The sequence below is a fragment of the Panulirus ornatus genome, chromosome 34 (assembly GCF_036320965.1).
Source record: "Panulirus ornatus isolate Po-2019 chromosome 34, ASM3632096v1, whole genome shotgun sequence".
Lineage (NCBI taxonomy): Eukaryota > Metazoa > Arthropoda > Malacostraca > Decapoda > Palinuridae > Panulirus > Panulirus ornatus.
In genome coordinates, this window is record NC_092257.1 from 2,725,953 (window position 1) to 2,870,131 (window position 144,179).

Below are 144,179 nucleotides of genomic sequence, written 5' to 3' on the forward strand. Positions count from 1 at the left end.
TATTCATGCTGTACATACTTATTTAATATTATGTACATTCATAATTATAATTCTAAAATTTCTTTTTCTTCACATCTCATCCTCAGATTAAACGACCCTGTGCTTCAGAAAACATCAAGTGTTCCTATGAAGTGTACAAAGATTTGGACTCTATTTCCTCAACTCTGTCATGAGGACATGGTCGTATGGCTAGCTTCATCAACATTTTATATAATATATATAGATATATATATGTGTGTGTGTGGTGTGAGGTGGTTTGATTGAGTAAGTAATATAAGGGTAAGAGAGCTTTGTGGTAATAAAAAGAGTGGTTGAGAGAGCAGAAGAGGGTGTGTTGAAATGGTTCGGACACATGGAAAGAATGAGTGAGGAAAGATTAACAAAAAGGATATATGTGTCAGAGGTGGAGGGAACAAGGAGAAGCAGGAGACCAAATTGGAGGTGGAAGGATGGAGTGAAAAAGATTTTGAGGGATCCGGGCCTGAACATACAGGAGGGTGAAAGGAGTGCAAGGAACAGAGTGAATTGGAACAACATTATATTATTATTATTATTGTTGTTATTATTATCATTATTATTTTATTATCATTATTATCATTAATATACATGATTGCCGCTTCCCACGTCAGCGAGGTAGTGCCAGGAAAAACAAAGAATGGCCCATCCACACACATGCACATAAACACCCTTACATGGACATTATTTTTTTTTTATTATTTTGCTTTGTCGCTGTCTTCCGCGTTTGCGATGTAGCGCAAGGAAACAGATGAAAGAAATGGCCCAACCCACCCCCATACACATGTATATACATAATAATATACATACATGTGTATGGGGGTGGACATATACATACATGTCCCCACACGCAAATATACATACCCATACATCTCATTGTACACATGTATATACACACACAGACATATACATATATACACCTGCACACAATTCACACTGTCTGTCTTTATTCATTCCCATTGCCACCTCACCACACATGGAATAACATTCCCCTCCCCCCTCATGTGTGCGAGGTAGCGCTAGGAAAAGACAACAAAGGCCCCATTCGTTCACACTCAGTCTCTAGCTGTCATGCAATAATGCCCGAAACCACAGCTCCCTTTCCACATCCAGGCCCCACAGAACTTTATTAGGTACAGTAGGGTTGAGGGTCAAGTCAGTTGGGAGGTAAGTTTGAATGGAGAAAAACTGGAGGAAGTAAAGTGTTTTAGATATCTGGGGGTGGATCTGGCAGCGGATGGAACCATGGAAGCGGAAGTGAATCATAGGGTGGGGGAGTGGGCGAAAATCCTGGGAGCCTTGAAGAATGTGTGGAAGTCGAGAACATTATCTCCAAAAGCAAAAATGGCTATCTTTGAAGGAATAGTGGTTCCAACAATGTTGTATGGTTGCGAGGCGTGGGCTATGGATAGAGTTGTGTGCAGGAGGGTGGATGTGCTGGAAATGAGATGTTTGAGGACAATATGTGGTGTGAGGTGGTTTGATCGAGTAAGTAATGTAAGGGTAAGAGAGATGTGTGGAAATAAGAAGAGCGTGGTTGAGAGAGCAGAAGAGGGTGTTTTGAAATGGTTTGTGCACATGGAGAGAATGAGTGAGGAAAGATTGACCAAGAGGATATATGTGTCGGAGGTGGAGGGAACGAGGAGAAGTTGGAGACCAAATTGGAGGTGGAAAGATGGAGTGAAAAAGATTTTGAGTGATCGGGGCCTGAACATGCAGGAGGGTGAAAGGCGGGCAAGGAATAGAGTGAATTGGATCGATGTGGTATACTGGGGTCAACGTGCTGTCAATGGATTGGATCAGGGCATGTGAAGTGTCAGGGGTACATGGACATATACATACATATACATACAACTTATATATATAAGTTGATGAAAGTTGATGGAGAGAGATGGGTGATTATTGGTGCATATGCACCTGGGCATGAGAAGAAAGATCATGAGAGGCAAGTGTTTTGCGAGCAGCTGAATGAGTGTGTTAGTGGTTTTAATGCACGAGACCGGGCTATATTGATGGGTGATTTGAATGCAAAGGTGAGTAATGTGGCAGTTGAGGGAACAATTGGTATATATGGGGTGTTCAGTGTTGTAAATGGAAATGGTGAAGAGCTTGTAGATTAATGTATTGAAAAAGGACTGGTGTTTGGGAATACCTGGTTTAAAAAGAGAGATATACATAAGTATATGTATGCAAGTAGGAGAGATGGCTAGAGAGTGTTATTAGATTACGTGTTAATTGATAGGCGTGCAAAAGAGAGACTTTTGGATATTAATGCGCAGAGAGGTGCAACTGGAGGGATGTCTGATCATTATCTTGTAGAGGCGAAGGTGAAGATTTGTAGAGGTTTTCAGAAAAGAAGAGAGAATGTTGGGGTGAAGAGAGTGGTGAGAGTAAGTGAGCTTGGGAAGGAGACTTGTGTGAGGAAGTTCCAAGAGAACTTCCTCACAAAGGAGGTAAGGGGAGTGGGGGAGGAATGGGATGTATTTAGGGAAGCAGTGATGGATTGCGCAAAAGATGCTTGTGGCATGAGAAGCGTGGGAGGTGGGCAGATTAGAAAGGGTAGTGAGTGGTGGGTTGAAGAAGTAAGATTATTAGTGAAAGAGAAGAGAGAGGCATTTGCACGATTTTTGCAGGGAAATAATGCAAATGAGTGGGAGATGTATAAAAGAAAGAGGCAGGAGGTCAAGAGAAAGGTGCAAGAGGTGAAAAAGAGGGCAAATGAGAGTTGGGGTGAGAGAGTATCATTAAATTTTAGGAAGAATAAAAAGATGTTTTCGACGGAGGGAGATAAAATGTGTAAGACAAGGGAACAAATGGGAACTTCAGTGAAGGGGGCAAATGATAACAAGTAGTGGTGATGTGAGAAGGAGATGGAGTGAGTATTGTGAAGGTTTGTTGGATGTGTTTGATGATAGAGGGTGTTTTGGTCGAGGTGGTGTGCAAAGTGAGAGGGTTAGGGAGGATGATTTGGTAAACAGAGAAGAGGTAGTAAAAGCTTTGTGGAAGATGAAAGCCATCAAGGCAGCGGGTTTGGATGGCACTGCAGTGGAATTTATTAAAAAAGGGGGTGACTGTATTGTTGACTGGTTGGTAAGGTTATTTAATGTATGTATGATTCATGGTCAGGTGCCTGAGGATTGACAGAATGCTTGCATAGTGCCATTGTACAAAGGCAAAGGGGACAAAGGTGAGTGCCCAAATTACAGAGGTATAAATTTGTTGAGTATTCCTGGGAAACTGTATGGGAGGGTATTGATTGAGAGGGTGAAGGCATGTACAGAGCATCAGATTGGGGAAGAGCAGTGTGGTTTCAGAAGTGGTAGAGGATATGTGGATCAGGAGTTTGCTTTGAAGAATGTATGTGAGAAATACTTAGAAAAGCAAATGGATTTGTATGTAGCATTTATGGATCTAGAGAAGGCATATGATATAGTTGATAGAGATGCTCTGTGGAAGGTATTAAGAATATATGGTGTGGAAGGCAAGTTGTTAGAAGCAGTGAAAAGTTTTTATCGAGGATGTAAGGCATGTGTACGTGTAGTAAGAGAGGAAAGTGATTGGTTCTCAGTGAATGTAGGTTTGCGGCGGGGGTGGAGTGATGTCTCCATGGTTGTTTAATTTGTATATGGATGGGGTTGTTAGGGAGGTGAATGCAAGGGTTTTGGAGAGAGGGGCAAGTATGCAGTCTGTTGTGGATGAGAGAGCTTGGGAAGTGAGTCAGTTGTTGTTCGCTGATGATACAGTGCTGGTGGCTGATAATGTGAGAAACTGCAGAAGCTGGTGACTGAGTTTGGTAAAGTGTGTGAAAGAAGAAAGTTGAGAGTAAATGTGAATAAGAGCAAGGTTATTAGGTACAGTATGTTTGAGAGACAAGTCAGCTGGGAGGTAAGTTTGAATGGAGAAAAACTAGAGGAAGTGAAGTGTTTTAGATATCTGGGAGTGGATTTGGCAGCGGATGGAACCATGGAAGCGGAAGTGAATCATAGGGTAGGGGAGGGGCGAAAATTCTGGGAGCCTTTAAGAACCTGTGGAAGTCGAGAACATTATCTTGGAAAGCAAAAATGGGTATGTTTGAAGGAATAGTGGTTCCAACAATGTTGTATGGTTGCGAGGCGTGGGCTATGGATAGAGTTATGCGGAGGAGGGTGGATGTGCTGGAAATGAGATGTTTGAGGACAATGTGTGGTGTGAGGTGGTTTGATCGAGTAAGTAATAATAGGGTAAGAGAGATGTGTGGTAATAAAAAGAGTGTTGTTAAGAGAGCAGAAGACGGTGTTTTGAAATGGTTTGGTCACATGGAAAGAATGAGTGAGGAAAGATTGACAAAGAGGATATATGTGTCAGAGGTGAAGGGAACGAGGAGAAGTGGGAGACCAAATTTGAGGTGGAAAGATGGAGTGAAAAAGATTTTGAGTGGTTGGGGCCTGAACATGCAGGAGGGTGAAAGGCGTGCAAGGAATAGTGTGAATTGGAATGATGTGGTATACCGGGGTCGATGTGCTGTCAATGGATTGAACCAGGGCATGTGAAGCGTCTGGGGTAAACCATGGAAAGTTCTGTGGGGCCTGGATGTAGAAAGGGAGCTGTGGTTTCGGTGCATTATTACATGACAGCTAGAGACTGAGTGTGAACGAATGGGGCCTTTGTTGTCTTTTCCTAGCGCTACCTCGCGCACATTTGGGGAGAGGGGGTTGTTATTTCATGTGTGGTAGGGTGGTGATGGGAATGAATAAAGGCAGACAGTATGAACTATGTACATGTGTATATATGTATATGTCTGTGTGTATATATATGTATACGTTGAGATGTATAGGTCTGTATATTTGCGTGTGTGGACGTGTATGTATATACATGTGTATGTGGGTGGGTTGGGCCATTCTTTCATCTGTTTCCTTACGCTACCTCGCGAACATGGGAGACAGCGACAAAGCAAAATTATATATATATATATATATATATATATATATATATATATATATATATATATATATATATATATATATATATATATATTATAGAAAAAAGAATAATATGTATATATACACACATAGAAAGACATATACATATAAATACAAGTACATATTCATACTTACCTGCCCTCATCTATTCCTGGTGCTACCCTGCCCCACAGACTTATATCTGTGAAAGAGTACTGGTGTTACCTAGGACCTTTCTAAAGGTTTCTGTGGCCCAAGACTGCACTATTTCCAGTAGCAGGGAAATGTAAAAGTTCTATAGTGTGATAGAACCCCAATGATACAGCCTCATCAAAGATAACTTTTCATTCATGGTGTAACCTTGTGCAGGTGGTTCTGGCACTTTAATATTGTTGACTTTGTAAGTAAGGAACTGAAAGAAATCTGATTTTTATTATCCTTCCAATGAAACTTGACAATACCACAGAGAAATATAAAATATTTATCATATTTGTATGCAGAGATGTATGATATATATTTTTTAATGTTAAATCATTTCAATAAAAAAGTGGGTTTCTTCTCTTCATGCTCAACCATTCTAGAAGAAAATGTATATTTCATATAGTATGGCAACCAGAATAGCTGCTTAGTCATATTGTAACCAAACAGATGACCTTAGTGTCAGGTCTATGTGAATGCTGCCAAAGATTTCAGTTTATAAAATGTAATATGTGAAAAACCTCTTGAGCCATTATTTCACCTGACATACAAGATGTTTTGATGTATTAAGATAGATTTTATGATTATAGTTGATATATTTTAAACTTAGGATACTTTCCAATGAAAAATCGCAGCCAATGATTCTAGTTTTCCATATGAAATCAGTCCATACACCATCTATGCCTCTCTTCTCTCATTCACTAGCAACTTTACCTCCTTTTCCCACTGATCACTACCCTTCTTACACACCAATAGCATACCTTTCATATACGACACACCAACACTCATAAACATTGCTTACCTAACTGCCTTCCACTCTTCAACCATTCCCCTTCTTTCATGTGCTCTCACCTGGTGCTGCTCTTCACTCAAGCTTGGAAGCTCTGCACACAAACCATTTTTCCAAGCTTACTCACTATCACTGCCTTCCTGCCCTTGTCATTCCCCCTCTACCTAAAACCACAACAAACTTTCATCCACCCTCCACCAATACATGACCAAGCATTCCTTAAGCTGCTACTCTCTGTATTTTCATATTCATCAGCTGCTTTTCCTTTCCATGCAGTAGTGCACAATCCAGTAATACCCGTTGACCCATGACCTACTCATATATGCATACTTACATATGCACATCTTTTCATTCCTGGTAATCCCAATCACAGATCCTGCTTCAGAACATAACTTACGAAGTGGTTCAACATTTTCATTTACACCAGATACCCCATGTCCTCCCCTTCCACCCCAAGTTATGATGTCACCTACTCTTGTGTCTGAATTTTCACCATAGACGATCCCTTGCATCAAGATTACTAAAGCACTCAAGACTTGCCTTTCTTCTCTCCTTTCACTATTAGCCATGTAAATACTAATAATCACCCACCTCTTATAATCTACTTTCATTCTCATTCACATCATGCATCTCATTACATTCTTTAACAAATTCCCTCACCCTTTCCTTTATTAGAAGTCCAACCCCTCCTTTGCCCTTGCTTTATGCTAACCCTTTGGATGTTCCCAAACCATTCTATGCCCTTCCTCTTGAACACATACTCACTCAGAACCAGAGCATCATGGCTCACCTCAAACATATTGCATATCACTTTCTTCTCTTCCTGATCACATTCATGCACATTCAGGTGCCCCAGCCTAAGCCTTTGAAGAGCACACCATACTTGGCTCCTTCCTTTGTTCCCTTTGTTTAGAAATTGATGACCAAGGAGGGGAAGGCTTCCAGCCCCTCCTCTTGCCATGACTGGATGTTTACCAGCACAATGCAGACTGGAGATAAATGGGTATTATTCTTACCTATCCTTAGGGATAAAGGAATGTAATCTAAGATAAAGAATCAAACCAGTTACTCGTTTTTAAGTGTCAAACTAAAGATAAAGAGGTTTGCGTTTGTCAACTCACTTTCAGGAACCCACACGTGTATGAGGCAGAGAAAGACAGGCAGTGAGCCGGGTAAGGGTACAGAAAAATGACAGCAACTGTGGTGCTGGTTCACTATGTTACTGTCACTACTACTCTTGACTAAGTGGGTGGTAGTACCTCCTTTGTGTGTGCCTACTAACCACAATTTTCTTACCAAGAAATCGGATGACAGAGTTGGAGATTGGTTAGTCAGGATTTTCAATGTATATATGGATCAAGGTGGAGTGTATAAGGACTGACAGAATGCCTGTATTGTGCCATCATATAAAAACAAGGACTATAAGGGATTGTTTAAATCATAGATGTACATCTGTTGAATAAACTTGGTAAGGTGTTTTGAGAGTGGAGATTGAGAGGGTTGTGCCAATGACAGAGCATCAGAATGGCAAGAAGCAATGTGGTTTAGGACTGAGAGAAGATTGTGGATCAGGTGTTTGTCTTGTCAGAATCTGTGCGAGAAATACTCTAAGAAAGAGAAGGATTCGAATTTGGCATTTATGGAACTGGAGAAAGCATATGATTGGATCCACAGGACTCTAAGGGGGGCTTTGTGGAAGGTGCTAAGAATAAATAGTGTGGGAGGAAAGCTTCTACATGCAGCAAGACATTACTGGGAGAGTAAGGTTGTAGGAGTAGGAAGAGAGTAGGGAAGAAGGTTCCCAGTCAAGGTGGGTCTGCATCAAGGGTATGTAATGGCAACATGGCCTTTTTATCTGGTTATGAATGGGATAATAAGGAAACTAAATGCAAGTGCAAAGGTCTTGGATATAGGGGTGGTTCTACAGCATGCTGGGGATTGGTGGGTCTGGGAGGTGAATCAGTCGTTATTTGTGGTTGACACGCATCTGGTGGCATAGTCAGAAGACAAACTACAGAAGCTGGTGACAGTTTGAGAGTGTGTGAAAGAAGGGAGTTAAGAGTTAGTTTTTAGTAAAGATAAGGTAATGAGACAAGACAGGTTGATTTGAGTGTGACTTTGATTGGAGATAATCTGGAGGTTGAGTGATTTAGATATCCAAGAGTGGACATGGGAGATGACAGAACTATGGGAGATGAAGTGAATCACAGGGTAGGAGAGCAGGAAAAGGTCCAGGGTGCACTGAAGAGTGTGTGGAAGGAGAGGTCACCATCTGTGAGGGGAAAGATGAGTAGGATTTATGGTACAGCAGTCACTATGGTGTTATATGGATGCAAGTCTTGGGTCTTGAATGCAAAAGAACAGAAGATGGCAGGTATATTGGAGATGAAATAAACTAGGATAAACTATGGTGTTACGAGGGTTGATCATTTAAGGTACTAATGTGTAAAAGAGAAGTGAAGTAGCAAGGGGAGTATGGGTGAGAGAGCTAACCAGGGTGTGCTGATATGGTTTGGAAACATGGGGAAAATGGGCAGAGACAGACCGAGAGGATATGTGTTAGTAATGGACGAAGGAAGTGGGAGAGGGAGAAGGATGAAGTGGAAGATGCTTTGAGTAACCGGGTACAGTACACTTAGGAGAGAAAGAGGTGTGTATGGAACAAAGTGAAATGGAGCAATGTATTGTCAATTGACTGACCCAAGAAATGTGAAAAAGGTCAGGAAAGAATCATGGAACGATATGTGAGACTTGGGCCAAGTATTGGAGCTTTCTTTTCCCTTAATCATGTGACAACTGTAGAGTGGATGAGAGTGATCGAGTTGTTCTTTGTGTGTTCCCTGCACAACTTTGGTTGCTCGAGAAACTGGGAACAAGCATGAAAAATGAAATAGCATAGATATATCCCTTTCATCTCCACAGTCAAGTGATCGGGATAGGTGAAGTACTGTATTTGTGTGCATGAAGTATGTTGCATGTAATATACATATGTAGTCATTAATTATGGGGGCAAGGGGTCATAACTGTCATTTTAAGAAATGTGCCATCCTTCACTGTTGTCAATAAAGTTTTTTATCCTCTCTATAGCATATTTTCTCTACCTTGTTATTGATACTAATGATTTGTAGAAAGAAACATCCTAGGTCCTACAGGATTAATACTGGGAGAAACATGGTGTCATTTCCAGAGAGGTCTTATAAGGTTTGTATTGGGAGAACCAGTGTCATATCCCAGAAGGCCCATATGGTTTGTGCTGAGAGAAACATGGTGTTATATCCTGGAAGGTCCAATAGGTTTGTATTCAAAGACACATGGTGTCATCCTGGAAAGTATAATTCATGTAACAGAACCTAACAACAAGAACTAGTCACTTGGTGTAAGTGCAGGAAATGTGACAAGGTTGAGGACTTGGTATAGAAAATATGATGAGGGATAATTATTCCAATCATCAGTTTTATACAGAGAACTACAGTAGAGCCAAAGACTTACAAAATCCTTAATTGCAGAAACTAATAGAATATGTAAGCTAATGGAAGTCAACGAGGACATGATCTGTAAGGGTTAAAACTATCATCAAAAAGGTAATTCGGCTTTATGTCTGTGAACATTCCTTTAAACACAGGATCTTTTTCAAAAAAATGAAATATTCTGGAAGTGAAAACAAAGTGAAAGCTCAGGTGGCTATAAGACTTAATTAGATTATAAAGATATTTTCCTCATCGCAATACATGAATATGAAATGATATTTTTGTTGTCTTAATTGAGAGTGGTAACCCAAGTTATCAGTAAAGAATTGTGCCCAGTGAAGTATTTCCTATTAGAAGAATGTTTCTTAGGTTTAAAAAAGTTTCATGATGATAACGAAATGAACAGAAACTTTAGATTTAAGATTGGTATATAGAGTAGGATCAGTGATATGTATTCTGAAGACTTTGGATAGGAATAATATCAGTCATTGCTCTTAAATCTCTCTCTCCAAGATCACAAAAATATAAAAAAAAGATATTTATGACATTATAACCAGATTTCAAGAGTAGAGTGTAGTTAAATACACCACTGATATTCAAATGTTTGTGAAGCATAGACATTAATAGTACGAGAATTTGTTTTTTACAAGAGATGGCAATAATGGAAGGAAACAACAATTTAAAAGAAACAGTTTTTCATAAATAAATGAAGCATTTCTTATGGAGATATCACCTCCATCTGATATGGTATCCATACAGTTGTCTCTAGCATCTGCTCTAATAACATTTTCATTTATTAGTAAAGGTGAAAGCTGCAATGATAAAGGGAGAAGCACAAGGAGATTCGAGAAAAGGGACTTTAAAAGACGCTTCAATTTATACTAGTTAATTGATATAGGATTTTGTACATGTAAATCCATTGTTGAGATGAAAAAGACAAAGCCTTGAGTTACTACCTAAGCTGTAACCTTGATATTAATTATTGTATGAATAAAGTAGACCTATCCACTGCTTTTAAGACAGATGGTATTATCAAACTTTTGGCCTATATTCTCTGGTTTAACTGTCTTTTGTTGTTGATATTTGTTGGGTTTAATGAGTGACAGGTTGGTAACCTCATTTTTGGGATACAGCATTCTCTAGGTAAGCCAGACTTCTTGCATCTATAAATAATTTTGTATTTGTTTACTAATTCTCTCAAACCTTTTATTAATAAAATGAAATGCTTGAAACTACTTATTTTATGTGATCTCTCACACACACACACACACACACACACACACACACACTTCCCACGCATTCCCCACATTTTGTAGGAGGCGACTAAAGAGGACGGGAGTGCGAGGCTAGAAACCCTCCCCTCATTGTATTTTAACTTTCTAAAAGGGGAAACAGAAGAAGGAGTCATGCGGGGAGTGCTCATCCTCCTCAAAGGCTCAGATTGGGGTGCCTGAATGTGTCTGGATGTAACCAAGATGAGAAAAAAGGAGAGATAGGTAGTATGTTTGAGGAAAGGAACCTGGGTGTTTTGGCTCTGAGTGAAACGAAGCTCAAGGGTAAAGGGGAAGAGTGGTTTGGGAATATCTTGGGAGTAAAGTCAGGGGTTGGTGAGAGGACAAGGGCAAAGGAAGGAGTAGCACTACTGAAGAGGGAGTTGTGGGAGTATGTGATAGAGTGTAAGAAAGTAAACTCTAAATTGATATGGGTAAAACTGAAAGTGGATAGAGAGAGATGGGTGATTATTGGTGCCTTTGCACCTGGTCATGAGAAGAAAGATCATGAGAGGCAAGTGTTTTGGGAGCAGCTGAGTGAGTGTATTAGCAGCTTTGATGCATGAGACTAGGTTATAATGATGGGTGATTTGAATGCAAATGTGAGTAATGTGGCAGTTGGGGATATAATTAGTGTACATGGGGTGTTCAGTGGTGTAAATGGAAATGGTAAAGAGGTTGCAGATCTGGGCTGAAAAAGGGCTGGTGATTGGGAATATCTGGTTTAAAAAGAGAGGTATACATAAGTATACGTATGTAAGTAGGAGAGATGGCTAGAGAGAGTTATTGGATTACGTGTTATTTGATAGTCATGTGAAAGAGAAACTTTTGGATGTTAATGTGCTGAGAGGAGCAACTGGAGGGATGTCTCATCATTATCTTGTGGAGGCAAAGGTGAAGATTTGTAGAGGTTTTCAGAAAAGAAGTGAGAATGTTGGGGTGAAGAGAGTGCTGAGAGTAAGTGAGCTTGGAAAGGAGACGTGTGAGGAAGAAACATGAGAGATTGAGTGCAGAATGGAGAAAGGTGAGAGCAAATGACTAAGGGGAGTGAGGGAGGAATGGGATGTATTTAGGGAAGCAGTCTGTGGCATGAGAAAGGTGGGAGGAGGGAAGATTAGAAAGGGTAGTGAGTGGTGGAATGAAGAAGTAGGATTGTTAGTTAAAGGCAAGAGAGGCATTTGGATGATTTTTGCAGGGAAGTAGTGCTAATAACTACGAGATGTATAAAAGAAAGAGGCAGGATGTCATGAGAAAGGTGCAAGAGGTGAAAAAGAGGGCAAATGAGAGTTGGGGTTAGAGAGTATCATTAGATTTTAGGGAGAATAAAAGGATGTTTTGGAAGGAGGTAAATAAAATGCGTAAGACAAGAGAACAAATGGGAACATTGGTGAAGGGGGCTAATGGGAGGTAATAACAAGTAATGCTGAAGTGAGAATGAGATGGAGTGAGTATTTTGAAGGTTTGTTGAATGTGTTTGATGATGGAGTGGCAGATATAGGGTGTTTTGGTTGAGGTGGTATGTGAAGTGAGAAGGTCAGGGAGAATGATTTGGTAAACAGAGAAGAGGTAGGGAAAGCTTTGCAGAAGATGAAAGCCAGCAAGGCAGCGGGTTTGGATGGTATTGCTGTGGAATTTGCCAAAAAAAAGTGGGTGACTGTGTTGTTGACTGGCTGGTAAGGATAGTCAATGTATATATGGTTTCATGGTGAAGTGCCTGAGGATTGGCAGAATACATGCATAATGCCATTGTACAAAGGCAAAGGGGATAAAGGTGACTGCTCCAATTACAGAGGTATAAGTTTGTTGAGTATTCTTGGGAAATTGTATGGGAGGGTATTGATTGAGAGGGTAAAGGCAATGTACAGAGCATCAGATTGGGGAAGAGCAGTGTGGCTTCAGAAGCGGTAGAGAATGTGTGGATCAGGGATTTGCTTTGAAGGATGTATGTGAGAAATACTTGTAAAAACAAATGGACTTCTATGTAACATTTATGGATCCAGAGAAGGGATATGAGGGAGTTGATAAAGATGCTCTGTGGAAGGTATTAACAGTATATGGTGTGGGATGTAAGCTGCTAGAAGCAGTGAAAATTTTTTTTACCAAGGATGTAAGGTACGTGTACGAGTAGGAAGAGAGGAAGGTGATTGGTTCCCAGTGAATGTCAGTTTGTGGCATGGGTGCATGATGTCTCCTTGGTTGTTTAATTTGTTTATGGATGGGGTTGTTAGGGAGGTGAATGCAAGAGTTTTGGAAAGAGGGGCAATTATGCACTTTGTTGTGGATGAGAGAGCTTGGGAAAAGAGTCAGTTGTTGTTTGCTGATATAGCGCTGGTAGCTGATTGGAGTGAGAAACTGCAGAAGTTGGTAATTGAGTTTGGTAAAGTGTGTGAAAGAAGAAAGCTGACAGTAAATGTGAATAAGAGCAAGGTTATTAGGTTAAGTAGAGTTGAGGGACAAGTAAATTCGGAGTTAAGTTTGAATGGAGAAAAACTGGAGGGAGTGAAGTGTTTTAGATATCTGGAAGTGGATTTAGCAGCAGATGGAACCATGGAAGCAGATGTGAATCACAGAGTGGGGTAGGGAGCAAAGGTTCTAGGAGCATTGAAGAATGTGTGGAAGGCGAGATCATTATCTCGGAGATTAAAAATGGGTATGTTTGAAGGAATAGTGGTTTCAACAATGTTATACGATTAAGAGGCATGGGCTATAAATAGGGTTGTGTGGAGGAGGGTGGATGTGTTGGAAATGAAATGTCTGAGATTTGATGGGAGGTGGTTTGATCGAGTAAGCAATAATAGGGCAAGAGAGATGTGTGGTAATAAAAAGAGTGTGGTTGAGAGAGCAAAAGAGGGTGTATTGAAATGGTTTGGTCACATGGAGAGAACGAGTGAGGAAAGATTGACAAAGAGGATATATGAGTCAGAGGTGGAGGGAACGAGAAGTGGGAGACCAAATTGTAGATGGAAGGATGGAGTGAAAAAGGTTTTGAGTGATTGGGGCCTGAACATACAGGAGGGTGAAAGGCATGCAAGGAATAGAGTGAATTGGAACAATGTGGTATACCAGGGCCGATGTGCTGTCAATGGATTGAAGCAGGGCATGTGAAGCATCTGGGGTATACCAGAGAAGGGGGCCAGGTGAGGATATTCCCTCAAAGGCCCAGTCCTCTGTTCTTAACGCTACCTTGCTATCGCGGGAAATGGCGAATAGTACGAAAGAAAGAAAGGTTATTTAATGTATGTATGACTCATGGTGAGGTGCCTGAGGATTGGTGGAATGCGTGCATAGTGCCATTGTACAAAGGCAAAGGGGATAAGAGTGAGTGCTCAAATTACAGAGGTATAAGTTTGTTGAGTATTCCTGGTAAATTATATGGGAGGGTATTGATTGAGAGGGTGAAGGCATGTACAGAGCATCAGATTGGGGAAGAGCACTGTGGTTTCAGAAGTGGTAGAGGATGTGTGGATCAGGTGTTTGCTTTGAAGAATGTATGTGAGAAATACTTAGAAAAGCAAATGGATTTGTATGTAGCATTTATGGATCTGGAGAAGGCATATGATAGAGTTGATAGAGATGCTCTGTGGAAGGTATTAAGAATATATGGTGTGGGAGGAAAGTTGTTAGAAGCAGTGAAAAGTTTTTATCGAGGATGTAAGGCATGTGTACGTGTAGGAAGAGAGGAAAGTGATTGGTTCTCAGTGAATGTAGGTTTGCGGCAGGGGTGTGTGATGTCTCCATGGTTGTTTAATTTGTTTATGGATGGGGTTGTTAGGGAGGTAAATGCAAGAGTTTTGGAAAGAGGAGCAAGTATGAAGTCTGTTGGGGATGAGAGAGCTTGGGAAGTGAGTCAGTTGTTGTTCGCTGATGATACAGCGCTGGTGGCGGATTCATGTGAGAAACTGCAGAAGCTGGTGACTGAGTTTGGTAAAGTGTGTGGAAGAAGAAAGTTAAGAGTAAATGTGAATAAGAGCAAGGTTATTAGGTACAGTAGGGTTGAGGGTCAAGTCAATTGGGAGGTGAGTTTGAATGGAGAAAAACTGGAGGAAGTGAAGTGTTTTAGATATCTGGGAGTGGATCTGGCAGCGGATGGAACCATGGAAACGGAAGTGGATCATAGGGTGGGGGAGGGGGCGAAAATTCTGGGGGCCTTGAAGAATGTGTGGAAGTCGAGAACATTATCTCGGAAAGCAAAAATGGGTATGTTTGAAGGAATAGTGGTTCCAACAATGTTGTATGGTTGCGAGGCGTGGGCTATGGATAGAGTTGTGCGCAGGAGGATGGATGTGCTGGAAATGAGATGTTTGAGGACAATGTGTGGTGTGAGGTGGTTTGATCGAGTGAGTAACGTAAGGGTAAGAGAGATGTGTGGAAATAAAAAGAGCGTGGTTGAGAGAGCAGAAGAGGGTGTTTTGAAGTGGTTTGGGCACATGGAGAGAATGAGTGAGGAAAGATTGACCAAGAGGATATATGTGTCGGAGGTGGAGGGAACGAGGAGAAGAGGGAGACCAAATTGGAGGTGGAAAGATGGAGTGAAAAAGATTTTGTGTGATCGGGGCCTGAACATGCAGGAGGGTGAAAGGAGAGCAAGGAATAGAGTGAATTGGATCGATGTGGTATACCGGGGTTGACGTGCTGTCAGTGGATTGAATCAAGGCATGTGAAGCGTCTGGGGTAAACCGTGGAAAGCTGTGTAGGTATGTATATTTGCGTGTGTGGACGTATGTATATACATGTGTAGGGGGGGGGTTGGACCATTTCTTTCGTCTGTTTCCTTGCGCTACCTCGCAAACGCGGGAGACAGCGACAAAGTATAATAAAAAAAAAAAAATATAATATATATATATATATTTTTTATTTATTTATTTCATACTATTCGCCATTTCCCGCGATAGCGAGGTAGCGTTAAGAACAGAGGACTGGGCCTTTGAGGGAATATCCTCAGCTGGCCCCCTTCTCTGTTCCTTCTTTTGGAAAAAAAAAAAAAAAACCGAGAGGGGAGGCTTTCCAGCCCTCGCTCCCTTCCCTTTTAGTCGCCTTCTACGACATGCAGGGAATACGTGGGAAGTATTCTTACTCCCCTATCATATATATATATATATATATATATATATATATATATATATATATATATAAATATATATATATATATATATATATATATATATATATATATATATATATATTTTTTTTTTTTTTTTTGCTTTGTCGCTGTCTCCCGCGTTTGCGAGGTAGCGCAAGGAAACAGACGAAAGAAATGGCCCAACCCACCCCCATACACATGTATATATATACGTCCACACACACAAATATACATACCTACACAGCTTTCCATGGTTTACCCCAGATGCTTCACATGCCCTGATTCAATCCACTGACAGCACGTCAACCCCGGTATACCACATCGATCCAATTCACTCTATTCCTTGCCCTCCTTTCACCCTCCTGCATGTTCAGGCTCCGATCACATTAAATCTTTTTCACTCCATCTTTCCACCTCCAATTTGGTCTCCCATTTCTCCTCGTTGCTTCCACCTCCGACACATATATCCTCTTGGTCAATCTTTCCTCACTCATTCTCTCCATGTGCCCAAACCATTTCAAAACACCCTCTTCTGCTCTCTCAACCACGCTCTTTTTATTTCCACACATCTCTCTTACCCTTACGTTACTTACTCAATCAAACCACCTCACACCACACATTGTCCTCAAACATCTCATTTCCAGCACATCCATCCTCCTGCGCACAACTCTATCCATAGCCCACGCCTCGCAACCATACAACATTGTTGGAACCACTATTCCTTCAAACATACCCATTTTTGCTTTCCGAGATAATGTTCTCGACTTCCACACATTCTTCATGGCTCCCAGAATTTTCGCCCCCTCCCCCACCCTATGATCCACTTCCGCTTCCATGGTTCCATCCGCTGCCAGATCCACTCCCAGATATCTAAAACACTTTACTTCCTCCAGTTTTTCTCCATTCAAACTTACCTCCCAATTGACTTGACCCTCAACCCCACTGTACGTAATAACCTTGCTCTTATTCACATTTACTCCCAACTTTCCTCCTTCACACACTTTACCAAACTCAGTCACCAGCTTCTGCAGTTTCTCACATGAATCAGCCACCAGCGCTGCATCATCAGCGAACAACAACTGACTCACTTCCCAAGCTCTCTCATCCCCAACAGACTTCATACCCGCCCCTCCCTCCAAAACTCTTGCATTCATCTCCCTAATAACCCCATCCATAAACATCCATAAATAATTTATATATTTTACAATTATTTATACTTTGTCAGTGTCTCCCGTGTTAGCGAGGTAACATACACATGTATATACATACACGTCCACACACGGAAATTTACATACCTATATATCTAAACGTATACATATATATACACACACAGACATATACATATATACACATGTACATAATTCATACTGTCTGCCCTTATTCATTCCCGTCGCCACCCAGTCACACATGAAATGACAACCCCCTCCCTCCGCATGTGTGCGAGGTAGCGCTAGGTAAAGACAACAAAGGCCACATTCGTTCACACTCAATATCTAGCTGTCATGTATAATGCACCGAAACCACAGCTCCCTTTCCACATCCAAGCCCCACAAAACTTTCCATGGTTTACCCCTGACGCTTCACATGCTTTGGTTCAATCCATTGACAGCACGTCGATCCCGGTATACCACATCGTTCCAATACATTCTATTCCTTGCACGCCTTTCACCCTCCTGCATGTTCAGGCCCCGATCACTAAGAATCTTTTTCACTCCATCTTTCCACCTCCAATTTGGTCTCCCACTTCTCGTTCCCTTCACCTCTGACACATATATCCTCTTTGCCAATCTTTCCTCACTCATTCTTTCCACGTGACCAAACCGTTTCAAAACACCCTCTTCTGCTCTCAGCCACACTCTTTTTATTACCACACATCTCTCTTACCCTTTAATTTTTACTCGATCGAACCACCTAACACCACATATTGTCCTCAAAAATCTCATTTCCAGCACATCCACCCTCCTCCGTACAACTCTATCTATAGCCCACGTCTTGCAAATATATAACATTGTTGGTACCACTATTCCTTCAAACATACCCATTTTTGCTTTCCGAGATAACGTTCTTGACTTCCACACATTTTCCAACGCTCCCAGAACTTTCGCATCCTCCCCCACCCTATGATTCACTTCGCTTACATGGTTTCATCCGCTGCCAAATCCACTCCCAGATATCTAAAACACTTTAATTCCTCCAGTTTTTCTCCATTTAAACTTACCTCCCAATTGACTTGTCCCTCAACCCTACTGTACCTAATAACCTTGCTCTTATTCAAATTAACTTTGAGCTTTCTTCTTTCACACACTTTACCAAACTCAGTCACCAGCTTCTGCAGTTTCTCACCCGAATCAGCCACCAGCGCTTTATCAGTGAACAACAACTGACTCACTTCCCAAGCTCTCTCATCCACAACATCCACAACTTGTCCCTCTTTCCAAAACTCTTGCATTCACCTCCCTAACATTCTTACCCGATCCATAAACAAATTAAACAACCATAGAGACATCAAGCACCCCTGCCGCAAACCAGCTTTCACTGAGAACCAATCACTTTCCTCTCTTCCCACTCGTACACATGCCTTACATCCTCGATAAAAAGTTTTCACTGCTTCTAACAACTTCCCTCCCACACCATATATTCTTAATACCTTCCACAGAGCATCTCTATCAACTATATCATATGCCTTCTCCAGATCCATAAATGCTACATTCACATCAATTTGCTTTTCTAAGTATTTCTCACATACATTCTTCAAAGCAAACACCTAATCCACACATCCTCTACCACTTCTAAAACCACACTGCTCTTCCCCAGTCTGATTCTCTGTACATGCCTTCACCCTCTCACTCAATACCCTCCCATATAATTTCCCAGGAATACTCAACAAACTTATACCTCTGTAATTTGAGAACTCACCTTTATCCCCTTTGCCTTTATACAATGGCACTATACAAGCATTCTGCCAATCTTTATGCACCTCACCATGAGTCATATATACATTAAATAACCTTACCAACCAGGCAACAATACAGTCACCCCCTTTTTTAATAAATTCCACTGCAATACCATCCAAACCCGCTGCCTTGCCAGCTTTCATCTTCCGCAAAGCTTTTACTACCTTTTCTCTGTTTACCAAATCATTCTCCCTAACCCTCCCTAACACCTCGACTAAAACACCCTATATCTGCCACTCTATCATCAAATACATTCAACAAAACTTCAAAATACTCACTCCATCTCCTTCTCACATCACCACTACTTGCTATCACCTCCCCATTAGCCCCCTTCACTCATGTTCCCATTTGTTTCCTTGTCTTGTGCACTTTATTTACCTCCTTCCAAAACATCTTTTTATTCTCCCTAAAATTTAATGATACTCTCTCACCCCAACTCTCATCTGCCCTCTTTTTCACCCTTCTCTTGACCTGCCTCTTTCTTTTATACATTTCCCAGTCATTTACATTATTTCCCTGCAAAAATCGTCCAAATGCCTCTCTCTCTTCTTTTTCACTAATAATCTTACTTCTTCATCCCACCACTCACTATCCTTTCTAATCTGCCCACCTCCCACGCTTCTCATGCCACAAGCACCTTTTGCGCAATCCATCACTGATTCCCTAAATACATCCCATTCCTCCCCCACTCCCATTACGTCCTTTGTTCTCACCTTTTTACATTCTGTACTCAGTATCTCCTGGTACTTCACACAAGTCTCCTTCCCAAGCTCACTTACTCTCACCACTCTCTTCACCCCAACATTCTCTCTTCTTTTCTGAAAACCTCTACAAATCTTTACCTTCGCCTTCACAAGATAATGATCAGATATCCCTCCAGTTGCACCTCTCAGCACTTTAACATCCAAAAGTCTCTCTTTCGTGCGCCTATCAATTAACACGTAATCCAATAATGCTCTCTCCTACTTACATACGTATACTTATGTTATCTCTCTTTTTAAACCAGGTATTCCCAATCACCAGTCCTTTTTCAGCACATAATTCTACAAGCTCCTCACCATTTCCATTTACAACACTTGAACACCCCATGTACACCAATTATTCCCTCAACTGCCACATTACTCACCTTTGCATTCAAATCACCAATCACTATAACCGGTATCGTGCATCAAAACCACTAACACACTCACTCAGCTGCTCCCAAAACACTTGCCTCTCATGATCTTTCTTCTCATGCCGAGGTGCATATGCACCAATAATCACCCATCTCTCTCCATCCACTTTCAGTTTTACCCATATCAATCTAGAGTTTACTTTCTTACACTCTATCACATACTCCCACCACTCCTGTTTCATAACATCCACAAACATTTAGACATCCCAATCTGAGCCTTCGAGGAGGATGACCACTCCCCGTGTGACTCCTTCTGTTTCCCCTTTCAGAAAGTTAAAATACAAGGAGGGGAGGGTTTCTAGCCCCCCGCTCCCGTCCCCTTTAGTTGCCTCCTACGACACGTGAGGAATGCGTGAGAAGTATTTTTTATCCCCTATCCCCTTTCTCCCCTAAATATATATATATATATATATATATATATATATATATATATATATATATATATATATATATATATATATATATATATATATATATGTATAACGTGGGAGGTGAGTTGATTAGAAAAAATAGTGAGTGGTGGGATGAAGAAGTAAGATTATTAGTGAAAGAGAAGAGAGAGGCATTTGGACGATTTTTGCAGGGAAAAAATGCTAATGAGTGGGAGATGTATAAAAGAAAGAGGCAGGAGGTCAAGAGAAAGGTTCAAGAGGTGAAAAAGAGGGCAAATGAGAGTTGGGGTGAGAGAGTATCATTAAATTTTAGGGAGAATAAAAAGATGCTCTGGAAGGAGGTAAATAAAGTGCGTAAGACAAGGGAGCAAAGGGGAACTTCAGTGAAGGGGGCTAACGGGGAGGTGATAACAAGTAGTGGTGATGTGAGAAGGAGATGGAGTGAGTATTTTGAAGGTTTGTTGAATGTGTTTGATGATAGAGTGGCAGATATAGGGTGTTTTGGTCGACTTGGTGTGCAAAGTGAGAGGGTTAGGGAAAATGATTTGGTAAACAGAGAAGAGGTAGTAAAAGCTTTGCGGAAGATGAAAGCCGGCAAGGCAGCGGGTTTGGATGGTATTGCAGTGGAATTTATTAAAAAAGGGGGTGACTGTATTGTTGACTGGTTGGTAAGGTTATCTATGTATGATTCATGGTGAGGTGCCTGAGGATTGGCGGAATGCTTGCATAGTGCCATTGTACAAAGGCAAAGGGGATAAGAGCGAGTGCTCAAATTACAGAGGTATAAGTTTGTTGAGTATTCCTGGGAAATTATATGGGAGGGTATTGATTGAGAGGGTGAAGGCATGTACAGAGCATCAGATTGGGGAAGAGCAGTGTGGTTTCAGAAGTGGTAGAGGATGTGTGGATTAGGTGTTTGCTTTGAAGAACGTATGTGAGAAATACTTAGAAAAGCAAATGGATTTGTATGTAGCATTTATGGATCTGGAGAAGGTATATGATAGAGTTGATAGAGATGCTCTGTGGAAGGTACTAAGAATATATGGTGTGGGAGGCAAGTTGTTAGAAGCAGTGAAAAGTTTTTATCGAGGATGTAAGGCACTTGTACATGTAGGAAGAGAGGAAAGTGATTGGTTCTCAGTGAATGTAGGTTTGCGGCAGGGGTGTGTGATGTCTCCATGGTTGTTTAATTTGTTTATGGATGGGGTTGTTAGGGAGGTGAATGCAAGAGTTTTGGAAAGAGGGGCAAGTATGCAGTCTGTTGTGGATGAGAGAGCTTGGGAAGTGAGTCAGTTGTTGTACGCTGATGATATAGCGCTGGTGGCTGATTCATGTGAGAAACTGCAGAAGCTGGTGACTGAGTTTGGTAAAGTGTGTGAAAGAAGAAAGTTAAAAGTAAATGTGAATAAGAGCAAGGTTATTAGGTACAGAAGGGTTGAGGGTCAAGTCAATTGGGAGGTAAGTTTGAATGGAGAAAAACTGGAGGAAGTAAAGTGTTTTAGATATCTGGGAGTGGATCTGGCAGTGGATGGAACCATGGAAGCGGAAGTGAATCATAGGGTGGGGGAGGGGGCGAAAATCCTGAGGGCCTTGAAGAATGTTTGGAAGTCGAGAACATTATCTCCGAAAGCAAAAATGGGTATGTTTGAAGGAATAGTGGTTCCAACAATGTTGTATGGTTGCGAGGCGTGGGCTATGGATAGAGTTGTGCGCAGGAGGGTGGATGTGCCGGAAATGAGATGTTTGAGGACAACATGTGGTGTGAGGTGGTTTGATCGAGTAAGTAATGTAAGGGTAAGAGAGATGTGTGGAAATAAAAAGAGCGTGGTTGAGAGAGCAGAAGAGGGTGTTTTAAAATGGTTTGGGCACATGGAGAGAATGAGTGAGGAAAGATTGACCAAGAGGATATATGTGTCGGAGGTGGAGGGAACGAGGAGAAGTGGGAGACCAAATTGGAGGTGGAAAGATGGAGTGAAAAAGATTTTGAGTGATCGGGGCTTGAACATGCAGGAGGGTGAAAGGCGGGCAAGGAATAGAGTGAATTGGATCGGTGTGGTATACCGGGGTCGACGTGCTGTCAATGGATTGAATCAGGGCATGTGAAGCGTCTGGGGTAAACCATGGAATGTTCTGTGGAGCCTGGATGTGGAAAGGGAACTGTGGTTTCGGGCATTATTACATGACAGGTAGAGAGTGAGTGTGAACGAATGGGGCCTTCGTTGTCTTTTCCTAGCGCTACCTCGCAAACATGAGGGGGGAGGGGGATGTTATTCTATGTGTGGCGAGGTGGCGATGGGAATAATTATAGGCAGACAGTATGAATTATGTACGTGTATATATGTATATGTCTGTGTGTGTATATATATGTGTACATTGAGATGTATAGGTATGTATATTTGCGTGTGTGGACGTGTATGTATATACATGTGTATGGGGGTGGGTTGGGCCATTTCTTTCGTCTGTTTCCTTGCGCTACCTCGGAAACGCGGTAAACAGCGACAAAGCAAAATAAATAAAATAATATATATATATATATATATATATATATATATATATATATATATATATATATATATACATTAGTTGCTGTTTCCCGCGTTGGCGAGGTAGCGTAAGGAAACAGACGAAAGAATGGCCCTACCCAACCACATACACATGTATGTACATAAACGTCCGCACACGCACATAAACATACCTATACATTTCAACGTATACTTACATATACATACACAGACATATACATATATACACACGTGCATTTTCATACTTGCTGACTTCATCCACTCTCGTCCCCACCCCGCCACACATGAAATGGCACCTCCCCCCCACACCCTTGAGCGCGCGCGAGGTATCGCTAGGAAGACAACAAAGGCCACATTCTTTCACACCCAGTCTCTAGCTGTCATGTGTAATGCACCGAAACCACAGCTCCCTTTCCACATCCAGGCCCCACAAAACTTTCCATGGTTTACCCCAGACGCTTCACATGCCCTGGTTCAATCCATTGACAGCACGTCGATCCCGGTATACCACATCGTTCTAATTCACTCTATTCTTTGCACGCCGTTCACCCTCCTGTATGTTCAGGCCCTGATCGCTCTAAATCTTTTTCACTGCATATATATATGATTTTTCATACATATTCGCCATTTCTCGCGTTAGCGAGGTAGTGTTAAGAACAGAGGACTGAGCTTTTGATTAAATATCCTCACTTGGCCCTTTCTCTGTTCTTTTTTTTCAAGTAAAAAACGGGAGAGGAGGATTTCCAGCCCAAAACCCCCCAGTCCCTCCCCTCTTAGTCGCCTCCTACGACACGCAGGGAATACATGGGAAGTATTCTTTCTCCCCTAACCCCAGGAGTATATATATATATATATATATATATATATATATATATATATATATATATATATATATATATATATATATATATATATATAATTCTATTTCTACTATACTTTGTCGCTGTCTCCCGCGGCAGCGAAGTAGCGCAAGGAACAGACGAATGGCCCAACACACCCACACACACATGTATATACATACACGTCCACACACGCACATATACATACCTATACATTTCAACGTATACATATATACACATACACAGACATATACATATATACACATGTACATAATTCATACTTGCTGCTTACATTCATTCCCGTCGCCACCCCGCCACACATGAAATGACAACCTTTCCCCCCCGCATGCGCACGAGGTAGCGCTAAGAAAAGACAACAAAGGCCACATTCGTTCACACTCTGTCTCTAGTTGTCATGCATACTGCACCGAAACCACAGCTCCCTTTTCACATCCAGGCCCTACAAAACTTTCTATGGTTTACCTGCTTCAATCCATTGACAGCACGTCGAGCCCAGTATACCACATCGTTCCTATTCACTCTATTCCTTGCACGCCTTTCACCCTGCTGCATGTTCAGAACCCGATTGCTCAAATCTTTTTCACTCCATCTTTCCATCTCCAATTTGGTCTCCCACTTCTCGTTCCCTCCACCTCTGACACATATATCCTCTATCAATTTTTCCTCACTCATTCTCTCCATGTGACCAAAGCATTTCAGAACACCCTCTTCTGCTCTCTCTCAACCACACTCTTTTTATTACCACACATCTCTCTTACCCTTTCATTAATTACTCGATCAAACCACCTCACACCAGATATTGTCCTCAAACATCTCATTTCCAGCACATCCACCCTCCTCCGCACAAATCTATAGCCCACGCATTGCAGCCATATAACATTGTTGGAAACACTATTCCTTCAAACATAACCATTTTTGCTTTCCGAGATAATGTTCTCGCCTTCCACACATTTTTCAACACTCCCAGAACTTTCGCCCTTTCCCCCACCCTGCGACTCACTTTCGCTTCCATGGTTCCATCCGCTGCCAAATCCACTCAGATATCTAATTCAAACATACCTCCCAACTGACTTGTCCCTCAACCCTACTGGACCTAATAACCTTGCTCTTATTCACAATTATTCTCAGCTTTCTTCTTTCACACACTTTACCAAACTCAGTCACCAGCTTCTGCAGTTTCTCACGTGAATCAGCCACCAGCGCTGTATCAACGAACAACTACTCACTTTCCAAGTTCTCTCATCCGCAACAGACTGTATACTTGCCCCTCTTTCCAAAACTCTTGCATTCACCTCCCTAACAACCCCATCCATAAACAAATTAAACAACCATGGAGACATCACACACCTCTGCCGCAAACCGACATTCACTGAGAACCAATCACTTTCCTCTCTTCCCACTCGCATACATGCCTTACATCCTCGATAAAAACTTTTCACTGCTTCTAACAACTTGCCACCCACACCATATATTCTTAATACCTTCCACAAAGCATCTCTATCAACTCTATCATATGCCTTCTCCAGATCCATAAATGCTACATACAAATCCATTTGCTTTTCTAAGTACTTTTCACATAAATTCTTCAAAGCAAACACCTGATCCACACATCCTCTACTACTTCTGAAACCACACTGCTCTTCCCCAATCTGATGCTCTGTACATGTCTTTACCTTCTCAATCAATACCCTCCCATATGATTTCCCAGGAATACTCAACAAACTTATACCTCTGTAATTTGAGCACTCACCTTTATCCCCTTTGACTTTGTACAATGGCGCTATGCATGCATTCCACCAATCCTCAGGCACCTCACCATGAGTCATACATACATAAAATATCCTTACCAGTCAGTCAACAACACAGTCACCCCTCCTTTTTTAATAGATTCCACTGCAATACCATCCAAACCCGCTGCCTTGCCGGCTTTCATCTTCCGCAAAGCTGTTACTACCTTTTCTCTGTTTACCAAATCATTCTCCCAAACCCTCTCACTTCGCACACCATCTCGTCCAAAGCACCCTATATCTGTCACTCTATCATCTAACACATCCAACAAACCTTCAAAATACTCACTCCGTCTCCTTCTTACACACCACTACTTTTTATCACATCCTATTAACCCCCTTCACCGATGTTCACATTTGTTCTCTTGTCTTACGCACTTTATTTACCTCCTTCCAAAACATCTTTTTATTCTCCCAAAAATTCAATGATACTCTCTCACCCCAACTCTCATTTGCCCTCTTTTTCACCTCTTGCACCTTTCTCTTGACCTCCTGCCTCTTTCTTTTATACATCTCCCAGCCATTTGCACTATTTCCTTGCAAAAATCGTCCAAAAGCCTCTCTCTTCTCTTTCACTAATAGTCTTACTTCTTCATCCCACCACTCACTACCCTTTCTAATCTGCCCACCTCCCACGCTTCTCATGCCACAAGCATCTTTTGCGCAAGCCATCACTGTCTCCCTAAATACATCCCGTTCTTCCAGCAATCCACTTACGTCCTTTGTTCTCATCTTTTTCCATTCTGCACCCAGTCTCTCCTGGTACTCCGTCACACAAGTCGCCTTCCCAAGCTCACATACTCTCACCACTCTCTTCACCCCAACATTCTCTCTTCTTTTCTGAAAACCTCTACAAATCTTCACCTTCGCCTCCACAAGATAATGAGCAGACATCCCTCCAATTGCCCCTCTCAGCACATTAACATCCAAAAGTCTCTCTTTCTCGCGCCTATCAATTAACACGTAATCCAATAACTCTCTCTGGCCATCTCTCCTACTTACATACGTATACTTATGTATATCTCTCTTTTTAAACCAGGTATTCCCAATCACCACTCCTTTTTCAGCACAGAAATCTACAAGCTCTTCACCATTTCCATTTATAACATTGAACACCCCATGTACACGAATTATTCCCTCAACTGCCACATTACTCACCTTTGCATTCAAATCACCCATTACTATAACCCGGTTTCGTGCATCAAAACTACTAACACACTCACTCATCTGCTCCCAAAACACCTGCCTCTCATATATATATATATATATATATATATATATATATATATATATATATATATATATATATATATATATATATATATATACATATATATATATATATATATATATGTGTATATATATATATATATATATATATATATATATATATATATATATATATATATATATATATATATATATTATTTATTTTGCTTTGTCGCTGTCTCCCGCGTTTGCGAGGTAGCGCAAGGAAACACGAAAGAAATGGCCCAACCCACCCCCATACACATGTATATACATACACGTCCACATACGCAAATATACATACCCATACATCTCAATGTACACATATATATACACACACAGACACATACATATATACACATGCACACAATTCACACTGCCTTTATTCATTCCCATCGCCACCTCGCCAAACATGGAATAACATCCACCTCCCCCCTCATGTGTGCGAGGTAGCGCTAGGAAAAGACAACAAAGGCCCCATTCGTTCACACTCAGTCTCTAGCTGTCATGCAATAATGCCCGAAACCACAGCTCCCTTTCCACATCCAGGCCCCACAGAAGTTTCCATGGTTTACCCCAGACGCTTCACATGCCCTGATTCAATCCATTGACAGCACGTCGACCCCGGTATACCACATCGATCCAATTCACTCTATTCCTTGCCCTCCTTTCACCCTCCTGCATGTTCAGGCCCCGATCACTCAAAATCTTTTTCACTCCATCTTTCCACTTCCAATTTGGTCTCCCACTTCTCGTTCCCTCCACCATATATTTATATATATATATATATATATATATATATATATATATATATATATATATATATATATATATATATATATATCCTCACAACGTAATAACAGCAACAAACATAAGGCACAACATTAAACATTTGGAACAATGGCTCACCCAGAGCATAATGCCAACATCTCTACAAACATCTTCTACCACTTTAAACCCCAGACAGACATGACCCCAGCTCATAACATCTAGTTCCTTTGAAAAAAAAAACTATAGCCATTCTATGCGTCACGAACGACACATAGATGGCACTTACTCCCTACACCAATAAAATCAACACAAAAGCAACACAGAATCTAAATGTCTGCGGAAGACTGTTACCAAAATTTGGGTAAGCAAAAGAATCCCACAACATTTTATACAACAGTTCAACCCCTACTTTAAACTATGGCTCATCCGCCGTATCTTCCACTCTCTTAAAAACAAATAAGACCAAGCTGCAAACCACACAAGATAAGTGTTCTCAGAACAATTACCGACTGCCTGTCAACCACAAACACTCAACACCTTCACAGTGAAGCAGAGATCTCCCACAGAACAGTCCCACCTCAACACGCTCGGAACTAAATACAACACTGACAAAACACACGCACACACACAAAAACACACCGAACTAACGCGACAAACACTACATAACCGACCTTCCTAGGCAGTCTTGAACTTCAGCTCATCAAACATACACGCATCAGAAACCACACTCTCCAGACAAACACGAGTCACATCCTCCGCTTATGCTATGGACATTATGACCCATCACTACAGCTCTACAAATACCATTTCAACGCACCAGGCCCCTTCATGTCAACGATTCAACTCCCATAAAGAAAACATTGAGCATTCAATTTTCAATTGCCATGCTCTCCAAACACATAAAGACGTATACACACATTGAAATCGTTTTGACCATGGTCATAAAGTTTATATATATATATATATATATATATATATATATATATATATATATATATATATATATACCCGCTTCCCAGTACTTGATCGCTGTTTCTCGCGTTAGCGAGGCAGCGCCAAGAACAGATGAAGAAAAGCCGCAGCCGCTACATCTATTTTTTAGCTGTCATGTGTAATGCACCGAAACCACAGCTCCCTTTCCAGATCCAGGATCCACAGACTTTCCCATGTTTACCCCAGACGTTTCACATTGATTTGAACCTTAAAGGTATCAGCACCGACATGTTTCTACTTATTCTAAATCCCTTATCAATTTGTAGCAATAATTGTACAAGTTCTCAAGTTACACAATAAGGTTTGTAACTTACAAAACATGCTATAAACTAAAACATATGAGTTACAAATGAGAGGATATATACCTGTAATTTCAATTATATCACACTATAGCATTATGTAACTTGAAACTAACAAAGTGTTAAGATTGCAAAGTAGTAAAATCATTGAGACAAGCTAATGACCTATGCTAATCTGATGGAATGGTAAAACAGTTGGGGAGAAATGTGTTTGTGACTTTGATAGTGATATGTGGCATGATGCGAACGTGAGGCAGAAATACGACCATAAAGTACTAAGATTAAGCATAAACTGACCTGGTATTCACACCATGGAGATGGAGAAGTGGTTCCTGTAAACACCTTAGACAAACGTAAACACTGGACTGACGACTGAGTGAGGGATTCAGAAAACGAGATACAGGGTTTAGGGGTAACTAACTTACCAGACTAATGATAAAATGCGTGCTAGAGGGGCATGAAAATGGAGAGTAATTTGAATTAATACCATTGCAAGGTAAGCATTCATTTAGTTTCGGTTCCTCCTTCCAAACACACAAAATTTCTTAGAATACACAAGTCAGAACCAATGTTTGCAGCGATCAGAATTTCGAAATCCTCGGATAGTGGAGAGAAGTCTTATGTCTGTGAATGTGGCCTGACCTGGAGAGTTGAAAGGTTTGTTTAACCTCAGCTTATTTCTAAAGGATCTAGCTACATGTTCACTAATGTTTGTGACTGCATGCATCTTATCATTCCTGATGTGCCTCCGCTTCCTAGGGAGTTCACTCGGCACCGTGTGTGTGAATACAATGCGACTGCTACGAAAGAGAGTTTCACACTGATGTTATCCCATCTCTCAACTTTGTGGATTACTACCATGTCTTTAAACCTATGTGCGTATCTAATTCAGGTGTGTGTGTGTGTGTGTGTGCATGAGAATGTACGTTTTATGTCAGACTTACATAACGAAATTTGATAATTTTGGAGAAGTTAAGTCGTGCAGGTGTTTTAACTCATGTTCGATAGTGTCGTGTTTTTATGACCGCAATCGGTACACATGTGGAACGCAACAATGATAGTAATCTTCACACCCTTAATGCTATGTGATCTGTATAATGTGTCATGAACAGTTAGCTTTGATTTCTGTCAGGGAAGTCCCGTCCCAACTTCTCAACAGTTGGATAATCATGTCCTTCTTCATAAACACTTTGTTTCAAGGTTCAATTTATTCTTTATTCTTTCGTACACTCAGTATCCTAACCCTATGCACTGACGTAACCTGTAAGGGTCAGATCGAAGTCCAGTGGTGTCAAGTGTACAGTGGAGTTGAGGACGTAGAAGGTATTTGACCTCGTACTTACGAGTCAGGTCAAAGGCCAGTGGTGTTCAGGGTGGAGTGAAATGACCTCTCGAATGTAAGGTGAATCAAACTTCATCAAGGGTGCAGTGAAGATGAGTTCAGCGAAGGTTCCCCTCTGTGATGAAAGTGACGATGTGTGAGAGAGCAGAGGGAGAGAACGCTGCATTCGCTCAAATGTCAAGTGTTTGTGGTCTCTGATACTAAAGTTGTTGTATGGACAATTACCTTTTGTCAAGTTGAGAGCGGCCTCGTTAAAGGACATTCCCCCCCTATGAATTATACTTCACATTAAAGGTGTACCCGAAATCTTTTTTCCCCCAGTGTATAAATTTCCCTACAGATGAGTACTGGAAATCGGATCGGGAATACTGCCTGGGTACCCTGGTAAAAAAACTGATAGCAGAACGTCCCCAAAACAAACCCCCCAAGTGTTTGTGTACACCTGATGGTCGGTTACATCACAGAGGTGAATGTACGGCAGAATGAGGGAAAGGGAGGGTACGGAATCCCATATAATGCCCATATGTCTGCTTTTGAAACCATAGTGGAGTTCACGCCTCTAGGGCGAGCAGTCCTACGTCGTGTACACCTCAGCCAGCTAGAGTCCCCACTCGCAGGTCAGATCGAACCACCAGCTCAGCAGTAGCACCAAAAATCAGGAGCAGCAACAACACCAGCATCATGAGAACACCTACGTTACTGATACTCTCCTGTCTGTCCTTCAGTCTAGCAAAAAATGAGAGAGAGGATGAATCTCAGGTAAGTCTTAGAAAGCCTTGGCGACCCCATCTTGAAAACCTTGCCATGGATGCAAGTTTCGTGCAAGGTTCGGAGGTCACTCGTCCCCTCAATACCCAGGTCAATATACCATACGACAACCGATGGTTTTAAAGTACAAATAATATGTAGGTCGAGAAGTTTGTAACTAAAGTTTCTTGGGATCATTGCTTAATAAAGTTGTCTACGATTTACCTCTAGGGGTCTAGGATTCGAGCTGGGGTTGTTCAAGTTGTGTAACCATCGCGATGGTTCAGGTGTCTGGGAGAAGGCTTTCGAATGCTATCACCTTCATCCCACTTAACCCTGACCTACCCTGTAGGGTGATATCTTTACCGCAGCACGACTCCTCCTCAACAGAGGTGATTTTATTGTTACTCAATTCGTTCGTCTACGATGCTTTCATACTTCATCCATCCCATCGCTCCGACCTGCACCCCACATTTGCTGTTCTCGTCATGTTGAGCAAGTTGTGAGCTACACCGCAGTCAGGTCAGTTCCGGAATCGCCAGAGTCTGGGTGCGTTTGTTAACGACTCTACCCAGTGCCGTGGCCACGTCTTCAGCGGCTAGGCCGATAACACAGGCCCTAACCGGCAGGATCTTTATGTACAAGATCTTCAATGTCGATAGATCAAATATTCTTTTTTCCAAGCAAATACCTGGCTGTGCCAGGTAATATATCTTTCTCTAACTGGAGGATTGTGATGACTTCAAGTTCTGCGACCAAGGCCCTCTTACAAACACACTTTACAGCAATAAATAAATGACTGTTCCAGTAGATGTTCAACGTACTGCATGTTCGCGTCGATTCTGTGAATATGAGTACGGGAACTCATCAAATCATGGCATTATCTGCAGAGATGCGGAATGGCAGCCTGCAGCCACAGGTTAGGAGGCACGCAAACCACATTGTTCAAACTGGGATCTGTACCAGTGCAATGACCACATGAATATATGCATCCAGAAATGCATACGGAGCATGGAAATTGGACTGTCTGATAATGGAGGAAATCACAGGCGAGATATTTATTGCCACGAGAGCAAGACTGGTTGACAGAGATGCTTCATGGATGCGATATGAATGTATGCAATGAAAGGATGTGGTGTGATTCAACGTAGACGTGCAAGTGTGCAGAGAAAGATTAACAAGTGGCAAAACAACTTAAAGATCAGCAAATACACAAAATGGATTCGAATTTGATTGTAGTTGGCTTCCTCTTTCCTTGGGAAAACAATGTACAGTCCCTCTCCTAGTCCACCAGTGGCTAGGGGACAACTTTAAATGTAACTCTGTGATACAGAGTTACAATAACATGCACTGCCTCGAGGAACGTAACCTGAGAGATAAGAATTCTTTTAACCTCTTTCCAGACACTCTGTCTTGCTTATGAAGTGTTTCTCAATATTCTTTATTTCTTCATGCCGTATGATGCAGCAGTACACATTTTTCTTCCTATGAAAATGTATTTGATATTTTCAACATCAACTTTCCATCCCTCGTGTGAAAGTTCTCATTATATTACTTATTATGAGGCTTGATAATTCTCACTCGTCAGTACGCTGCTTGAACTCATGCTTCTCATTTTTCAGATCTTCGAAGTTTCCTTCTCATTCCATTTCAGGCCTTCGTAGCGAGTAGCCTATGCATTGTTAATGGTTCCATGACTTCCACAGCTCTCATTTTTCTTGTAAAATTCCTAACTTTCCTTGCAGTATGCAGTCTGTTGTGGATGAGAGAACTTGGGAAGCGAGTCAGTTGTTGTTCGCTGATGATACAGCGCTGGTGGCTGATTCGGATGAGAAACTGCAGAAGTTGGTGACTGAGTTTGGTAAAGTGTGTGAAAGAAGAAAGCTGAGAGTAAATGTGAATAAGAGCAAGGTTATTAGGTACAGTAGGGTTGAGGGACAAGTCAATTGGGAATAAGTTTGAATGGAGAAAAACTGGAGGAAGTAAAGTGCTTTAGATATCTGGGAGTGGATTTGGCAGCGGATGGAACCAGAGAAGCTGAAGTGAGTCATAGGGTGGGGGAGGGGGCGAAAATCCTGGGAGCCTTGAAGAATGTGTGGAAGGCGAGAACATTATCTCCGAAAGCAAAAATGGGTATGTTTGAAGGAATAGTGGTTCCGACAATGTTGTATGGTTGCGAGGCGTGGGCTATACATAGAGTTGTGCAGAGGAGGGTGGATATGCTGGAAATTAGATGTTAGAGGACAATATGTGGTGTGAGGTGGTTTGACCGAGTAAGTAATGAAAGGATAAGAGAGATGTGTGGTAATAAAAAGAGTGTGGTTGAGAGAGCAGAAGAGGGTGTTTTGAAATGGTTTGGTCACATGGAGAGAATGAGTGAGGAAAGATTGACCAGGAGGATATATGCGTCAGAGGTGGAGGGAACGAGGAGAAGTGGGAGACCAAATTGGAGGTGGAAAGATGGAGTGAAAAAGATTTTGAGTGACTGGGGCCTGAACATGCAGGAGGGTGAAAGGCGTGCAAAGAATAGAGTGAATTGGAACGATTTGGTATACCGGGGTCGACGTGCTGTCAATGGATTGAACCAGGGCATGTGAAGCATCTGGGGCAAACCATGGAAAGTTTTGTGGGCCTGGATGTGGAAAAGGAGCTGTGGTTTCGGTGCATTATACATGACAGCTAGAGACTGAGTGTGAACGAATGTGTCCTTTGTTGTCTTTTCCTAGTGCTACCTCGCGCACATGCGTGGTAAGGGGGTTGTCATTTCATGTGTGGCAGGGTGGCGACGGAAATGAATAAGGGCAGACAGTATGGATTATGTACATGTGTATATATGTATATGTCTGTGTGTGTATATATATGTATACGTTGAGATGTATAGGTATGTATATGTGCGTGTGTGGACGTGTGTGTATATACATGTGTATGTGGTTGGGTTGTGCCATTCTTTCGTCTGTTTCCTTGCGCTACCTCGCTAACGCGGGAGACGGCGACAAAGTATAATAACAAAAATAATATATAATATTATTGTTGACTGGTTGGTAAGGTTATTTAATGTATGTATGATTCATGGTGAGGTGCCTGAGGATTGGCGGAATGCGTGCATTGTACAAAGGCAAAGGGGATAAGAGTGAGTGCTCAAATTACAGAGGTATAAGTTTGTTGAGTATTCCTGGGAAATTATATGGGAGGGTATTGATTGAGAGGGTGAAGGCATGTACAGAGCATCAGATTGGGGAAGAGCAGTGTGGTTTCAGAAGTGGTAGAGGATGTGTGGATCAGGTATTTGCTTTGAAGAATGTATGTGAGAAATACTTAGAAAAGCAAATGGATTTGTATGTAGTATTTATGGATCTGGAGAAGGCATATGATAGAGTTGATAGAGATGGTCTATGGAAGGTATTACGAATATATGGTGTGGGAGGCAAGTTGTTAGAAGCAGTGAAAAGTTTTTATCGAGGATGTAAGGCATGTGTACGTATAGGAAGAGAGGAAAGTGATTGGTTCTCAGTGAATGTAGGTTTGCGGCAGGGGTGTGTGATGTCTCCATGGTTGTTTAATTTGTTTATGGATGGGGTTGTTAGGGAGGTGAATGCAAGAGTTTTGGAGAGAAGGGCAAGTATGCAGTCTGTTGTGGATGAGAGAGCTTGGGAAGTGAGTCAGTTGTTGTTCGCTGATGATACAGCGCTGGTGGCTGATTCATGTGAGAAACTGCAGAAGCTGGTGACTGAATTTGGAAAAGTGTGTGAAAGAAGAAAGCAGCGAGTAAATGTGAAAAAGAGCAAGGTTGTTAGGTACAGTAGGGTTGAGGGTCAAGTCAATTGGGAGGTAAGTTTGAATGGAGGAAAACTGGAGGAAGTGAAGTGTTTTAGATATCTGGGAGTGGATTTGGCAGCGGATGGAACCATGGAAGCGGAAGGAAATCATAGGGTGGGGAAGGGGGCGAAAATTCTGGGAGCCTTGAAGAATGTGTGGAAGTCGAGAACATTATCTCGGAAAGCAAAAAAGGGTATGTAAGGGTATGTTTGAAGGAATTGTGGTTCCAACAATGTTGTATGGTTTCGAGGCGTGGGCTATGGATAGAGTTGTGCGAAGGAGGGTGGATGAGCGGGAAATGAGATGTCTGAGGACAATATGTGGTGTGAGGTGGTTTGATCGAGTAATAATAGGGTAAGAGAGATGTGTGGTGATACAAAGGGTGTGGTTGAGAGAGCAGAAGAGGGTGTTTTGAAATGTTTTGGTCACATGGAGAGGATGAGTGAGGAAAGATTGACCAAGAGGATATATGTGTCAGAGAAGGAGGGAACGGGGAGAAGTGGGAGACCAAATTGGAGGTGGAAAGATGGAGTGAAAAAGATTTTGAGTGATCGGGGCCTGAACATGCAGGAGGGTGAAAGGCGTGCAAGGAATAGAGTGAATTGGAACGATTTGGTATACTGGGGTCGACGTGCTGTCAATGGATTGAACCAGGGCATGTGAATCGTCTGGGGTAAACCATGAAAAGTTCTGTGGGGCCTGGATGTGAAAAGGGAGCTGTAGTTTCAGTGCATTATCACATGACAGCTAGAGACTGAGTGTGAACGAATGTGGCCTTTGTTGTCTTTTCCTGACGCTACCTCGCACACATGCGGGGGGAGGGTGTTGTTATTTCATGTGTGGCGAGGTGGCGATGGGAATGAATAAAGGCAGACAGTATGAATTATGTACATGTGTATATATGTATATGTCTGTGTGTGTATATATATGTATACGTTGAGAAGTATAGGTATGTATATGTACGTGTGTGGACGTGTATGTATATACTTGTGTATGTGGGTGGGTTGGCCATTCTTTCGTCTGTTTCCTTGCCTACCTCGCTAACACGGGAGACAGCGACAAAGCAAAATAATAGATATATATACACTGTATGTCAACTTTCTCTCATGAAAATATAAACAGTTTTCGTGTAATGCATAAGCAGAGTCTAAGAGGAAAAAACAGTGCGCATTCTATTTCATCGGAACAAAGTTTCACTAGTGTCGTGCTAATGGAGAGAGAGAGAGAGAGAGAGAGAGAGAGAGAGAGAGAGAGAGAGAGAGAGAGAGAGAGAGAGAGAGAGAGAGAGAGGCGGGGGGTACGTCGTTAAATTAATGAACTGGCACACCTGTAGGGTTGTTAACCTTCTTGACTGACATCACAAGTGTGTACTCATACTATGTGTGTGTGTGTGTGTGTGTGTGTGTGTGTGTGTGTGTGTGTCCCACTTGCGTCATCACCGTCTATACCAATGGGCGCCAAGCAAGACTCCGTTATAACTTTATGTGAAGCAATTTCGACGAAGATGCGGTAGCTGTTTGGACTCGATTATGACACTAATTTACACACTTTTGAACTTGAATGATGCTTATTGGACGATTTCTATACTTTGCAATTACGTCTGTCCTAATGTTTCTCCATTATATAGACCTCCTCTCTTCGGAAGTAACACCTTCTATGATGACTAAGGACAACCATTTGTGTGATGTAAATAACCCCCAACTTGAATCATCAGCAAAAACAAGAAGTGATTACAGATATTCTGTATCCTCCTGAATCCTCAGTGTATCTATGGCTGGCTGTAACCTGCGGACCACAGCAACACTGTATTGATCAACCTGTTGACAACGAGGTGTCGACAGGAAGACAATGTTTCTCATGAATATTACCTCTGGTTCTTCACTCATTTCCTGGTTACATTCAGAATATCACAATGTACGACGATGGCAATTAAGAAATTTACTCTTCTATAAACATTTTAGCCTTGAAGAAGGCCATTTACTTGGTTATTTCTTATAATAAAACTTATTTTCATGTTTTGCATAATCAAAACGAATTTGCTAGAAAGTCATCCATGTTATAGATATCTTAATCACATTACCTAAGGCACCTTTAACGAGACTCCTACATTTATAAGAATGCGTTACAATAAGTAGCAGGGAAATGATGGATTTCTTTGAAGAGTGTACGTCGACGAGATTGCATTGAACATCTTCCCACTTCAGTAGCTTTGTACTGTTAATGGTTACACTTCCTAATTTTCTTAGGTGCCAAAACTCTACCCTAACTGTTATCTTATTTGGAATCCATATACTTCATCAATAGTTTGCAGGAAACTCAAGCATTTTTTCTTTTTCATCTCAGACTTTTACCCTGGCTGAAATTAATGCCTTCATTTTTTATCTTTTCTCTCCAAAGAACATGACGTTGGTCGCTGAAGATGAGCAGTCTCCACGAATAGTGTGTACGAAATCTTTGGTTCAGAAGTGTGTGTCGGAAGGAGGGGTCTGCATCACTGCGTCCAAATATTGTCCCACAAAGACTAAAGTCTACGCCAGCGTTGACTGTGACCCGTGCACCTGCTGTCCAAAGGGTACGTATTGGGACAAAGGACATACAAGATAAGGTACGCCCTGGGCAATGCTCTAAAGTCGGGGGCCTATACCCTCCCATATACCCCATCACAGTGGCTCCAACTATCGGTGAGAAGACAAAAACTATTGCCTACCATATCAGAGTTTCCTCATAAATAGTCTGGGAATCATAAACACTTGGAACATATCATTACAGTACCTGGTGCAACGCCTAAACTTGACTGTCAGCGAGTATAATGTTTCAATGGCACTACACGAAACACAATAAGTTGTAATAAATAGTTCATGGGTATTTGATAAGCGACAGTAGATGTTATACAAGTATGCAAAATAGTATAGTCTTGCAGCATATAACAATAACGTTGTACGGTGACCAGTTTACTCCCGGGAATGAAAAAAATACATACATACAACAGTCAAATGCTGAACCAAAACATTGCACGTGTAAAACGTTCACCAAAATGACATGACCCAAAGGTTGTTACCCACACTTCGTGTTCAACTGCGCAGTTTTGATCTGTACAGTTCAAATGACGAAAAGCAGAGTATATAATGGCCAATGGTGTTGACCTGCAGTATCAATTGACTGTGGAGGAAGAGGGCTGTAAATGTACGGAAGCGAGACAGGGAATGAAGGAAATTATCATGCTTTTAATGATATAATGTAACACCTTATGAAGAAAATGTTTCAAGATGAACATTAATGAAACGTTAGGAAACAGAGATATGTTGCGCTTGTAATACTAACTTCAATGCAAGACAGGATGGCTGCACAGAGCGGCTGGCTGGTGCTGCTAGGCGAGGTAGGTGCCCCGTTGCAGAGCAGTGGTGTGTGGGTGGTGGGAGCTGGTTCACTAGTGTGGCCTGTGTGCTGTCTACACACCAATCACGACCTTCCTTCACTTAGGTTAAACGAGGAATAGTGGTTCCTGCACCTTGATAGATAACAGTGGTGCCTGTCCCCCTGATAAATAATATTGGTGCCCCCTGATAAATAATAATTTTCTAGGATTTACTTGTGTGAGGTTATTGTTAAGTGAGAACTGGTGGAAACAATAGGCCGGAGCGCCGTGCCTGAATGGAAAGGATCGCAACTGGGTAATGACTGTTAGACGGTCGTTGTGCGAGCAGTTTCTTCGTATGCCATTTTCTCCATTATTTCATATACGTATTATTTGCATTGACGTTTATCATGGAAATAGACGTAAGAATAGGAGTTGCTGTTACTGATCTTATTTTCTTAATGATACAAATACTGTGGGATACTTACGTACCAAATCTTGTTGCTCGTCCAACACAACTGAAATAGTCTTACAGATTTCTCTTCGTTTTCATGTACTTTAAGCTTTATGAAACAGTTGTAATTAACGTCATACGTCCTACAACAGTTGATGGTAAATCCTAAAACAAGATCTTATTTCAAACATTTATGATAACTGATCAGTTTAGTTACTGCTAACAGATTCTGGCGACTGTAATTCCTTGGTTATAATGACACATTGCTTCCTCGCCTCACCGATAGAGGGAGCAACAATCAGTAATGCTTGGGGGTTGATAGGGGTAAACGCCCGGATGTAGAGCGTGACTTTTACAAAACTCCTGGCATATTATATTACATACTGGACGAGGTACGTGCTGGACGAATGTATGACGGGAACCTATCACGGTTCACAGCGCCTTCATAGCATCAGTGCTGATGTCTTAGGCCATCTTAGGGTAGCAATATCTCTCGATATAATCTATCATTAAAAAAAAAAAAAACATAAAGGAGATAAAGAATAATAAAACTATGTTTTGTATATCAAAACGAACCTAGAACATAGATCTTGTGTACAGGAAGAATCTTAACACTGTGATATAACTTTAGGTTGCTAAATAGGCTACGAATATACTTTAAACATTAGAAATAGGGTGGGAAATATGATAACTTGTCTAAAACTTGCCCTAAGTGAGTCCTCAGTACCTGACGACGACCACTAGAGTGTATCACCACGACGTCTCTCCTTCCAGAACCCATAACAGAACCACCACTTCAATGCCACCTAACCTCTGATTGTTGGAAGAAAGGTGGCAGCTGCATCGCGAAGCACGAGAAATGCATGGGCCATCCTCTGCTCGGACTGTGTGATGGGATCGACTGCCTGTGCTGCGTTCCTGAGATGACAGAGGAACCTGAACCCGACACGACACCAGCACCTGGTTGCCAGATAACCTCTGAGTGTTGGAATAAGGGCGGCATCTGCGTCGAGAAAAAAGGGGAATGCATGGGTTCTCTTCAGACGGGACTCTGTGATGGGCCCGATTGTCTGTGCTGTGTTCCTGACGAAGGTAGGGGAATCTACGTTCGTCCCTGCATTAGCCTTCCACATCTTGCTTGAATAAACAAACTTCATATATTCATAAATGAACCTCCTAAATAGTCGTAATACTTCAGTGTCATCGAATGTTCTTTATTTTTCACCACCCACCAATTGCATGAGTCCCCCATTCTTTCAGTTATATTTCTTAAAAGAAAACAAATAAGAATGATCTGTGTCTAGCTACAACTCACGTGATCCTAGACAACTGAGGCAGAGTAACTCATCTGAGGCAGCCAGACCCTCCTCCTATTCCACTTCATCCTAAATCCTTATCTCCCTCAAGGTTCTCTGTAGGAGACCTGTGTCGCAAGACTCCCTGCGGATCATCATCAATCAGTCACTCTACAGCTGTGAGACTATCATCCGAAAGGAGTTAGATCATTTCATTAACACCAGAAATGTTTTCGTATACAGGAAGACACATTCATGACACCAGTTTGTTGTAGAATCCACATCATCATCAGGTTTCCTAAATGCAACAGCTTATGATAGCTTGACTAATACATGGCGACAGTCGCTGCTCTTGAATGAGCTGCAGATCCAAGAATTAATGTAAGAATAGAAAAGATTCTTGCAGTTCTTTATGTTCGGCTGACAGGAGGGAAAGGTGTTGGTGTTGTGCTCCTGCTGTGAGTGAATGATTTTGAGAGAATGTTGCACTGGAGGACGTTTCGTTGGCTTGGAAGAGATCTTTATTTTATGTCTCTAGGAACCATATTAAGTCTTAATACCTCCAACACTTCATGGGTTCTACATGATCACTCAAGCAGTGCTCTCCAACAGGCTGCAGTCCCAGGAATAAATGTAAGAATAGAGGAGGTTCCTGCAAGAAAACTGTGTGTTCGGCTGGAGAGAAGGAGATCGCTAATGGGTGTAAGGGCGATGGTTGCTGGTGCTGTGTTCCTGAGGAGAGTGAGTGATTCTGTGAAAGATGAAAAAAGTTCTTTTGGAAGGCGTCTTGTTGTCTTCTCAGAGACAGGTGTTGATGACATTGATTTGTATTCCATAGTTGTATCTTCAGAGGGTCCATAACCTTCCTCTTACATGCATGTGGGTTTAATGAAGATCGTGTTGCTCTCCCACAGAGTGCAGTCCCAGAAATAGGTGCAAGAAGAAAGGCGGAACCTGCCAAGAATCTCCATGTTCACCAGACGAGAAAGAGATCACAAATGGATGCACTGGTACTGGCTGCTGGTGCTGTGCTCCTGTTGAAGGTGAGTTGCTCATATCAGATTCTAAAAGCAGGCAACTCCTCACATACCTGTAAAAAGTATAAAGTTCACATCAGGTCGATGTGAGGTAACTTAAGGTTCTGTCTAGCTGTTTCATGTCTACGGGATTTTCACAGTTATTTTTGCCCATCAGTTTCAGTGTCCACCATTGCCTCTTGAAGCAACAGCGACCTATAAGGAAGGTCATTAGGCCTGCAACCCCATCTAATATGTGACTGAAAGTTTAACTTCCTCGCTTCCCAGTGATGTGCAAAATCAAGAAATCCTGCAGCAAGAAAGGCGGCTCCTGCAAGGAGACCTGTGCGGAAGGGGAGGTGCTACATGCTGGGGGGTGTGGTAGCAAAGGATGCAGCTGCTGCATACCAGAGACACGTGAGTAGTTGCCAACTTTCTTGCCAACAAAGAAGAAAGTTATGTACTCAAGGACGACCCAGAGTGCACTTGATAAGGGACCTGATGCCCTTTATCATGATAATTACAGTACTAGTTCTGTTAATCCAAATAATTCTTGGAGATAATGGCCGTCTTGATAATGTCTCAAGCTTCCACAGGCTTTTGTAAACATGACATATTCTGATCTCCTCTCCAGAATGCACTATTCGGAAGAAATGCGAGAAATATGGTGGGGTCTGCAAGATGTCTTGTTCGGAGGAAGAACACGAGGTTGTCAAGGGCTGCACTGGCAAGGATTGCCTGTGTTGTGCCCCAAGACATGTAGGTAAGAGCAAGAACCTCACTCCTCACTGACCAGGGAGTAGAGCTTGAGGGACAGTACCCTTACCCAAGACGGCAGTGTGACATGCCCTCACCACACTCCCACACGACGGTTGTATGACACAATGCACTTTACTGTTACAAGTCTTGTGGATTTATTCGGCACTGTATGGTACAGGAACACACTCACATTAAGTGCTTTATGTGAAGGTTATGTGAGTTGCCTTTTTTTTTTTTTGATTTTCTATTACGATGGTCAGAAATTTGCTCCATTTCTTGTGTTATGCAACTCCATTTTCCCCTGATGTTCAAATTAAGAGAGTCCAAGAGTACCTTTGTTACAGTATGTGGCGTATAATCCCCTTTTATAATTACTTTTCGATGGATGACGTGAAAATGTTTTAGATTTATTGCTTGTCTGTTCATCTTTAGTTTACTATTCTTAGTCTTTTTAACATATGGGCCGGAGGAAGAGATATGAGGGGAGATGCCTTCTGCTTTGCTATCCTATGTCTGCCACATTTTAGGTAAAGGTAGCTGATAACCTCGTGATTAACTATAAGATCTCCTGCTATCTGTCCTTCCCATGTACTGTGATGTTGATCAGCCTTCTTATTAGGTCGGCCGAGCTCTTCAAAGGGGCTCCACTGATCTATCTCAGTAATTCTGACTAGGTTTAGTGTTTGAAGATGATTACATTGAAATAAAACTCCAATTGGACTCATTGTTTCCATTACCAATTCTCCTAACTTCATTTATCATGATGTAAGGCATGTGTACGTGTAGGAAGAGAGGAAAGTGATTGGTTCTCAGTGAATGTAGGTTTGCGGCAGGGGTGTGTGATGTCTCCATGGTTGTTTAATTTGTTTATGGATGGGGTTGTTAGGGAGGTAAATGCAAGAGTTTTGGAAAGAGGGGCAAGTATGAAGTCTGTTGGGGATGAGAGAGCTTGGGAAGTGAGTCAGTTGTTGTTCGCTGATGATACAGCGCTGGTGGCTGATTCATGTGAGAAACTGCAGAAGCTGGTGACTGAGTTTGGAAAAGTGTGTGGAAGAAGAAAGTTAAGAGTAAATGTGAATAAGAGCAAGGTTATTAGGTACAGTAGGGTTGAGGGTCAAGTCAATTGGGAGGTGAGTTTGAATGGAGAAAAACTGGAGGAAGTGAAGTGTTTTAGATATCTGGGAGTGGATCTGGCAGCGGATGGAACCATGGAAGCGGAAGTGGATCATAGGGTGGGGGAGGGGGGGAAAATCCTGGGGGCCTTGAAGAATGTGTGGAAGTCGAGAACATTATCTCGGAAAGCAAAAATGGGTATGTTTGAAGGAGTAGTGGTTCCAACAATGTTGTATGGTTGCGAGGCGTGGGCTATGGATAGAGTTGTGCGCAGGAGGATGGATGTGCTGGAAATGAGATGTTTGAGGACAATGTGTGGTGTGAGGTGGTTTGATCGAGTGAGTAACGTAAGGGTAAGAGTGATGTGTGGAAATAAAAAGAGCGTGGTTGAGAGAGCAGAAGAGGGTGTTTTGAAGTGGTTTGGGCACATGGAGAGGATGAGTGAGGAAAGATTGACCAAGAGGATATATGTGTCGGAGGTGGAGGGAACAAGGAGAAGAGGGAGACCAAATTGGAGGTGGAAAGATGGAGTGAAAAAGATTTTGTGTGATCGGGGCCTGAACATGCAGGAGGGTGAAAGGAGGGCAAGGAATAGAGTGAATTGGAGCGATGTGGTATACCGGGGTTGACGTGCTGTCAGTGGATTGAAGCAAGGCATGTGAAGCGTCTGGGGTAAACCATGGAAAGCTGTGTAGGTATGTATATTTGCGTGTGTGGACGTATGTATATACATGTTTATGGGGGGGTTGGGCCATTTCTTTCGTCTGTTTCCTTGCGCTACCTCGCAAACGCGGGAGACAGCGACAAAGTATAATAAAAAAAAAATAAAATAATAATATATATATATATATATATATATATATATATATATATATATATATATATATATATATATATATATATATATATATATATATATAAAACTGTACCTCTGACAATAACACGTTCTAAGATGTTGCTCTATTGTAAGAATTCTTTACCAGAGGTAGACACACCGTGCGAGGCATAGGGATAATTTGCAGGGTCTTAGAGAAAGCGTTCCAATGCGGGAACATGAACAAACTCAGACAAAAATATAGGTCAAATGTGTTTGGAAACATGAGAACCCATAGAAAAAAATACACCGAATAAGATAATGAAACAACAGTAAGAATTGTCATGAAGCTTCTGTAACGCCTGCTCTTCCAGTGGAAAAATGGCAGGAACTAACCTGGAGTTCGCTTCTGGAAGGCAGACACCTTCAGTACTGTCCTGTCTTTTTCCGTTTTCAACACCAACTGTGGGAGGTAGACCCCCGTACCTCGATCACGGTCTTCAGCCCTTCAAGAAATTTGTCTGCTGCTTTGATGTTTACACTGACAGCTTCACTCGTGATGGGAACTTTATGAAATGAAGTCGGTTCATTTTTTGGAACTACTCGAACCATCCTCCGAACCATAAACCAACACGTTTTAGTTGACTCTTTGCCTATCTAGGTCTTGAAATGATCAAGGAGGCTCAGTGACGTCTGAATAATCAGCATCTTGCTGAGTGGCGTGCGGTATGCATCATGTCATCCTCCCAAGCACTTAACATTTTCTCTATTTTCTCCATGATACTGTTTCGTGTGCGTGTCAGTTCAGTAGCAGTAAGGTCACTGAACTGGTGCTTCGAATGCTTCGAAACACTCACTTTGTTTGGTTTAGAACAAACTTTAAGGTCGATTTCACAAACCCTAACAAATGCACCACTTCACTTTGCCTCCCTCTTGCCTTTATACTCCATAAGAAAAACATTCTCATATCCTAAGAGACAGACTAACTCTGCACTTTCTGCGCAGTCAAACCACGAGAAGATGGTCGTTTGGATGACGTTGTAATGAAAAAAAAACATTCACCTATCGCTACAGATATCATAATGAAGTCTACAGTAATTACCAGAATATGTAGGTCGAGTAGTGGTGGCTGGGAGATGGCACGATTGATCAGTTCGTCTCTGGCTGGTCCAGGAAGCTCTTTGTTGACTGAACGCACTTCTATAATCAAACCCCACACAGCTGCGCACGCGCTCAGCATTGAAGATTTTACTATTCTAAATGGACTGGCATTATATATATATATATATATATATATATATATATATATATATATATATATATATATATATATATATATAAGGACTTGGTAGCTTCACAACTGATAACCATTCCGAAAGTGATTGTTCTCGTTTTCCCCGACAGAGTGCACCACTAAGCCTTTATGTATGAAAAGACAAGGAGAATGCAAGCAGGAGTGTTCAGAAAACGAGGTGGAGGTGGCCCATGGTTGCTCTGGCGACGGTTGCAAGTGCTGCGCTCCTGAACCAGGTTATTCTATTATAACATATATTGTTTGCGGTACAGATTGGTGTCCTAAAGAGCCCAACGCATGCTGAGGGTGAGGTTTATTGAATACCTTAGCGATAAGATTCGATACCCATTTTTTCTTTTGCAGAGAGTTGGATCTCATGGGGAGACCTTTATTTTAGGCTAGAGGTAAGAATAGGAGGGAGAATGTCCATTCAAAGCAACCAGGATTAAGACAGTATAACAATTCTTACATTTGGATGTCCAGTTTATATAATGTATATTGTTTATTTGCCTATTTAGCTACGAATGTTTTCATAATGTATCTTTCTATTCATCAATCTATTTTTTTCTTTCAGATTTGGGAGTAATCAAAACATGTGATATTCTTTTTCTATCTCTAACCTGTTTAAGAAGATTTCCTCTTGCAGTTCACCATGAAGAGCAGAATATTTGAAGAATTCTTTCATCTACATAAGTTCAAGCAGACTACACTCCGGAAGCCATTTGTGAAGAAAAGCACTGAGTCTGCCAGTAAGAACGGTCGTTTAAGGAGATCAAGATAACCATGGGTCATCCTTAGATTGGTGGCTCTCTCTCTCTCTCTCTCTCTCTCTCTCTCTCTCTCTCTCTCTCTCTCTCTCTCTCTCTCTCTCTCTCTCTCTCTCTCTCTCTCTCATCACGTCCTTTATCCAGCAATAAAGATCAAACATCTTTCTTTGAATCCCGATGATCTATAACGTGAAGCGGTCGACGGAACCAGTTATTCCAATTTCATGTCGAGCAGTTACGCCTGGAGAAATTGATCCTTCACGAACATATTACTAAACTCTCATATCTTACGTCTTACGTCAAAAGTTCCAGCCATGGACAAAAGGCACTTGCCTCGTCAAGGACAGGCGTTGCGAAGAACGTAGAAAAGGGGAAGATTAAGCGTTCTTAAAGGAGGTGGAAAAGACTTTTTATGTGGAAAAGGTCTGATCAGGGCGTTGTTGGCTGGGAAGGGGGGGAAAAAAAGGAGGGTAAGAAACACAGATGAGGAGGATCACTTTATCACTAGCCTTTCCTTCCTCTTATACCTGTTCGCCGTTTCCTGCGTTAGTGAGGGAGCTCTAAGAACAGACGAAGAGCTTCCAGGAGAAGGAACACTCCTCGCTTGGCTCCTTTTTCTGTTCCAACTTTTTTATAAAGTGAAAAAAATAGAAAGGCGAATGCTTCCAGCCCTCCAACCCCGCCCTTTATAAATGTACATATATAACTCAATAAGTTCCCTAGTGCACTTTCGTGGTTGCGAGGGGGCGATAGGAATAAGTAAGGGCAGACAGTGTGAACTGAGTACATGTGTATATGTGTATATGTCTGTGTGTGTATATATGTGTGTACGTTGAGATGTATAGGTGTGTATATTTGCGTGTGTGGACGTGTATGTATATACATGTGTATGTGGGTGTGTTGGGCCATTCTTTCGTCTGTTTCCTTGCGCTACCTCGCTAACGCGGGAGACAGCGAAAAAGCAAAATAAATAAATAAATAATATATATATATATATATATATATATATATATATATATATATATATATATATATATATATATATATATATATACTTATTCTCAGGAAATAAAATATTTACGACAAAACTAACCCAAGCGTTTTGATTTTGTGCCTTGTATAGAACACTGTCACATATCCACTTTATATCCATAATTTTCTTAGAGTTGAATCTCACCTCAACTTATCCAGACTAGTTCTTGTCATAAGGTTAGCTTTACCCAAAGTTACCCCTCAAATATTCTCCTGTTATGAGACTAGAGGAAATACAAGAAAAACTCTCGCTATCTGTTGTCAGCAAGTCGTTGACTTCACATAAGAAAAATATCGAACAATTGTAAATTGTTTAGAATGATTGATCATAACCAAAGAAGGAAAACAAGGAGGGAAATAGACTCTGCATTAAGACAATGACATATGTACATCCAATAACTCAAAGAGTCGGTCCCTTCCACCATCGCGTATGTATCCACACTCTCCTGTGTATATTGTCCAAACTACTTCAAGACAGACTAGAATTCTACCTGACTCCAGGAAAAAAAGAAAATCATGGAAATCAGTGAGTTTTCTTAACCCACTCGGTGACAACATACTCCATTTTTTTTCCCTCTCTCTTTCACGCCACATCCGGACTGGAACTAGATCCATGAATGATTCACATCTACTGCAGACTGTAGCGATGACGGGTGCATGAAGGAGGGAGGTGGTCCTACCTACCTGCCAGGGTACCAGCGCCACTGATGTAGACACCTTCACTGGTGTGTGTCCAGGCGCCGTCTGTGTCTGTTGTGTTCCCAGATCTGGTCAGTCCTGGAAAATTTACGTGTAACAATAATCTGATATCTTCCTGCAGTGTGTGTGTGTGTGTGTGTGTGTGTGTGTCACGGGGAGAGAGTTTTGCACTCGTGTTGCCCCGTCTCTTAATCTTGAATATCATTTACCACGTCTTTACTCCTATGTCCGTACGCGCACACATACACACACTCAAGCCTATTCAAGGTACCCAGTTTATCGATTAGCCCCTAAAGGTGGATGAACAGCTGGGTGGACAGCTATGTATAGGATAATAAACATGAATACCGTATTGACTCACATCTATATGTTGCCGTGTGAACGAGAGTCCTTGATTTGTTTATATAGACACCTTTTTTTCTCTCCCTTCTAGATGAAAATGTAATCTACGCCAACAGCGGTGTGGTTGTGCACGAACTTAGGGACTACTTGCAGGGAAACATGTAATCCTGGGGAGGTAGCGAACCCTGACACTGGCTATAAGGGTGGGTGCCAGAGCTTGTGTCCCAGGTCGTGTCGTCTGCAAGTTCCGCCCGTGTGGACTCTGTCCCTTCCTCCTGTGAAGCTTATCACACACACACGCATATATATATATATATATATATATATATATATATATATATATATATATATATATATATAGAGAGAGAGAGAGAGAGAGAGAGAGAGAGAGAGACTAAGCTGTGATTCAGAACAATGGCTGTTCATTTCTATTTCGTGAATGAAGGTAACGTGTATTAACGTAAGTTCAGAGGTGTTGTAACGCAATATTGCCAACATAGTAGACGCTTCTGATGGACTCATTTTTTTTCTATTATCATTCGTGATCATATTTTTGTTCTCTTGTTTTCTTCTTCAGAAAATACCTTCGGTATTTAGTGGAGTTTCTCTGGACATCTACGCCTGTAAATATTGTTCACTGGACTAAAGGTTACGCACATCAGTTCAAAATATCAAAGTAAAGCAACATTTTTCTTGTGGTCTTTCGTTTGTCACTTGTTTAAGTCGTCTGCATTAAAGAACAGACTCAAATGTGATTTTTCATTAACTCTTATTCCACAAGTGAACAATCTCCGTGAAGAAAAAGGACTTCGCCTCATTGAAACCAAAACGCACGCACAGCCACCACTTTGTCTCCATTAATCCTGGCAATATTAGACAAATCCAGCCTTACATAACTGATCTGATCAAGATGGTCAAAGTCCTTGATAATCTTGAACACCTGTATCAGATCACTTCTTAACCTTTTTTAAGCTGGGGGAGGGGGGTGCCATTTCGTGTGTGGCGAGGTGTCGACCGGAATGGATGAAGGCAGCAAGTATGAATATGTACATGCGTATATATGTATAAATCTGTGTAAGTATATGTATGTATACGGTGAAATGTATACGTATGTATATGTGCGTGTATGGGCGTTTATGTATATACATGTGTATGTGGGTGGGTTGGGCCTTTCTTTCGTCTGTTTCCTTGCGCTACCTCGCTAACGCGGTAGACAGCGACAAAGTATGTATTGGTTGCTCTCTGTTGTACTCTCAACATTAGTCTATGTCTTTTCTTTGTAGTAGAACGATCAAATAAACACAAGATTCAAGGTAGAGGGGCACAATGAACTGTATCAAGACTTCAGATGGTGTTTCGTTTTGCCAATGATATTGTTAACATTTTCCAGCTCTCAGAAAATTAGTGAGAGATGAAGGCTATCACACGAAGGCTATATAAAACTTAACACAGTTGTTCGAATATTATGTCCTCACGATTCCCATTAGTATCATAACTATGAGGCTTCACCAGTATTGCTAAAAGCTATTGTTTTCACTCTCATTCACACAGGGAAGTTCACGTGTGCTCATGATACCCCTCTTCCAGTTCACGTAGTGGATCGCCAAGTGCACCACTGGAACATCTTTTGATGGATGTCAGTCTGTGGGACTCACAGGTTCCCGGCCTCACCCCGCTAGAGGGCAGTAAAGGCAAAGATGCACACCTCTTCTGGCCGAATATGCAATCCGGTATTTCCATATCAACTCTTGTTTGTCTAGTTTCGTCAGAGGATACTGAAAGGACATAGTTCATTCTGCTCATTTATTGACAACGACAAAATCAACAATAGTAGAATACTCAACACAAAAAACGCATTGCGTGCTGGGGCATCTCATAAAAAACGCATTGCGTGCTGGGGCATCGCATAAAAAACGCATTGCGTGCTAAGGCATCTCATAAAAAACGCATTGCGTGCTGGGGCATCGCATAAAAACAGACTCGTGAAAAGCGTATAGCCATTAAATGCTTCTGAGATGAGACAGATATTTATAATCTCCAGATAACTGCAACAAGGAATAAAGCTTTACTGTATATAAAAATCATAAACACAACTTTAGGTACAGAAAAAACAACAACAACAACATGAGATTAAAAGATATACCTAAATATCTCAAATTCCTTACAAAGTGTTCACATTAAAGTAGTGATCTTTCGACAAGATTCACCTTGTGGTTGGTTTCCTAAATTGATCATTGACGTCTACCAGCTGGCTCCAAGGATGCGCTCCTTCTGATAGCGAGGAAATGAAGGGGGTTATCGTGGAGGGAGATTATTTCATGTGAATGGGATTTCCATTTCATAGTCTCGCCAAATTTGACTTTTTTCTAGTAGTGTAACCTCGAATAAGTCAAGTCCATTAACACTTATATACACACATACAATGTGTGTATGTGTGTGTGTTACCGGACACAGCGTGCTCGAGGTGACGTCGTGAGCGAAAAGTTATCTTTGGTGAGGTTGCATCAAAGGGATATATATATATATAGTCTCGTCAAAGTCATCGCACTTCAAAGGAGTCTTTATTTCCCTGCTTGTGGAAGTAGCGCAGCCTTGGGCTGCAGGAGACTTTAGCATGAGGCCCTGGGTAAGACCAGGACTCCTTCGTAGAAAATGGTCCTCCTCCGTCTGGGATTTTAGCCAATATCTTATCGTACAGTAGTCTTCGTCATGCTTAAGGTCATTCTAAGGGTGTGGCATGAGTCTTTATTCGGTAAAAACTACCTTCATTTGACTTTTCTGTTCCATTCTCTCTCTCTCTCTCTCTCTCTCTCTCTCTCTCTCTCTCTCTCTCTCTCTCTCTCTCTCTCTCTCTCTCTCTCTAATACACAGCTTCCTCTCCAGGCAGTCGTTTCAGTCTTCGCTAATGGAGCGACTTTCACTTCTCATGGTATCAGTAGTGGCGGCTATCACGGCTCTGTTCTACCACTTACCCTCCATCTCTCCATGAGCATTCTTATTTCTTCAAACATTAGCCTTATTTACTCCTTTGCCGGTGTTTCCCAACCTCATGTTTCAACTCTCCTTTCCGCTTCTCGTTTGCTTCTGCCGCGCAAAACATATTTCCTAGTTCAGAACTGCGCAGCGTTTCTTTCTAAGCATTACTCGTTACCTATTAACTTTCAAACCTGCTGGGCTAAATCTCCAATCTATTCTCGCTACCCCGCATCATGATTGCCACAAAATATGCTTTCCCAAGGCCGGAGCTCCGACGGAGGGGCAATGATCATAGTCCTTGTGAGCAGCTATACCCTATTTACTAGGATCTTATTCCCCCTCCTTATGGAGTACTGGAGTGGTGTTCTCATAAGTGAGATGGTTTCTCCGTCACGTCATTATTACCAAGAGTGTTATTAACAGTCCATCTTCTTGTTCATTCTGCAGCTATCACCTCTTTTCTCTCGTCCCTTTCCATCCACCGTGATGTTGTTGGCCACTCCTGGTTCTGTAGATGCTTCGTCTTGCTGTGTCCCTGTCACGTGTGTCTGGCTGCTGCTTCCCATAGCTTCTGTGTGGCGATCATCACACGAGGATTGGCCGTTGCCATACCTCCCCTTTTGCCTTGAGGGCGCAGTTGCGGAATTCTTCTCTTTCTTTCGTTTGCTCTTATTTCATATAAATTTTTCTACGTTTCAGGGTCAGGTCTACAAAATCTAAGGATTTATAGTTTATCTCATTCATTTTCCTGAACTCATTTTTCTCTCACTCGGGGTGGCCATGACTAAAGCATGTTTCTATCTATGTCAGGTTGGCTGCTACATAAAAAGTATACATACTGTCTATCTTATCCTCAGCACACAAGTAAAAATTATCTCCTAAATCCACTTATTCATTTTTTCTCAAAAGAATTCTCTTGTAATACGATGTGAACGATGTTTTTAGACTATCTATCTTTCAAGCAGGATTCCTGCTAGGCACACAGCACTTGCACATTGAGCACCCAGCGTTGCCCATGTCGGTATCTGAGGCATCACACGTTGTCTTACAAATGCCTCCTTTATTTATACATCCTGTGGCAGGAGCGCATGTAGCTGAAAAGGTCATAAATGAAAGTTTTCGTTACTTTAGTACAAAAAATAATAAATAACTGAAGACAATATATTACTTTAAGATATGATATAGTCAAAGCTAAAATGTGATTATGATGATTTATCCAAAACCTAAAGTATTAGGTTGCTTCAGTTAAGATTCACCAAAACCTAAAAGCTTAAGTTAACCTAAGATACGATTTACTCACAAATGAAAGCATTAGGTTACTTTAAGATATGATTACTCACAATGGAGAAGATCAGGTTACTTTGAAATATGATTTACTCATAAAGGGGAACATTAGGTTACTTTGAAATATGATTTACTCATGAAGGGGAACATTAGGTTACTTTGAAATATGATTTACTCATAAAGGGGAACATTAGGTTACTTTGAAATATGATTTACTCATAAAGGGGAACGTTAGGTTACTTTAAGATAGTATTTACTCACAAAGAAAAGCATTGGGTTACTTTAAGATTTAATTTGCCCATAATACCTGTTGGCATGCAACATGTACATCCGGTGCAGCCGCTGCCTAATGCATTCTCGTCCGTTGAACATGACGCCCTGCATGTACCTCCACCGCCAGCACATCCCGAGTCTTTGCAGGCTGTAACACCATAGGTAATGTATGTTTGGTACATTTTCAGTTGTGGTAGTTTCTTAAGAATTACTATTGATTACTAGTTCGGGAGTACAGTGTTAGTAGTAGTAGTTGTAGTTGTTGTTGCAGTGATAGTATCATTATTAATAGTAGTAGGAGGGGGGAGGGGGAGGAGCAGCAGCAGCAATAAAAGTAGTAGAGGTAGTAGTAGTAGTAATAGTAGTAGTAATAGTAGTAAGGTAGCAAAGGTAGAAAATATGCATGGAAAATTAGATGTTACAATGCAGGAAATATTCAGGGTGTAATGTTCATGAAACTTAATATAAAAGTAACCTGAAAAATATTCTTGTTCCTTAGAGAATGCAAAATGGCTATGCCTTTTAAAGGCAGTGGAGGCCATTCGTAACCTCTTATTCCTGGAGAACTTTTTGAAAAAGAAACGTAAAAAGAAACTTTTCTAAGTCTTGTGTTTGCCTTAACAAATGAACAAAAAGGTGACTGAAAAATTGAATATTGTTCTTCATACCAAATATCATGAAATCATCAGTAGTTCATGAAGGCGATATTTCTGAATATCACTATGTGAGAACTGCCCTCACCATCATCACTATGTTAGAACTGCCCTCACCATCATCACTATGTTAGAACTGCCCTCACCATCATCACTATGTTAGAACTGCCCTCACCATCATCACTATGTGAGAACTGTCCTCACCATCATCACTATGTGAGAACTGTCTTCACCTTCATCACTATGTGAGAACTGTCCTCACCATCATCACTATGTGAGAACTGTCTTCACCTTCATCACTATGTGAGAACTGTCCTCACCATCATCACTATGTGAGAACTGTCCTCACCATCATCACTATGTGAGAACTGTCTTCACCTTCATCACTATGTGAGAACTGCCCTCACCTTCATCACTATGTGAGAGCTGTCCTAACCACCATCACTATGTGAGAACTGTCCTTCAAGAGTTCTTTTGTCATTTCTTGAAAAAGATCATGTGACATACGAAAAAATATCAGGTCAAGAAAGCTGTGTTTCCCATGATCCGACGAGATTTCTTGAAGATTGTGTATAAACGTTTACCGTTCATGAACAGATCACAAAAGCTTATATCCAACGGCGAGGGTCATTCTAACCAAGAAAACCAAGAAAAATAAGGTAATCTCGCCGTCACGTAAGTCCTTGAAATTCTTTCACCACAAACCTGGTTTTGGAACACAACAGGTACAGCCGTCGCCTGTGCAACCTGCAGCAGACGCATCCTCGTTCAAGGCACAAGCTGAACGGCAGGTACCTCCTGTTTTCACGCAGCCGTAATCCTTGCACACTGCAACAAATGTAGAAAAAAGGACTGTGATACAGTGTTAGCTTTTCCTCAAGGAGAATTACAAGGGACATGTCAACAGCAGTGCAATAACGCCCTTTTTGTGTACAAAATACATTTGAAAGCTGGTAGTAGGATAGTGGCCTTTATTGACTATTATATCACCAAATAGGAAACAAACACGAAGTGTCCCTCCTCTGTCATATGACCAGGGGGAAGAAAAAGGTTTTGATTCCTTGACAAATCTGTGTATTAGTTTATCCATGCTAATTGTCAAGAAACGTACAGACATCACATTTGTCCGTGTCTTAAAACGATATCTACAGGAAGGTTTGTATGGTAGAGGTGCCTACATTTACAATCCATTCGTTGGTAATCATCATGCTCCACTTGACAGTTTCTTTACATAAACTCTCCAATCAGTTTTAACCTGTCACTCTCCACCCGCCACTTCCCCTTCCGCTATTGCCTTCAGCTTCATTCAAGTGTCCCTCCACCTCTGCCTTCAGCTTCGTTCACGTGTCCCTTCACCTTCATTCTATACCCTTCTATACATTGCATCCCCTTTCCTCTGTCCCTCACCTTCCGTTGCTCTGCTTTTTCGTATTTCTCTAAGCTGTTCTTCAAGATTTCTCTAGCCATCACTTTTCACCTCGAGACTCGCTGGTACTAGCTCAGAGGAAAAGTACCGAGTTTCTTATCTTCGACTCCACAAGAGAACTCCAGGCAAAAGCAACTTGTTTATACTGATTGCAACAAAAGTGTTTGCTTGCAAATGGTTACTGAGAAATTCACGTGTCTTCTTAACACCAGACACGATGCTAGATTATGCACGTGGAAAGATCACCATCGAGGAAGTGAAGTGGTTTAGATATTCGTGAGTGGATTTGGCAGAGGATGGAACCATGGAAGCAGAAATGAATCATAGGGTGGGGGAGGGGGCGAAAATTCTGGGAGCGTTGAAAAATGTATGGAAGTTTGGTACAAACCTGGTTGTCTAGTGCAGCACACACAGTTATCGCCCATGCAGCCGACAGCAGAGGCATCTTCAGTAGATGTGCAAGCGTCCCTACAGGTTCCTCCTTTAGCCACACACCCGTCATCCGTACAAACTGCGAGAGATTTAGTAACGTTATTCTATGCGACTAATGCTATTTCATTAGCATTATTCCAAGCGTTGTTCCTGAGGAAAATGAGCAAGCAACTGTTGTAATCATAAAGAGGAAAAAAGTCTGATCAAACTCGATGCAAACTGACGGATCTACGATGAATATCTTAATAATACCGTATCAGAAATCAAAAGGTCAAGCTTTTCAAGAATGATTCAGTTTTTCCTGAAAAGTTTCAAAGGGAGTTCCGTGAATCTTGACTCTGTTGGACCGTCAAATACATGGAAATCTCGAACATATGTTCTGGTAAATACTAACAACTTATTGTCGTATCATTTCTTATATGCAGAGATATAAGAGAATAACACATCACATAAAAAAATCATATGATCTTTGAGTCTTGAAATATCTAGAGAAAAGCAATAAGTATCAACGTATATTATCCCTGGGGATAGGGGAGAAAGAATACTTCCCACGTATTCCCTGCGTGTCGTAGAAGGCGACTAAAAGGGGAGGAAGCGGGGGGCTGGAAATCCTCCCCTCTCGGTTTTTTTTTTTTCAATTTTCCAAAAGAAGGGACAGAGAAGGGGGCCAGGTGAGGATATTCCCTCAAAGGTCCAGTCCTCTGTTCTTAACGCAACCTCGCTAACGCGGGAGAATAGTATGAAAAGAAATCAACGTCAGTGATTTAATAACTAAGAATTTGTTTAATCTTGCCCCTATTAGGTAGGCATTACGTTAATGTACATGTTATAAAATCAATTAAATTCTTTTTCATATATCACTTGGTACAAACCTGGTATTGGAGTGCAACAGACACAGCCTTTGCCTGTACAGCCACTGGTAGATGCAACCTCATTCGATCCACATGCTTCTCTACAAGTCCCTTTCTTAGCCGCGCAACCGTCATCTTTACACACTGGAATAGATCTTGATAATTTTACTGAACATAGTAGTTGCTTTTTTTCCTTCCTTATTTTCCCCTCCCTCATGCAGGATTTATAAGTAGTCTTTACAAAAAGGACAGAAAAAAAAGAAGGTAATCATGATAGTAAAGTCATAATATGCTATAGCAAAATTAGTGGGAAAACACTTACATATCATTTTATTCATTCCTGTCGCTAATAATGACAAAAAGCGAAAAAGTAAAGAGGACAGATTTCACAGGTGAATGTGAAATGTCGTTTTTGTCTTTAATTCCATAGAAAACTTCTGTGACTTTCCTCATCTAATGTCAAATCATCAAAAGTACAGATTGTTTTCCACACCTTTCCTAATATGGGACAAGTGGAGATGATAGATTAGAGAAAATCCTGCTAAACCAAATCAATAGAAAAGGAACATATGATCCCTTTACATTATACATTGTATAAGAAGAGGGATTCACCGACCTGCATGTAGAAATACGTCATATTGGCAAAATGTTGTCCTTACCAAGCCACTTTATAAAAGATTTTTTAGAACTGCATTTGTTAAATGGGATGAATGACATAAGTGCAAGGGCTTCCCTCAGAATCTATACCATTCCAAATCATTTCAATTTGTTTATCATAGAATATATTTCTAGTGTCTAGCCTAAAGATACTGTACTTTCTTTTATAATGTATAAATGTATGTATGGCTCCGATATTGTGATTCTAAACTCTTTGAAATAATCAAAGAAGCAAGAGTAAGAGAGAAATGTCATTGATATATAGGATAAATCTTGAAAAAGTGGTGAAACTGGGTTCTAGTTTTACAGAAACTCTTGATCATTATCCACTGATGAGTATATTCTCGAGTAAGAACATTAATAAGCTAGACTTTCCAAAATATGAATAACACATGCATGAGATATCCTAGATATTCAGCGAGATCCTGCAAAAGAAATGAATATCCATTGACAGTACAAATATCCGAATCACAGTGGAATATCAGGCACATTTGCAGGAATATTCACTATAAAGGTGACAGTAACGTGCTTGTGCACAAAACAGACATTTTAAACAAAAACCACTTTCATAAAAATATATGAGGATATACGTAAGTGAGCTAAGAGGCTGTATGCACTTTTTCCGCCCCGTGTGCGTGAGGACTACGTTAAAGATATGAGGTTGAGAGACAATTGTAATGGGTTCTTTTAGTTGGATGTGTGTTGTAATGATGTGCGATGCCTCAGAGGACAGGACTCCATTATATTTCAAGCAGCTGAACACCTTTAGACTCGTGGATGTGTGATAATACCTGGCCTTAGAGTTACTCAGGTCACTAATAACTTACACTTAAGTCTAAAGGAATAACAAATTTGATATCCTAGATATTCGGTGGAATCCTCTGCAAATAATTCATATCCTTTGAAAACAAAACTATCAGAACACCACTGGTATTTTCACATTGAATCTTCCATTAATCTTAAGTTTCTGCGATACAGTAGTCTATAAGGAATGGAAAATCGTTATTGTTTAATATGATTATCATCATATTTCTGATATTTGTAAATTTCTGTTGATACTAACTGACGAGTTTTTGAAATGCAACAAACACAGGATGATCACTTGCAAGCACCGTATGTGCGATGTTCGCCCAGAACACAAGCTTTTTTGCAACTATAAGACAGCCATCTTTCTCTAATACGACATTAAAGTGAGTATATTCACGCTATATATTTCCTTGCTCATACTTTTAGATTACGTACCTGATACTGAGATGCAACACGTACAGCCCGCGCCTATGCAGCCAGCCTTGGAAACGGCCTCATGCAAAGCACAAGTTGTCTTGCAGGTGCCTCCCGCAGCCACGCAGCCGTGATCGCTGCAAGCTGCAAGAGTATTGGTAAGTTTTTATGATATATTGTGTTAGCTCTCATTCCCTCAGTATTATAGGTATTATTATTGATAATTGCGCCCAGCCAATACTTTTGGCGGGATGGTACTTATTGTTTTGTATACAATATTGTACAGATTACTACATTGATGTAATGATAATAGGCGAGAGAGTGAAGGGGACGGAATTCACAGGTGAGTGCGAGACGTCTTTCTTGTTTAACTTCTTAAAAAGTGTGACTTTCCTCATCTATTATCACATTCTCAAAAGTGCAATTCTTTTTATGTATAGCTTCACCATGTGTCGGACAACTGAATATAATAAAGAAAATAATGCTTAAGCAAATCAATAGAAAAGGAACATATGATCCCATAACTTTATACAATTCAAAAGAAGCGTGATTCACAAACATGCATGTCGGGATGCGTCATATTGGAGAAATGGTGTCTTTCCCCAGTCACTTTATGAGAAATTGTTAGAACTGCGTTGGGCAAACAGTATGAAAGACAATTGCATGCGCTCCCCTCAATATCTATACCACACCATATTATATAACTCTTTTATATGAATGAAATATATTTCTTGAGTGTAGTCTTAAAACACTGTACTTTCTATTATGATGTGATATCAGATCTGTGATTGTGATCTTGTAGATTCTAACCCCTTGGAATAATCAGAGAGGCAAGAATAAGAAAGAACTGTCATTAACAAATGAGATGCATTGTGAAAAAGTCGTGAAACTTCTAAAGTGAAAATTCTAAAGTAAGAACATTAATAAGCTACAATTTCCAAAAGATGAATGATATATACATAAGATATCCCAAATATTCAGTGAAATCCTGCAAAAGATAAGTAATATATACATAAGATATCCTAAATATTCAGTGAAATCCTGCAAAAGATAAGTAATATATACATAAGAAATCCTAAATATTCAGTGAAATCCTGCAAAAGAAATGAATATCCATTGACAGTAGAAATACCTGAATCACAGTAAAATATCAGACACATTTGTAGTAATATTCACTGTAAAGGTGACAGAAATTTGCTTGTGCACAAAAGACATTTTAAACAAAAACCATTATCATAAAATGATATGAGAATATACGTGAGTCAGCTTGGAGGCTGTGTGCACTTTTTTCCGCCCCGTGTGCGTGAGGACGACTTTAAAGATATGAGGTTGATAGACAAGTGTAATGGGTTCTTTTAGTTGGATGTGTGTTGTAATGAAGATGTGCGATGCCTCAGAGGACAGGACTTCCATTATATGGCAATTACCTGAACACCTTTAGACTCGTGGACATGTAATAATACCTGGCCTTAGTTTTACTAAGATCACTAATGGTTTACACTTCAGTGTAAAATAAAAACAAATTTGATATCCTAGATATTCGATGGAATCTTTTGAAAGAAATTCATATCCTTTGAAAACAAAAATATCAAAACACCACAGGGGATTGTTTTCGCACTGAATCTACCATTAATCTTAAGTTTCTGTAATACAATAGTCTATGGGGAATGGAAAATCGTTATTGTTCAATATGATTGTCATCAAATTTCTTTTATTTGCGACTTTCTGTTGAAACTAACTAATCTGTTTCTGGAATGCAACAAACACAGGATGATCACTTACACGCACCGTGGAATGTTCGCCCAGGACACAAGCTTTCTTGCAACTATAAGACAGCCATCTTTCTCTAATACGACATTAAAGTGAGTATATTCACGCTATATATTTCCTTGCTCATACTTTGAAAGTACGTACCTGATATTGGGATGCAACACGTACAGCCCGCGCCTATGCAGCCAGCCTTGGAAACGGCCTCATGCAAAGCACAAGTTGTCTTGCAGGTGCCTCCCGCAGCCACGCAGCCGTGATCGGTGCAAACTGCAAGAGAATTGGTAAGTTTTTATGATATATTGTTTTAGCTCTCATTCCCTCAGTATTATAGGTATTATTATTGATAATTGCGCCCAGCCAGTACTTTTGGCGGGATGGTACTTATTGTTTTGTATACAATATTGTACAGATTACTACATTGATGTAATGATAATAGGCGAGAGAGTGAAGGGGACGGAATTCACAGGTGAGTGCGAGACGTCTTTCTTGTTTAACTTCTTAAAAAGTGTGACTTTCCTCATCTATTATCACATTCTCAAAAGTGCAATTCTTTTTATGTATAGCTTCACCATGTGTCGGACAACTGAATATAATAAAGAAAATAATGCTTAAGCAAATCAATAGAAAAGGAACATATGATCCCATAACTTTATACAATTCAAAAGAAGCGTGATTCACAAACATGCATGTCGGGATGCGTCATATTGGAGAAATGGTGTCTTTCCCCAGTCACTTTATGAGAAATTGTTAGAACTGCGTTGGGCAAACAGTATGAAAGACAATTGCATGCGCTCCCCTCAATATCTATACCACACCATATTATATAACTCTTTTATATGAATGAAATATATTTCTTGAGTGTAGTCTTAAAACACTGTACTTTCTATTATGATGTGATATCAGATCTGTGATTGTGATCTTGTAGATTCTAACCCCTTGGAATAATCAGAGAGGCAAGAATAAGAAAGAACTGTCATTAACAAATGAGATGCATTGTGAAAAAGTCGTGAAACTTCTAAAGTGAAAATTCTAAAGTAAGAACATTAATAAGCTACAATTTCCAAAAGATGAATGATATATACATAAGATATCCCAAATATTCAGTGAAATCCTGCAAAAGATAAGTAATATATACATAAGATATCCTAAATATTCAGTGAAATCCTGCAAAAGATAAGTAATATATACATAAGAAATCCTAAATATTCAGTGAAATCCTGCAAAAGAAATGAATATCCATTGACAGTAGAAATACCTGAATCACAGTAAAATATCAGACACATTTGTAGTAATATTCACTGTAAAGGTGACAGAAATTTGCTTGTGCACAAAAGACATTTTAAACAAAAACCATTATCATAAAATGATATGAGAATATACGTGAGTCAGCTTGGAGGCTGTGTGCACTTTTTTCCGCCCCGTGTGCGTGAGGACGACTTTAAAGATATGAGGTTGATAGACAAGTGTAATGGGTTCTTTTAGTTGGATGTGTGTTGTAATGAAGATGTGCGATGCCTCAGAGGACAGGACTTCCATTATATGGCAATTACCTGAACACCTTTAGACTCGTGGACATGTAATAATACCTGGCCTTAGTTTTACTAAGATCACTAATGGTTTACACTTCAGTGTAAAATAAAAACAAATTTGATATCCTAGATATTCGAAGGAATCTTTTGAAAGAAATTCATATCCTTTGAAAACAAAAATATCAAAACACCACAGGGGATTGTTTTCGCACTGAATCTACCATTAATCTTAAGTTTCTGTAATACAATAGTCTATGGGGAATGGAAAATCGTTATTGTTCAATATGATTGTCATCAAATTTCTTTTATTTGCGACTTTCTGTTGAAACTAACTAATCTGTTTCTGGAATGCAACAAACACAGGATGATCACTTACACGCACCGTGGAATGTTCGCCCAGGACACAAGCTTTCTTGCAACTATAAGATAGCCATCTTTCTCTAATATGACATTAAAGTGAGTATATTCACGCTATATATTTCCTTGCTCATACTTTGAAAGTACGTACCTGATATTGGGATGCAACACGTACAGCCCGCGCCTATGCAGCCAGCCTTGGAAACGGCCTCATGCAAAGCACAAGTTGTCTTGCAGGTGCCTCCCGCAGCCACGCAGCCGTGATCGGTGCAAACTGCAAGAGAATTGGTAAGTTTTTATGATATATTGTTTTAGCTCTCATTCCCTCAGTATTATAGGTATTATTATTGATAATTGCGCCCAGCCAGTACTTTTGGCGGGATGGTACTTATTGTTTTGTATACAATATTGTACAGATTACTACATTGATGTAATGATAATAGGCGAGAGAGTGAAGGGGACGGAATTCACAGGTGAGTGCGAGACGTCTTTCTTGTTTAACTTCTTAAAAAGTGTGACTTTCCTCATCTATTATCACATTCTCAAAAGTGCAATTCTTTTTATGTATAGCTTCACCATGTGTCGGACAAGTGAAGATGATAAAGAAAATCATGCTTAAACAAATTGATAGAAAAGGAACATATGATCCCATAACTTTATACAATTCAAAAGAAGCGTGATTCACAAACATGCATGTCGGGATGCGTCATATTGGAGAAATGGTGTCTTTCCCCAGTCACTTTATGAGAAATTGTTAGAACTGCGTTGGGCAAACAGTATGAAAGACAATTGCATGCGCTCCCCTCAATATCTATACCACACCATATTATATAACTCTTTTATATGAATGAAATATATTTCTTGAGTGTAGTCTTAAAACACTGTACTTTCTATTATGATGTGATATCAGATCTGTGATTGTGATCTTGTAGATTCTAACCCCTTGGAATAATCAGAGAGGCAAGAATAAGAAAGAACTGTCATTAACAAATGAGATGCATTGTGAAAAAGTCGTGAAACTTCTAAAGTGAAAATTCTAAAGTAAGAACATTAATAAGCTACAATTTCCAAAAGATGAATGATATATACATAAGATATCCCAAATATTCAGTGAAATCCTGCAAAAGATAAGTAATATATACATAAGATATCCTAAATATTCAGTGAAATCCTGCAAAAGATAAGTAATATATACATAAGAAATCCTAAATATTCAGTGAAATCCTGCAAAAGAAATGAATATCCATTGACAGTAGAAATACCTGAATCACAGTAAAATATCAGACACATTTGTAGTAATATTCACTGTAAAGGTGACAGAAATTTGCTTGTGCACAAAAGACATTTTAAACAAAAACCATGATCATAAAAAGATATGAGGATATACGTGAGTCAGCTTGGAGGCTGTGTGCACTTTTTTCCGCCCCGTGTGCGTGAGGACGACTTTAAAGATATGAGGTTGATAGACAAGTGTAATGGGTTCTTTTAGTTGGATGTGTGTTGTAATCAAGATGTGCGATGACTCAGAGGACAGGACTTCCATTATATGGCAATTACCTGAACACCTTTAGACTCGTGGACATGTAATAATACCTGGCCTTAGTTTTACTAAGATCACTAATGGTTTACACTTCAGTGTAAAATAAAAACAAATTTGATATCCTAGATATTCGAAGGAATCTTTTGAAAGAAATTCATATCCTTTGAAAACAAAAATATCAAAACGCCACAGGGGATTGTTTTCGCACTGAATCTACCATTAATCTTAAGTTTCTGTAATACAATAGTCTATGGGGAATGGAAAATCGTTATTGTTCAATATGATTGTCATCAAATTTCTTTTATTTGCGACTTTCTGTTGAAACTAACTAATCTGTTTCTGGAATGCAACAAACACAGGATGATCACTTACACGCACCGTGGAATGTTCGCCCAGGACACAAGCTTTCTTGCAACTATAAGATAGCCATCTTTCTCTAATATGACATTAAAGTGAGTATATTCACGCTATATATTTCCTTGCTCATACTTTGAAAGTACGTACCTGATATTGGGATGCAACACGTACAGCCCGCGCCTATGCAGCCAGCCTTGGAAACGGCCTCATGCAAAGCACAAGTTGTCTTGCAGGCGCCTCCCGCAGCCACGCAGCCGTGATCGGTGCAAACTGCAAGAGCATTGGTAAGTTTTTATAACATAGTGTTAGCTCTTATTGCCTCAGTATTATAGGTAATATTATTGATAATTGCGCCCAACCAATACTTTTAGCGGTATGGTACTTGTTGCTTTGTATTCATTATTGTACAGATTACTATATTGATGTAATGACAATAGGCGAGAGAGTAAAGGGGACAGAATTCACAGGTGAATGCGAGATGTCCTTCTTGTTTAACTTCTTAGAAAACTGTGACTTTCCTCGTCCTGTGTCACATTCTCAATAGTGCAATTTTCTTTTATATATATAGCTTCTCCATGTGTCGGACAAGTGAAGATGATAAAGAAAATCATGCTTAAACAAATTGATAGAAAAGGAACATATGATCCCATAACTTTATACAATTCAAAAGAAGCGTGATTCACAAACGTGCATGTAGGGATGCGTCATATAGGGGGAAATGGTGTCTTTCCCCAGTCACTTTATGAGAAATACTTTTATATGAAGGAAATATATTTCTTGGGTGTTGTCTTAAAACATTGTACTTTCTAATATGATGTGATAACGAATTTGTGATTGTGATATTGTAGATCCTAATCCCCTTGGAATAATCAGAGAGGCAAGAATAAGAAAGAACTGTCATTAATATATGAGATGCATCGAGAAAAAGTGGTGAAATTGGGTTCTAGTTTTACCGAAACTCTTGATCATCATCCACTGATGAGTATATTCTAGAGTAAGAACATTAATAAGCTACAATTTCCAAAAGATAAATAATGTATACATTAGATATCCTAAATATTCAGTGAAATCCTGCAAAAGAAATAAATATCCATCGACAGTAGAAATATCTGAATCACAGTGAAATATGTGACTCATTTGTAGTAATATTCACTGTGAAGGTGACAGAAATTTACTTGTGCACAAAAGACATTTTAAACAAAAAACATTTTCATAAAAAGATACGAGGATACATGTGAGTGAACTAAGAGGCTGACTCACTTGATCCACCCCGTGTGCGTGAGGACTGCGTTGAAAAAAAAAAAAGACGTTGATAGACAAGTGTAATGGGCTCATTTAGTTGGATGTGTGTTGTAATGAAGATGTGTGATGGCTCAAAGGACAGGACTTCCATTACATTCAAAGTAACTGGCCTTAGTTTCACTCAGCTCACTAATAGTTTACACTTTAGTGTTAAATAAAAACAAATTTGATATCCTAGATATTCGATGGAATCCTTTGAAAGAAATTCATATCCTTTGTAAACAAAAATATCAGAACACAACAGGGGATCGTTTTGACATTGAATCTTCCATTAATCTTAAGTTTCTGCAATACATACTCTATATGGAATGAAAATTCGTTGTTTGATATGATTGTGTCATGAAATTTCTTTTGTTTGTGATATTCTGTTGATACTAACTTGTTTCTGAAATGCAACAAGCTTAGGATGATCACTTACAAGCGCCGTATGTGGAATGTTCGCCCAGAACACAAGCCTTCTTGCAACTACAAGATAGCCATTTCATTCTAATACGACAATAAGGTGCGCATATTCACGCTATATATTTCTTTGCTCATACTTTTAAAGTACGTACCTGATATTGGCGTACAACACGTACAGCCCACGCCTATGCAGCCAGCTTTGGAAGCAACCTCATGCAAGGCACAAGTAGTCTTGCAGGCGCCTCCCGCAGCCACGCAACCGTGATCGCTGCAAACTGCAAGAGAATTGGTAAGTTTTTAGAATAATGTGTTTGCTCTTTTTGCCTCAGTATTATAGGTAATATTATTAATAATTGCGCCCAACCAATACTTTTGGCGGAATGGCTCATATTACAGTGGTAATGGCAAAAGTTTAAGAAATACTTGTTGTTTTGTATACAGTATTGTATGAATTACTGTATTGATGTAATGACAATAGACGAAAGAGTGAAGGGGACAGAATTCACAGATGAATGCAAAATGTCTCTCTTGCTTTCCTCATCTATTGTCACATTCTCAAAAGTGCAGTTTTTTACATATCGCATCTCCATGTGTTGGACGAGTGAAGATGATATTTTAAAGACAATCATGCTAAAACAAATCAGTAGAAAAGGAACATATGATCCCTTAACCTTATAGACTTGAAAAGAAGCGGGATTAACAAACGTGCATGTAGGGATGCGTCATACTGGAGAATCTGTGTCTTTTCCCAGCCACTTTATGAGAAATTGTTAGAACTGCGTTGGGAAAACAGGATGAGACATAATCGCATGTGCTTCCTTCAGTATCCATATCATTCCATATATCATCTCTTTATATGAATGAAATATATTTCTTGAATGTAGTGGTAAACCTTGTACTTTTATGATGTGGTAACAAATCTGTGATTGTGATGATGTAGTAATGAAGATGTGCGATGCCACAGAGGACAAGACTTCCATTATGTTTCAAGCAGCTGAACACCTTTAGACTCGTGGACGTGTGATAATACCTGGCCTTAGAGTTACTCAGATCACTAATAGCTTACACTCAGTCTAAAGAAAAAACAAATTTGATATCCTCGATATTCGGTGGAATCCTTTGAAAGAAATTCTTATCCTTTGAAAACAAAAATATCAGAACACAACAGGAAATTGTTTTCACATTGAATCTACCATTAATCTTAAGTTTCTGTGATATAGTAGTCTATAAGAAATGAGAATTCATTATTGTTTAAACTGATTATCATCCAATTTTTGTTATTTGTGATTTTCTGTTGATACTTACTAACCTTTCTCTGGAATGCAACAATCACAGGATGCTTCCTAACATGCACCGTATGTAGAATGTTCACCAGAACACAAGCTTTCTTGCAACTATCAGATAGCCATCTCTCTCTAATACGACATTAAAGTGAGCATATTCACGCAATGTATTCCCTTGCTTATGCTTTTAGATTACGTACCTGATACTGAGATGCAACACGTACAGCCCGCGCCTATGCAGCCAGCCTTGGAAGGAGCCTCATGCAAGGCACAAGTTGTCTTGCAGGTGCCTCCCGCAGCCACGCAGCCGTGATCGCTGCAAACTGCAAGAGAATTGGTAAGTTTTTAGAATACTGTGTTAGCTCTTTTTGCCTTAGTATTATAGGTAAGATTATTGATAATTGCGCCCAACCAATACTTTTGGCGATATGGATCATTTTACAGTGGTAATGACAACAGTTTAAGAAGTTCTTGTTGTTTTGTATACAGTATTGTATAGATTACTGTAATGATGTAATGACAATAGGCTAGAGTATGAAGGGAAAGGAATTCACAGGTGAATGCGAAAAGTCTTTCTTGTTTAATTTCTCAGAAAACTGTGACGTTTCTCATTTATTATCACATTCTTAAAAGTGCAATTTCTTGCATATCGCTTCTCCATATGTCGGACAAGTGAAGATGATACATCAACGAAAATCATGCTTAAACAAATCGGTAGAAATGGAATATATGATCCCTTGACCATATAAACTTGAAGAGGAACTTACAAACGTCCATGTAGACATGCGTCATACTGGAGAAATGGTGTCTTTCCCCAGTCACTTTATGAGAAATTATTAGAACTGCGTTGGGCAAACAGTATGAAAGACATAATCACATGTGCTTCCTTCAGTATCTATACCATTTCAATTATATAATTTTTCTTATGAATGAACTATATTTCTTGAAAGTAATGTTAAAACATTGTACTTTCTTTTATGATGTCATACCAAATCTGTGATTGCGATAATGTAGATTCTAATTCCTTTTGAATAATCAGAGAAGCAAGAATAAGAAAGAACTGTCATTGATACATAGGATGCATTGTGAAAAGGTGGTGACTGGGTTCTAGTTTTACCGAAACTCTTGATCATCATCCACTGATGAGTATATTTTATAGTAAGAACATTAATAAGCTACAATTCCCAAAAGATAAATGGTATATACATAAGATATCCTAAATATTTAGTGAAATCCTGCAAAAGAAATGAATATCCATTGACAGTAGAAATATCTGAATCACAGTGGAATATCAGACTCATTTGTAGTAACATTCACTGTAAAGGTGACAGTAACTTATTTGTGCACAAAAGACATTTTAAACAAAAAACCATTTTCATAAAAAGATATGAGGATATACGTGAGTCAGTTTAGAGACTGTACGCACTTTTTCCGCCCCGTGTGCGTGAGGACGACTTTAAAGATATGAGGCTGAGAGACAAATGCAATGGGTTCTTTTAGTTGGATGTGTGTTGTAATGAAGATGTGCGATGCCTCAGAGGACAGGACTTCCGTTATATGTCAAGTACCTGAACACCTTTAGACTCGTGGACGTGTGATAATACCTGGTCTTAGTTTTACTCAGATCACTAATAGTTTACACTTCTGTGTTAAGTAAAAACAAATTTGATATCCTTTATATTCGGTGGAATCCTTTGAAAGAAATTCATATCCTTTGAAAACTAAGATATCAGAACACCACAGGGGATTGTTTTCACATTGAATCTACCATTAATCTTAAGTTTCTGCGATACAGTAGTCTATAAGGAATGGAAAATTCATTATTGTTTGATATGACTGTCATCAATTTTCTGTTATTTGTCATTTTCTGTTGATAATAATTAACCTGTTTCTGTAATATAACAAATACAGGATGCTTCCTAACATGCACCGTATGTAGAATGTTCACCAGAACACAAGCTTTCTTGCAACTATCAGATAGCCATCTCTCTCTAATACGACATTAAAGTGAGCATATTCACGCAATGTATTCCCTTGCTTATGCTTTTAGATTACGTACCTGATACTGAGATGCAACACGTACAGCCCGCGCCTATGCAGCCAGCCTTGGAAGGAGCCTCATGCAAGGCACAAGTTGTCTTGCAGGTGCCTCCCGCAGCCACGCAGCCGTGATCGCTGCAAACTGCAAGAGAATTGGTAAGTTTTTAGGTTTTTAGAATACTGTGTTAGCTCTTTTTGCCTTAGTATTATAGATAAGATTATTGATAATTGCGTCCAACCAATACTTTTGGCGATATGGATCATTTTACAGTGGTAATGACAACAGTTTAAGAAGTTCTTGTTGTTTTGTATACAGTATTGTATAGATTACTGTAATGATGTAATGACAATAGGCTAGAGTATGAAGGGAAAGGAATTCACAGGTGAATGCGAAAAGTCTTTCTTGTTTAATTTCTCAGAAAACTGTGACTTTTCTCATTTATTATCATATTCTTAAAAGTGCAATTTCTTGCATATCGCTTCTCCATATGCCGGACAAGTGAAGATGACACATCAAAGAAAATCATGCTTAAACAAATCAGTAGAAATGGAATATATGATCCCTTGACCATATAAACTTGAAGAGGAACTTACAAACGTCCATGTAGACATGCTTATTACTGGAGAAATGGTGTCTTTCCCCAGTCACTTTATGAGAAATTATTAGAACTGCGTTGGGCAAAACAGTATGAAAGACATAATCACATGTGCTTCCTTCAGTATCTATACCATTTCAATTTATATAATTTTTCTTATGAAGGAACTATATTTCTTGAATGTAATGTTAAAACATTGTACTTTCTTTTTATGATGTGATACCAAATCTGTGATTATGATAATGTAGATTCTAATCCCTTTTGAATAATTAGAGAAGCAAGAATAAGAAAGAACTGTCACTGATGCATAGGATGCATCGTGAAAAAGTGGTGAAACTGGGTTCTAGTTTTACCGAACCTCTTGATCATCATCCACTGATGAGTATGTTTTATAGTAAGAACATTAATAAGCTACAATTCCCAAAAGATAAATGGTATATATATAAGACATCCTAAATATTCAGTGAAATCCTGCAAAAGAAATGAATATCCATTGACAGTAGAAATATCTGAATCACAGTGGAATATCAGACACATTTGTAGTAACATTCACTGTAAAGGTGACAGTAACTTATTTGTGCACAAAAGACATTTTAAACAAAAACCATTATCATAAAAAGATATGAGGATATACGTGAGTCAGTTTAGAGACTGTACGCACTTTTTCCGCCCCGTGTGCGTGAGGACGACTTTAAAGATATGAGGCTGAGAGACAAGTGTAATGGGTTCTTTTAGTTGGATGTGTGTTGTAATGAAGTTTTGCGATGCCTCAGAGGACAGGACTTCCGTTATATGTCAAGTACCTGAACACCTTTAGACTCGTGGACGTGTGATAATACCTGGTCTTAGTTTTACTCAGATCACTAATAGTTTACACTTCTGTGTTAAGTAAAAACAAATTTGATATCCTTTATATTCGGTGGAATCCTTTGAAAGAAATTCATATCCTTTGAAAACTAAGATATCAGAACACCACAGGGGATTGTTTTCACATTAAATCTACCATTAATCTTAAGTTTCTGCGATACAGTAGTCTATAAGGAATGAAAATTCATTACTGTTTGATATGACTGTCATCAATTTTCTGTTATTTGTCATTTTCTGTTGATAATAGCTAAACTGTTTCTGTAATATAACAAATACAGGATGCTTCCTTACATGCACCGTATGTAGAATGTTCACCAGAACATAAAGCTTTCTTGCAACTATCAGATAGCCATCTCTCTCTAATACGACATTAAAGTGAGCATATTCACGCAATGTATTCCCTTGCTTATGCTTTTAGATTACGTACCTGATACTGAGATGCAACACGTACAGCCCGCGCCTATGCAGCCAGCCTTGGAAGGAACCTCATGCAAGGCACAAGTTGTCTTGCAGGCGCCTCCCGCAGCCACGCAGCCGTGATCGCTGCAAACTGCAAGAGAATTGGTAAGTTTTTAGGTTTTTAGAATACTGTGTTAGCTCTTTTTGCCTTAGTACTATAGGTGATATTATTGATAATTGCGCCCAACCAATACTTTTGGCGATATGGATCATTTTACAGTGGTAATGACAACAGTTTAAGAAGTTCTTGTTGTTTTGTATACAGTATTGTATAGATTACTGTAATGATGTAATGACAATAGGCTAGAGTATGAAGGGAAAGGAATTCACAGGTGAATGCGAAAAGTCTTTCTTGTTTAATTTCTCAGAAAACTGTGACTTTTCTCATTTATTATCACATTCTTAAAAGTGCAGTTTCTTCCATATCGCTTCTCCATATGTCGGACAAGTGAAGATGATACATCAACGAAAATCATGCTTAAACAAATCGGTAGAAATGGAATATATGATCCCTTGACCATATAAACTTGAAGAGCGACCTACAAACGTCCATGTAGACATGCGTCATACTGGAGAAATGGTGTCTTTCCCCAGTCACTTTATGAAAAATTCTTAGAACTGCGTTGGGAAAACAGGATGAAAGACATAATCACATGTGCTTCCTTCAGTATCTATACCATTTCCATTTATATAATTTTTCTTATGAATGAACTATATTTCTTGAATGTAGTGTTAAAACATTGTACTTTCATTTATGATGCGATAATAAATCTGTGATTTTGAGAATGTAGATTTTAATCCCTTTGGAATCATCAGAGAAGCAAGAATAAGAAAGAACTGTCATTGATATATAGAATGCATTGTGAAAAAGTGGTGAAACTGGGTTCTAGTTTTACCGAAACTCTTGATCATCATCCATTGATGAGTATATTCTATAGTAAGAACATTAATAAGCTACAATTTCCAAAAGATAAATAATGTATACATAAGATATCCTAAATATTCAGTGAGATCCTGCAAAAGAAGTGAATATCCATTGGCAGTAGAAATATCTGAATCACAGTGAAATATCTGACTCATTTGTAGTAATATTCACTGTAAAGGTGACAGTAGTTTGCTTGTGCACAAAAGACATTTTAAACAAAAACCATTATCATAAAAAGATATGAGGATATACGTGAGTCAGTTTAGAGACTATACGCACTTTTTCCGCCCCGTGTGCGTGAGGACGACTTTAAAGATATGAGGTTGAGAGACAAGTGTAATGGGTTCTTTTAGTTGAATGTGTGTTGTAATGATGTGCGATGCCTCAGAGGACAGGACTTCCATTATGATACCTGGCCTTAGAGTTAATCAGATCACTAATAGTTTACAATTCTGTGTAAAATAAAAACAAATTTGATATCCTAGATATTCGATGGAATCCTTTGAAGAAATTCACATCCTTTGAAAACAAAAATATCAGAACACCACAGGGGATTGTTTTCACATTGAATCTTCCATTCATCTTAAATTTCTGCTATACAGTAGTCTATGGGGAATGGAAAACCGTTATCGTTTAATATGATTATGTCATCAGATTTCCGTTATTTGTGATTTTCTGTTGAGACTAACTAACCTGTTTCTGAAATGCAACAAACACAGGATGCTCCTTTACAAGCACCGTTTGTGCGATGTTCGCCAGAACACAATCTTTCTAGCGACTATAAGATAGCCATCTCTCTCTAATATGACATCAAAGTAAGTATATTCACGCGATACATTTCCTCTCTTATACTTTTAGTACGTACCTGATATTGGTTTGCAACACGTACAGCCCGTGCCTATGCAGCCAGCCTTGGAACCAACTTCATGCAAGGCACAAGTAGTCTTGCAGGTGCCTCCCCCAGCCAAGCAGCCGTGATCGCTGCAAACTGCAAGAGAATTGGTAAGTTTTTAGAATAATGTGTTTGCTCTTTTTGCCTCAATATTATAGGTAATATTATTGATAATTGCGCTCAGCCAATACTTTTGGCGGATTTGTTCGTATTACAGTGGTAATGGCAAAGTTGAACAAGCACATGTTGTTTTGTATACAGTATTGTATAGATTACTGTACTGATGTAATGACAATAGGCAAAAGAGTGAAGGGGACAGAATTCACAGGTGAGTGCGAAATGTCTTTCTTGTTTAATTCCTTAGGAAATTTCTGTGATTTTCCTCACCAATGTCACATTCTCAAAAGTGCTTTTTTCTTTCACATGTAGCTTCTCCCTATGTCGGACGAATGATGATATATGAAAGAAAATCGTGCTTGAACAAATCAGTGGAAAAGGAACATATGATTTCTTAACCTTATACAATCTAAAAGAAGCATGATTCACAAACGTGCATGCAGAGATGCGTCACATTGAAGAAATGGTGTATTCCCTTGGTCACCTTATGAAAAATTGCTAGAACTACATAGGTAAAATAGGATGAAAGACATGATTGCATGTGCTTCCCTCAGTATCTATACCATTTCATATTATACCATTTCTATACGTGAAATATATTTCTTGTGTGTAGGCTTAAAGCATTATACTTTCTTTTTTGATGTGATAATGAATCTGTGATTGTAATATTGTAGATTCTAACCCCCTTGGAATAATCAGAGAGGGGAGAACAAGAAAGAACTGTCATTGATATATGGGATGCATCGTGAAAGAGTGGTGAAACTGGGTTCTAGTTTTACCGAAACTCTTGATCATCATCCACTGATGAGTATATTCTAGTGTAAGAATATTAATAAGCTACAATTTCCAAAAGATGAAAAATATATACATAAGATATCCTAAATGTTCAGTGAAATCCTGCAAAAGTAGTTACTGTCTATTGGCAATAGAAATATCTAAATCACATTGGGATATTTGTACGTGTGAACTAACATCAATTTTACGTTTTAGTCCTTATGAAAGGCACACATGTTCTTAAACAGCAACAATTAATCTTACCATCAAATTTCTGTTATATGTGATATTCTACAATTTCACAATACGAAATCTTTTGATTAATTGTAGTGATACTAACCTGGTTCTGGAATACAGCACACACAGGATAATCCCTTACAAGCACCGTATGTGGAACGTTCACCCAGAATACAAGACTTCTTGCAGGACCCGCCAGCCGCAAAGCATCCGTTGTCACTGCAACCTGCAACTAATTTCCAGACACATTTGTTGGAATATTTCGTCACGAAAGCGATCATACTAAATTCTAATTAATCTTCACTGTAAAGATGATAGGAAGTTACTTATGTACAAAACATACATTGTAGACAAAACCCTTTTTCATAAAGATACGAGGATATCTACGAGTGATCGAAGAGGGTGTACGCACTTGATCCACCCAACGTGCGTGAGGACTACGTTAAAGATATGAGGCTGATAGACAAGTGTAAGGGGCTGTTTTACTTGGATGTGTGTTGTTATGATGTGCGATGCCTCAGAGGACGGGACTTCCATTACATTTCCATACACCTGAACACCTTTAGACTCTTGGACAATTGATGATACCTGGCCTAAGTTTTACTTAGATCACAAATAACTTACGCTTCCGTCTAAAGTAAAAATCAATTTGATATCCTAGATATTCGATGGAATCCTTTGAAAGAAATTCATATCATTTGAAAACGAAAATATCAGAACACCACAGGGATTATTTTCACATTAAATCTACCATGAATCTTAAGTGTTTGAGATACAGTAGTCTATAAGGAATGGCAATTCGTTTTTGTGTAATATAGTTATGTCATCAAATTTGTTATTTGTGATTTTCTGTTGATGCTATCTAACCTGTTTTTCGAATGCAACGAACACATGATGATCCCTTACAAGCAGTGTGTTTGAGATATTAGCCCAGAAGACAAGCTTTCTTGAGACTATATGATTGTTATATCTCTCTAATAAGACATTAAAGTAAGCATATTCACTCAATATATATCCGTGCTTATATTTTCATTACCTGATATTGGTGTGCAACACGTACAGCCCGCGCCAATGCAGCCAGCCTTGGAATCAGCCTCATGCAAAGCACAAGTAGTCTTGCAGATGCCTCCCCCAGCCATGCAGCCGTGATCGCTGCACACTGCAACAGAATTGGTAAGTTTTTAGAATATAGTGTTAGCTCTTTTTGCCTCATTATTTACAGGTAATGTCAATAATTGAGCACAACCAACACTTTTGGCTGTATGGATCATATTAGTGATAATGACAATAGTTTCAGAAGTACCTGTTGTTTTGTATAAAGTATTGTATAGATTACTGGATTGATGTAATGACAATAAGCGAAAGAGTGAAGGGAACAGAATTCACAGATGAATGCGATATGTCTTTCTTGTTGAATTCCTTAGAAAACTGTGACTTTCCTCATCCAGTGTCACATTATCAAAAGTACAGATTTTTTTACACATATGTTTTCCTAATGTGAGACAAGTGGAGATGATATACTAAAGAAAACAATGCTAAAACAATTCAGTAGAAAAGGACCCTATGATACCTTAAACTTGTACAATTTAAAAGAAGCGGGATTCACAAACGTGCATTTAAAGATGCGTCATATTGGTGAAATGGTGTCTTTCCCAGATCACTGTATGAGAAATTACAGAATTGCGTTGGTAAAGCAGGATGAAAGACTATAGCGGCATGTACTTCTCTCAGTATCGATATCATTCAATATCTTATCAATTTTATAAGAGTGAAATATATTTCTTTTGTGTAGTGTTAAGACATTGTACTTTTATTTATGATGTGATAACCTGTGATTGTGATACGGTAGATTCTAACCCCTTTGGAATATTCAGAGTCGCAAGAATTAGAAAGAACTGTCATTTATATATGGGAAGCATCGTGAACAGATGGTGAGATTAGGTTCTAGTTTTACCGCAACTCTTGATCGTCATTCACTAATGAGTACACTCTAGACTAAGAACATTAATAAGCTACACTTTCCAAGAGTTAAATAATATATACATATGATATCCTAAATATTCAGTGAAATCCTTAGAAGAAGTAGATATCTATTGGCAATAGATATATCAGAATTACATTGGAATATTTGTAGGGGACATCTAACATCAATTCTATGCTTTTGTCCATATGAAAGGCAAACATGTTCTTAAACAGCAACAGATAATCTTATCATCAAATTTCTGTTATATGTGATATTCTAAAGTGTCTCGATACGAAATCTTTTGATTAATTGTAGTGATACTAACCTGGTTCTGGAATACAGCACACACAGGATAATCCCTTACAAGCACCGTATGTGGAACGTTCACCCAGAATACAAGACTTCTTGCAGGACCCGCCAGCCGCGAAGCATCCGTTGTCACTGCACACTGCAACTATTTTCCAGACACATTTGTAGGAATATTTCGTCACGAAGTGATCATACTAAATTCTAATTAGTCTTCACTGTAAAGATGATAGGAATTTACTTATGCACAAGACAGACATTATAGACAAAACGCGTTTTCATATAAAGATATAACGATATTTGTGTGTGATTTAAGAAGTTGTACGGACTTGATCCGTCCCGTGAGCGTGTTAACTCAGAGATGAGAGGTTGATAGATAAGTGTAATGGGCTCTCTTAGTTGGATGTGTGTTGTAATAAAGATGTGTGCTATCCTCAAAGGTTGGACTTCCATTATATTTCAAGCACCTGAACACCTTTAGTCTCGTGGGCGTGCGATGATACCTGGCCTTAGCTTTACTCAGATCACATATATCTTAGACTTTCTTCTAAGACAAAAGTAAGTTTGACATCCTAGATAATCTGTGGAACACTGTGAAAAATGTTTATATTTTTGAAAACGAAAATATCAGAAAACCACAGGGGATTATTTCCAAATAAGATCTACCATCAACCTTAAGTTTCTGCGATACAGTAGTTCATAAGGAATATAGATTCGTTATTGGTGAACAATTTTGTCATGAAATTTCTGTTGTTTATGAATTTCTGTTGATACCAACTTAACTTTTTCTGGAATGCAACAAACGCAGGACGATCCCTTACAAGCACAGTATGTGGAATGTTCGCCCAGAACACAAGCTTTCTTGCCAGTATAAGAAAGCCATATCTCTCTAATATGACATTAAAGTGAGCATATTCACACAAGGATATCTATTTCCTTGTTTATGTTTCTAGTACATACCTGATTTCGGGGTGCAACACGTGCAACCCGCGCCTATGCAGCCAACACTGGAACCAGCCTCATCCAAGGCACAAGTTTTCTTGCAGGTGCCTCCCTCAGCCACGCAACCGTGATCGCTACAAACTGCGACAGAAATGGCAGATTTTTAGAATATATTGTTAGCTGTTTTCGATTCGGTATTTTAGGTAAAGTTAACGATAATGGCGCACAACCAATGCTTTTGGTGGTGTGGACCATATTAGTGGTAAAGGCAACAGTTTCAGGAATACTTGTTGTTTTGTATACAGCATTGTAGAAATTACTGTATTGATGTAATGGCAATAGACGAAAGAGTGAAGGGGACAAAATTCACAAGTGAATGCGAAATATCTTTCTTGTTGAATTCCTTAGAAAACTGTGATTTTCCTCACCCAGTGTCACATTATCAAAAGTGCAGATTTTTTACACATATGTTTTCCTTATGTGAGACAAGTGGAGATGATATATTAAAGAAAATCCTGCTGAAACAAATGAAAAGAAAAGGAACATATAATCCCTTATCCTGCAAAATTAGTGGGATTCTCAAACGTGCATGGTGAGATGCGTCATATTGGTAGAATGGTGTCTTTCCCAATTCAGTTCATGACAAATTGTTAGAACTGCATAGTTAAAATACGATACAAGGCATAACTGCATGTGCTTCTCTCAGTACCTATACCATTCCATATTATTTCAATTTGCGTATGAGTAAAATACATTTCTATTGTGCAGCCTTGAGATATTATGGTTTCTTTTATGATGTCTAAATATGTCTGTGGCTCTGATATTGTAAATTCTAACCTCTATGGAATAAGCTAAGAGGCAAGAATAAAGAATACTTGTCAGTGATATATGGGATGCATCGTGAATTACTGAGAAACTGGGTTCCAATTTTTTTCCAAAAAAAAATCTTTGATCGTCATCCACTTTCCCAAAGAAAATGATACAATTTTCCAAAAGAAAATGATATAACTTTCCAAAAGGAAATAATAAATACATGTGATATCCTAAATATTCAGTGAAATCCTCAAAAGAAATTGATATCTATTGGCAATAAAAACATCTGAATCGCAGTATAATATCTGTACGTGAAATCTAACATCAGTTTTACGTTTCAGTCAATGAAAATGTCAGACATGTTCTCAAACGGCAACAGATAATCTTGCTATCAAATTTCTGTTATCTGTGATAATTTAAAGTGTCTCAATTCGAAATCTTTTGATTAATTGTAGTGATACTAACCTGGTTCTGGAATACAGCACACACAGGATAATCCCTTACAAGCACCGTATGTGGAACGTTCACCCAGAATACAAGACTTCTTGCAGGACCCGCCAGCCGCGAAGCATCCGTTGTCACTGCACACTGCAACTAATTTCCAGACACATTTGTAGGAATATTTCGTCACGAAAGTGATCATACTAAATTCTAATTAGTCTTCACTGTAAAGATGATAGGAATTTACATATGATGCACAAAACAGACATTATAGACAAAACGCGTTTTCATTAAAGATATGAGGATATATGTGAGTGATCTAAGACGCTGTATGCACTTGATCCACTCTGTGATCGTGAGGACTGCGTTAAAGATAAGAGGTTGATAGATAAGTGTAATGGACTTTCTTAGTTGGATGTGTGTTGTAATAAAGATGTGTGATGCCCCAGAGGACAAGACATCCATTACATTTCAAGCACCTGAACACATTTAGACTAGTGGACATGCGATGATACCTGGCCTTAATTTTACCGAGATCACTAATAACTTACAATTCAGTCTAAGAGAGAAGTAAATTTGATATCCTAAATAATCGGAGAAATCCTTTGAAAGAAATACATAATCTTTGAAGACAAAATATCTAAACACCACAGAGCAATATTTTCACATGAATCTATAATCAATTTTCACGTTTTTGAGATACAATAGTCTAGAAGGAATGGAAATTCGTTATATAATTCTATCATCAAATTTCTGTTATTTGTGATTTTCTCTTGATACTAACCTTCTTCTGAAATGCAACAAACATAGGTTGATCCCTTACAAGCACCGTATGTGGGATGTTTGCCCAGAATACAAGCTTTCTTGCAAGTATAAGAGAGCTATGTCTCTCTAATATGACATTATAGTAAGCATATTCACGCATTATATTTCCTTGTTTGTATTTGAAGGACATACCTGATTTCGGGGTGCAACACGTACAACCCGTGCCTATGCAGCCAACGCTGGAGCCAGCCTCATGCAAGGCACAAGTTTTCTTGCAGGTGCCTCCCTCAGCCACGCAACCGTGATCGCTGCAAACTGCGACAAAATTGGTAAATTTTTAGAGTATAGTTGTTGCTCTTTTTGCCTCAGTATTATAGTTAATATTATCGATAAAGGCATAAAACAAATGCTTTTGGCGAAATGGACCATATTATAGTGGTTATGGCAACAGTTTCAGAAGTGCTTGTTGTTTTGTATACAGTATTGTATAGATTACTGTATTGATTTAATGGCAATAAGGGAAAGAATGAAGGGAACAGAATTCACAAGTGAATGCGAAATGTCTTTCCTGTTTAATTGCTTCGAAAACTTCTGTGACTTTCCTCACCCAGTGTCACATTATCAAAAGTGCAGATTTTTTACACATGCTTTCCTTATGTGGGACAAGTGGAGACGATATACTGAAGAAAATCATGCTATAAGAAATCAATAGAAAAGGAAGATATAATACCTAATCCTTATACAATGTAAAAGAAGCGGAATTCACAAACATGAATGAAGAGGTGTGTCATATTGGTTCAATGTTGTCTTTCCCAATTCAATTTATGAGAAATTGTTATAACTGCATAGTTAATGTGGGATACAGGCCATAACTGCTCGTGCTTCCTTCAGTACCTATACCATTTCTTATCACCTCAGATTGTATATGAGTAAAATATATTTCTATTGTGTAGCCTAGAGATATTATAGTTTCTCTTATAATATCTAAATATATCTGTGGTTCTGATATTGTAAATTCTAACCTCTTTGGAATAATCGAAGAGGCAAAAATAAAGAATGTCTGTCATTGATATATAGGGTGCATCGTGAATATCTGGTGAAACCGAGTTCCAATTTTTTCCAAAATTTTTGATCGTCATCCATTTCCAACAAGAAAATGATATAACTTTCCAAAGAAAATATTTCATGCGATATCCTTAATGTTCAGTGAAATCCTTACAAGAAACCGATATCTATTGGCAATAAAAACATCTGAATCGCAGTATGATATTTGTACGTGAAATCTAACATCAGTTTTACGTTTCAGTCAATGAAAATGTCAGACATGTTCTCAAACGGCAACAGATAATCTTGCTATCAAATTTCTGTTATATGTGATATTCTAAAGTGTCTCGATTCGAAATCTTTTGATTAATTGTAGTGATACTAACCTGGTTCTGGAATACAGCACACACAGGATAATCCCTTACAAGCACCGTATGTGGAACGTTCACCCAGAATACAAGACTTCTTGCAGGACCCGCCAGCCGCGAAGCATCCGTTGTCACTGCACACTGCAACTAATTTCCAGACACATTTGTATGAATATCTCGTCACGAAAGTGATCATATTAAATTCTAATTAGTCTTCACTGTAAAGATGATAGGAATTTACAAAACAGACATTGTAGACAAAACGCGTTTTCATTAAAGATATGAGGATATATGTGAGTGTTCTAAGACGTTGTATGCACTTGATCCACTCTGTGATCGTGAGGACTGCGTTAAAGATAAGAGGTTGATAGATAAGTGTAATGGGCTTTCTTAGTTGGATGTGTGTTGTAATAAAGATGTGTGATGCCCCAGAGGACAGGACTTCCATTATATTTCAAGCACCTGAACACCTTTAGACTCGTGGACATGCGATGATACCTGGCCTTAATTTTACTGAGATCCTTAATAACTTACACTTCAGTCTAAGACAGAAGTAAATTTGATATCCTAAATAATCGGAGGGATCCTTTGAAAGAAATTCATAATCTTTGAAGACAAAATATCAGAACACCACAGGGCAATATTTTCACATTAAATCTATCATCAATTTTTAAGTTTTTGAGATACAATAGTCTATAAGGAATGAGAATTTGTTGTTATGCAATATAATTCTATCATCAAATTTCTGTTATTTGTGATTTTCTGTTGATGCTAAACTTTTTCTGCAATGCAACAAACATAGGTTGATCCCTTACAAGCACCGTATGTGGGATGTTTGCCCAGAGTACAAGCTTTCTTGCAGGACCCGCCAGCCGCGAAGCATCCGTTGTCACTGCACACTGCAACTAATTTCCAGACATATTTGTAGGAATATCTCGTCACGAAAGTGATCATATTAAATTCTAATTAGTCTTCACAGTAAAGATGATAGGAATTTACTTATGCACAAAACAGACATTGTAGACAAAACGCGTTTTCATTAAAATATGAGGATATATGTGAGTGATCTAAGACGTTGTATGCACTTGATCCACTCTGTGATCGTGAGGACTGCGTTAAAGATAAGAGGTTGATAGATAAGTGTAATGGGCTTTCTTAGTTGGATGTGTGTTGTAATAAAGATGTGTGATGCCCCAGAGGACAGGACTTCCATTATATTTCATGCACCTGAACACCTTTAGACTCGTGGACATGCGATGATACCTGGCCTTAATTTTACTGAGATCCTTAATAACTTACACTTCAGTCTAAGACAGAAGTAAATTTGATATCCTAAATAATCGGAGGGATCCTTTGAAAGAAATTCATAATCTTTGAAGACAAAATATCAGAACACCACAGGGCAATATTTTCACATTAAATCTATCATCAATTTTTAAGTTTTTGAGATACAATAGTCTAGAAGGAATGGAAATTCGTTATATAATTCTATCATCAAATTTCTGTTATTTGTGATTTTCTGTTGATGCTAAACTTTTTCTGGAATGCAACAAACATAGGTTGATCCCTTACAAGCACCGTATGTGGAACGTTCACCCAGAATACAAGACTTCTTGCAGGACCCGCCAGCCGCGAAGCATCCGTTGTCACTGCACACTGCAACTAATTTCCAGACATATTTGTAGGAATATCTCGTCACGAAAGTGATCATATTAAATTCTAATTAGTCTTCAGTGTCAAGGTGATAGGAATTTACTTTTGCATAAAACAGACATTGTAGACAAAACGCGTTTCATTAAAATATGAGGATATATGTGAGTGTTCTAAGACGTTGTATGCACTTGATCCACTCTGTGATCGTGAGGACTGCGTTAAAGATAAGAGGTTGATAGATAAGTGTAATGGGCTTTCTTAGTTGGATGTGTGTTGTAATAAAGATGTGTGATGCCCCAGAGGACAGGACTTCCATTATATTTCATGCACCTGAACACCTTTAGACTCGTGGACATGCGATGATACCTGGCCTTAATTTTACTGAGATCCTTAATAACTTACACTTCAGTCTAAGACAGAAGTAAATTTGATATCCTAAATAATCGGAGGGATCCTTTGAAAGAAATTCATAATCTTTGAAGACAAAATATCTAAACACCACAGGGCAATATTTTCACATTAAATCTATCATCAATTTTTAAGTTTTTGAGATACAATAGTCTAGAAGGAATGGAAATTCGTTATATAATTCTATCATCAAATTTCTGTTATTTGTGATTTTCTGTTGATGCTAAACTTTTTCTGGAATGCAACAAACATAGGTTGATCCCTTACAAGCACCGTATGTGGAACGTTCACCCAGAATACAAGACTTCTTGCAGGACCCGCCAGCCGCGAAGCATCCGTTGTCACTGCACACTGCAACTAATTTCCAGACATATTTGTAGGAATATCTCGTCACGAAAGTGATCATATTAAATTCTAATTAGTCTTCAGTGTCAAGGTGATAGGAATTTACTTTTGCATAAAACAGACATTGTAGAAAAAACGCGTTTTGATAAAAAGATATAAGGATATATGCGAGTGATCTAAGAGGCTGTACGCCCTTGATCCGCCCCGTGTGTATGAGGACTGCGTTACAGATAAGAGGTTAAGGGATAAGTGTAATGGGTTCTCTTAGTTGGGTGTGTGTTGCAATAAAGATGTGTGATGCCTCACAAGACAGGACTTCCATTATATTTCATGCACCTGAACACCTTTAGACTCGTGGACATGCGATGATACCTGGCCTTAATTTTACTGAGATCACTAATAACTTACACTTCAGACTAAGATAGAAGTAAATTTGATATCCTAGATAATCGGAGGAATCCTTTGAAAGAAATTCATATTTTTTGAAAACAAAAATATCAGAACACCACAGGGGATTGTTTTCATATTAAATCTACCATTAACCTTAGGTTTCTGTGATACTTTAGTCTAAAAGAAATGGAACTTAGATATTTTTTGATTTTTTTTTCCATCAAATTTCTGTTATTTATGAATTTCTGTTGACTAAGTAGCCTGTTTTGTTATGCAACAAACACAGGATAAATCCCTTACAAGTACCGTTTGTGAGAAGTTTGCCGAAATCACAAGCTTTCTTGAGACTATAAAAAGAGCCATGTCTCTCTGATATGACATTAAAGTGAATATATTCACGCAATATATTTCCTTGTTTGTATTTGAAGGACATACCTGATTTCGGGGTGCAACACGTACAGCCCGCGCCGATGCAGCCAACACTGGAACCAGCCTCATGCAAGGCACAAGTTTTCTTGCAGGTGCCTCCCTCAGCCACGCAACCGTGATCGCTGCAAACTGCAACACAATTGGCAAGTTTTTAGGATATAGGTAATATTGTCGATAATTGAGCACAATCAATACTTTTGGCGGTATGGATCATATTACAGTGGTAATGGCAACAGCATCAAAAGTACTTGTTGACTTGTATACAGTATTGTATAGATTACTGTAGTGACGTAATGACAGTAAGCGAAAGAGTGAAGGGGAAAGAATTCACAGGTGAATGCGAAATGTTTTTCTGATTGAATTCCTTAGAAAACTGATTTTCCTCACCCAGTGTCACATTATCAAAAGTGCAGATTCTTTACACACATGTTTGCCTGATGTGGGACAAGTGGAGATAATATATTAAAGAGAATCATGCTATAACACATCCATAGAAAAGGAAAATATGATCCCCTAACCTTATACACTGTAAAAGTAGTGGAATTCACAAACGTGAATGAAGAAGTGTGTCATATTGGTAGAATAGTGTCTTTACCAATTCAGTTTATGAGAAATTGTTAGGACTGCATAGTTGAAATACGATACAAGGCATAACTGCATGTGCTTCCCTCAGTACCTATACCATTCCATATTATTTCAATTTCTATATGAGAAAAATATATTTCTAATGTGTAACTTAAAGATGTTGTACTTTCTTTTATAATGTCAATAAAAATCTGTGGCTCTGATATTGTAAATTCTAACCTCTTTGAAATAATCTAAGAGGCAAGAATAAAGAATATCTGTCATCAATATATGAGATACATCGTGAATAACTGGTGAAACTGGGCTCCAATTTTACCACAACTCATGATGGTCATCCACTGATGAATATATTCTTGACTAAGAACATTAATAAGCTACAATTTCCAGAAGGAAATAATAGATACATGTGATGTCCAAAATATTCAGTAAAATCCTTTTAAGAAATCAATATCTACTGGCAATATTTGTGCGTGAAATCTAACATCAACTTTACGTTTCAGTCCATAAGAAAGGCAGACATGTTCTTAAACAGCAACAGATAATCTTATCATCAAATTTTTGTTATATATGATATTCTAAAGTGTCTCGATACGAAATCTTTTGATTAATTGTAGTGATACTAACCTGGTTCTGGAATACAGCACACACAGGATACTCCCTTACAAGCGCCGTACGCGGAACGTTCACCCAGAAGACAAGCTTTCTTGCAGGACCCGCCAGCCGCGAAGCATCCGTTGTCACTACAGGCTGCAACAAATTCAAGACATTCGTGAGTAAATCTCATCACAAAAGCGATCGAAGTAATTTCTCGTTAGTTCTCATTATAAATGTAATGCAGACAAGATCTTTTTTTACGGATAATTTTGAGAAGACATGCGAGTGAGCCAAGAGGCTGTATGCACTTGACGCAGCCCGTGCGAATGAGGACTGCGTTCGAGGTAGGTAGGCAACTAAAGAAATATATGTATGTTTAGTATGGCACTCACTGAGCTGTTGATAGGCATTCAATCCATGGCTATTTTGCCCATAATAATCACATAATCATTACCCAATTATCTCCTGCATAGCCGAGTGGTTAAATGTACCCAGCTACCACGCAAATGGTACAAAGGTCGAATCCTTGCTGTCAAATATTATGTGAAATCGTTTGAAATAGATTGATATCTTTCGAGAAAAGAAATATCATAATACCACAAGGGATTAGTTTTACAATAAATCTCACATCAATTTTTCGTTTTTGCAACATAACGGAGAGAGATTTTACTTAACATAATTTCCCATCAAATTACTGCTGTGTGTGATATTCTAGTGTCTGGATACGAAATCTTTTCATGAATTCCACTGATACTAACCTGGTTCTGGAATGCAACACATACAGGCTGCTCCCTTACAAGCTCCAAGTGTGGGACGTTCACCCATTGCACAAGCTTTCTTGCAGGATCCGCCAGCCACAATGCAGCCGTTATCACTGCAGGCTGCAACATGTTTTCATAACATTTGTCGACTTATTTTATTGCGAAAGTGATCACACTTAATTCTATGTAATTTTCATCATACTGGCATTACTAATTTGCTTAAGCACAAAACAGACATTCATGGAAGAACAGATTTCTTAATAGTTAGAGGATATGAGTGAGCAGAGACGCAGTATATACTTTATCCAACCCACGAGACTGAGGACAAAGTTAAAGATGTAGATAGGTAGAGAGATAATCATTTGACGAGTATAGTTGGAACTGTAGTTGTAATGCTCACTAAGCTCACTATATCACTCGTGCTCTTTTAGGAGGATATGTGTGTGTTCTGTGTTGCCTGAGAGGACAAGACAAGACTTGTACAGTAGTTCAACCAACTAAACATGAGATAAGGCTAGGTTTGATGTTCATAGATATCCAATAAGTTACACTTCATTCCAAAAGAATACTAGATTATATTTTATGTATTAGATATTCGGTGGAGCCCTTTGAAAGAAATTGAAAGCTTTTGATAAACAGAATATAATACACAGGAGATTATCACTAGGAGAAGACTATCATCAATTTTACGTTTTTGCCATTCAGTAATCCATTTGGAATGTAAATATCTTTATGTAACTATTTTGCCTTCAAATTTGTTACCTTTGATATTTCACAGTGTCTTAATATTTAATGATTTTTCAATTACTTCTATTGATACTAACCTGGTTCTGGAATGCAACACACACAGTCTACTCCTTTACAAGCTCCACGTGAGGGATGTTCACCCATTGCACAAGCTTTCTTGCAGGATCCGCCAGCCACAATGCAGCCGTTATCACTGCAGGCTGCAACATGTTTTCATAACATTTGGTGACTTATTTCATTACGAAAGTGATCACACTTAATTCTAGGTAATTTTCATCATAATGGCATTACTAATTTGCTTAAGCACAAAACAGACATTCATGGAAGAACAGATTTCTTAATAGTTAGAGGATATGAGTGAGCAGAGACGCCGTATATACTTTATCCAACCCACGAGACTGAGGACAAAGTTAAAGATGTAGATAGGTAGAGAGATAATCATTTGACGAGTATAGTTGGAACTGTAGTTGTAATGCTCACTAAGCTCACTATATCACTCGTGCTCTTTTAGGAGGATATGTTTGTGTTCTGTGTTGCCTGAGAGGACAAGACTTGTACAGTATTTCAACCAATAAACATGAGATGAGGCTAGGTTTGATGTTCATAGTTCTCCAATAAGTTACATTTCATTCCAAAAGAATACTAGATTATATTTGATGTATTAGATATTTGGTGGAGCCCTTTGAAAGAAGTTGAAATCTTTTGATAAACAGAATATCATACATAAGATATAATTACTACGTGAAAACTATCACCAATTTTACATTTTTGCCATTCAGTAGTCCATTAGGAATGCAAATATCTTTATGTGTAACAATTTTGCTTTCAAATTTGTTGGCTTTGATATTTCACAGTGTCTTAATACATAGTAATTTTTCAATCATTTCTATGATACTAACCTGGTTCTGGAATGCAACACACACAGGATGATCCCTTACAAGCTCCAAATGTGGGATGTTCATCCATTGCACAAGTTTCCTTGCAGGATCCGCCAGCCACAATGCAGCCGTCATCACTGCACTCTGAAAATAATTTTAAGACAGTTGTAGGTACATTTCATCACATAAGTGATCGCACTTAATTCTAGTTAGTCTTCGTTATAAAGGTAATATTAATCTACATAAGCACACAATAGACCTTCAGATATGTATACTCTTTATAGATAATATTGATGATATATGTGAATATTATGTATTTGATTCTCGCCCTGCGCGCGAGGGCGGTGTTAAAGATAAGAGGTAGATAGGTAGATATCTAGAGACATAGATATTTGTTAGGTATGGCACGAATTCTAGCTATAATGCTCATTGACGTGTTGATAGCCATCCTTTCCATTTCACCAACATTCACAAAGAAAATATAACGTAAATAAAGATAAAAACTTTATCCATATACTTGGACACTTTTCTATTATTTGCCAGCAGCCAGTTTGTGTTCGCCACTATTCTCATTTGGTGGGACTCCGGCGAGCGGTTAGGGATGAAGTCTGCTCTTGAATCCTTCTCAGATGCATAATTTTGCAACTCACATACTTCGAGAGAGGACTAATACTGATTCCTTCTTCCAGTGTATTACATCGTCTTTTCCTTGCATATACTTGGGTTGAATTTCATCAATCAAGCAAAGGATTAATTTTGGAGTGTGTCCAGATCCCGTTTTAGGTGGATGCAATGCCCCCTGCTTTCTACTTCCTGAAGGACTTTACCATCATCTGGAAACATAATCAGGTGGGAGTGTAATCCTTCCAGTACGTCAATTTACGGAGATCAAGATGAGCATCGATCCCAGAAGTGACGCCTGGAACACACCGCCTGAACCCATTTGGAGAAGGTTCCTCTGGCAATCGTCCTTTGTTACCATCCACTAAGATGCTCTTCTATCCGTCGAAATAGTCTCTCTCTTATTCTTGCTTGAAGATCCAGCCTATCTACCAGTCTCCTAAGAGGTGCAGATGTCATTGTTTTATGGTTGTTCAGATACATGCAATCTACCCATCCATCTCTTTTATATATATCACAGCCCTCAGATCAATCGAATATACACATCACACATGATCTGTCTTTGAGACAAAGTTATCCCTCCCTCAGGTGCTCTCTCTCTCTCTCTCTCTCTCTCTCTCTCTCTCTCTCTCTCTCTCTCTTCTGTATATGTCATCAACTTTCTCTAGTTTTCTTTTCCAGTGTTTTTCCAGACCACACTGGTCGGAGATGAAGTCTCCCTCTCCCCGGACTCCTTACCATCTTCCAGCGACAGTTTTCTTTAGCATATGTGTATCAAGATGCACCACCTCAAGCCTGGGACGGATCTTGACAGTGTAAGCCTGTTTTCGGGGAGCCATGACTGGCACAGGCTGGCCTGTGTGTGGGTGGATGTAGTGAGCTCGTTTAAGTATGTGTGTGTGTGTGTGTGTGTGTGTGTGTGTGTGTGTGTGTGTGTGTGATGGCCCAGAAGGCAGGACTCGCACTATATGACAACTACTTTAGCCTTGTGAACATGCGGTGCTGCTGGGCCTAAGTTTTAAGCGAACTTCCTTAACTCAAAACATACCGACAAGTACATTGCAGACAAACTTCGCTAACAGGTTACATTTCTGTCCGTAAGAAAAATCCTATTCATCTGAAATCCTAAGTACTTAGTGGAATCCTGTGGAAGAAATTGATATCCTATGACAAAAGAAATATCTGAGCACCATACTGAATCATTTGTATATACAATCATTAATTTTACGTCTAATTGATATATAAACCATTAGGTTTTCAGGAATGTTTTTAACCTGCTACCAATATCTCTGCCATCCAATTTCAGGCTTCATTTAATCTGTGATTTTCTGAATATCTTGGCAGAAAATCTTAAGTTATTTCTTGGTAGAAGATCTTCGGTTAATTCCACCGATACTAACCTGGTTCTGGAACGCAACACATACAGTTGGCTCCATTACAAGCGCCCATCCTGGGATCTTCATTCGCGGCACAGGTCTCCTTGCAGGTCCCGCCTGCAGCAATGCATCCGTTGTCACTACACTCTGTAATGACCGTCAAAATACTTCTAAGTTCAGCGGGAGAGTAATCAGACTTAATTCTAATCAGTCATCCTCATGAAGATAATACCACTGAGCTTGCTTACACACATGACAGTCATTCATACGAGAACATTCTTACGAGCATATTTGAATAGTAATCACATAGACTCCTGGATATGTGGTGATATCACGGATTATATCTTCTTGAAACTCTCTAGCTCGATATTTATCATGGATAATTAAACTTAGAGCTAAATGACACTTCTATCCCAATGTAGAAAAAGAAACAAAGGATGTCCTTCAGTTTCAGAGATATCCTATCGAAGAAATGAATATCTTCGAAACACCTCAGATCATGAAATCCATCACTAGTTTTACGTTCTTCCTGTATACTAACCTTAAGCTACAACATATGGTATTGCTACTCCTTTTACACGTCTCAGTTCTCTCTCTCTCTTTCTAATCCTTCTCTGTTATCTCCATCCTGTTAGTTCTCTCTCTTTCTAATCCTTCTCTGTTATCTCCATCCTGTTAGTTCTCTCTCTTTCTAATCCTTCTCTGTTATCTCCATCCTGTTAGTTCTCTCTCTTTCTAATCCTTCTCTGTTATCTCCATCCTGTTAGTTCTCTCTCTTTCTAATCCTTCTCTGTTATCTCCATCCTGTTAGTTCTCTCTCTTTCTAATCCTTCTCTGCTATCTCCATCCTGTTAGTTCTCTCTCTTTCTAATCCTTCTCTGTTATCTCCATCCTGTTAGTTCTCTCTTTTTCTAATCCTTCTCTGTTATCTCCATCCTGTTCTGTTGACACTTACCTGGTTCAGGAATACAACATAGGCAGTCTCCTCCTGAGCAACCTGTGTGAGAGTGACGCTCACCCAGGACACACGCCTCCTTGCACGACCCACCAGCCATGGCACAGCCTTGGTCGCTGCACTCTGCTACAAGAAGCAAGATATTTGTAAGTATAATGCAGCAGGAAGGGAAACAAAATTCTATCCAATTAATCTTTACTATAAAGGTCATTCTGGTATACTTAAGCACAAAGCAGCCATTCAGGCAAGAATACGTTTCATATGAATGTCTGAAGACACGTTTGACTGAAATACCTTATGATGAAAATTTAGATTCATCAGAACACCTTAATGAATCATTTCTACGTAAAATGCATCATCAATTTGGCGTTCTTGCTTTACATAGATCCATCCTGAATGGAAATACGTCCTCTGATGTTCTGCCATAACCAGGCGCATGGGTCTTTCAAGGACCATACATGCAAGGATAGCGTGTATGGTCTTAAAATTGTGTTGAACCCTTAAGGAAAGTGTTCAAGCATTGCCCTTAGATTTGTGATTAGGAAATGACTGTTGGCTTGGAAAAAGCCACGCAGTCGGCGGCCCTGAAGCCCAAATAATCAAGTATGGGAACGTTCATTTGATGTCTTTACTCACCTGGTTCTGCGATACAACACAGACAATTTGTTCCTGTACATCGACCATGCGAGTGACGTTCACCCACATCACAGATCTCCTTGCAGGACCCACCAGCCAGGGCACAGCCATCGTCGGTACAGCCTGCAACAGAATGTCAAAATATTCATAGTTAAAAATCAGTATGAAAGTAAGCAAAATTCACTCTAATTAGTCTTCATTATACAGGTTATTCCAGTTTACTTATACAAAACACAGCCATTCAATCAAGAATGCCTTATACGTCATAAGCTAGTCCACAAGGACTTTAGATATGGCCCCTTACCATTTCATGAAATATTACTACCCAATTCCAAGTTTCAGTTCCCTTTCATTCTCTGCCACATCTTGGCATGAATTGTCATCTAATTCTAATAGTACTCACCTAATTCTGGAACACAACACACGCAGTTTTCTCCTGTACAAGCACCTTGTTGTGGATGTTCGTTCACGAGACACGCTTCCTTGCAAGATCCGCCAGCTTGGGTACAGCCATTATCACTACATCCTGCAACAGATTTTTAATGCATCTCTCAGTATAGTTTAGCGGAAGACGAATTGACGTACCCCTAAATAATCATTGACTTAATGAAAGAACTACTACTTTATTCGAACAGAAATCAGTAACATCTTTCATTAGTTATGTTTGAGTGAACTAGAAGATTGTTTATAACGTATGGGATAGAGGGACAATAATAACCCTCCGTGTTATCCAGGGGATAATATCGACGTCCATTGAATTATTGCCATCAAAACAACTCGGCAAATCACTGGTATATAAAGCCATCATCTGCTTCATGCTTTCCCTGTGTTTGATGATTCCCTGAGGAACACAGACATACATACAAGCTATTGTAGCAAAAAAAGAAAAAAAACCCTAGTACTCAGTTCTAAGACACCGCTGCTTTTGATCTGCTGTCATATCTAAGCCTGAGACAGTCGTCAGCTGATCCTCACTACACTCACCTGGTTCTGGGATGCAGCACACACAGCTGGAGCCTTTACACGCACCAGCGTCCAAGCGTTCATTGTCGTCGCAGCTCTCCTTGCAAGACCCACCAGCCTTAACACAGCCATTATCGCTACAGACTGGAACAGAATTTCATAGCATTTTATAGGTATAGTTCAGCAGAATGGGTGCTACACGCGCCTCTCATTAGACGCCCTTATTGAAGATATATTAGTTTGTTCCACAACTACAGAGCAGTTCAGACAAGAACATTTTTCCATGTATAAAGAGTAGGTTTGAGCCTTCACTTGTCATTTTCCAGCTACTCCGGCCTCCTGTCATATCAAACATATCCTTTGATCTATTGCTCTCCTTCCATCACTTTCCCCCCGTCACTTCCACCAAACATGACCACTTCCAGCATTAAGAGGGCTCTGGTAGCTGTCAAGATGACACGTCTCAAATACTTTCTAATTTTTGTTATGATTTCATTGTTGCTTTCTATCCCCATCCCTTATGTGCTCTATTTTCCCCCATCCCTTGTATGCTTATCTTCTGTTCCCTTTACATGTCACTAAATTATCAAAAAGAGAGAAAAAAAGAATTGCACGGGGGTGAGAATACGTTTTGGAGTAGATTTCAAACGATTTCAACAGTTATTTGAAATGAGTGAATATGAAGTGAAACTGAGCATTACTTGTGCTGAAACCCTTCTACTCGAAATCCACCGTTAAGTACACTTAAGACTACGATCACTACGAAGCAACACATTTTTCTTAATGGGCAAACGAAAATCATTTGATATCTTGAATCTTCAGTGTAATCCTGTGAGAGAAATGAATAGACATTCAAAATGCATGTCAAAGGGATTTAGAATCTTTTTTGCATTTAAATCCATCCATAGATTCACTTGTTTTTAATAAATCATTCCATAAGAAATGCAAACATGTACCAATGCTACTTCAAACGAAACACTTCCATCCGGTCTCAAGTTAATTCCCTCTGACCTTATACCATACCTGGGCGTGTAGTCGATGTGTAATACCAGTAACACTAACCTGAGTCTGGGATACAACACACACAGTTTCCTCCCGTACAACCACCCACATCAGGACGTTCATCTGCAGCACAACTTTCCTTGCAGGACCCACTAGCCATAGAGCAACCATTATCACTACACTCTGCAACGAGATGAAAATATCTGTAGATATGTATATCAACGGGAGAGTAATCAGACTTAATGCTATTATGTCTTCATCATAAAGGTAAACCTAGTTTGCCTGAATACCAGACAATCAATGAGACAATGATATTTGTCGTAAGTGAGTTTGAGAAAGCAGTTATGTGGATGAACCAAGACGCCGTGTGCAGTTTATTGACTTGTGGACTTATGAACACAGAGATAACAGATAGAGACCCGTGGATATAGGGAGAGTTAGAGATAACAGACCCGTGGATATAGGAAGAGTTAGAGATAACAAAGACACTTCTGTAGCTAGATATCTGACTCTTATAACAAGAGGTTCTTGTGTGATGCTCGTCTAGCTGTTGACAGTCAACATATTTACTATCAATAATCACTCTCAGCTACATCCGTTGCTCTCCACTTGTCACTAGACGTTCCAATCTTATCAGATTAAGATGAAGTCTTTAAGAGGAATTATCTCTTAGACTTGGATCATATTTCTAGTCATGTGATGACCCTCAGGAAAGTCGAGAGTATATTGGCTCGAAATTTAGATCTAAGATTACTGATAATTTCCACTTAAGAAAAAGGAATAAAGACAGAGATATCAATTCACCTCAGGGTACTATCAGAACATGAAATCCATCAATAAAGTTGTGTTTTTTTTCCTATATACCAATCCATGAGAAAGGCAAAAATGCCCAGACCATATCATAGATAGAATGACTACATCCTGGCGTTATAGATGGTGGACGAAATCAACTGATGCTGACCTGGTCCTGGCAGACAACACTCACAGCTTCCTCCCAGACAGGCACCTGGAAGGGAGGTGGCACTCGCGGCACAGCTCTCTTGGCAAGTCCCACCCGCTACAAGACAGCCATTGTCCCTACAGGCTGCAGTAAGAAAATAGTTATGTGATAAATTGGTATCATTTGACGGGACAGGTATTAGAACATCTAAGGAGAATATTTGTTCTAAATACCATCAACTATTTCCCATTCTGGTCTCATATATCAGTTTAAAAGCATTGCAATCATATCGCATGATATATAAAGAGTAATACGTTCATCCAGTTGCAAGCCTCTGTTTTCTCTGACATTCCACCATATCTTTGCAAAGGAAAGGTTGTGTATTTCCGTTGATACTAACCTGGTTCTGGCATACAACACACACACTCTCCTCCTGTGCAACCACCTGCATCGTGGCGTTCGTCATCGGCACAAGTTGCCTTGCAGGACCCGCCAGCCAGATCACAGCCATTATCACTACAACCTGTAACAGAATTGAAAGGCATTTGTTGACACATTTCCACAGGAGAGGACTCGAACTTAACTTTGATTATCTATCTTTATAACGGGGATACTAATGTACTAATAGGCTAAAAAGTACCTCAAACAAGAATATTTTTCGTGAGTATGGTTGAGTTTACTAGGAAATCATGTAGATTTGATCCACCCCGTGTATATAGGAGTAAAGATAACAAATCAGTGGACAGATAGAGAGGTAGATAGACAGATGTATAGACGTCCTATGTGTTTGGTATTCATCTAAGCTTTGATATCTTCAGCTGTTGATAGCCTATAGATCCATCAACACTCACTAAAGATATTCAATGAAAATTTAATGATCAGTAGTGGAGCAAACTACCATTCTGGTTATTAATGTCCATCAATCGCTAACCTAGTCGGTATGCTTCACTTGTCACTCTGAAACGAACCCTCTCACTCATAGCTAGATCATCTAGGCCTTCCATTAGGCTCTGTCCCTCATCAATTTCACAGAGAATTGTTTGTATACATGTCGTCTATCATCAATGTTACGTTTTTGTAATATATATTAGTCCAAGAGACTAGTACACATACTCTCGAGCAGAAATAGATATTCTAACATGCAAAATCAAGTCTCAGCATATCTGTTATCATATGCCATGACTGGGTATGAGATCGGTGTGCTTAATTCTACTGACACTAACCTGGTACTGGATACAACACACACAGTTCCCTCCAGTACAGCCTGCATGTGCATGACGTTCACCTGGGACACAAGCTTCCTTACAGGACCCGCCAGCTTTGGCACAGCCACTATCACTACAATCTGAAATGCAGTTTCAAAATATAAGTGGATGTAGTTCACAAGGACCCAAAATGAATGGTAGTTTGTCACCCTGATAACGGGACTACTAATCACTGTCATTATTCTGTTTCAAGTCTTAGTCCTCTGAGACTTACTGCCACACACTGGCATGAAAAGATCTTTGAATGCACCAGTACTCCACTTGCTTCTGGGATGCAACACACACAGCTTCCTCCTGTGCAACCACCTGCATCGTGGCGTTCGTCATCGGCACAAGTTGCCTTGCAGGACCCGCCAGCCAGATCACAGCCATTATCACTGCAACCTGCAAAGCAATTCAGTTGAGGTACATGTCACAAGGGAGGTAGTCAGACTCGATTCCACTCGATTATATTAAAAAAAAAGTTGAATCAAAGAAAAAATAGTCATTCAAAGAAGCATATTTTTCAGGTCTGTATTTGAGTGAAGTATATTGCCGTATGCCCTTGCTCATTGGCACGCAAGGAAAGATATTGGTATCCTTTGGCAAAACATATTTCTAAGCAACTCAATTTGTTTTGTTACAAATGAAAGTCTATCATCAACGTTACATTTCTGCAATATCTGCCAGTCCAAAAGAACATAAAGTAATTTTTATATACTCAAGTTTGTGATTTGACACCCCATGAAAGATATCATTAGCTTTTGACTATGAAAATATCGGAGCATTTCAAAAAATTATCTGTACATGAAAACATCATTAACTTTGCGTTTTTTGTATATATATATATATATATATATATATATATATATATATATATATATATATATATATATATATATATATATATATATATATATATATTAGGCCACAAGAAATGTAAATGTACTCTCATGCAGTAATGGCTAATTTCAACGCGCAGTTTTAACTCTCAGTTGCCTGTGACTCTCTGTCATGTCTTGGTATGAAGTTCGTGTTAGATTCTACTGACTCTCACCTGGTTCTGGGATGCAACACACACAGCTTCCTCCTGTGCAACCACCTGCATCGTGGCGTTCGTCATCGGCACAAGTTGCCTTGCAGGACCCGCCAGCCTGGGTGCAGCCATTGTCACTACAGTCTGCAACAAAATTCCAAAATATTCGTAGACATACGTAGCTCCCTAGGAAAGGACTCGAAAGCTAAAGTGTGATTCTAGCGGGAATATTTTGGTTAAAAATGCTTCAGCATACTGAGAGCCTTAGTGTTGTTGATGCTTCTTAACTCAATATCCAAACTCAAGACGAAGATAATTACTGAGAAAAGATTTTTTTCCCCCAAAAATAACAGATAAGAAATGTTCTTTGGTAATATGGTTATCGGAGCATCTGGGGTGAGGGGTGTGTGGGGTTTGATATTTCTAAACGAAACCTACCATCAATTTAAACTCGCTATACAGAGGCTCATAAGAAATGTGGGTACGTCCCTGTGTTATTGCATGATATCATCTTTCTTTTTCAAGTCTCGATTCTCAGAGTTGTTTTGACTTCTCCTGGCGTTGAGAACTTAAATCCATGATCACTCACCTGGTTCTACCGGTACTCACCTGGTTCTACCAACACTCACCTGGTTCTACCATCACTCACCTGGTTCTGCCAACACTCACCTGGTTCTACCAACACTCACCTGGTTCTACCAACACTCACCTGGTTCTACCAACACTCACCTGGTTCTACCAACACTCACCTGGTTCTACCGACACTCACCTGGTTCTACCAACACTCACCTGGTTCTACTAACACTCACCTGGTTCTACCGGCACTCACCTGGTTCTACCAACACTCACCTGGTTCTACCAACACTCACCTGGTTCTACCAACACTCACCTGGTTCTACCGACACTCACCTGGTTCTACCAACACTCACCTGGTTCTACTAACACTCACCTGGTTCTACCGACACTCACCTGGTTCTACCGGTACTCACCTGGTTCTACCAACACTCACCTGGTTCTACCAACACTCACCTGGTTCTGGAATGCAACACACACAGTTCCCTCCAGTACAGCCTGCATGTGCATGACGTTCACCTGGGACACAAGCTTCTTACAAGACCCGCCAGCTTTGGCACAGCCACTATCACTACAATCTGAAATGCAGTTTCAAAATATAGGTGGATGTAGTTCACAAGGACCCGAAATGAATGGTAGTTTGTCATCCTGATAACGGGACTACTAATCACTGTCATTATTCTGTTTCAAGTCTTAGTCCTCTGAGACTTACTGCCACACACTGGCATGAAAAGATCTTTGAATGCACCAGTACTCACTTGCTTCTGGGATGCAACACACACAGTTCCGTCCCGTACAAGCGCCTGCATCGAGTTTTTCGCTCTCGGTACAAGTTGCCTTGCAGGCCCCACCAGCCAAGGCACAACCATTATCACTGCAGTCTGCAAAGTAATTCAGATACGTCTTTAAGCATATACTGTCACTCCCCCTAGCCTAATTTCCACTCGTCACTCCTCACTGTTTGGTACATACGCCACTTTTCCCTCGTCATTCTCCACAAGGCTCTGTTCCCTTTAGATTTCGATGAACTATAGGAAAAAGATCATATCTTAAGAGGATGGAGCTTGGACTATATTTGACACCATCTGAGCACTTATTTGAGATTGATGAACATGTGGTAAAACTGTGTCATACTTTGATTGAAACTCTCTACCCCGAAATCCAGTGATAAGTAAACTCAAGAGTAAGATCATTGATAACATAAACCTCACAAAAGAATAAAGAAAACAAAGTTGTCAAGTTTCATTGTCAAGCTAGGAAAGATATGGATATCTTTTAGCAGAAAAAAAAACATCTGAGCATCACAGAGAATTGTTTGTATACATGTCGTCTATCATCAATGTTACGTTTTTGTAATATATATTAATCCAAGAGACTAGTACACATACTCTCGAGCAGAAATAGATATTCTAACATGCAAAATCAAGTCTCAGCATATGTTATCATATGCCATGACTGGGTATGAGATCGGTGCTTAATTCTACTGACACTAACCTGGTACTGGGATACAACACACACAGTTTCCTCCTATACAAGCTCCAGCATCGTGACGTTCATCAACGGCACAAGCTTCCTTGCAGGACCCACCAGCCTGGGCGCAGCCATTATCACTACAACCTGCAACAGAATTGAAAGGCATTTGTTGACACATTTCCATAGGAGAGGACTCGAACTTAACTTTGATTATCTATCTTTATAAGGGGGATGCTAGTGTACTAATAGGCTAAAGAGTACGTCAAACAAGAATATTTTTCGTGAGTATGGTTGAGTTTACTAGAAAATCATGTAGATTTGATCCACCCCGTGTATATAGGAGTAAAGATAACAAATCAGTGGACAGATAGAGAGGTAGATAGACAGATGTATAGACGTCCTATGTGTTTGGTATTCATCTAAGCTTTGATATCTTTCAGCTGTTGATAGCCAATAGATCCATCAACACTCACTAAAGATATTCATTGAAAATGTATAAAGATCAGTAGCTGAGCAAACTACCATCTGGTTATTAATGTCCATCAATCGCTAACTAGTCGGTATGCTTCACTTGTCACTCTGAAACGAACCCTCTCACTCATAGCTAGATCATCTAGGCCTTCCATCAGGTTCTGTCCCTCATCAATTTCACAGAGAATTGATTATACCTGAGAAGGAAGGACCTGGAATGTATGTCAACCACAGAACATCATCTTGAGACAGACGACCATGTAGTGAAAGTGGAGTTTGGTGTTATGGAAACTCCTTAGTTAAGAATTTACTTGAAATGATAAATCTTAAATGACAATCATTGACAGATTACTTCCCCAAAGACAGAAAACAAAAAAACATTGAGCATCCGAGGAATCAGTGGGATCCGACGAGACAAGCAAACATTGTCTGACAATACAAACATCAGAGCATCTCAAGATGTTACTCTTGAACACAATCTATCATCAATTTGCTCTTTTTTCTTTACAGAAATTCAACAGGATTGCTAATATGTCCTCATGATATAGCATCATTCACTATCAAGGCTCGGTTCTCTGAGCTTTCTCGCCTTACCTCGGCATGAGAAGGTTGTCTGAGGCCATGAACACTAACCTGGTTGTGGGATGCAACACACACAGTTTCCTCCCGTACAAGCACCAGCATCGAGCTTTTCCCCCACAGCACAGTTCTCCTTGCAGGACCCGCCAGCCAGATCACAGCCATTATCACTGCAACCTGCAAAGCAATTCAGTTGAGGTACATGTCACAAGGGAGGTAGTCAGACTCGATTCCACTCGATTATATTAAAAAAAAAGTTGAATCAAAGAAAGAAAATAGTCATTCAAAGAAGCATATTTTTCAGGTCTGTATTTGAGTGAAGTATATTGCCGTATGCCCTTGCTCATTGGCACGCAAGGAAAGATATTGGTATCCTTTGGCAAAACATATTTCTAAGCAACTCAAATTGTTTTGTTACAAATGAAAGTCTATCATCAACGTTACATTTCTGCAATATCTGCCAGTCCAAAAGAACATAGTACACATGTTCTCATGCAGCAATATGTCTTCCAACATGCAAATTTCAAGTCTCTGCAGTTTCCTGTGATTTCCTGTCATGCCTTGGTCTGAGGTCCGTGTTCAACTCCGTGATCACTCACCTGGTTCTGGCATACAACACACACACTCTCCTCCTGTGCAACCGCTATGGACATGACGTTCACCCAGGGCACACGTCTCCTTGCAGGTTCCGCCTGCGATGTTGCAACCATTATCACTGCAGCCTACAACAGAATTATGATACATTTGTAAATGTATTTCCGTAAGAAAAAATTTCGGAGATTAAAGAATAACTCAAGCAAGAAATTTTGTTCATGTTTTGGCGAATCGGGAAGCCATATGCATTTGGTATACTGCGTATACAATGAAGAGTGTAAAGATAACAGATTCTCTTCTACTTGCCTCGGCCTGGGATCACTGTTGGAATCCACCAGTACTAACCTGGTTCTGGGATACAACACACACAGTTCCGTCCTGTGCAGCCACCAGCATCGAGAAATTCATCTGCAGCACAAGTACCCTTGCAGGCCCCACCAGCCAAAGCACAACCATTATCACTGCAGTCTGCAAAGTAATTTAGACTTAGTGTAGGTGAAAAGGAGAGTAAATAAACTTCATTTTACTTGCTATTCGTAACAAATGTAGGACTAATTTGATCAAAGAAGAAACAGTTATTCAAACCAAGGTGTTTTTCATAGCTATATATTACTGAACTGAATCGCTGAAGGCACCTGACCCACATTTGTACACGAGATTAAAGATAAAGATAACATTTAGGTAGATAGATAGATAGATTGACTGAATGATAGATATTTTCTGTGTCTGGTCGATGTCTGTTTAGCAGCTGATATCCATGAAATGTACCAATACTCATGAACGAAATGTAATGTAAAGTTATAAAGATGAAAGGGTAATCCCATCTCTTTAACTGAGCCTTACCGACCTATCACATTCTGATTGTTGTTAATATACTTGTCACTTTCCGTCCATCACTCTCCCATCTGCCACTCTCCCAGCATCACTTTCCCATCTGCCACTCTCCCAGCATCACTCTCCCACCTGCCACTCTCCCCCTGCCACACTCCCAGCATCACTCTCCCACCTGCCACTCTCCCAGCATCACTCACCCACCTGCCACTCTCCCAGCATCACTCACCCACCTTGCCACTCTCCCAGCATCACTCACCCACCTGCCACTCTCTCACTCTTATTTACATCCTTCACTCTCCCCTCGTCACTCTCCATAAGGCTTTTACATTTCGACGAACTCTTACGAATTGATTATTTCTGCGAGGATGGTACTTGCGCAGTATTTGACCCCACTTTAGTACCGTTTTCAGGGTGGTGAATGAATGGTCAAACTGGGTCGTACTTTTACTGCAACCCTCTAATCAAACTCCAGTGATAAGTAGACACAAGACTAAGATCACCGATAACTTTCGTTGGCAAGATGTGAAAGATAAATGATTGATTCAACACAAGTATCTGAGCAACTCCGAGAATTATTTACTTATGATTTCTATCATTACTGTTACGTTTTTGTAATATATAGGTCCAGAAGACAACGTAAACACACTCCCGTGCAGTGTTGTACAGCCTAACATGCAAATTCAAGTGTCATTTGTCTGTTCATTTATGCCATGGCTTGGTATGAGATTGGTGTTTGATTCCCCTAATTACTCACTCACCTGGTTCTGGAATACAACACACACAGTTCCCTCCAGTACAGCCAATATGTGCATGACGTTCACTCAAAGCACAATTTTCCTTGCAGGTTCCACCAGCGTTGACACAGCCACTGTCACTACAGCCTGCAACAGAATTTCAAAATATTTGTCGATGCATCTCAGCAGGAGAGAACTGGACCCTAATTCTGATTTGTCGTCATTATAACGGGCATACTAATGTACTCAAAGACGATAGACTAACTCAATGAAGACTCTTTTCATTAAGTATGGCTAAGTGTACTGGAATGCAACCGATCAACCTCGTTTATAGAGGAACATAGTCAAGATATATCACGTCTCTTTATCGGTGTGAGAACACGAACCTGGCTTAGGGATACAACACACACAGTTCCCTCCCGTACAGCCGCCTGCATCGAGGTTTTCATCCACAGCACAAGCTGCCTTGCAGGATCCACCAGCCAAAGCACAACCATTATCACTGCAGTCTGCAACGTAATTTAGAGTTGGTAGAGGTGAAAAGGATAACAATCAAACTTTATAACACTTTAAAAGTAGGATTAGTCTAATCAAAGACACAGCAGTCATTCAAAACATGGCGTTTTTCATAGCTTTAGATGAGAGAACTGAATTGACGAATATACTTAACCCACGTTTGTACAGAGGAATAGATATAAAGATAGATAGATAGTTAGACAGATATATAATAGATAGATGAACATATCTCAGAACGTTATCTACATGTAAAATCCATCATAAACAAGGTCTTTATAACATAAATTAGGCCATAAGAAATGCAAAAATACTCTCATGTTGTAATTAATAATTCTAACACGCAATTTTAAGTCCCTGTTTCCTGTGACTTTCTTCCATGTCTTGTTATGAAGACAATATTCAGTAATGTTCACACTCACCTGGTTCTGGAATACAACACACACAGTCTCGTCCTATACAAGCACCCGCATCGTGACGCTCATCCACAGCACAAGCTGCCTTGCAGGATCCGCCAGCCTGGGAGCAGCCATTATCGCTACAGTCTGCAACAGAATTTGGAAATACTTGTACGTGTAGTTCCGTAGGAGAGGATTCGAACCTAACTCTAGTAGGATAGGATTCGAACCTAGCTCTAGTAGGAGAGGATTCGAACCTAGCTTTAGTTTCTCATTATAACAGGAAAGCTAAATTCCTCATATGTTAAAAGAGAGACTCAAAGAATATTTATTCATGAGTATGTTTGGGTCAATGGAGAAGCCTTATACACCTGATCAAACCCTTATATATAGGAACAAGTAAAGAAAACAGATCATTAGGTATTTAGACAGGTGGATGGATAACTGCATAGATCTTTGACATTCGTTTATCTCTTGACATTCACAAAGTATATCGAGTAAAAAGATGTAACGATGCGTAACTGTTCTCATTACCATCTGGTTGCCAGTTTCTCGGAATCACTCGTTAATCAATGGTAGTTCTTCATTCGAGGTTTAGCCGAGCCATTCAATCATTGCTAGCAAATTTGGGCGTTCCAGGCCCTCATCTCCTGGATCACATGCAGGGCTAGGGTGCCACTGAGGGCTGGCCATTGGTCTTTTGACTCGAATTTACACTGAAAGACGCTATGACTACAACAAACGGCGAAATAACCATTTTCACTAGTGTAACCACTCATCCCCAACATTTTAACTCTCCATACCTCCAGTATTATCAGCACAACCCTCCCTCTCAACACATATATTTCCCGAAATATGCTACTCATAGTAGCCAATAATTTCTATCCTACCGAGAAAAAAGGATGAATTATAAGCAAATGTACATGGGGGTTTGTCATCGTGCGTCTGACATCTCCTTGGCTTATCGTCAGACAGACGAGAAAGCTGTAATTCATAATGTAAATGTTCAGTCCATTTTCATTTGTCACTTTCCATCCATGACTCTCCCATTGTCATATTCACCTGCCACTCCCCCGGCATCATTTCCGTAAGCCACTCTCTCATTGTCAGTTACTCCTCCCTCGTCACTCACTATCAGGTTCTGTTCCTTTAAAGATTTTCCGACAAAATATCAGGATCCGGGCCATATTCCAACCACCCGAACACCTTCTAAGAATGGGCGAATGTGATATGAAACTTGAACCTAGTGGTAGTGAAACTCAGAAGCTCAATACCATCTGAAAAGTGAACTGAAGACGAAGATAGTCGGTAGATCACCCAGCCCCCTCAACACCCCCCTCCTCTTGTATAAAATGACACAGAAAAAGAAAGCAATGATATTTGATTAATCAGTATCATCTTGCGAAAGGGAGGTAGATATTTTGACAGTGTGAGTATAAGGGCATCTGAGGGAAACATTTCTATACGAATTCTACCATCAATGTACGCTTCTACTTGTGGACATTGATATCATACGGTTTCCAGTCTCAGTTCCTTGAGACTACCTACCACATCACGGTATGAGAAGGTCGGCGTGATGCGCTTGTACTAACCTGGTACTGGGATACAACACACACAGCTTCCTCCCGAGCAACCACCTGCATCGTGGCGTTCATCAGCAGCACAAGATGCCTTGCAGGACCCGCCAGCCGAAGCACAGCCAACATCGCTGCAGTCTGCAAGGGAGTTCAGAACACCTTGAAGTACAAGTGAAGAGGGAAGCAATCAGATCTGATTCCACTTAACAGTCATCACGAAACGAGTGACTGAGACGTGAATACTTTTCATTTACCACGTGATTTTCATACGCGCATCGCTACATGTTTGATAGAGACAGTCCGCCTCATCAGATGCAAATAGTTCATGAAGTTTTCTAAGCCTCAACACCAGCACAGAGCACAGTCCGTCTTGTTCCTACCACGCCCAGGTACACACTGGCCAGACCGTTAAAGGGAATGTAGAGGGCGCCCTGTGGTTTAGGCGGGGTTGTGTGGTGTGTGAGCGTTGGCCTGGGTAACGAGATGTGTGTTCAACTGCTATTCGTGTTAGCGAATCTTGATAATTCTTTCATAATGATTTGCTTCACAATAGGATGTGCTTTTAAAGTTACCTGGGGACAAGTTAAAGTTATAAATATTAGCAATCAGGACAGATTCAGTGGCGTTATGGGTAGTCAGATGAGGGGCAGAACAACGTGATTGGGTTGTTAAGGTCTGCAGGGTAATCGCTTTCTTGCCAGTGCGAGTTGGGATTTGACAAAAAAAAAAAAAATTATGAATTGTTATACTTGATGAAGCGGATTGTCTCCATGAAACACGTAGTGCAGAATGTATAAAAAGTATGTGTTAAAAATCAGTCACCTGAACTTCAACCGAACTGCTATCTTACCTTCATAACTATCATCACGGACAAGTGTGATGAAAAAAATAATGTACATATAGATAGATAGATAGATAGATAGATAGATAATTGGTTAGATTGAGTGATAGATATTTTTCGTGTATGGCACAAAGGAAATATCATATAAAAAGTTATTGATATGAAAAAACGATTCCTAACTCGTAACTGTGACTTGCTACCCCGTCACTTTCCACCAGTCACCAGACAGTCAGTCCTTCTTCGTTCGTTATCTTCTAAGTATACCCTTCACCCGTCACATTCAAGTGGTTGTTAACACCTGTCACTCTCCCAGTGTCACACCCACCTGCCACTTTTCTCATCATTTCCATGCGTTACACTCTCACTCTCAGTTACATCAGTCCTCCTCTCTCGTCACTCTCCACAAGGTTCTGTTTCTTATGTATTTCGATGAATAACTAAAAGGAAATGAATATATCTGAGGAGATGGGACTTGGGCTGTACTGGCCACCACTTGAACACCTGTTTGATATATCATGTAGTGAAATTGGGCCATACTTTAATGAAAGTCTTTAGCTCGAAATCCAATAATAAGTAAATTCAAGAGTATGGTCACTAATGACATAAACCTCTTTCCAAACAAATGCAAATAAAAAACACAGATCCACAATGTTCATTAGCATCCTAAGAAAGACATTGATAGCTTTCAGACATACAAATATCTTCGCAACTCACAAAAATATTGACAGGTGATATCTGTTGCGAATGTGATGTTTTCTGTAATATGTATAAGAAATGCAAACATGCCTTCAAGCAGAAGCAGATCCTTTTACAAGTTTTTCAGTTACCAATGAATCTTTGTTGTTGTTGTTGTTGTTGTTGTTGTTGTTGTCAGGGGTCGATTTGGGGAGGGTTGTTAATGCCATCGGTACTCACCTGGTTGTGGAATACAACACACACAGTTTGGTCCCCTACAAGCACCCGCTGCATGGAGTTCGTCCAAGTCACATATCTCCTTGCAGAACCCGCCCACCTTGGCGCAGCCAACATCGGTACACTCTGCAACAGAATTCCAAGATATTTGTGGATATAGTTCGGTAGAAGAGGACGTGGAATATATTCTAAATTGTCATCACGTTATGGATTCTACTTCTGATATTCTGTTAACTGTTGACTGCAGTCAAGTCAGTCAACATTTACAAAGCATATATGATATCAAGCTATAAAGATGAGTTGCTCTTCCCATTACCATTTGGTTCTCAACTTCCGTCAATCACAGGCTTATAATCTGTCCTCACTTGTCACACTTAAACGAGTTTTTCCATTCGTCATTAGCAGGTTCAGACCCTCCAGAGCCTCGTCTACTTGCGCATATTGCCTTCGTCATTAGCAGGTTCAGACCCTCCAGAGCCTCGTCTACTTGCGCATATTGCCTTCGTCATTAGCAGGTTCGGACCCTCCAGGCCCTCGTCTACTCGCTCATTTTGCCTTCGTCATTAGCAGATTCGGACCCTCCAGACCCTCGTCTACTCGCTCATCTTGCCTATCTATGAACTGGGGCTTATACTAACAGAGGCGCTGACAACTACAAGCATTTCGATGTTGAGATGGGGAACCGCGAACTGGCAGTGTTTAGTGATACAATCACCCTCACTAATAATTTTTCCTCTCCATACCTCCAATAATATTGCCGCAACCCTTTTGCTTAACATTACCATAATTAGCCAAGAATATATCCTCCAGCGGCCAACAATGTCGATACTACCAAGGAAAATGTTGAATTACTAGTAATAGTTTTTTGGGGGTTAGTCCTCTTGCGTCTGCCACTTTCTCGACGTTTCTACAGACAGAATAGAGAGCTGCCTTTCTATAGTATAGATATTCAGTTCATCCTTCATATTTCTCACTTTCTGTCCATCACTCTCCCACCGTCATATCCACCATCCAATACCCATTCATTGTCAGTTACATCCTTCACTTTTCAATCGTCAGTCCCTATCAGGTTCTCTTCCTTTCTGTTTCTAATGAGAATAAATGACGTCTGAGAAGATAAGACCTGGACTATTCTGTCAGTATTGAGAATCTGGAGACTGATGAGTATGTGGTGAATTTGACCTTAGTGTTACTGAAACTCCTTAACTCGTAATCTACTGATAAGAGTTTGCAAGACAAAGGTGACTGAAAAATCACATTTCTACCCATTGAAAAATAAGAAAGAATCCATATGCCGAAAAATCATAGGTATCCTAAGAAATAATCTAAGATGCTTTGAGAATGCTGATGTAAGAGCATCCTGGGTCATTATTTCTTTGCAAAAATTTACTATTTTGCTTCACAGAAGTTCATAGGAACACGAGAGCAGTTCTCATGTTACACCTTAATATTTGCAATCACCTGAGATTTCCTCCTGCTTTATATCGTCACTAGACCGTTGTTCAATGCCATGAGTACTAACCTGGTTCTGGGATACAACACACACAGCTTCCTCCTGTGCAGCCACCTGCATCATGACGTTCCCCTGCGGCACAAGATGCCTTGCAGGACCCGCCAGCCGAAGCACAACCATTATCACTGCAGTCTGCAAGGGTAGAGATCAATGGTCGTTCGGAAAGTAGCACTGAAGTTAGAGTATAAATGACATCACCTGAACATCTGTATGAGATTTGTATGTGGTGAAAGTGGTCTATACTTTTACTGACACCACCTGAACATCTGTATGAGATTTGTAAGTATGTGGTGAAACTGGTCTATACTTTTACTGATATCCAGTGATAAGAAATCTCAAAGGTAAGATCACTGACAATATGAAATACCTTCGCAAGGAAAATTCAAGGCATTTGAAGTCCTAAAGTTTCATCGGCACCCCATGAAAGAAACTGATATCCTTTAGCAAAATATATACATAAGCAACTTAGATAACCATCTACATATTTTTTTCTTTTAATCAATGTTACGTGTTTGTAACATTCATTTATCCAAAACAAATACAAATACTCTCATGCGGTAATGGATACTTTTGACACGCAATTTCAAGTCTCAGTTGCCTGTGACTCTCTGTCATGTCTTGGTATGAGGTTCGTGTTACATTCTACTGACACTCACCTGGTTCTGGGATGCAACACACGCAGCTTCCTCCTGTGCAGCCACCTGCATCGTGGCGTTCGCCCACGACACAAGCATCCTTGCAGGCCCCACCAGCCTGGGCGCAGCCGCTGTCAGTACAGCCTAACACAGAACAAAATAATTGTTGGTTTAGTTCAGTAGGAGAGAACTTGAATCCTATTCCAATTTGTCACAACTGTAACTGAAGTACAGATTTACTCAAACGCAAGAGAGCGGCCTAAGAATATTTTTCATAAGTATGTTTGAGTGAACTGAGAAGCCATATATGCTTGATCTACCTCGTGGATAAGGTAACATATATCGGTGGATAGACAGATATGTAGATTTACATGTAGATGTTTCATGTGTGGAGTTATGGATTCTATCTTTGATAATCGTTTATCTGTCGACAGCCATTACATCTATTAACGTTCACAAAGGATATTTAGTAAAGTGTTATTAAGATGAGTAGTTATTCTCACGACCATCAAGTGGTCATGTTACACCAAACACATGAATCATGATTCATCACTCATCGCTTTGAAACTAGCAGATTTGGGCCCCTCCAGGACCTCGTCTACTCTTTTATGTGGATGGTGGAGGTGTTGCTAACTAGCTGGCCATTGAGCTTTGGATATGGACTTAAACTGAGCAGATCCGAGAACAACAAACTTTTGTTGCGTTGAGCTTGAGAACGGCGGAATGGCATTGTCCTGTGGTAAGATTACTCATCCAGCTATTTTCCTTCTTCATACCAACATTCAATGCACAACTTTTCCGCTCAATATATATATATATATATATATATATATATATATATATATATATATATATATATATATATATATATATATATATATATATATATATATATATATATATATATATATATTGTGACGGTGATCCTTACACTCCATGCAAACCTTCGACTCGAAATCCACTGACATTCAGCACTGTAACTTCTTTCGAAAGGAATACGAAGGAAAGATTAATGAATATGCAAATCTTCAGTTGTAACCTTGGGAAAAAATTGAATATCTTATGACGCTAGATATATGAGGATACCACTCTATGAATTCTACCATCGATCATACATCTTTGTTGTATAAAGGATCGTGATGAAAGGAAAGGTGTTCTCATGGTCAAACATAGTATTTTCCTATCCAGTTTCGAGTGTCAGTTTCCTACGATCACTGCCACGTCTTGGCTCTTATGATCATCGTGTTACTGCCACTGGGACTCACCTTGAGCTGGGATGCAACAGATACAACTTGCTCCAATGCAAACACCGAAGAGAGGTTCCTCGTCCACGGAACAAGCCTCCTTGCAAATCCCGCCAGAAATATTGCATTCTTTACACCCTGCAATAAGAGTCAAGGTATCATCTTTGCTATGATTCAGCTGGGGAATAGTGGAACTTAATCCTAATTAGTCTTCATCATAAAGGTAATGATAACTTGGACAGGAAACAGCTATTCAGACTAGAATATATTCCTTACATGTTCACGAGGATGTATATGTGTAAACTGAGATGTTTTAAGCACTTGATCTTGTGGATACACAAACGACAAATTCAGGGGTAATATATAGAGAAGATACTCAGATAGATAGATGTTTTTTCATGAATGGTACGGGTTTTAAGCTTTAGTTTTTAGCTTAGCTGTTGTTGGACATTAAATCCACCAATATTCAAGACTATACAGAAAAGCTATAGGGAGCATAAGCTATACCCATTACTTTGATCTATGGCTTTCCATCCGTTACTTTCTAACAACTTCTAAACAATCGTTGTTCTTTACTTGTCCCATTCAGACTATCCCTTTTTGTTCTTCATTTTCACCCTGTTCTTTTCATCTATTACCTCCATCCATCATCACAAGGCCGGTGCCATCCCCACCAGTCACTCTCCCATCATCACTTTTATCCGTCACATTCTTCACTATCAGTTCTATGCGTCACTTCCCCTCAACACGTTTCATCTGGTTCTCTTCCTCTTACGTTTTGATGAATTCCATGGAATATATTTTGCCAGGAGGACATTTGAGGGTAAACTTCATGTCATCTAAAAACCCACTGATTTGTGAGTATGTCATGAAGCTGAAGCATTTCTGAAACGGATTAACTGGAGGAAATCTACCAATCAGGAAGGTAGAAGCTAAGATCACTTATAGATTAGATAAGCTATGCTTTTGTCTAAGTAAAAACGAAGAGTGTTTGATTCCCTAAAGTCTTAATGTCCCACTGATATAAAGAAGGGTAACATCCTGTTATTGTCGAGATATGAGATCACCCCAAAGGATTACATCTACTTGTCCTCAAGCATTGCTCTTGCATTTTCTGCTTTTTAGAGATCTATAAGGAATGGAGACATGTTTTCATAACATCATCATCACTCACTATCATGTTCTGCTGCTTCTCTGGGATTTCCTGTCATACAGTGGCATTAAGAGATTTGCTCATCATGACGCACCTTGTTCTGGAACACAACACAGGCAGTTGTCTCCCGTGCAGCCGCCGTGAGAGTGAACTTCACCAGCAGCACAAATCTCCTTGCACGTTCCGCCAGTCAGGGAGCAGCCATCTTCGCGACATTCTGGAACACAGTTTCAAAAATATCATTTGCCTACAGTTCAGTAGGAAAGTACCCGACCCTAATAACTGGTCATTGCAAAAGTTACTGTAGCTTACTTAAACACACACGATAGCCATTCAAAAAAGATTACTTTTTATAAGTAGGCGTGAAGTGAGAGGCTGTATTGCATTCGATCAACCCAATGTAAATGGGAACACTGTTGAAGATTAAGGATAGATGAATATATGAATGGATGATGGATAGAGGCGTATGTTTGTGTGACAGGGAATATCAGTATTTGCTAAGTCCCTCGTCGGTACAATCAGGTGTTGACACACACACACACACACACACACACACACACACACACACACACACACACACACACACACACACTATTTTTTTTTTTATTGATACTCTACAGAGACTTAACTCCTATTTACAGTTGACCATCAGAGTGAGGAACATGAACAGGGCTTTGAGAATTACCAAGCACCGGAGCACAACACATGCAGCCTTCACCAAAGCACCCGTGGGGTATCATTTCTTCGTCATGGGAACATGCCTGCTTGCACACCCCCTTCATGTTTTCGCAGATGGGACGAGTCACACACTCTGTCAAAGAATGAGAAGGATTAGGGAACAAAAATGATTGCAGGCATCAAGACTTTCATAGTAGCTACGTTACGAAATGGAGAGAAAGAATGTTATATATGCTATGAATAGAAGCACACACACACACACACACACACACACACACACACACACACACACACACACACACACACATATACACATATGGTACATACATGTACACTCAGGTCTTACTGGACTACACCAGAATAAGGTTCCACATGGAGTGAAATTTGACTTTCGATGAGGCTGCACCATCGTCAGTTGTCGGAGATGGAGTACAGCCAGGTCGAGAAATTACTCTCTCTCGAAGGGCGCTCATCATTTCCCCTCCACTTGCGTGAAGAACAAGCTCGAAATGATAAAAGTAGCCTCTTAAGATGGGTCATGGGGTTGTGTACCAATAACATATTGTGTATCAGTTCATCTGATGAGCCAGACGACTGAGAGTTGGATATATCTGTCAACACTCACTCAGGTAGCGGGAGCAAGGGAGAGATGGGAGGAGTACCTACCTCTTCTCGAGGCACAGCATTTGCAATCGTCTCCTGAACAACCATACAGGATCTCGACTTCTTCCGGTTGACATGTTTGTCGACAGACGCCTTGTCTCTCATGACACACGATCATAGGGACACACTCTACCAGGGAGAGAACATTAGCTGAGTGATATGTACAGTAACACACGATCATAGCGACACACTGCCAGGGAGAGAACATTAGCTGAGTAATATGTACAGTGACACACGATCATAGGGACACACTCTGCCAGGGAGAGAACATTAGCTGAGTGATATGTACAGTGACACACGATCATAGCGACACACTCTGCCTGGGAGAGAACATTAGCTGAGTAATATGCACAGGGGCTGTAACGTGTGATGTGGTCTGTACGATTGTCTCATTACAATTCGTGTGTTAAGGGAGATACCTTTATATGAATACACACACACACACACACACACACACACACACACCCCTATTCATAAGCTCACATTTTTTCTGCACTTCCCAAGAAAATGTCATCAGCATTATTTTTGTTGTTGTTTGTATTATCATTACCATTATCATTACTGTTATCATGATGATAATATCAATATGATTATTATCAATATCATTATCTTTATCATCTATATTATCGTCATCATTGCTTTTATCATTATTATAATCATTCATTCGAAAAAATGGTAAGTATGATAAGTTATTCTTAAGTGTCAGCTGTTGTGATAAAGGATACAAAAGAATTGATAAATCAAGTAAGTCATGGCTGCCAAAATGACGAAGAACTCATTTACATAAACTGAATCATTTGCATATCTGTTGGTCACTGCGTTGCCTTCTCACAACTCTTACATATCGAAATTATTATAACTTTTTTGATAATTACATGAAATTTTTGACCTTTGCATTTGAGTAGTTATGGTGGGTCAAAAACATTCACCACTCCAGGCCTTCTTGACCAAAGGTCGTACCACTTTGCTCAGTAAACTGATTTATTGCACAGAACAGCACTATATGCCCACCAGGTTTCAGACGAATGAACCGAAAGTTAAAGAAAATGAACCAAAAAAAATAACCCAGCACTTCAAGAGCAAGGATGATGATGATGATTAATGAAAAAACAAATAGGTAAAACAAGAAGAGAGAAAAAAAATGGATACTATCAGTCAAGTATTTGGAACACTAGCAGATGTCTACCTGCCCTACGAGCACAGCATATGCAGCCCTGGCCAGAGCAGCCCATCAGAACCTCCACTTCGTCAGTGGAACATTCTTGCTTGCACAGTCCATGCCTCTCCATGCACATCGGACGAGGAACGCACTCTGGACGACGACGAATATATATAATATTACTCGACCTATTTTCTTTTAGGCTACTCAAAGCAAGGAAATTTGAAAGTTTTGTGTTAGAAATTAAGATCAAGTATCGCTGCATGGCTCGTGTATCTACACACGAAGTTAATCTTCAACCACACGTCAGGGTTACCAGAGATAAGAGAGTTACTGTACCTATCTTAGGAGCACAGCACAGGCAGCCACTGCCGGAGCAGCCATCTTCCACCACTGTTTCATTGGCCGAACACACCTGCTTGCAGGTGCCTTTGCTTGACGCGCAGACAGGCAAAGATGTACACACTGTTAAGAGAATTCATTGCGTATATAAGATACTTCAATGGTTGAGACCTCTATATGATATATGGATGTATATCAGTAATACATTATTGATTCACATTAAAGTACGAAATGTTTAGTGGCACCGTCTGTCCTGTCGGTGTGTGGTGAGGCCCACCGTTCTGGATGGGAGGTAACAGCCTCCCAGGCCCTCACCTGGTGGAGCTGCTGGAGCACAACACAGGCATCCCTTGCCAGCGCAGCCTTTGGCGATCTCCTGCTCTCCAGGGGAGCAAGACTTCTCACACGACCCGCCACTTCTCTCGCATTTCTTCCGTATGTGGCACTCTGAAACGGTTCAGCGAATCTCTGGTCACGTCCCTATTGCCTTTTGCCTGTGTTTAGAATACCTTTTCATATATACATATATATATATATATATATATATATATATATATATATATATATATATATATATATATATATATATATATATATATATATATGTAAATAGTTTTAGAATCGATGTCTAGTGTGAAGCCGAGAGCAAATGTAGTTTTGTTACATTCTACTGGAATGTAAGATTTCTAAGATACCAGAGAGAAGATATGTAAGACTTCGTTCTATCTACCTGTGACTTTATCTAGCTATGTGTTTATCTACTTGATATGTACATGATTTATCTATGGGCAAGGAGGATTCGAACCCAGCCAGTCCTACCGCGCGGCTGGCTGGCTGGTACTTGGCTCTCGAATGAGTTGTGTCATTATTCACCTACAACATTTCTAAGCAACTAGTTGGCATAACATTTGTACCTTCTATAACTTTAGAATGTGCCACAAGTATCTAAGAACATAATCATTTGCATACATCATAACCACAGAAGGTTTCTAAAATGCTGTCTTGATTCTCAGACGTATTGAAATTCATCTTGGATACAGGTGGTGTAAGTCATCTGGGATACAGGTGGTGTAAGTCATCTGGGATACAGGTGGTGTAAGTCATCTGGGATACAGGTGGTGTAAGTCATCTGGGATACAGGTGGTGTAAGTCATCTGGGATACAGGTGATGTAAGTCATCTGGGATACAGATGGTGTAAGTCATCTGGGATACAGGTGGTGTAAGTCATCTGGGATACAGGTGGTGTAAGTCATCTGGGATACAGGTGGTGTAACTCACTTGATTCCGGTATGCAGCAACTGCAGTCAGTACCACCACACCCTCCAGCGTGGACAGTCTCATTAGCAGAGCAAGTCTTCTTGCAGGACCCGCCTCTCTTGCTGCAGGATTTCTTGATCTTGCAAGTTTTTGCTGAGGGAAATAAAAGGCATCAGGTTATAGAGTGGCATGACCGTCTGTGAGTTATGTTGTGAGAGGACAGCTCACATTGGTTCTTAACAGAAGAAAAGCATTTATAGTTTTTATGACATATTTTCGTTCAATCAGTGTGGCATGTCTCTTAATGATGTACTTTTGTGCTCCTGTCTCAAAGTCGAAATTTGATTTGTTAATCTGTTTTCACAAGTTTTAGATGATTTTCAAGATTATCTTATCTGTATACTTCTCTTTATTGGGCATAACCAAATCTTCTAAGTAAAAAGAGATATTTGTTCTTATCATTTCATCATTTCATGACTACACAAATTCATTTATTAGTAATGACTGATCAAGCATGAATAAAAGGCTTGACATGCGCAACAGACAAGCTGCTCCTGAACTTGTACCGGGATTCGAACCTATGCGTTCGACCCTGGGCGGCCTGTGAATGCGTCACGGCCAGGAACGCTAACTGCTACACCACAGAAATCCCTTCTTCTAAAAGTAATGATTCAAGTGGTTCTCGCTGTTGAATAGTCTGATATCAGGACAGCGAGAGAAAAATGTACGTTTAATATACATTACAACTTCCGAAAGATTTATGTTTGAGATATATATGACGTGTATTTTGACGTGTATTAATGATGGTGCATTCCGCTACACAATATCCAACAAAGCGGACATCATGCACACACACACACACACACACACACACACACACACACACACCACACACACAGACGCACACACACACACACACACACACACACACACACACAAACACACGTCTCTACAGTTGTCGCGTCTTCACTGACCAGATACTGACCAGTGAGAACAGTATCCATACAGTTTTCTTCCCACTATCCATAAAAGACAACCCAACTACCATCAACAGTTGTTAGAGACGAACCAAAATCGTTCGTTATCTAATCGAACTCCTACAGGAAGTCATCGAAGGACTCACGTTTGAGACGAACCAAAATCGTTCATTATCTAATCGAACTCCCACAGGAAGTCATCGAAGGACTCACGTTTGAGAGGAACGCAACACCAGCAGCCTTTCCCTGAGCAGCCGTTCGTGATTTCTTTCTCATCAGAGGAGCAGCGAGTCTTACAGACGCCCCCCTTCCTCCAGCATTTATTTTTTGGAGTACAACCTGCAGGAGGGCAACACCTGGTTAGCTACGGTCTCCTTACCAAGAATATTGATCATTAGCATTAAGAGGAGTGATAATGTTCCTCTTAGAGCATAAACAGTGAGTAAAGCAATGAATAGGCCTGACTTCATCTTTCCACCTCTGTAAGACCTTTGAACTAAATATTCATTCTTCTGTTATGACATGTTAATAGATCATGATCTGTATATTTGTCAGTACATTGTGTTATTGTGAGCAAAGACGACAAGAACAGCATTGACCTTACCTGACCTATTCACCTCGGCTCCATGTCTCTGGTCGAAGCCTTGAACACAGCACTGACACTCCTTCCCCTCACACACGCCAGCCAACACAGATCCTGTGCAGTTCTGACCCATGCTGAGGCATTGTCCTCCTTCGTCCAGACACCGGGAGCTGGTGTGGCAGGTGGGTGTTGGCGTGGCAGACGATGCTTCCTTCTTGGCAACCAGTGCTGGCGAGAATAGATGGAGGTAATTGACTCTCCAGGTAAGGGGTAATCAAAGGAATTTAGAAGTAGATCTGATGTATCGCCCATCACTTCTGATTGCATTGAGCAAGTTCGTACGTTGACTTTGGTGATTTAGAAAATAATCGAGTTGAAAGGAGTGTTTGATATCAGTTTACTAGTTATATATATATATATATATATATATATATATATATATATATATATATATATATATATATATATATATATATATATATATATATATATATATATATGATGACGATGATCACACTAATGCATGATGCTATCTATGAAGGTGAAATCGCAATTCAGTGGGATTCAGATAATTTTCATGATGTGTATCGTATGATACAAATATACACGATATATATCGCGAAGACGGTCCGCCTCGTGAGGTGCAAGCAATTCATAAAGGTTTCAATCCCAACACCAACACTTAGGCGTTTATACATCCTCTTCCCGTCGTGTCAGAGTGTACACTGGCCTGGCCGTTAAGGGAGTGTTGGTGGTCGCAGGTGGAGGAGGGGCAGTGTGGTTAAGGAGGGTTGGAAGGAGGTTGGTCAGCCTGGGTAGCGAGACGTGTATTCCAAACTACTCTTCTGTTGTTATCGTGTCTTAACAAGTCTTTCATAATGGTTAGGTTCATAACAGGATGTGCTTTAACAAGTAAAAGTTATGATTATTAACAATTAGGACAGATTCAGTGGCGTTAAGGGTAGCATAATCAGATGAGGGTAATACAATGTAAATGGGTTGTTAAGGTCTAACAGGGTGATCGTTTTCTTACCAGTGGTTAGCAATAGCAATGCCGTAGTCTCACCTCTGCGTAGTACATGACTGTGCCAATAGCATCTCTCAGTTACTGTTTTACCGGTCTAGCCAATGTATACACCTTTACATGTCACACACACACACACACACACATACATATATATATATATATATATATATATATATATATATATATATATATATATATATATATATATATATATATATATATATATATATATATAATGGCGAATAGTTTGAAAGAAAAGATATATATATATGTATGATAGGCCTTATCAGAATTCATGTAATATTTCGACAACATTGTTACCAGTGGCGTGTTTTCGTCCTCACCTTCTTGAGGGCAGCAGTGGCATGGTTGGCAGGAGGAGCGTGTGAAGACCTTGATCTTCCCCAGACACGCCTGAGTCATAGTGATGCATTTCCCGCCGAACTCCCGACACTTGTGGCGGAGGGATTCCTGGCACGCTGCTCGCTTCGAGACCTCGTCATCCCTGGTCTTATTGGGGACTTCCGTGTCTATGATGTTGCGATGGATGGTGACCATCTCCATCTCTTGTGGCTTTTGTAAAGAGATCGTGGGTAGTGTGATGAAGAGGAGTCAGTCGCAACGAATGAGCGATAATGTCATTAGAACAATAAAAAGTTCATGTTAATTTCAACTCCAACAATACGCATAAGAGGAGAAAAAGGAAGATACAAGAAAGGAGTATAGGCACGAACATACGGGACAACTAAGCATGAACACTGATCTACATACAGTGCAGGGACCAGCAAGCTAAAATCACCTTCTTAATATTTATGCAACGAATTAATGTTTTTCGCTGAAGCTCACGGTTGCATGAAGCAGTTCGAGTTACATTCAAAATACATGTTTGAATCAGCATTGAAGAAAATTGACATTACGTGGAAAAATTAGTTTCTGTGTATCGTATTTGTTGATGTTTGGTAGGCATTTTGCGATGATGATCTCCAATTGACGAAAGCTAATACATTCCTCAGAACATACTGTGTGTGAGACAGAAGTGAGGTGCCAGTAATACGATGTGGAGGGAGACGAGAACCAGCATAATCGACCTCGCTTTTGGGGCTACGAAATCTTGACTAAAGAAATCCAGTCGAACTCACCAGTAAAGATATGGACGTGAGTGTCTCGCTCAGAACTCCAGGAGACGCAAACCAGCTTTAGCTCCTTCCTGGAACCTACGCTTTACACGTATGCCATATCCTGGATGTGCTTTCTGAAAGAAGCTTTCTAACTCGAGGAAACTTTTGCGCGTAAGAGGATGGAACGCAGCGAAAACAACAGTTGAACGCACGAGATAAAGTTCCAGGTGATACCAGACGTAGGGGATACTAAAGAGTATTGTGGTGGGGCGCCTCCTCACATCTTGCCCTCAATGTACGTTGCTGTCATGAAGGTTATGTTGTTATTAAAGGCTACTGCCTTCCCTGTACTTGGTTTTAATAACGTTTATTCCAGTGTTTTAGGTATGGCTCCACCAAGAACTGGTTAGATATCCTATTGACTGTCTAAAAAGAGAGAAAGAAGAGAAAAAGTAGGATATCTGAACTTCAGCGTCCTGGCGACGCATGTATATTGTGCGAGTGAGGTCCTCAGAGACTTGGACACGTACCTGGGATTCATCGCCTCCTTCGCTCTGAGCCTGAATGGCGGAGAGGCAGAACACCACCAGTAACGTGTAGGTCCTCATGCTGCTGCTGCTGCTGCTGCTGCTTCAGCTTCAGCTGGAAGCTTGGCTTCGTCGTTCCCGCTTTGGCCGTGATCCTCTCTCAATCTGCGGGTCGGAGGATTCTGGCTGGCCGAAGTACACACGTCAGACTGCTCGCCCCTGGAGATGTGAGCTCCACTGTGGCCTTCAACAGCAGACATATGGGCATTATATGTGATTTGCCTCCCATTCCTCCCCTCCCGTAACCCCCCACCAGCACAGCCGTACATTCACCTGTCTGGTGTACCCGTTCATTTGATGGAGATAGGTACGTGGCGTCTGTTATGGGAATATCATCCATCTGCTAAGGATATAAAAGGACAAAAGGACGAGGAAATGTGTTCTTTTTTCCTCATTTTTAGTCATTCATGCGTCTACATCAAATCTTGTTTACATAAGGGAAAGTTGGTATCTCCTGTCACAGTTCTGGAGCCAGGCAGAGTAAAACGGCCATTATGATGACCTCTTTTTGTCACGTTTACCAAAAAAAATCTTGCACAAAATACAAAAGAATGTGTAACGCACCGAAAACGCAGCTTCCTAACCACAACCAGGCCACAGAGAACTTTCTATAGTTTACCCCGGACGCTTCACATGCCCTGGTTCGGTCTATTGACAGTACGTCGACCCCTGTATACCACTTCGTCCCAATTCACTCTGTTCAGTGCACACCTTTCGCCCCCCTGCATATTCAAGCCCCAGTCGCACAACATCTTTTCCACTCTAGAGTTCCACCTCTTATTGGGTCTCCCTCTTCTCTTTGTTCCTTCCACCTCTGACACATATATCCTCTTTGTTAACCTTTCCTCACTCATTCTCTCCGTGTGACCAAACCATTTCTACACACCCTCCTCAACTCTCTCAACCACACTTTTTTTTTATTACCACACATATCTCTTATCCTTTCATTTCTTACTTGATCACACTACCTCACACCATACATTGTTCTCAAACATTTCATTTCCAACAGATCCGCTATATAATTTTGTTGGGATTGCCATACCTTCAAGCATACCCATTTTGCTCTCCCAAATAACGTTCTCTCTTTCCAAACATTCTTCAGCGCTTCCAGAGCCATCGTCCCCTTCCCCCACACTGTGACTCACATCCTCTTCTATAGTTTCATTCGCTGCCATGTCCACTCCCATTTATCTGAAACGTTTCATTTCCTCTAAGGTTTCTCAACTAAAACTCGCACCTCAGCTAACCTGTCCCTAAAACGGCTAAGCCTAAGAAACTTGCTCTCAAATTCCTTCTTTCACACAACTCTTCCAAACTCAGTCACCAACTCATAAAGTTTTCGCCTGAATCTGCCACCAGCGCTGTATCAACAGCAGACAACAACTGCCTCACTTCCCAAGCCCCTTCATCCCCTACAGACTGTATACTCGCCCCTCTCTCCAAGACTCGCATTTACCTCCTTCACCCCACACATGCCCTACAGTTATCTCTATAATCTGGTGTCTTACCTCAAAACTGATTACACAGTCACTCAACTGCTCCCAGAAAACTTGCCTTTCATGTTACTTCTTCTCATGACCAGGTGCATGAGCACCAATAATCACCCATCTCTCGCCATCCACTTTTAATCATACCCTCATCAATCTAGAATTTACTTCCTTATACTCTATCACACACTCCCACAACTCCTGCTTCAGAGTAGTGCTACTCCTTCCTTAGCTCTTGTCCTCTCACCAATACCTGACTTTATTTCGAAGATATTTCGAAACCATTCTTCCACTTCACCCTTGGAGTTTGTTTCACTCAGATGTAGAACATCTAGGTTTCTTTCCCTAAACATACTACCTACCTCTCCTTTTTTTTCTCATCTTGGTGACATTCGCAGAAATTAAGACACCCAAGCTTTTTAGCCTCCGAGGAGGATGAGCACTCCCCACTTGGCTTCTTCTTCTGTTCCATCTTTTATGAATTGAAATACAAGAAGGGGAGGTTATCCAGTCCTCCAATCACATCGCTTTAATATCGCAGTGTGAAATGATATAACAGGGGGACCGACTTTATCCATCCATGCATGTCGAAGATGAACCGTTACACATTGATTGGATTTACTTCTAGTGATATGGTACTACTTGTCTGAGACTCATGATCTGACCTCTGGCATCGGAGAAGATAATAGATCATAACAAAGCCGAGATTTGAGTGTGTTGATGCTCTTATCCGGTGATGGCGAACCTTCATACGCCACAATAACGAGATAGACCAAGCAAGTTAAGGTGCAGTCGCAAGGGCTTTGAGGGTGATCCGAAGTTATGAAGGCCTTCAGGTGCCATAGATGAGGCAACTGTGATTTAGGCTGATACTCTTACCTGTAATATGCAGCTACCCAACCATCCTCTTTACAAGCCTGTGAAGCCTGCATGTAAGCTGGTGCCCCGTTCGTGGAAAAGCGTTCTTGTCTACAGGAACGTCCACAAGGCGGGAGGTGCGTGTACATGTGGACCATAACAGTCAAAATATATTTTTCCTTTAGCATAAAAAGACGATGTAATCATCCTCTGCTCAGGGGAAGTTTACGTGAGGTTTTCATGGATATTGTCGATTTCCTTGACATATTTCATGGATTTTTACATTCTTTAACACCATAATTCCCTTAAGACTCACATCCTTTACCGGATTATCGACGTTGCTTGTTATCTTAGAATGAGATATAATGCTTCGAATCATGCCTGAATAATGCTTCGAAGCATGCCGCAATAGTGCTTCGAATCACGCTTCGACGCTTAGGTTCCATCCCCCACGTATTGCATCACAGTTGTGTAACACCGTTACTCAGAATCGAGAGCCGACAGCTTTGTGGCGGTAAAGTGATACTTTACCACTCACGCTTCCTCATGACTGACTTACCACCCTCCATGGCAACCTCATTCACCACCACAGTGTACTCATCTTTCAATGCTATAATTTCCACACCATAAAACTCACAGTACAAACAACTGTACTGGATCTAACATGGCTGCTCAGCAGAACCGACAATCATGTGAGGATTCCCGTCAGATTTTAATGCATGATAACATTTCAGACGAGGCATCAACACCTGTACAAATGTTGATAACCTTTTTTTTTTTCGTTCTCTCGCCTGTACACAGGTGTCAACAACCTCACGCAGGCCCTTCAGCACGTTTCGGGAGGTTTTCTGAAACCACACGCTGTTGTAGTTCCTGAAATCACAGTTTCCTGGTGTTTCACAAACCACACACACACACACTATTGCAGTTCCTGAAATCACAATTTTCCGTAGTTCCTGAACCCACATTTTTTATTTTCTGAAGCACACGCCCTAGAAGTTCCTGAAAACCACACGCTTCTGCAGTATCTGAAATCACACGTTCCTGAAATTCCTAAGAACACACGGCCTCGTAGTTTTCTGTAGCTTCTGAAACTACATACTCTGAAGTTTGCTGAAACCACACGCACCTATATAGCTCCCTGAGACCACACATTCCTGTGGCTTCTGAAACTACACGCTCCTTATATTTTCAGAAACCACTCTTTCTTGTATTGCTTGAAACCATATTGAATCCTAAGTATAAAAGTTCAGGTAATGGGAGTTTTTATAAAGCTCCGACAGTGTTTTGTCTTTTGCGAATCCGATGGCAAATATCTTACAAAGGATGATATAACTTTCGTATCATTCTTTCCCTCCACATTACATTTACTCTTCATATGTAAACATGGCTTCATGATTTCCAGGAGTATGTACAGTCATATATTGTCAGAATTCTAAAGTGTCTTTGATAGTAAATTCTTCAATCTTCTGTGAACTGTTCGAGGTTGTGGAAGCAGTAAAACAGGTGCAGGAGAGGAGGAACAGAAGATTAGAGAACTTAAAAGAAATGTTTCCACTCTCATTACCTGTGATACACACGAGAGAATAGAAGAACTGTAGCGGCTAAGGTTGAAGCATATTCATGTTGACTATGAAGAACTGTAGCGACTAAGGTTGACGCATATTTATGTTGACTATGAAGAACTGTAGCGACTAAGGTTGACGCATATTCATGTTGACTATGAAGAACTGTAGCGACTAAGGTTGACGCATATTCATGTTGACTATGAAGAACTGTAGCGACTAAGGTTGAAGCATATTCATGTTGACTATGAAGTCCTGTAGCGACTAAGGTTGAAGCATATTCATGTTGACTATGAAGTCCTGTAGCGACTAAGGTTGAAGCATATTCATGTTGACTATGAAGAACTGTAGCGACTAAGGTTGAAGCATATTCATGTTGACTATGAAGAACTGTAGCGACTAAGGTAGAGGAAGCATATTCATGTTGACTATGAAGAACTGTAGCGACTAAGGTTGAAGCATATTCATGTTGACTATGAAGAACTGTAGCGACTAAGGTAGAGGAAGCATATTCATGTTGACTATGCCTTTGTATCAAGGCAAAATAAAGTTGTCATTCTGTTGCTATTGGTGAGACAAATTGAGTGATCAATCACATGACGTTTCTTGTCTCATAATTCAAGTGTCCGTCAATTCTCCATCACACAAGGAAAAAGAAAACATGCTTCACATTAGTGAAACAGACAAATGCCGGGAAATTTGTATTTTATTGGTGAAATAACAAGAGGAAAGAGATGAAGGTATACGAGAGTACAAAAAAATCAATATCCTCGTTCACTGAACCTATGGTATAATATTGGAACCTTTGTTAACTGCATCACAGGTTGCATAATCACATTTGCTCCTCTATACTAAAGTCTTATGAAAGAGAGGACTGTGATGCGCAATGTCATTAATGATATCTATAAAGCCTGCTATACATGCTATACATAGAAATTGAAATAACCTGCTGACTATATAAGGAAAATGCTAGATACATATATTCATATATATAGAAACTAAACTACATATTCACATGAAAGGAACGTGTTACTTATATCTATAGTAATTAATGTTATATAGTCATCTGATATATTACTGTCAATCTCGCTATGCAACAAACTCTTTTAACTTCTGTATAGATCGTCTCATGTGTGGCAGAGAGCACTGTGGCAGGAGTATGTATCTTACAGCAGAACCTGGTCATCATTATCTCTTCCTGTGGCTGTGCCTCAGTCTGTGGTACCCTAGGGAGCTATGCTGGTGCCAAGCGAGTTATTGTATAAGGTATGTACAGGACGTGAGGCTCAGTATGCAGTGCCTCTGAGGGACAGGTGGATTATAGCTGAAAAGATTCTAACTCTTGAAGAAACCCTCCCCTTACTCAAATCGTTATCAAACTTAAACCACACACACACACACACACACACACACACACACACACACACTTACATATTTGTCCACTACGTATACAAAGTCTATCACAAATCAAGTACACCTATTCACGTTACTGTCATCAATGACACATCTACGGACTGTGGTCAGTGCAGCTTAACCTGACAGTGCGGTACGCGAATGCGATCCATTTGGACAGCTGGGAGTGCGGTGGGACACCAACACACAAACCTCCATCTTCTTTGTTTGTGTGTGTGTGTACTTGGCGTACTCCCTGTGAGCTGCAGCTCCGGTTTACATTACCACTAAAACGAACGTGTGTATTCACTGCTCGGCCACCTGTATGAAGGCGAAATGTCTACCATTTCTACCGCAGGAAAACCTCTGATCCATCTACTAGAATAAGGTAACTCTTACATATCATCACAGAAAAGCATAAACTATTATATGGTAGGAATGTGCGCCAACGTCCTTGTTCCTTCTCCACCTGTGGTGTCCATTTTTCTCATCTATCTTTGGTTTCACTTTTTGGATATATATAATTTCTTCACGTAAGAGGCATCGCAGGCCAAGGGTTCTGCCGCCTTCGTTCACTGGATGGTTTTTCATACCACGAATGTGATACGATAGTGAGATCCAAAATAGTGGAAGTCTTCTATTCCTCTATGGCTTCGTCACTCTCCTTTCCATGTCTTACCCGATGGCCATTAACATTTGGAGGCTTCGATCGTCTGTGTGCTTGCGACTGCTTGTATTCCACCATGGCTAGGGGTCGGTTCCTGTAGAAGAATGTTTCGCTTTTGAGTCGGTGAAGTGGACTTTCCTCACGGCTTCTCCGTTGATGCTCATCCTCCTCCTCCTCCAGCAACGAGAGCTTAATCTTCTGACGAACTCGATGGACATCCCGGTTCTCGAGGTCGTGATTCTTGTGGGAGTCGGCGAGGTTTTCCTGAAGTGGTGCAGTGCGAGGCGGGTCACTCTGAGTGTCGCGGGTCACAGGGACCTCAGAAGGCCGTCTGGTAGGATCACCCGGCTCAGTCTTCCTACGGCCATTCTTCCTCAGCCTCCTGCAGAGCCTCCTCTGTTGCCGTCGGCCATTTCGATCCCGTTTTCTCTCCTTTCTGCCTCTACCTCCGTTCTTCTTGCGGTCCCTTCTCCTCTTATCACCTCTCCTACGGGGCTTACGGCCCTTCCCATTTTTCCTCCGGCCGTTTCTCTGTCTACCACCTCTTCTTCTCCCCTTCTTCCTCGTATACTTCCTGTGACATCGTCCCCTGTCGCTCTCATACTGAGTCGTCTGGTTGAAGTCAGAGGTGACGGCTGGAGGGACGAATGTCGTCGTGGACACCGTCGCTGCCACAGTTATCATTCGTTCTGGATGAGTCGTTGTTACGGTGGTGGTGGTCGACGTAGTCGTGTTCCTCGAGGCTGGGGACAGCTCGTCAAGTACTGCTGGCGTTGATGTGGTTGTCGTTGAGGTCGTGGCTGGCGCTACGTCGGTGAAGTAAGGGGACTTAGGGACTGTGGTCGTTCCCTCCGTTGTCGTGGTGGTTGTGGTAGCAGGCGCTGGGAAGGTGTGTGGTGGCCGGGTCACAAAGACACCCAGTTCTTCCAACTCCTTATCTGCAAGAAGAATGTCGAGGTCAAGATTGCAAGTTGTTTTTATTTCTGTGTCGTTGTTGTGAGTCGTGGTGGCTATGAAGTGACTCAAAATTCTTTCTAAGAAAATCTATAAATGTGTAAGTGGACTTTGAGTGTGTGTGTGTGTGTGTGTGTGTGTGTGTGTGTGTATGCTTACCTAGGCAATTAATAAGATACACGTATGATAAAAGAACATTAAACTCAGGTGGGTCCCAGATCTTAAGCTCGCATTTCTGTCAAGCGCAAATCTAAATTTCCCGATGGTATGAGAAACGATCACACCTAATCTACTACACAGGATTAACTTCCTTAATGATTATGTTCTTTTATCAGTTCAAATATAAAGATATAAAAGAGAGGAGGAAAATGTGAGTTGAGTCAGCTGGTTTCTGTTTGTAAAGGCCATATTTTACACCATGAACTTTCAGCCATCTGTTCTCTTGATAATACTTATCTTCATCGTGTAAGCAAAGAGAAATTAATATATATATATATATATATATATATATATATATATATATATATATATATATATATATATATATATATATATATATATATATATATATATATAGAGAGAGAGAGAGAGAGAGAGAGAGAGAGAGAGAGGCGATTTTGATATCCGTATTGTTGTTAAACGAAGTTTGAAAGTACCTTATTGCTGTTAGCCCTTTGCATCATGTATACAAGAGAGAGAGAGAGAGAGAGAGAGAGAGAGAGAGAGAGAGAGAGAGAGAGAGAGAGAGAGAGAGAGAGAGAGAGAGAGAGAGCCTGTCAAGGTCACCCACCTGTAGGCTGCTTGATGCACTTGCCGAAGAAGTTAACGAACTCAGGGTCACACACAGAGCAGTAGTGGATGGCCAGGCACTCCAGACACCCCCGCATAGTGCACTCTGGAAGACATTCATATGTGATAACCTTATCTTTCTTTTTTTTTTCAATCATCTCTCTCTCTCTCTCTCTCTCTCTCTCTCTCTCTCTCTCTCTCTTCTCTCTCTCTCCATCCACAGATACGCGTCATGAGGAAGCACGACCGACCGACCCTCCCACACTGGGACACTCACTGGTGCAGAAGCCATTCCTCTTCTTCTTGACCTTGTAGAATCCTCTCGGGCAGGTGGTGGTACAGGAGGCGGTCTGACGCGTGCCCTCCCGGTGTAGCAACAAGAAGAAGGGAGGCTTGCAGGCAAGGCAGCCGTTGATCGGGGAGCATTGTGTACATCCTATGGGACATCCAACGTCCACTATCACACCTGGAAACACAGAGGAGACCTTAATCATCAGTCATATACTACCCCGTGTTCTTATTTACTACGGGAAGCCGGTAGCGTCAAGGATTAGGGAGGGAGGGACCATTATAAGCGTCACATATACGAGGGAGACATATACATGTTTCACGGGATAGTCTCGTTTATCTTCACAGCTGAAAATGTAAAAAAGTTTGAGAAGCAATCGTGAACGTAGGTAGTCACAAGAAGATAACTAGTACCTCTCTATGACCAGTGGAGGTTTTCATACATACACCAGAACTGCAGAAACATTCAGTGTTGTGATTTTATACTTTTACGACATCTAGGGAGAGAGATATGAACCATCGTAGTTTGTCAACGTGTACTGGAAGAGATCCCCCGCCCGTGGCTAGGATTAAAGGTGTGATGGGTGGGGGCTACAGTGGGAGAGGAAGTGTAGACTGGGTTGAGGAAATCAAGAAAGGCTAGTGAGGAGACTGAACATAGAGTCTGGTATGAGTGCTAACAGATAAGATGCTGAGGTGACCGTTCGAGAGAATGTTAATAACGGGGTGTTGGCTGGTGTGGGACGTGCTCCCGGAACTGCTTTCTCTCGACGCTGTTGTATATTACAAGCGATACTGAGTGGAACTTAGAAATTTGGGCTAAAAATCAAGAAACTAGAAATTCTCTTGACAGATGAAAAGATGCGATGGCGTCTGTCTTCGTGTCCCTCCTTCTGCTCCTTCGACCTGACACACCTGATTCTAGATCACATTCTTTTTCGCTATGTAGTCGTCTGGCAATGCTTCGTCTCAGCACCCAGAACAAATGCTAGCTATTACTGTGAGTGTTTATATGTGCATGTATCTGATTAGTTATATTTCCTGCTTGTGTTTGTGCTCTGTCGTTACTGAGTGAGTAATGTGTGTGACTTATCTCATCATCTGGTCATACTTAGCTAGCGTGTGTCAGGAGGGAATTTCTCCCTCCTACTGCAAGCGAACGCCAGGTGTGGCAAGCATACTTAAAGACAGTGTATCGCGAGATAAAGAAAACCAAGGTGACACAGACGGTAAATTTGTAGGGCTGTAGGTGGTGATGCACAGACATTCTTTGCCATGTGACAATGCACACACACACACACACACACACACACACACACACACACACACACAGACAGACACACACGACTGTGGGAATCATTTCTTACCCTAATAATATCCAAATTAATGGCAGATTTTCTGAATTATGTCTTCGCGGCTTCGCACCGCACTTGGCATACGTGTGTTATTACCTTACGTTTATGGTTTTATTATACGTTTATTTTTTCAATCATGTTTTCGGATCCTCGTATAACGTCTGCTAGATGTGTGTGCAATTCCATTGCATTTATGATTTTAGCCTTACAGATATTTTACCATCTCCGAAAAGATCAATAATAGAAATGTAAAGTTATATTAATGTCTCTTTTTTATTTTCCTTGCATTGACAGGTTGTCTTCTCAAAGAGTTTTCATTTCTTCATTCATGAAATGGGATTTTCCTCCAGTTTCGTGTGGCGGTAATAACTTGGTTAATGGGCCCATTTACTGCCTCATTAAGGACACTAAACAAGCAGTAAAACGTGGCAGTTATGTATGTTTTCTGGTGGTCCCTGCTCGATGGGTCCCTCTTTACTGGGTCAAGATTTAATTATGATAACTGTGTGAACTTTGACTGCTCGAACCTGTGAGTTCGTGAAGCCTGGCTGTCTGAATTGTGAGTGTGTGGACCCTGAGTCTTCGAAACCAAGAGTGTGTGGACCCTAGATGTGCCAGCCCTGTGTGCTTGAACCCTAAGGAGGTGGATCATGAGTGTGTGGATAATGAGTGCGTGAACACTCACACTGCGTGAACCCAGACCATAAGTGTTTGAACCCTTGAACACGTGAACCCTGGCTGTTTAAACCCCTTACGACGTGAACTCTAGCTATATGAACCCTGACGACGTGAACCCTGGCTGTATGAACCCTTGTCTACGTGAACCCTGGCTATATGAACCCTTGTCTACGTGAACCCTGGCTGTATGAACCCTTCACTACGTGAACCCTGGTTGTATTGACATGACCCCTGAATGTGTAAACGTTAGAACATGATTTCACGTGCATGTTCCGTGTGCCTGATTCAGATACATCTAAATCTAGAAGTTCAAGGGAATATCTATATCTGGGGAAGAACGTCATTTAAATGCAATAACATAACATTTTAGAGAATACAATATTACTGAAGTCTATATGAAGAGAGGTGGCTTTTTTCTGTAACTATTTTCCTATCTTTGAATACTGATTATAAACATAACATGTGAACAAGGATTATCTCTCAATATATATATATATATATATATATATATATATATATATATATATATATATATATATATATATATATATATATATATATATATATGTATTCCTATGAGTCCAAGGGGAAAATTGCGCAAAATTGTGATCCTTTCCAATATACATATATATATATATACATATATATATATATATATATATATATATATATATATATATATATATATATATATATATATATATATATATATATATATATATATATATATATATATGTGGAAGGTATTAAGAATATATGGTGTGGGAGGCAAGTTGTTAGAAGCAGTGAAAAGTTTTTATCGAGGATGTAAGGCATGTGTACGTGTAGGAAGAGAGGAAAGTGATTGGTTCTCAGTGAATGTAGGTTTGCGACAGGGGTGTGTGATGTCTCCATGGTTGTTTAATTTGTTTATGGATGGGGTTGTTAGGGAGGTAAATGCAAGAGTCCTGGAAAGAGGGGCAAGTATGAAGTCTGTTGGGGATGAGAGAGCTTGGGAAGTGAGTCAGTTGTTGTTCGCTGATGATACAGCGCTGGTGGCTGATTCTTGTGAGAAACTGCAGAAGCTGGTGACTGAGTTTGGTAAAGTGTGTGGAAGAAGAAAGTTAAGAGTAAATGTGAATAAGAGCAAGGTTATTAGGTACAGTAGGGGTGAGGTTCAAGTCAATTGGGAGGTGAGTTTGAATGGAGAAAAACTGGAGGAAGTGAAGTGTTTTAGATATCTGGGAGTGGATCTGTCAGCGGATGGAACCATGGAAGCGGAAGTGGATCATAGGGTGGGGGAGGGGGCGAAAATTTTGGGAGCCTTGAAAAATGTGTGGAAGTCGAGAACATTATCTCGGAAAGCAAAAATGGGTATGTTTGAAGGAATAGTGGTTCCAACAATGTTGTATGGTTGCGAGGCGTGGGCTATGGATAGAGATGTGCGCAGGAGGATGGATGTGCTGGAAATGAGATGTTTGAGGAAAATGTGTGGTGTGAGGTGGTTTGATCGAGTAAGTAACGTAAGGGTAAGAGAGATGTGTGGAAATAAAAAGAGCGTGGTTGAGAGAGCAGAAGAGGGTGTTTTGAAATGGTTTGGGCACATGGAGAGAATGAGTGAGGAAAGATTGACCAAGAGGATATATGTGTCGGAGGTGGAGGGAACGAGGAGAAGAGGGAGACCAAATTGGAGGTGGAAAGATGGAGTGAAAAAGATTTTGTGTGATCAGGGCCTGAACATGCAGGAGGGTGAAAGGAGGGCAAGGAATAGAGTGAATTGGAGCGATGTGGTATACAGGGGTTGACGTGCTGTCAGTGGATTGAATCAAGGCATGTGAAGCGTCTGGGGTAAACCATGGAAAGCTGTGTAGGTATGTATATTTGCGTGTGTGGACGTGTGTATGTACATGTGTATGGGGGGGGGTTGGGCCATTTCTTTCGTCTGTTTCCTTGCGCTACCTCGCAAACGCGGGAGACAGCGACAAAGTATAAAAAAAAAAAAAAAAAAAAATATATATATATATATGTATATCATATGAGACGACCGCAGTTCAGTTTTCTGGACCAGCGCCACCTCCGACATATTCCAGGACTGGTTTCCAGCGTTGCGACTTCTAGCAGATCCTCCTGGATGTGCCTGAGAACACGAATGTTTAGCTAGTGGCATTATTTACGCAGTCAAAACTGTCTACCAGTGAAAAAGATATATTGCCAGCGACTCCATGAATAGCATACTAATGTCCTCTTATCCTCGCCAGAATGTCGATTGGCAACCAATGCCACAAGTGAAAATTGCCGACGTGTTTTATGAAGCTGTATTCTTACAGTCGTATATAAAAGTTTATGACTGATTTGTTTCACATCATAAATATCTGTAAGAGTGATGTCGTGGGCGTGTTCGTTTGCTGCCGCTGGGCATCGCTGGCCAGTTTGGTCGTCCGTAATCACCTGAACACGTCCGCCACTGTGGTGTTTGGTTCCATTGTTCATGCAACTATTTTTTTTGTTACAGGTGATAACATGTTCCCCCTGTTTGTAGATCAAGATGTGCATGTTTAAAGTTGCAATTTATTTTCATATATATATATATATATATATATATATATATATATATATATATATATATATATATATATATATATATATATATATATATATATATTCGCTTCTGATAAGTTTTAGAACTTCAAATGTATAAATTTCCTTAAGAGTGGTAAAACATATTTGAATATCCTAATACTTCCTTCTTTTGCTTGGGCAAGATATTCTTCATAGGGTCAAGAATAATGTTCAACATGAGGCGTACACAGGAAGGGAGAATATTGTCTGATTAATGTTTCTATGCTAGTCATACTACCTCTATGAACATTCAATAATCTTTCTGACGACTAATTATACCCTTCATTGACTAAAACACATTAGATTTACAGGGTAAGATAATCTAAGAACATTTTACAGTATCTGTCTATCTTTAGCACAGATTAACTTCAAGAAACAGTTTTTTTTCAATCATTTTGTGTCTGTATTTATCACCTGGAGACTTGCCACGTCCTGCCACAGACGACCCCAGGACCTGACTCAAACAGCGGGGGATGCTGGCCTTGTGGCACCTCACACAGCTCGGCCAACCCTGCACGTTAACTTATCCTCTCCGTCACAACAGCGTTGCTCCAACGTTATTACCACCAAGCGTTATCTCATTTTTTTCTCCTTTACTCTCATGATAAACGAGGGATAATTCTAAAGGAATTTGCGAAGGAATTGAGGTAATCTTTTACATAGATGTCCACTGATGCTAGACTTAAGTTGCTGCTTGCCGAAGGTGTGTCGTAAGATTATCTATATACGTAAGGCCTCTAGATAAAGCTGTTGACTAAAGACGTGTTATGGATTCATTTCAAGATTGTTGAGAAGTTGTGTATTGTAGGTTTATTTCGTCTCCACTTACAATGTTGAGGAGAATAAAGTTGTTGGGTGTTCTGATCATGTCATTAAGGGCGACGGGGACAGGGGCATTTATAGGGATAATCACTTATTCGTCCAAATGCTAAATCTCTTAGATAATCAGGAAAGATCCCCCCCCCCTCCAACCCATTCACGAATATACTCAAGACCATCTCGGAAAAAAAATGAATAAATTTCCGATTGCTTTAAGAGTAAATCTGCGACGGATTTATTTCAGGCTCAGGATAGGTTGAGACTCTCACTGTATATCCCTGATGTACTCAGATCCATGAGGGAGTTTCCTCCATGAAGACCTGACGATACAAGGGCGAGTATAATGTCTTTATCAACATGATATTTATTACTGGTTAATAAGCGAGCAAACAGCAGTAGCTCCTCCCCCTGTGGTAAGTCATGTAACCTGTGATACACTTGTCCGTCCCACAGACTCGAGGCGTCGACCTCTCCCCGTCCTGGTGAACCCAAGAGAAGATTGCCTTTTTCCCTCACTTTTATCCAGACGATGAAGCCTACAATGCACTCGAGGTAAGTCAGAAATGAACTCAAGTTCATGAAGGAATTTTTGCTTATTGGAAGCCCATGGTACTCCTGAGACCTAGTCATGACTTGAGACAAGTCACTGGTCATTTGAGATAAGTCAGTGAGACGCTCAAGGTAAATGCATAATGAGCTTCGAGATGGATAGTCAGAGAGCATAAGTGCATGACACACTTGCAACTACTCAGTATAAACGTATCATGCACTCATTTTGAGTCCGTAGTGCATAACAGCTCATGAAGCTGTCCACATTTCGCAACAAAGAGTCCATGATGAACTCAAGGTACATATACATCAAAGACTAGCTATGTTCCACAGATCACGATGTACTCAAAAGTAACTCAAGAGGACGATGCACTCAAAAGTAACTCAAGAGGACGATGCATTCAAAAGTAACTCAAGCGGACGATGCACTCAAAAGTAACTCAAGAGGACGATGCACTCATAGGACTTGCACAAACCAACCAACCTCCACTTTGCATGAGTATATTGTGGGTTCAGAAATTCAGTCAGTAGCCTATTACTCAAACCTAACCTTGGCCAAGCCTTCAGCAAGGCGCGTGTATGATGGAAGAGAGGTAGGAACTCCACTGATCATGTGAGATTTTTCAGACACTGTTGATTAAGTGGCCTGTCTCGTTTGTCTTGTGTCTTGTCCATGCAATAATACATCGTGTATGTTGTTCAACAGCAAATGCTACGTAGAGGGATCGAACACGGTCTGACTCGGTAGGCTTCAGTTGTTTGCGTCATAAGTGCAAAGGTCAGAGATTTAATGAGTTACTGGAGTGTTGAATGCCTCTTAAAGCGGTGTAAATGAGGCGTCTTACATCCGAAGAGTTTCAAATTGCCAACCGCTTATGTTGGTCGTCGTCGTCTTTTGTCATGTAAATGTACTGCTGAGTCTGGAACAAATGTTAGGGAGAACACACACAGACACACACACACACACACACACACACACACACACAGACACACACACACACAGATCTGCGCACATCGTGCCTCACTTAGCTCTTCTTTGCGCATAACGAAGTCATCAGATTAAGATATACCTTACGAAAGCCTTACGAAAAAGAGAGATATAAGCGATGGCTGCACCATGGTAGGAATGGGATCAAATGACGCAACATGACATCCCCTACGGTGCTATAATAGAGACGTGTAGGATCGTAATTGGTTTCGGTCATCAAAGAAAATAGGACGAAAATGGATACATTTAGTTTTCAGCCGCATTCCTTTCCATCGGGTAATCATTCCAGACGATAATTAGCGAGGGTAATCAACTCGCCTGGTGGTAATTAAACCTTGAATCTGTCAGAGCCTTGGGGTAAAAGCGAACCTTGAGGAGCAATCTTCATAGTTTCCATCACCATGAAAATCGTGTCTTAATGGATGACGACATTTCAAGGTTATGTTAAGGTACGTAATTTCATCAGGGTTACGTATCAGTGCAGCCAAGAGTTGCTGAGGGAAGGTCATACGCAAGACGCCGCTCTACGCAACTAAGGCTGACTAATAGGAAACCTTGAATTTCGAAGATTAATGTAATAAGACAATCACGAGTTACCTTAACGTAATCCAACACCTTTCGATCTCTGATGACGACGATACGTCTCCTAGTTATAATGACCTTGGCTTTGAAACTGACCTCTAAGGTCAGGACCAACAGAAGGTGACGACATCATGCCCGAAATCCTAGCGTCGCACTTAAGCTGTTTGGGTCACTTTACGTATTCATGTCTCGAAACTTTGGAGCATAAAAAGTAGTTTTCGATATCTTAGGAATGTAAACAGAGTCAGCAGTACAAAGTCAGATAAATAAAGTAATGTGGGATATAACCAAGCAGCCATGTTAAGTCTACAGACTCCACTCCCAGCATTAACACAATGTAGCACTTGATTCTCTGTGTAATCATGAGAAAAGATTCTGTTCGTTCACCATGGCTACATAAAACATACCGCCACTTCAAAAATATCCTAAAAAAAAAACTGTCTTTTGCTCTGTATTCAGATCTCACCTCTATCATTGTAGATGCGACAGGTATAAACTGAGTACCCGGATGTTGTATTACACATTACAAGCAGGGATGGGCCAAACTCCCGTCCTTCTGCTCTGGGATTTTCTGTCGTAGGCGCATTTTTTCTTAGACGAGGAGGTCCGCGTGATGAATAGATGCATGTTCGTCCTCCACCTGATGTGGGAGGAGGTAGTGGTGAGCGCCACTGGGCTGTGGTGCTTCGTATTGACGCCTGGTTAAGCACTGTATGAGTGGAGAGAATGCGAGAGTGCGATGGCTGGAGTGCGTTGGTTGGCAGGGCAGGTGGTAGGAAGTATGTGTGGAAAGGTGGATTGAAACTACAATACATGAGATGCACTGACGTAGCCAAACGGTATGTGATAATCTCTCTCCATAAATGTCTGGTAACTTATCTAGGACGTATTTGTGGAACGGACAATAATATGGGTGTACTGTATCAGTTCTTGACGAATAGAATTAAGGCTCCATTGTGTATACCTAGTGATATCAAAGCACCACAATACACACAAAGTCTTCTAAAATTAATATCCTTTTTAGCAAGTGGAAAGATGTTTACGACACGGAGTATTACCTAAATATGGAGTATCTCTGAGAAGAAAAATACACGTCCATTAATCTTTAATGTGATACTTTTATGAGAAGATTTCTGTTAACGACGACGGGAAAAGTGTATGTGTCATGTGAACTGACTTGTGTACTCTGCTATCTGAGCGAAGCTTTGTGCATCCCAGGTCAGCGACTTCAGGCACTGTTCCCAAAATTGCACTCTCTGGCACATCACCACAGACGTGTGAGATACAACTGACTGGCCAACATTGCCTGGCGATCCTCACGCACCTCTGATCACATAGAAGGTCGTGTCCGTTATCCAATTATCCCTCGAGGTCTTGTAAGGTGAGCCAGGCCATACCCTGTGCCATCATGTCTCTCAAGACAGTAGGAATCTCCTTAAACTTAAGCTATTTGTGTTGTCCACAGTCCGCCGCTCCCACTCTCGCATCCCCTTGCTTAACACCTACAATCTGTATCTTTTACATCTTCTCATTCGCCACTTCACAACCACTCTCTCAATTATCTATATACTTCACAACGCTGTTCATAACTGCGTGTGTGCTTTCGAACAATTGCGGGCTACAAAAGAACGGAACAAATGTATATAATTTTCATATTGCATTACTGGCTGTTTCTATTACGTGGCAGTGAAGAATCTTTGATGACAATGTAGGCAATTCAAGACACCCGTAAACTGCTGCCGAAAGAGTGAATGTTTTAGAGACTTAATAAACAGCGTTTTGAAATGACAGCAGACAATTCAAAATTCCTTGCGGCTCAATGAAGAAGAGGAAAAAAAAAAAAAATAGCCAGCTGGACAAGGACCTCAAACCTTCGCTTGACTATAAATCAGTACAAACAGGATCTTCATCCTTCCTGGCTCCTGTCTCTTCATGATAACGTATGCACACTGCCTACAGCTGAGTCATTTTACTGTGACGGTGAACTCTCATTAAAAAGGGATATAAGTGACAACTGTGTGGTCATAGCTCGTTCGGTCCTACATTAAAGATGGCCTGGGATTTGATAGCGGATGTGAAGAGTATTTGTTAAATGCTCACTCGTGCCATTGTTTGTTTTGATATACTCGGACTTTATGCATTTTAGGTAAGGTATTGTCTGATACATATGACAGCAACTGAATATTGTTTAAAGATTATATACGACTGGCAGTGACTCGCATGAAGATATACTGAACATTTTTCATTCACAAGTTTCTTCCTTTTCTGTTTTCCTTTTCTTTCTTACATATGTGTTCGCTGTTTCCCGTGTGAGCGAGGTAGCGTTAGGAACAAATAAATGAGCCGTAGAGGAAAAGATCCTTGCTTAGCTCCCTCCTCTGTTCCATTCTTTTGGAAAAGATTACAGAAGGGAAAGATACACAGCCCCTCTGCTCCAGCCCCTTTCAGTCGCCCTCCACGACACGCAGGAGGTACATGGGTAATATTCTTTCCCGGCGCTACTATGCTGACACAGGAAAGGGCAGTCAAGTTTAATAATGACAATGATGATAATGATAATAACATATATGTGAAAGAAGAAAGCTGAGAGTTATTAGGTACAGTAGGGTTGAGGGTCAAGTCAAGTAGGAGGTAAGTTTGAATGGAGAAAAACTGGAGGAAGTGAAGTGTTTTAGATATCTGGGAATGGATTTGGCAGCGGATGGAACCGTGGAAGCGGAAGTGAGTCACAAGGTGGGGGAAGGGGCGAAGGTTCTGGGAACGTTGAAGAATGTGTGGAAGGCGAGAACATTATCTCGGAAAGCAAAAATGGGTATGTTCGAAGGAATAGTGGTTCCAACAATGTTATATGATTGCGAGGCGTGGGCTGTAGATAGGGTTGTTCGGAGGAGGGTGGATGTGTTGGAAATGGGATGTTTGAGGACAATATGTGGTGTGAGGTGGATTGATCGAGTAAGTAATGAAAGGTAAGAGTGTGGTTGAGAGAGCAAAAGAGGGTGTGTTGAAATGGTTTGGTCACATGAAGTGAATGAGTGAGGAAAGATTGACAAATAGGATATATGTGTCAGAGGTGGAGGGAACGAGAAGAATTGGGAGGCCAAATTGGAGGTGGAAGGATGGAGTGAAAAAGATTTTTAGCGCTCGGGGCCTGAACATGAAGGAGGGTGAAAGGCATGCAAGAAATAGAGTGAATTGGAACGAGGGTAAGACCGGGGTCAACGTGCTGTCAATGGATTGAACCAGGGCATGTGAAGCGTCTGGGGTAAACCATGGAAAGTTCTGTGTGGCCTGGATGTGGAAAGGGAGCTGTGGTTTTGGTGCATTATACATGACAGCTAGAGACTGAGTGTGAACGAATGTGGCCTTTGTTGTCTTTTCCTAGCGCTACCTCGCGCGCGTGCGGGGGGAGTGGGGTGTCATGTCATGTGTGGCGGGGTGGCGACGGGAATGAATAAGGGCAGCAAGTATGAATTATGTACATGTGTATCTATGTATATGTCTGTGTATGTACATATATGTATACGTTGAAATTATATGGGTAGGTTGGGCCATTCTTTCGTCTGTTTACTTGCGCTGCCTCGCTAACGCGGCAGACAGCGACAAAGTATAATAAATAAAATAATATATATATATATATATATATATATATATATATATATATATATATATATATATATATATATATATATATATATATTGATGGACAAATTATGTAACATTTACATGGAAGGCTCTTGGCTGCAAGGAAAACTTATAACCAGACGCCTCCTAGGTTAATACAACCCAGCACATGATAAGTCAGTGCTCATGTGGCTGGTGATGGATTCGGTCATTTATTTTCTGTCTTTAGTCATTATTCTGAGGTCGTCACACATCATCATATACAAGACATCGTAGATACATGTCTGGTTTATGTGCTCGTGTGTGTGTGTGTGTGTGCGTGTGTGTGTGTGTGGTTCCTTTGGTAAGGTTATGAAGAACAATGCACATGGTTAGCAGATATAAGATAAACAACAACAACAACAAAACCACAAGGGGAGGAGGGGCATTTTGTGGGTGTTGAAATGTATACAAACAAGCAATATCGAAGTGGACTGATTGGGTGGTTTGCTGTTACAACTCTCGACCTATCAGCTGTCACGTTCGTCGTGGTTGTCATCGTTAAGCTGCGCCCACTACAACACAACTCACAACCCACCCACGTACAGATCGCCCACTACAACACAACTCACAACCCACCCACGTACAGATCGCCCACTACAACACAACTCACAACCCACCCACGTACAGATCGCCCACTACAACACAACTCACAACCCACCCACGTACAGATCGCCCACTACAACACAACTCACAACCCACCCACGTACAGATCGACCACTACAACACAACTCACAACCCACCCACGTACAGATCGCCCACTACAACACAACTCACAACCCACCCACGTACAGATCGCCCACTACAACACAACTCACAACCCACCCACGTACAGATCGCCCACTACAACACAACTCACAACCCACCCACGTACAGATCGCCCACTACAACACAACTCACAACCCACCCACGTACAGATCGACCACTACAACACAACTCACAACCCACCCACGTACAGATCGACCACTACAACACAACTCACAACCCACCCACGTACAGATCCACCACTACAACACAACTCACAACCCACCCACGTACAGATCGCCCACTACAACACAACTCACAACCCACCCACGTACGACAACTCACAACCCACCCACGTACAGATCCACCACCACAACACAACTCACAACCCACCCACGTACAGATCGCCCACTACAACACAACTCACAACCCACCCACGTACAGATCTCGCTATGCACATGGCCCAGGAAGAGAACAAGACAGATAAGATAAAAAGGAGTAAAGGAAGTGGTTGGTCGCTGTGCGGAACACACACACACACACACACACACACGGATCAGACGAGGGTAAGACACACCTTGCAGATACACCTGTGTAGACAGACACAAGCAGGCAGCCTGGGTAAGTATCGATAACTTGCGGTTAATAAAAGTGACGTTGACAGGTAAACAGTGAGACAGGCAGCATGAAGGGAGAGCAGACAGACAGGGACGAGACGGTCTGACAACATAGAGACGGTCCAGGGATTGCGCCAGCCATCCCCCACCCGAGAATCATGATATATATATCAGTTTTTATCATTCATTAGTGTAAATACATCACATCAAGGTGGCCCAATGGTTTTCTTTTTTGCGGATAAATATTCTATATTTCTGTACTGTCACTTATTTCCCCTTTTAGCAATCACTCTGCGCTGTTAGTCTACGAAAAATATGTATTTTTTTTTTGTGTGATAATTTCCAACACAGGTGTTTGAGATCGTGCCATAACTTGGAGAAATTACCTCGCGACTTATGCAAGAATTTGTATTAGGGAACCATTGCCATGTCGTAAGGCAACACCAGAGGGAAAAGAAATGTGATAAAACAGGTTATGATGAGACAAGGAAGTAGAAAAGATTGTAGCCCAGAGTTGTGGGCGAGTGCAGGTAGGAACAAACCCGTCCAACATCGTATCACAACGTCAGCAGTTGATATTCCCGACCCAGACGTAAACAAGAGATTACGTAGGATTTGAAGATCATTATTCATGTTCATAATGCTGACGTCTGCTGTGTCGGCCAGGGTCCCTCCTACCTTCTATAAAATCTCCTCCTCAAGCTTACTTCATTGAATTTCGGACCACAGTTCATGCGAATTCAACTCTGCTTTCGTAAGCTGGACAAGCGAAGGTTGCGTGGCGGGTGATGAGGATGGAAGAGCCGGAGGTACACACACACACACACACACACCAACCAGCAAGTCATGCAACACTGCCATCCAGGAATACCAATTTTCTTGAGACACTGATATGGTGGGCTTGAAAAGGATTTCCCCTTCTCAATTTTGCTCTTGTAAGTTTTAAGTGGATGAGATAAGATCTACAAATTGGTACCGTGAAAAGACGATTTTTTCCTGAGTAGAAAAGAAAATATAAAGAACAAGTTTATACTATTAAGAAATAGGCGATTATTTTCAGATAAGATGTTTGATTATTGTCTTTATTCTGGGTGGATCGTCTCTCTGTAGCCTCCTCGTCCACACCACAACCGCAATATGACTACCACCATCACTACCACCACTACCACTATCACCACACACCCACTATCGTCTCCACCACCGCCACACCACCACCACAATCATCACCACCACCACCAGCACGCCTTCAACCATCACCAACAACGGTGCAAATACAGTCATCGCCAACAACACGTCCCTCTCTTCCCTACAACTTCGTGTAGTAAATTATCCCCACCACAACACAACTCTCCATACCATGATACCACTATAATCACCACTACCCCTACAATCACCACTACCTCTACAATCACCACTAACCCTACGATCGACTCGCCTTGCACTGTCATCTGCCACTAAGATAGGAGTTCATTGCCTTCATATAAACACGTCACACACGATGGGCGAAGACTCGCACCTCCTGGATGATGTGATTCGGGGAAACCGTAATACAAAAGTGTACCTGGTGGAGCATCACGACCAACACGTTGGACAAAGGTGAGGAGATGAGCGACATCTATGACGCTGATGATGGAGTGGTGATTGCCATTTTTCGAGCTTACGCCATCCGTCTAAGTGTCACCCTCTTCCCAAGGATTCTCCTTCCACCGTGTCATGCTCCTCCTCCTCCTCCTCCTCGACACGACAAATTACATACATAGATATCTTTGCAGGTCAAGCACCACTGGCTATCCCACCTCTCATTATAATCATTAAGTAATTAAGATATTCATTTCACCGAGACATAAAAGGCAAAAGAATAGTAACACCCCTGGTGACTGTAGGTGAAGCAGTGTGCATATATCAACATACATCAGGTACCTGTTGTTTATCTTATTACCGAAGTGTTTATTGTTATATTTCTTTTGTTTCTTGCGCTCCTGAGTGATCGATACCTGACTGCCAACTCGATGCGAGAGTCTCGCACGAACTTACGGAAACATGAGACAAATCACAGCGATCCATAAAGCCATGCGACGTGACCCCAGGCCACCTGACATGGGCACACGTAACACCCGGGTGAACTCGTCATCGTAAACCATGGAATAAGACGACTATATTGAGCCAGAATTCAATCATCCAGAGGCACAACCCAACAACAAAACAACCTGCCTGCCATTTTCCATCAGTGTATATCAAAGGATTACGAGGATAATCTATGGTAAGTCTGGTTATACAACTGCAAGGGATAACGTGACAGGATGCAATAGCACTCCGGCTTATGACCAGTGATTGCAGGTGATCTCGTCACCCCCCCTACCCCCCCATCACACACACACACACACACACACACACACACCGACTGCGGGAGGACGAGGCTGAGATTTGGATAATGATGATTTGTGCCTCAGTCGATGGGTTGTTTTGACTATCAGCAGGCGTCTGTAATGGCTCGAAATGGTTCAGTTATGTCAAAAAATTCGGACCGGATTATCCCAACCACCTGTAGAGATCTCTTGCTTATATATATATATATATATATATATATATATATATATATATATATATATATATATATATATATCTATCTATATATATATATATATATATATATATATATATATATATATATATATATATATATATATATATATATATATATATATATATATCAATAGTTGGTTCCACTTTCATTCAGATTCTCACCATCGTATTGTAGATGTGTTCGTAAAACCTCAGCTCTACGGGGGTTATCATATGCCCATGACTACGGAGGTTTTCGTGTGCCCATGACTACGGGGGCTCTCGTGTGCCCATGACAGAATAGCATGAGCCCTCGCATGCTATCAGATCCAGCAACTGTAAAAAGACACTGTTGCAATGGCCATTGCCTGAGGCAGGTGGGGTTGTCTCTCATTGTTCTGCTACACAATGGAACCTGACGATTGTACTGACGTCTGATCGGCTCTACGTAAGATCTTGTGCTGGAAATACTGGAAAGGACTCATGTCTTTTATGTGTTGAAATAGACTAATATCTTGTGCTGGAAATACTGAAAGGGATTCCTGTCTTTTATGTGTTGAAATAGACTGAGATCTTGTGCTGGAAAATGCTGATATCATGTCCTGGAAATATCAGAAGGGAGTGATATTTTCAACTGGAAATGCTGGAAAAGACTAAGGTCTTATGCTGGAAATGCTGTAAGCGACTTATATCTTTAGACATTCTGGAAAATATTACTATTCTTCATCAAGATAAACTTGAAGGAACTGATATCCTGAACTGGAAACGCTGGAATGACTGATATCTTGTCCTGGAAATATCGGAAGCGACTGCTATCTTGTTCTGATTTATATTTTGTACTGGAAATGTTGAGAGTGACTGATGTCTAGTTCTGGGCAGACTGAAGGCGTCTGGTATCTGCAGAGGAAAGGCTGGAAGCGCCTCAGATAAGGAAGTGGATCTGAGGACGTTTTTCATTCTGCCATTAATCTTGCCTGGAATTTCAGATGAGTGTCGAGAATTTTCAGAAATCATCGTCTGAACGTCTCCTGCAGGAGGGTCTGAGCAAGCGCACATTCTCCAGCAGGAGAGTGACGTCACGTTCACCTAGTGACGTCACATCCAGCAATATGGTTGCTTTAGTAGCGTCAATGGTTAGCTGACGAGGCGGTGCCTACTGATACACGAACAAAATGCCATTAAGATATATTATGATTCAAAATCAGTGGGCTTTTCGTTCTTTAACGCAATCTCAGATATCATTATTTCTTCCTCTTGCTTTTACTGAGGACTCGAACCCTGATAACGAAAGTATTTGAGGAGAAGATGATGACGTAACTCAGCTGGAAAGTTTAGCATTGCGGAGATAAGGTCAGTCGACATCTTCTTATCTTACTCTGGATATATCAAGAATATGCAACAAACCACGAGGAAAATGAAACACGATAAGTTCCCAAGTGCACTTTCATGTAATGATCACATCGTCAAGGGAGATACAAGAATGAAACAGAAGACGTAGAACAGTCTTAGCTACGTCTCTTCCTTGTATATCAACTGACTGTTCTACGTCTTCTATCTCATTCTATCTCCCCTGACGATGTGATCATTACACGAAAGTGCACTTGGGAATCTATTGTGCTTCATTTTTCTATGTTTTTTTTTAATCATATACCAGATCACACACACTACTGTGACCTCTCGCTATATCAAGAATGTATAAGCACTAAGACGCTGAAACAAGAATAATCTGTCCAGCTATATGGGGCTGAATTAGTGCATACTGGCCCGTGAATTTCCTTTTGTTAATTGATGTTGTCGTCCAGATGATGGATAGGGAGGGCTGCGTCCCTTCCCCAGGGGCAGACGCTTCCACACGCTGCTCACCCATATCCAGGCAGGTGGAGCTGTGCACTCTACCAGTGTACTCCCTACGTCTCTTCCCTTTTCGCTTTGCGATTCCATCTGATCACAACAGTGGCTCCGTCATGAGCACCAAGTGCCAGTAGACCTCATTGTAAGAGCTACGAGGATGCCTTGGATACATGGCTCAGAGGATGTGATGATAACAGCTCAGCATTAACGAGGGCAATGAAGACTGATGGAATATTAAGCCCGGCATCAGCTTTATAGACTCGCGTTGTGTAGCGGTGAGCGTTTTTCTGACCATGCCGCTGCATTCACGGGCCGCCCAGGGTCGAGCGTAGCGGTTCGATTCCTGGTTGCTCCAGTCGGTCCACAGTCAACTAAGCTGTTCATCCACCTCCAGAGATTGGTCGATAGCTTGGGTACCTGGACCAGGCTACGGTATATATATATATATATATATATATATATATATATATATATATATATATATATATATATATATATATATATATATATATATATATAGCGTTGATGAGATGGCCTTATTTAGGGCCTCAATTGCTCGTTCCGTCTTAGCTAATAAAAAAGTACAGCAGTGAAATTGATGTGTATCAGAGCCCGGCATCAACTATAGCAGTGAAATTAGGAACTAGGGTGGAGGGGCTGAATAGGGACAAGCATGGAAATTAATGATGGATGTGGATTAGGAAGGAAGACCAATCCTTGACCCTCTCTCATGTACTTCATACCTGATCTGTTCTTCTAAAAAATCCAGAAAGCCTATAGAAAAATATATCCATCGTATATCCTTCTATATCTAACTCAAAATTCCATGGCAACTTATATAACTGATAATTCATACTCTATTATTCAACGCTTATAGACGATACATGATGAATTATTGCCTTTGAAAGGGTTGATTCCTGATTATTTGGGTTCGCGACATGGCGTCTCAAAGCGACGTTTGTAGCATGTCTGGGATTCCACCAGCCTCCCTCTCCGTGTGTACAGGCAATATGCACGCCTTGAGCCGCTGCTGCTGCATCCTGGCCGAGGAATTCACTTTGTGAGTGGACCTGCTTGTATGCTAACTAAGCAATCTGCAGACCCCAAAGAGCCGCAGGCGGATAGAATGCATTCCGACGTGACGTGTAATGAATTTAAGCAGAGGTTTCCCTCCTCCGACGTCACATCCTGTCTTCCATGAGCTGATCTTTGTTGCAAGACACAGAACACTGACGTCAGCAAAGTGCAGAAACACAATAAAGGAATGATAAAGAGAAACTAAGAAGCTGACAAACATATCAAATATGCGTTTCGTGGTTTTTTTTTTTTTCCAAATATTTTCCAAGCGATAGTGCTATTAACAACCTCATATCTCTCTCTCTCTCTCTCTCTCTCTCTCTCTCTCTCTCTCTCTCTCTCTCTCTCTCTCTCTCACTAGGACAGCAACAAGAATATTGTATTGTGAACTCATCACATTTCCTCGTGTTTTGCTTAACTAACGGCATTTATGTATGAGATTACATCGCGCCATTGTCTAGCTTCTAAAGTTTTCCTGCTGGATAAACTTGTGAATGCCTAACTTTCTCGTGTGTTTGATCAATGAAGATTTTTCTGAACGCGAAGCCGAATGATCAATATTTTGTAAAAGAATCACACCAGACGAAACGCTATTGAATGGAATAAATGAATATTTTCGATGCTGTGAAGTTACA

General features: G+C 40.4%; 4 protein-coding genes and 1 long non-coding RNA gene across 5 annotated transcripts in view; 2 read left to right on the plus strand and 3 right to left on the minus strand.

The window, feature by feature from the left end:
- LOC139759774 (uncharacterized) overlaps positions 1–2,394 on the plus strand; it is a 19,829-nt gene extending 17,435 nt beyond the window's left edge. Inside the window, exon 5 of the long non-coding RNA XR_011715142.1 lies at positions 87–2,394. This is a non-coding gene — a long non-coding RNA (uncharacterized lncRNA). The remainder of the gene's footprint in view (positions 1–86) is intronic.
- Positions 2,395–30,192: 27,798 nt separating this feature from the next.
- Positions 30,193–42,262, plus strand: LOC139759712 (uncharacterized). The gene is made up of 8 exons (XM_071682108.1): positions 30,193–30,236; positions 30,646–30,859; positions 37,061–37,235; positions 39,247–39,564; positions 40,380–40,508; positions 40,682–40,810; positions 41,072–41,200; positions 41,418–42,262. Exons 1-8 carry the CDS (start codon positions 30,193–30,195, stop codon positions 41,573–41,575), a joined length of 1,296 nt encoding a protein of 431 aa, XP_071538209.1. The 3' UTR covers positions 41,576–42,262.
- Positions 42,263–49,392: 7,130 nt separating this feature from the next.
- On the minus strand, positions 49,393–79,615 carry LOC139759775 (uncharacterized). The gene is made up of 21 exons (XM_071682224.1): positions 79,484–79,615; positions 78,246–78,368; positions 77,313–77,441; positions 76,053–76,175; positions 75,112–75,240; positions 73,860–73,982; positions 72,927–73,055; positions 71,669–71,791; positions 69,847–69,969; positions 67,976–68,098; positions 66,117–66,239; positions 64,786–64,908; positions 63,077–63,199; positions 61,184–61,306; positions 59,291–59,413; positions 57,398–57,520; positions 55,520–55,642; positions 54,604–54,726; positions 53,495–53,617; positions 52,171–52,284; positions 49,393–51,673 (listed from the first exon to the last, which is right to left on the minus strand). Exons 6-21 carry the CDS (start codon positions 73,960–73,962, stop codon positions 51,537–51,539), a joined length of 1,959 nt encoding a protein of 652 aa, XP_071538325.1. The 5' UTR covers positions 73,963–73,982; positions 75,112–75,240; positions 76,053–76,175; positions 77,313–77,441; positions 78,246–78,368; positions 79,484–79,615; the 3' UTR covers positions 49,393–51,536.
- A 2,134-nt stretch (positions 79,616–81,749) lies between these two features.
- On the minus strand, positions 81,750–117,618 carry LOC139759713 (uncharacterized). The gene is made up of 42 exons (XM_071682109.1): positions 117,408–117,618; positions 116,104–116,332; positions 114,754–114,960; positions 114,363–114,488; positions 113,194–113,325; positions 112,230–112,361; positions 111,912–112,037; positions 111,600–111,725; positions 110,417–110,542; positions 109,758–109,883; positions 109,167–109,289; positions 107,941–108,057; positions 106,697–106,819; positions 106,050–106,172; positions 104,531–104,653; positions 102,790–102,912; positions 101,222–101,344; positions 100,673–100,795; positions 100,311–100,433; positions 99,064–99,186; positions 98,724–98,846; positions 98,179–98,301; positions 97,096–97,218; positions 96,360–96,482; positions 96,058–96,179; positions 95,050–95,172; positions 94,238–94,397; positions 94,034–94,093; positions 93,149–93,271; positions 92,770–92,892; positions 91,869–91,991; positions 90,828–90,950; positions 90,247–90,369; positions 89,844–89,966; positions 89,208–89,333; positions 88,277–88,399; positions 86,277–86,399; positions 85,455–85,577; positions 84,628–84,750; positions 83,900–84,022; positions 82,697–82,819; positions 81,750–81,883 (listed from the first exon to the last, which is right to left on the minus strand). Exons 1-42 carry the CDS (start codon positions 117,483–117,485, stop codon positions 81,750–81,752), a joined length of 5,325 nt encoding a protein of 1,774 aa, XP_071538210.1. The 5' UTR covers positions 117,486–117,618.
- Positions 117,619–122,068: 4,450 nt separating this feature from the next.
- LOC139759776 (uncharacterized) overlaps positions 122,069–144,179 on the minus strand; it is a 134,366-nt gene continuing 112,255 nt past the window's right edge. Inside the window, exons 2-4 of the mRNA XM_071682225.1 lie at positions 125,454–125,642; positions 125,178–125,282; positions 122,069–124,371 (exon numbers count right to left, since the gene is read on the minus strand). Of these exons, the coding sequence (XP_071538326.1) occupies positions 123,404–124,371; positions 125,178–125,282; positions 125,454–125,642 (1,262 nt within the window). The 3' untranslated portion in view covers positions 122,069–123,403. The remainder of the gene's footprint in view (positions 124,372–125,177; positions 125,283–125,453; positions 125,643–144,179) is intronic.

Coding starts and splice junctions, on each gene's coding strand:
- LOC139759712 (XM_071682108.1), top strand. CDS start 30,193: ATGAGTTCAGCGAAGGTTCCCCTCTGTGATGAAAGTGACGATGT. Junction 30,237..30,645: donor TGTGATGAAAGTGACGATGT/GTGAGAGAGCAG, acceptor TTGAAACCATAG/TGGAGTTCACGCCTCTAGGG. Junction 40,509..40,681: donor GTGCTGTGTTCCTGAGGAGA/GTGAGTGATTCT, acceptor GCTCTCCCACAG/AGTGCAGTCCCAGAAATAGG.
- LOC139759713 (XM_071682109.1), bottom strand. CDS start 117,485: ATGAGGACCTACACGTTACTGGTGGTGTTCTGCCTCTCCGCCATTCAG. Junction 110,543..111,599: donor ATGCTGTGCTCGTAGGGCAG/GTAGACATCTGC, acceptor TCTCCCTGGTAG/AGTGTGTCCCTATGATCGTG. Junction 102,913..104,530: donor GTGTTGTATTCCACAACCAG/GTGAGTACCGAT, acceptor ACTCCCTTGCAG/ACTGCAGCGATGTTGGCTGT.
- LOC139759775 (XM_071682224.1), bottom strand. CDS start 73,962: ATGGCTGGGGGAGGCATCTGCAAGACTACTTGTGCTTTGCATGAGGCT. Junction 63,200..64,785: donor GTGTTGTACGCCAATATCAG/GTACGTACTTTA, acceptor ATGCTCTTGCAG/TTTGCACCGATCACGGCTGC. Junction 53,618..54,603: donor GTGCTGCACTAGACAACCAG/GTTTGTACCAAA, acceptor CATTTGTTGCAG/TGTGCAAGGATTACGGCTGC.